The sequence below is a fragment of the Bos taurus genome, chromosome 18 (assembly GCF_002263795.3).
Source record: "Bos taurus isolate L1 Dominette 01449 registration number 42190680 breed Hereford chromosome 18, ARS-UCD2.0, whole genome shotgun sequence".
Lineage (NCBI taxonomy): Eukaryota > Metazoa > Chordata > Mammalia > Artiodactyla > Bovidae > Bos > Bos taurus.
The window spans coordinates 54,313,653-54,446,737 of NC_037345.1; the positions used below are offsets into that span (position 1 = coordinate 54,313,653).

Here is a 133,085-nt window from a genome sequence, read left to right on the forward strand (position 1 = left end):
TGGAACCCAGTTGGGAGGCTGGGGCTCACAATCAATCCCCAATTCCCAGGTTTAAGCCAATTGAACCCCTGAGCTTTTTCAGGGTTACCTGGGGCCATAGAAGGAAAGAGAGAGCCTCTCAAAAGGGGGAACTCAAGGCCGGGAGAGGGGCCAGGTCTAGACAAGGTGGGAATCTCTAATGTCTGGCTTCCTTCCTCCTGGGACCTGGAACTTCCTCCTGGACCCTTCCATGGAGCGGCTGGAGGAGGTGTTCAGGGTTCACTGGGTGCCTGCCTTGCGGAAGAAACCCCGAGCCCCAGACCAATGAGAACCCCAGAGGGGTAAGACGGGTCATTTCCTCTCTGGTTATCTGCACCCTCCCTTGGGGCTTGCAAACCACAGCCCTTGGGAGCCTTTGATCAGAGGAGGATCTGGGAGAGACCTAAAGATGGTGAGTCTTGGGGTGGGGAGTGGGGGGCAGACACCCACTATGTGTGTGGTCTCCCTTCTTGGTGCCATCTGCTCCCTTTTTCCTTCCTCCTCCTCCCAGTCCCTGACCTCTCCCCTTCTCGCCTCACCTTCCTCTCCCGCTCCGGGGCTGGGAAGCAGCTAAGGAGTAAGACTGTCAAGGGGTTGTAGAGCCGGTGATTAGCTTTGACTTTTCCTTTCTGTTAAACAATCCCGAATAGTTTGAAAAGTTTGTTTCTACACATTTTATTATTCACTCATGATTTTTTAAAGTTAAAATGTTTTCATTCCTTTCTCTGCTCAGCTGATGCTGAGATCCATATTTAGTTTTATAAGCTAATCCCTGTGTTTTTTTGGCTCATGAGATTTTTTTTTGTCATGGAAATGTAGGAGTGGAATATTAATACATTTCAGTTTAGTTCTATAATGTCAGAAATTTTTTTAAATTAAAAGATGGACTAGAGCTTTTTCTTTGTGAATACTAGTAATTTTTTTTTTTTTTAAGTCCCAAATCCTTAAAGGGTATTCAGTGAAAAGACCGTCCCTGTCCAGAGACTCAGATTCCTTGTAGCTCTGGTTCCTTGTAACCAGAAACATGATTGGGTGGGATTAGAGCAGCAGTTTGTGGCTAACACTTCTGGAAACAGTTCACGACAGTGTAGGGAGTAAGGAGTATTTTGACACGGAGATCATACTGGAACTAGGTTCAAATCCTGCCTGTCTTGTATAAGAGGTGAAGAGACTAGTCTGTCTGAGCCTCCTTCTCCTTGTCACTAAGATGGGGATAGTCACCCTACAGAGAGAAATCTGTATCCTAGGGTCATGGAGAGAGTTCAGTGAGATAATACATGGGAAGCTCTTTCAGCAGTGGCTGGCATACAGCTGGTGCTCAATGCCTGTGATATGTCTATCCTTTCTACCCTACAAAGAGAAGTCTTTTTTACATGATATCCTACATCTTGCTTTTTTTCTTACATGAATAACTTATAATATTATTGACAACCTTCACCTGCATGTCAGGCACTGCGCTAGGCACTTGACATTTACAAACTTCAGCTTAATCGGTGAGAAAGATACTGTTATATCCTGGTGTGTTTCAGGGAAATTCCCTTTTTCTTTTTATCAGCTGTGTCATATGCCAGTGAGAGTTCCCATTGCTTATCAGTGGAAATTTAGGCTGTTTGTAATTAGAAAATTCCATGGTGGTCCAGTGACTAAGATCCAGTACTTTCATTGTCACGGGTCTGGGTTCGATCCCTGGTTAGGGAGATAAGATCCCACAGGCTGGGCAGTCAAAAAAATAAGCAAACTCTAAAACACCAGAATTATATCTTTGGATTCATGTCTGGGTTTTCAGAACTGCAAATGCTGAATCTAAGACACAGACAATTTTTATTTTAACAGATATTGCCAAAAGCTGTACCAATTTATATTCCTCATCTTCAGAGCAGGAGAGTATTTACTTGTCTAGACACCCATCTGCACGTTTAGATGGAACTATTTTGGTTTTTGCCAACCTGAAAGGTAGTTCATCGCATCCTGAAAGGATCCGGAGGTTTGTCTTTTTCACATGGTTTTTAAAATGTAAATGCCTGTGTTTCTTCGTGCTCAGGGATGTTGAGTCTCAAAGACTGGGCAGATTCAAGAAGATGAGTCGAGATGCTCACCCCCACCCTCGTATCCCAGTTTCTGAGGATGCTTTAGTGGTTTTATGTGGTTCTGTGGGTGGATTGTTTAAAGACATTGTGTCCGTGTAGAAACGGGGAGAGGGATGTTCCGGAAAAAAAAGCAGACCGTGCCTTCTGTGTATTTCCTAGCCCTGACAGCATTCCTGAGTGTATTATTTCCACCGTAAAGAAGGGGACAGTTGGCAGGACATTCCCTGCCCTGAAGATGGCAAGACGGAAGCCCCGTGAGGGAGGGAAGGGGTGTGTTGCCCCGCTTAACTCTCCTACTTTTCTTCCTCCTCTGGGCATCACACCCATCTTTGCTGGCCTGAGTCCCTGCCCCAGCCTCCTCTCTGGTCCTCTTGCCTCTATCTCACCTCCCTACAGCAGCCAGAGGAGCCTTTCCAAACAAAAACTCTCATCTAGTCCCTCTGTGACTCAAAGACCATCTGTGGCTCCCCATTACCCCAGGATAAAACACATCGCCTTTAACATGACATCCGTGGCTCCTCCAACCTCGCCCTGGCTACCTGCCAGCCACGCTGATGTTCTTTCACCTTCTGGTGTGTGACATCCTCCCTGTTACCTTGTGACCCTTTGCCTTGAAGGCATGCCCCTCACTTCCACCACGTCTGAGGCCTGGTAACCTCTAGAGAAGGTTCTAGGGTAGGACTCTCTGAAGGGCTCTCCTACCTCTGCCACTTGCTAACAGCGAGGACCTGGAAAGGTCTCTTAAGCTGTCTGTAGCCTCAGTTTTCTCATCTGCAAAATGGGTTTTGCAATGGCAAAAAAAGAAGAGCTGATACATGAAAAGGACTTAGAACTTGGTGATTCTGATTGCTTTTCTCCCAAGCATCTTCTCCTTAGCCCTGTTCTCCTCTGATCCATTCATGAGTCCTCACACTCACCACCTTAGAGTAAACCACCATCATCCCGCACCACAGCTGGACAATCCCAGTCGCCTCTCCTTCTCAGCTTCTGATCTGGCCCCTTCTCCAAACAGTAGGCAAGCGCTCTTAAAATGAGCCTGTGATCTTAGGGAAAAAAGAGAACCCCGCCTTTGGGCTTGTTGTAGCGTAAACACTGTGGTTAGAGAATTAACGAACTAACACCTAGGAAGCACTTAGGAATTGCTTAGGAGCCCCAGACGGCTGGTGTCTGAGACGCAGCCACCAGCCACACGTGGCTGGTGAAACTTAATTAAAATGACAGCAAAGTTTAAGTTCAGTTCCCAGACACATCTGCCACATGTCACAAACTCCACGGCCACAGATGACTGGCGGCTACCATCCCGGATGGCACACCTCTGGGACATTCCCATCAGTGCAGAAATTTCGTTTGGACCATGTTGCAGTGTTGTGTTTTTTTCATTTCTACTTAGTTCTTGCTGTTGCTTAGTGGCTAAGTCGTGTCCGACTTTTTTTGCGACCCCATGTACTGTAGCCCTCCAGGCTCCTCCGTCCATAGGATTTCCCAGGCAAGGATACTGGAGTGGGTCGCGCAGGGTTGTGGCTTGATTTTTCCAACACCCTTCTCCTGATCCCCCACCAGGCTGGCTTCTCTGTAGAACACGCTCAGTTCCCATCCCTGGTGATTAATTTCCCTCTCGCAGGAGACCATAACCTCTCCAAGGACAGGTGCCAGGTATGACAGGAGCCAATCTCTAAGATGTTAACATTTATGAGATGAAGAAATGTGCTTAGACTCTTTCCTAGACTCCTAGAATTGCACTTGGGTGTGTGCCCAGCTGCCAAGTCGTGTCCCACTCTTTGAGACTCCATGGACTGTAGCCCGCCAGGCTCCTCTGTCCGTGGGATTCCCCAGGCAAGAATACTGGAGTGGGTTGCCATTTCCTTCTCCAGGGGATCTTTCTGACCCATGGAGCAAATGTGCATCTCCAGCTTGGCAGGTGGATTCTTTACTGCTGAGCTACCTGGGAAGCCCCTTCTAGAATGGTAGAACCACAAATTATTTTGTAGAGGCTATATAATATCCATTTCTGGGGAGAAGGGAATGGGTGGTATATTCACTGATATGGCTCTACATATCAGAAGAACAAAAGCGTATATGATGAGGGACTTCCCTGGCAATCCAGTGGCTAAGATTCTGTGCTTCCAATGCAGCGGATACAGGTTCGATGCCTGGTTGGGTAACTAGGATCCCACATGCCTCTTAGCGGGGGCCAACCCTGCCCCCTGCCCCCCAGAAAGTATACCAACCTCCTACTTCCCTTCCCCTGGGGCAACCACTGTTCCAAATTTCTTTTGCCTGCTTCTGGAGCTAGTCTGTGCAGACACTCAGGAGAGATAAATTGACAGAAATAGACACAGAGGGGAAGTGGTGAGGAAGGGAGAGGGGGTTGGGAGGAGAGAGAAAAACAGAGAGGAAGAATGATTCCTCTTTGGTAGGTAGTGTTGCTTCACACACTGTTCTCACTTGTCCTGTTTCACCCTAGATCTTAGAGTTCTTTCCACACCCACCCGTAGGTAAACTTCCTCATTCTTCTGCTGGTTGCATAGAATTGTTTTGCCTGGATGTGTCATCCTCATTGAGCCAGTTGCCTGTTGCGTGGACACTTCAGCTGTTTCCCTTCTTTATAGAGATACTGTCATGGCTAAACTTTTTAAGCCATTTACATCAGGAGGATCCTAAAAACCGCAGAGCGTTAGAATCAGCATCTTTTTCCTGCCCTCGTGAAGTCAGTGAGAGGAAAGGGCTGTGTGAGCTCATCCCAGGCGAGGATCTTTGTCAGCTGATGTGAGGGGTAATGGTGAGCGTGGGAGCAGGGAGTGGGGAGGCGTCCCCTTCTGGGGTCTGGATTATTCTGCAGCATAGTCCAGAGCTTGTGAAATGAGCAGAGATCGAAGTTAGTTTTGTGTTATCATGTCCACGGTGGACACTTAAAACATTTAACCATCCGCTACAGTGCAGGGTCCCCCTGGGCAGGATCTGGGGCCTCTTGCCATGCCCAGCATTGACCCTTTAGTGATCTGAGCTTGGGGGGTCCCAGAGTAGAAAAAGGGAGGTCAGGGTGCTGGAGGTGAGGATTGTCAGGCGGGTGACTCAGGGCAGAGTCTCTTTATCAGTGGAAATAAAGCAACCATTTAAAATTTTTTGGAAACATCTTCACACTTACAGAAAAAATTACAAGAATAATACAGGGAACTTCCATACTCTCTTGACCTAGATTCTCCAGGTTTGCTCTATCTATCTGTCCCTTCTATTGATTAATCTATCATCTACCACTTTTTTTTTTTTTTTCCTGAACCAATTGAGAGGAAGTCGCAGGCATCCTTTGCTCCTAAATATCTCAGGGTCTCCTTCTCAAAAACAAAGACATTCATTTACATGAGTACAGTGATCAATGTCAGGGAATTTAACATTTGACGTGATATTGTGATCCAGTCCATAGATCAAGTTAAAACTTGCTCCGTGGTCCGAATAATGCCCTTCAGAGTGAATCTGTCTTTCCTGCTCCAGGCTGTGGTCCAGGATGTCTCATCACATTTGGGTGTTCTGGTCTTTTAATCCCCACTCGTCTGGAACAGTCCCTTGGCCCTTCCTTGTCTTTAGGACACTGGCATTTTCATTTTAATCGACCAAAATGCCACAAAACGTATACTTCACCATTTTGAAGTGCACCATTCGGTGGCACTGAGCGCATTCAGTGCTGCCCCATCACTGCGTGCGGCTAAGTTGCTTCAGTCGTGTCCGACTCTTTGTGACCCTATGGACCATAGCCCACCAGGCTCCTCTGGTCATAGGATTCTCCAGGCAGGAATACTGGAGTGGGTTGCTATGCCCTCCTCTAGGAGATCTTCCTGACCCAGGGATCGAACTCAAGTCTCCTGCCTTGCAGGCAGATTCTTTACCATGGAGCCACTGGGGAAGCCCTGTCCCCAATACCACCTTTATTGATTTCCAATACCACCTTTATCGATTTCCAGAAACTATTCATCACCCTCCAAAGAAACCCTGAACCCACTAAGCACTCCCTCCCTGCTCCTGCTCTCCTAGCTCCTGGCTGTTACGAGCACATCTCCCATTTCTACGGACTTGCCTGTTTTAGACATTTTATACAAATGGAACCGTATAGTATGATTCTGACTTCTTTCACTCAGCATAATGTTTACAAGCTTCATCCACATTGTAGCATGTGTCAGTACTTCATCCCTTTTTATGGCTGAATAATATTCCGCTACATAGATATACCACACCCAGTTCATCCACTCTTCAGTTGACACAGACCTTTCCTCTTTGAATAATTTGATCTCCGCTATGGCCGTACCAGCAAATATGCTGGGCCATCAGCCTGGCTGACCTGGTTGACCTTAAGGGAACATAAAGGAACTAGAAATTAAAAAGAATGGTTCAGAGAAAGATCTGAGCTCTCCAACAATTGTAAGATCAATGGGAAATAAGAGCATTGCCATTTCTTATCTCCCTACTGTTTACCAGGCACCTTGACAGGTTCTTGAGCATTTTTCATCTTATTCAATCTATGAGCTGGGTGGTTAGTGGGTCAAAACCTCAGCCTGCAAATTCAAGTACCCTAAAAATCCAGCTCTGAATATTTCTGTAACAGTGATCTGTGTTTTTCTCTGCCTCCTTTCCCTGGGCTGGTGACAAAATCACCTTCAGGGATGGGCTCCAGGGACTACGGAGTTTGCCCCTTGGGTGTCCTTGGAGGCCCCCTTCCAACCTCTGGAACTGCCCAAGGGCAGCCTCTCTGGGTTTGCATACCAATCTAAAGAAAGTTGAATTCCCGTCTACATGACTGGAACAGGCTACTTCATCTTCCAGTGCCTCTGTTTCCTTGTCAATAAAAGGGGCATATTCACAGGACCCACTTGTAGGGTCGTGGTCGGGACTGAAAGAGCTAATGCTGTACTTAAACGTAGATGCTCGATAAACACTGGCTGCCTTGGTGGGATCACTCCTGGTCCTGCATGGGGATTTTTCTTCTGCCTGTGTTTGGTGCCTCCGGGTTATTGTTTTGCATCCAAGGCTGTTTCTCATTCAGCTGCTGCTCTTTTCTCTCTTTGGAGGGCAAAGAAAGTACTCAAGACTCTGTTCTTTATTTTATTATGGAAAATATCAAACCCACAAAAGCAGAGAGAATGAAGTGAATATCCAACATACTCATGACCCAGCACCCACAGTTATCAACACTTTCCCATTCTTAGTCATCCTTGGTCCTCTCTCCTTCCCTCCTCTCTTCCTTTTTTTTTTCTGAAATTTTTAAAGCAAACCCCAAACATCCTATTTCACCTGCTATGTGAAACCTCTCGGAGAAGGCAATGGCACCCCACTCCAGTACTCTTGCCTGGAAAATCCCATGGATGGAGGAGCCTGGTAGGCTGCAGTCCATGGGGTCGCTCAGAGTCGGACACGACTGAGCGACTTCACTTTCACTTTTCGCTTTCAGGCATTGGAGAAGGAAATGGCAACCCACTCCAGTGTTCTTGCCTGGAGAGTCCCGGGGACCGGGGAGCCTGGTGGGCTGCCGTCTCAGGGGTCACACAGAGTCGGACACGACTGAAGTGACTTGGCAGCAGCGGCAGCATGTGAAACCTCTATCAGAAACTGTCTTCTACCACTTTTTGAAAACATAAATACAATATCCTATCACCCTCAATAGAATAAGCAATGGTTCCTTACTGTTGTTGGATATCCAGTCTATTTTAAAATCTCCCAGATGTCTCCAAAATATCTTATTTTCCATACGACTATTCCAATCAAGATCCAGGCTTGGTCTCCGTATTATCTTTGGTATATCTACTTCTTAAATCTCTCTCTCCTTTTAAAATTTTTACTATGGTATAGTGGGCTTCCCAGGGGGCTCAGTGGTAAAGAATCCACGTGCCACAAGAGAGACACAAGAGATGTGGGTTCGATCGCTGGGTGGGGAAGATCCCCAGAAAGAGAAAATGGCAACCCACTCCAGTATTCTTTTTTGTTGTATGTGATTAACAGGTCTTTTACTGCTAGTAAACTAGAGCAAACAATCAGAATAGTACATAGGCAGTATTCAGTACACACACTAAAAGATACAGGAATTCAAAACCTATATAAAACAAAACACTGGAGGAAAAAAATTGTACAGCTTAAAAGAGACAGTGGGAAACCTCCTCTCCCTCCTTTGATTGCAGCTTGTACTCTGTACCCAACAGACCGAAATAATACAGACTCTTTAGGACTGATTGTATTTAAGAGGGATTAAACACATTTTCTAAGAATCTTGCAATGACAAATAAGCGACCCTTTCTCTGGTAAAGCAGACCTTTAAGGGCGGAACGTGGGGATTATGAAACTGACTAGTATTTCGTAACCATTTTAAATAATTTCTCATTTTCCGAACACTGCTTTCACAACAGAAGCATTTGACACTTGCACAATATTAATTACTTTGTTATATATGGAAGCCTGTGGTCGGCTGATTATACAATGAGGCTGCGAACAACCAGCGGTACTTTTCTGATGTCAGAAGAGTACGTAAAACTGAAACATCACCAAAAGTGCATAAAATACTTGTCCACATCAACAGCCAACTACGCTAAAAATATAATCAGGAAAAAAATACAATTGCTAAAAAGGGGTTTAGAGCGGAGCCACTGTCTACCAGTGGCTTCAAATGGCAATTAGTGTTCATAGCAAGTCTGGATGACTTTACAGGACCCTCTACAATAATGCACCCTTTTAACATGTACATTACACAGGCTGCAATTTCACAAAGAGGTGCTCACGTCGTTACTAAATGAGCCACTTTTAACCCTCACGTCTGCTTTGTCTCCAGTTGGAATTATCACCTTACCACTCCAGTAATCTTGCCTGGAGAACCCCAGGGACAGAGGAACCTGGCGGGCTACAGTCCATGGGGTTGCAAAGGAGTCCGACACGACTAAGTGACCAAACAACAATAAACAGTTGATTTACAATGCTGTGTTCATTTCTGCTGTATGGCAAAATATATCAGTTATATACACATGTATTTCACTCTTTTCTTAGATTCTTTTCCCAAATAGGTCATTACAGAATATTGAAATGCGTTCCCTGTGCTCTACAGTAGGTCCTTATTCAGTTCAGTTCAGTTCAGTCACTCAGTCGTGTCTGACTCTTTGCGACCCCATGAATTGCAGCACGCCAGGCCTCCCTGTCCAACTCTATCTCCCGGAGTTCACTCAGACTCACATCCATTGAGCCAGTGATGCCATCCAGCCATCTCATCCTCTATTGTCCCCTTCTCCTCCTGCCCCGAATCCCTCCCAGCATCAGAGTCTTTTCCAATGAGTCAACTCTTTGCATGAGGTGGCCAAAGTACTGGAGTTTCAGCTTCAGCATCATTCCTTCCAAAGAAACCCAGGGCTGATCTCCTTTAGAATGGACTGGTTGGATCTCCTTGCAGTCCAAGGGACTCTCAAGAGTCTTCTCCAACACCACAGTTCAAAAGCATCAATTCTTTGGCACTCAGCTTTCTTCACAGTCCAACTCTTGCATCCATTCATGACCACTGGAAAAACCATAGCCTTGACTAGATGGACCTTTGTTGGCAAAGTAATGTCTCTGCTTTTCAATATGCTATCTAGGTTGGTCATAACTTTTTATCTATAAATCTCTTCTAATCCATGACACTTTCTGTTCCATTTTTTTTCCTCTTCCTATTTTAAAAATGCCATTTATTTGTGAGAGAAACAATACCATTCGTCCTGTAGAGTTTCCTAAGCTCTGATTGCTCTGGTTTTGTCCTTGTGGTGTTATTTATCATGTTCCTCTCTCACCTGCTTTTCCTGTAAACTGGTAGTTTTAGATCTAAGACCTTGATTAGATTCACATTCTTTCTTTATTTTTTTTTTTGGCAAAAAAACCTCCGTGGTGGTTTAGTCGCTAAGTCGTGTCTGACTCTTGTGACACCACGGGCTGTAGCCCACCAGGCTCCTCCATCCATGGGATTCTCCAGGCAAGAATACTGGAGTGGGTTGCCATTTCCTTCTCCAGGGGATCTTCCTGACCCAGGAATCAAACCCGAGTCTACCATACTGCAGGCAGATTCTTTACTGAGTGAACTATGAGGGAAGCCCTGGTGCTGTATCGTCGTTTTTCCGCATCACATCAGAACAGATATCTACTCGTCTCTCTTGTCCGAGTGCTGAGGTTGATGGGAGGGTTTGTGGTGCCAGCACCGATTTATTGTAAGGTTCCTGTCTGTTTTTCACATGATGGTTTTATTAGATATTGTTGTCCATCATCCAGATCCATATTTCCTTAAATTTATTTCATTCCTTCTGCAGGAATTATTTTTAGAGTCTTCTCTAAAGAAGGACCTCCCACATTGACTCTTTATTTCTCTGAAATAATACTCTGTACAGAAACGGCAGGATAAGTGCTTGATTCATTCCCTTTTCAGAATAAAAATGTGACCAATGACTTACTTGATTTTATTATCATTATGAACTCAGAGATCTTTATTATTAATATATATTTTATTCTATCAGTTATTATTATTATTAAATACTCAAATTGTCCCATCTTCTGGCTAGTGTCCCTCATAGCTCAGTTGGTAAAGAATCTGCCTGCAATGCAGGAGACCCCAGTTGGATTCCTGGGTTGGGAAGATCCACTGGAGAAGGGATAGGCTACCCATGCCAATGATCTTGGGCTTCCCTTGTGGCTCAGCTGGTAAAGAATCTACCTGCAATGCAGGAGACCTGGGTTCAATCCCCATGGAGAAGGGAAAGGCTACCCACTCCAGCATTCTTGCCTGGAGAATCCCAGGGACAGAGGAGCCTAGTGGGCTGCCATCTATGGGGTCACAAAGAGTCAGACACGACTGAGTGACTTTCACTTTCACTTTCTGGCTAGTGTGGGCTCTTTCAGGCTCTCTCTCTCTCTTTTTTTTTTTTTTTGCCACACCATGTGACATGTGGGATCTTAATTCCCTGACCAGGGATCGAACCTGCACCAACTGCATTGGAAGGTGGAATCTCAACCACTGAACCATCGGGGACATTTTGATATGTCCCTATTGTTACTTAAAATTTTTCTTAATTTCTAGTGTGAGATGTTCTGGCCTCATCTTGGATATTTTCTGTCCCAGGACAGGAACCAACTTTTCTCCAAGGAGCCCCAGTTCTTCTGACTTGTGTTGTTCAGTTGCTAAGTCCTGTCTGACCCCATGGACTGCAGCATGCCAGGCTTCCCTCTCCTTCACTATCTCCTGGAGTTGCTCAAACTCATGTCCATCGAGTCAGTGATGCCATCCAACCATCTCATCCTCTGTTGCCCCCTTCTCCTTCTGCCCTCCATCTTTCCCAACATTAGGATCTTTTCCAATGAGTCGGCTCTTCCCATCAGGTGGCCAAAGTATTAGAGCTTCAGCATCAGTTCTTCCAATGAACATTCAGGGTTGATTTCCTTTAGGCTTGACTGGTTTGATCTTGCTGTCCAAGGACTCTCAAGAGTCTTCTCCAGCACCACAGTTTGAAAGCATCAATTCTTCGGCATTCAGCCTTTTCTATGGTCCAACTCTTGACTATACTTAAAATCCCGCATTGCTTGATATGTTAGCATGACAGCGTCAACCTGCAAACCACCCCCAGCTGGGAATGAAAACTGTGGGCTCATCTGAAGATCCCTCTTGCGTAACAAGGCAAGGTCATAAACCAAACAAATGACTGCAGCAGATTGCCTTTATTTAAAATTCCAATTTTTTTCCACTGTGGAATTTTTTGGAGAGGCATTAATTTTGATTTTTTAAAATATTGCCTTAAGATATTATGTATCTTCACTGCTGTACACCTGAAATTAACACATGGTAAATCAACTATACTCCAGTAAAAATTTAAAAAAAATAAAATTTAAGTAATAGTTCAAGACTTGGGCTATCAATTTTGGAATTACGTGCATGTGATTATTAGTTCATTCTCCTCAAAGTATTTTTAAAATTATTTATTTATTTTTGGCGGTGCTGGGTCTTCATTGCTGCCTATGGGTTTTCTCTAATTGGGGCAAGCGGAGGCTACTCTCTTAATTGCTGTGGGGGAGCTTCTCATTGCGATGGCTTCTCTTACTGCCGAGCGGGGGCTCTAGAACACACAGGCTTCAGCAGCTGTGGCTCTCGGGCTTAGTTGCTCCATGGCATGTGAGATCTTCCTGGACCAGGGATCGAACCCATGTCCTCTGCATTGGCAGGCGGATTCTTAACCATAGGACCACCAGGGAAGTCCGGTTTTCAACATTTGAATCAGGGGTGTGACACCCAGCTGGCTGTCAGCCCTCAGCATCCCTGTTTCCCTGGGAGAAACCTGAGCCTTAAAGAAATGGCGTGATGGGCTTTGAGTGGCTCTGACGGGCAAGCTCCTTGCTACCTGCCACTCACACTCTCCCCGCCTCTCTGATTCCACCCAGGACTCCATGGCTCTCAGCACCCCTGACTACTCTGATTATGATAAATGGACCTCGAACCCCGATGTCTTGGTGGATGCCTCTTCCCCCACCCACAGACTGCGTGTCCCAGATGTGATCGCCCTGGTGATCTTCGCGGCCGTCTTCCTGATCGGGGTGCCCGGCAACGCCATGGTGGTCTGGGTGACAGGGTCCGAGGTCAAGCGGACGGTCAACGCCATCTGGTTTCTCAACCTAGCGGTGGCCGACTTCCTCTCCTGCCTGGCACTGCCCATCTTGTTTACATCCATCATCCAGCACAACCACTGGTCCTTTGGTGATGCTGCATGTCGAATCCTGCCCTCTCTCATCCTTCTCAACATGTACGCCAGCATCTTGCTCCTGGCCACCATCAGCGCCGACCGCTTCCTGCTGGTGTTCAATCCCGTCTGGTGCCAGAACTACCGAGGGGCCCGCGTGGCCTGGGTGGCCTGTGCCGTGGCCTGGGGCTTGGCTCTGCTGCTGACCATACCGTCCTTTGTGTTCCGTCAGGTCCACATAGACCACTTCCCACCCAAGACGATGTGTGTCGTCGCATACGGTAAGGACCGTGAATATGCGGAGAAGGCCGTGGCCATCGTCCGGCTGGCCGTGGGCTTCCTGGGGCCGCTGGTCACGCTTACAATCTGTTACACCTTCCTCCTGCTTCGGGCATGGAGCCGCACTGCCACGCGCTCCGCCAAGACGCTCAAGGTGGTGGTGGCCGTGGTGACCAGCTTCTTTGTCTTCTGGCTGCCCTACCAGGTGACGGGGATGATGCTGGCCTTTTTCAATGTGCACGGGGACAGCTTCAAACTCGTGTCCAGTCTAGATGCCCTGTGCGTCTCCCTAGCTTATATCAACTGCTGCATTAACCCCATCATTTACGTGTTCGCCGCCCAGGGCTTTCACGCCCGGTTCCTGAAGACCCTCCCCGCCAGGCTCCGGGGCGTGTTGACTGAAGAGTCGGTGCGCAGGGAGAGCAAGTCCCAGACGCTCTCCACGGCGGATACCCCGGCCGTGAAGAGCCAGGCAGTGTAAAGCAAGGCCTCTCTGAGCGCCAGCTTTCCAGGGCTCCGCCAAACTTCCAGTCCATTCACTTTGCTTTTTGAAACTTAGGTGGGCGGTGGTGGTTGAATGAATTTGCCACCTTTTCCTTCCATCTTTCTTGGACTCGTCCTGCTTCTTCTAGGCGAACCCATCTTATCGTTCTTCATTTTCCAAGGTTGATAAGTTCTTCTAGGACCGCCCCCCCACCCCCCACCACAACCTTTCCATCCAAGGACTCTGGAAAACAAACGGCAACCAACATACCTGAAACCCTCCCACAAAATAAGACGTTCCTGTTCAGAGCGTGTGAAGATATCAGATACCAGAACAAACAGAAACACTCAAACTTTGAATAACAAAAAAAAAGAATTCTGTATTTATTTTATGGAGAGTTGACCAAAAAAAAAATCTCTATATATAAAACTGGAATCTCAAAAGTTATTCTTGTTTAGGACAAAGCAAAAATCCATGGACTGGGCTTCACTGGTGGCTCAGTGGTAAAGAACCTGCCTGCCAATGCAGGGGACAGGAGTTCGATTCCTCGTCGGGGGTGGGGAGATCCCATGAGCCTTGGGACATCTAAGCCCATGTGCCACAACTATTGGGCTGGAGAGCCTAGAGCCTGTGCTCCAGGAGAGAAGCCTCCGCACCACAATGATAGAGTAGCCCCTGCTCGCCGCACCTGGAGAAAGTCCATGCAGCAAGGAAGACCCAGCACAGCCATAAATAACAAAATAAAGAAATAAATTTTTTTTTTTTTTAATTCATGGACCAATCTCAGCTTTGGAGAGTGAGTTGGTTTAAAGAGAAACAGTAAGGGCCTTCCCTGATGGTCTTGTGGTTAAGACTCCATGTTTCCACTGCAGGGGGTGTGGGTTCCATCTGGGGTCAGGGAACTAACATCCGACATGCTGTGTGATGTGGCCAAAAAAAAAAAAGAGAGAGAAAAGCAGTAAGTTGGTACATTACTTCACTAGGTTAAAAAAAAAAAAAAAAAGAGTATTAAGTAAAAAGATGTGATGTGGTTATGGAGAAAAGCAACGAACGCGGAAGGTACCCAGGGTTGGGAAACACGGGTTGGGTCCCTCCAGGGGGTGGAGTCCCAGGGTAATTTGCTCTTTTGGGTTGTCAATTGACGTTTTGTTTGCCCTGAAAAAGAAAACTAACTGTTTCATCTTGACCTCGTTTAGCATCTCATGAGGTTGGGTTGTAAGTGATAATACGAAAGTGATCCTGTGAGTCTTTGACCTGTCTCCTGCAACAGGAACATCTTTCAAAATGGCATTACAATATCACAACCGAGATGTTGACATGGATATGGCCAAGGTGCCGGACATTTTTGTAGCCGCCAAGTCCCTCGTGACATGCTTTTCTAGCCACCTCCATTGTCCTCTACCCTCCCCAGCTTTGTCCCCAAGCCCTGGCAACCAGGAATCCTCTCTCCATCTCTGTCATTTGACACTTTCAAGAATATTGTATTGATGGACTCATATAGTATGTAACCTGTGGACTTTTAAGTAGCTGGTATGCACCACCTGAAAAATGAAAATAAAGAATAAGTGTAGAAATGTGTTGTTTATAATCGACCTGGAAATATTCCTACTTACTGATTGTGTGTGTGTGCATCCGCATCGGCTGGAAATAGTGTACAGACAGCACTGTCCAATAGAAATGTGATATGAGCCACAGAAGTGTAAAATTTTCCAGCAAATACATGAAGACATTTAAAAATAATAAAATAAATAAAAATAATAAAATAAATAAAAATAAAAAATAATAGCAATATATTTAATGTTGTTGTTCAGTAGCTAAGTTGTGTCTGACTCTTTGCAACCACATAAACTGCAGCACACCAGGCCTCCCTGTCCATCACCAACTCCCGGAGGTTATTCAAACTCATGTCCATTGAGTCGGTGATGCCATCCAACCATCTCATCCTCATCTCATATCAGGGTCTATTCCAATGAGCTGGCTCTTTGCATCAGGTGGCCAAAGTACTGGAGCTTCAACTTCAGCATCAGTCCTTCCAATGACTATTCAGAGTCGATTTCCTTTAGGATTGACTGGCTTGATCTCCTTGCTCTCCAATAATGTAATGCAATTATATGTTAAACTAACAACACGGATATGAATGCTATATTAATTATATTATAATAATTTATTACATATCACATGATATATGAATATAAACATATTGTGTAAACGTATTATATAATAATATTTACAACTACATGATATATAATTATATAACATAAACCACATAATACTATATTAATGTATATATGTATGAATATATTATAGTAATAATAATAATATAGTAACAATATATTACAGTAACAATGCTATTAATAATTTATGTTGCTATATATAATAATAATAATATAGTCAATAATATATTTTGCTTAACTCGATATTTTTATTTCAGCATATAATCACTGTGAAAAATTATTACTAAGATCTTTTACATTTTAAATTCTTTTTTACGCTGAAGAGAAGCAACGGCAACCCACCCCAGTACTCTTGCCAGGAAAATCCCATGGATGGAGGAGCCTGGTGGGCTGCAGTCCATGGGGTCGCTAAGAGTCGGACACGACTGAGCGACTTCACTTTCACTTTTCACTTTCATGCATTGGAGAAGGAAATGGCAACCCACTCCAGTGTTGTTGCCTGGAGAATCCCAGGGATGGGGGAGCCTGGTGAACTGCCGTCTATGGGGTCGCACAGAGTCGGACACGACTGAAGCGACTTAGCAGCAGCAGCAGCAGCAGCAGCAGCACTGTGCATATGTTAAGAGCTTTCCACATGGCGCAGTGGTAAAGAATCTACCTGCCAATTCAGGAGACACAGATGTGGGTTTGATCCCTGGGTTGGGAAGATTCCTTGGAGTAGGAAAATGGCAACCTGTTTAAGTATTCTTGCCTGGAAAACTCCATGGACGGAAGAGCCTGGTGAGCTATAGTACGTGGGGTGGCAAAGAGTTGGACACGACTACATATGCACTCATGTGTATATGTTAATCCCAAACTCCTACTTTATCTGTCTCCTCTGTGCCCTGCTATCCTTTTTGGTAACCATAAATTTGTTTTCTATGCCTGTGAGTCTACTTTTGTAAATAAGTTCCTTTGTATGACTTTTGTTGGTTCTGCATGTAAGTGCTGTCATGTGATACTTGTATCTCTCTCTCTGATTGACTTCACTTAGTAGGATCATCTCTAGGTCCATCCATGTCGCTGCAAATGGCTTTATTTCATTCTTTTTTATGATTGAGTGATATCCCAATGTATGTATTTATATACCACATATTCTTTATCCATTCATCTGTCAACGGACCTTTAGGTAACTTCCATGTCTTGACTTTTGTGAACACTTCCGTTATGAACATTAGGGTGCATGTGTCTTTTCAAATTAGAGATTTCTCCGGACATACGACTAGAAGCGGGATCACTGGGTCATATGGAAATTCTGATTTCAGGTTTCTTTTTTTTTTTAAGGAACCTCCATTGTGTTCTTTATAGTGGCTATACCAGTTTACTTTTTTGGGGGGTGGGGTGGTGTGGGTACTACGTCTTCAAAATCCTGGGTGTGAGTTACACTCACAGTACATCTCCATTCAGACTGGCATATTTCAAGTGCCCAGGGAGCCACACAGAGGTGGTGACCCCTGAATAAGACCGTCACGTAGATAGCAGCTCCTTCTTTCTCTTTGCAAAAGCCGGCTGAGTCTAGGGAACAGCTTCAGCACAGGGCACTGGGCATGGATGTTGTCTGATTCTGACAGGAACTGTAGCTGAATCCTGCTATTTCCATGTTGTCATGTCTGTCCTGGGGATGATTTTATTAGAAGATGCTGTGTGAGCACCTAGAGTGCCAGGTGCTCGGCAGGACTTCCAGAAAAGGTTGTGTGTGGGTTTTGATAGTAAATGTTGGTACCCATACAGACCCTCTGGCAGCAAGGTCATTGGGGGAACTGAGCCCCAGCTACCTTCTGCTCTGGTACCCCATAAAGATGCTTGTGACCTTAAAGGTCCCTGCTACCTAGACAGCCCACTTGCCTCCTTCCGCCTTCCTCCCAGCCACTTGGGCCCCTCCCTGGCTTAACCTCTCACTTTCAGCATGATCTTTCTCTGCCTCTTCTACAGACTTTCTTCTTCTTCCCTTAAATGTTGGCTTTCTAGAGTTCTCTCGAACATGTGTCTTACTTTTGTGATGTCATCCAGTACCTTCCAAGCTCTCTTGCTCTTCAGGGTCTAGCCTCTACACCTACTTCACTTAAAATGATCTCAGCGTCTTCTCCCAAATTTCCCCTTCCCTTTTCATCCCCTACTCAAGGGCTTGCCCCCACGGTCCATATAGTCACCCAAGCCTCAGTTGGGACCCACTCTGGAAGCTACCCTCTTCCCATTCCACATCTTTCCTGGTTCAAGCCCTCCATCCTCTCCCACTTGGGTCCTTGCCTTTTATCCTGCCTGGTCTCTTGGCTGCCTGGTCTGTTTTTAAAAGACCACCCCTGTTGCTGTTCTACCTTCCTTCAGGGTGCAGCCTCCTCCAGGAAGCCCTCCCTGACTTCTTTCTCCCATCTCCCCATCCCTGTGTTCCATCCATGTTCCTGGCCACCTTCAGGCTTTCCTAGGTTGGGGGAATAGGCTGTAGGCAGTGGGGTCTTTTCCTTCACCCTGATTTGGAAAGGAGTTTCTTCCCAGAAGCTGGGCCTCACAGTGATCTTCTAGAAACACTTGGATACCAACATGTAGGATCCAAGTGGCTTTTCTAAGGCCTGGTGTTGATCAGCGCTGCCCAGGAAGGAAGTGGGTTGATGGGCTAGGCAATTGTGAAATCGGGAGCCCCAGGAATCTGCTGGGTCAACAAATACCAAAGAGGAAGTGGTGGGGAAAGGAAGTGGATGATGGGTTTGGGAGGGCAGAGCTCCCAAACCCCCTGCATCTGGGCCGCCTGACCTTCTCAAGTACCCCATCTCCAACCTTCAGGATGGTATTACTTCAGATTGGTGTTGTCCGAAAGGAATATGATGTGAACCACGCACATAATTTTAGATTTTTTCAGCAGCCAAGCAAGAGACAAGCAAAGAGAAACAAAATGAATCGGGTAAAATAATTGAATGCTATATTTTATTGAACCGAATATATTTCAAGTACTATCATTTCAAAATATGATCAGTACAAAAAGTTATTGAAAGAGTTCACATTCTTGTTTTTTCTTCACACCAAGTCTTTGGAATCTGGTATGTAGCTTTCACTCACAATAGCTCTCATTTCAGATTCACCTCATTTAAAATGCTCAGCAATCTTGTGCAGCCAGTGGCTACCATATTGGACAGCTCAGAGCTATACTTCCTTGATTAATGTTCAGATCATCTACAAAATTTTAATATCTAACTGCTGGAGTTTGTATTTCTAACATGTGAAGATTCTGGTGTGACATTCTAGAATCCTGTGATTCAAATAGTGTGTGACTAACGTTGTAGGATCCCTTAGATCAAGTAGCCTGTGATTCCAACATTCTGAGAGTCTGTGATTTCAACAATTTAGGCTTCAGAGTCTTTGACCTAGCTCAGCCATCAGCAAACTCCAGCCTGTGGACCAAATCCTGCCCGTTGCTTGTTTTTGTGAATAAAGTTTTATTGGAACACAGCCATGCCATTCAGTCTGAGGCCACTTTCATTTTACCAAAGAGTATGTATGGCCTCTTGACCAGCAAAAACTAACATACTTACTCTCAGTTCCCTCACCAAAAAGTTACCCTTGGGCTAGAAATTCAGATTCTAAGCTGGATGGTGATTTTTACAGCTGCTTGTTTTGTTGTACTCTTTACTTCACACGTTACAGACACACTTTTTCAGGCATCAGATATCTTGTAGTAATATATAGATTGTTCAAAAGAGACTGGTTTCCCTGTGTGGGCCACTCACCCTTTTGGGCTTCTGGAATTCTATTAGCCCCTGGTGTGGTGGTTTAGTCTCTAAGTTATGTCTGATTCTTGTGACTCTATGGACTGTAGCCCACCAGGCTCTTCTGTCCATGGGATTCTCCAGGCAAGAATACTGGAGTGGGTTGCCATTTCCTTCTCCAGGGGATCTAACGGACCTGGGGATTGAACCCTGGTCTCCTGCATTTTGCAGGTGTATTCTTTACTGAACCACTAGAGAAGTCCCATTAGGGTGAACTTTATGAAATTACCAGACTTCATCCTATTTTGGGGTGAGGGGGCATAAGAGCTTATTATTTTAAAAAAATTGTATGATATGCATAATGTAAAACTCACCATTAGTAACATTTAGTACATCCACAATGTTGTGCAACTCTGACTACTATTTCTAACTAGTACTACTTATAACAGACTACTATCTGTAGCTAGGTCCAGAACACTTTCTTTTTTTTAAAAGAAACACACATTTTATTTTTAAAATTAATATATATATATATATATATATATATATATATATATATATTGGCCATACTGTGCAGCATGTGGGATCTTGTTCCCCAACCAGGGATTGCACTTGTGACCCCTGCATGGGGAGCATGGAGTCTAAATCCCTGGACCACCAGGGAAGTCCGTCTAGAACATTTTCATCACCCCAAAAGGAAGAACCCATTAAGCAGTAACTTTCCATTCACATCCCTCCCTTCCCCTCAGGTTCTGGCCATCACTAATCTGCTTTCCGTTGCCACAGATTTGCCAGACTTCAACCTATTATGACTCACAAAAAATGACAAATTTCATATGGATGAACTGAACAAACTTCTAAAGGGCTTCCTAGGTGGTGCTAATGGTAAAGAATCTGCCACCCAGTGCAGGAGACTTAGGAGATGAGGGCTCCAACCCTAGGTCAGGAAGATCCCCTGGAGGAGGGCATGGCAACCCACTGCAGTATTCGTGCCTGGAAAATTCCACGGGCAGACGAGCCTGGCAAGCTACAGTCCATGGGGCCCCAAATAATCGGACTTCTAAGATGTCCTTATTGTATTGTGTTGAGGGGCCAGTACTCAGGATCTCATAGGGCGTCTATAAAAGGAACCCCACTCCTTAAATGATCCCCCAACTTTTCATAACATCTGTGTCCCTGTCTCCATTCACAGCATCCCCCAGCTCCCCAGATAAGAACCTCCAGCTCCAGAGACAGCAGCAAACCTTAGCTTCCTAGAATCCGAGAAACAGTTAGCTGGGACTCAGTGACCAAGCAGTTTAAGTGATCTGAGAAATACATTTTGTAACCTCAAGATCAGAGGAGGTTTGAGCTCATAAAGGACGGTGTCCCCTCCCATATCTGCCCTCACCCCCTGGGACTGCTCCCATGTTACTTTCTCTTTCTGACCAGGGTGGGTTCCCACGGGGGGCTTAGGGCTGGCGGGATGTAGGGGACGAAGGTGGTGGGAGGGGGTGGTCTGGGTCAGGCTCAGCCAAGACTGGGTCGCCCAGAGACACCCCCGCTCACACTGAGAGTTACTGTCTCTTGACCCCAAAACAACTCCCGCTACCAACGGGAGTTTCTTCTCCAAACAACAAGAAAATAAATGTATAAATATATCCCCTCAGCCTCTGAAGCACGCACACAGTGGTGCAAACACCAAAACCACTGAATGAAGGGTTCTGAGGCTGGAATGAGGGTCGCTTCCTCTTGCTAAGCCTGTCTCCCTAAAATGCAGCTTTTAAGAATTGATAGCATATGCTTTTTATTGTTCCTTAATGTGGACACAGCATCTCCTGTGTGCCAGGCGCTATTGTACATGTGTATTTTATTTTATTTTTTTTACTTTTACAATATTGTATTGGTTTTGCCATATATCAACATGAATCCGCCACAGGTATACACGTGTTCCCCATCCTGAACCCTCCTCCCTCCTCCCTCCCCGGAGTGCATGTGCATTTTAAATCTCTTCATCCATTTAACGTTCATAGCTAAAATATCCATTTCACAGATGAGGAAGTTGAGGCTCAGAAGGGTTGAGGCCCGAGAAGCTCGTCAATGGGGAAGCTAGAATATGTATGCTATTGCTCTGGCTCTCAAATCCATGTTCTCAGACTCTATGCTACGCTGGGAGGGAGGTTAGGAACCACTATGCTCAAAATCTTCCCATTTTATTTATTATTATTGTTTGTTAAGCTTTCGGCCAAGTTGTGCAGCTTGCAGGATCTTAGACTCCTGACCCAGGATCGAACCTCAAAGCTCAGAAGTGAAAGCGCAGTATTCTAACCGTTGAACCACCAGGGACGTCCCCCAAATCTTCCCATTTTAAAGAGGGAAAACAGAGGCCCACAGAGCGGATAGGACTTGTTGTGTTTTGTCTGCCTCTGAGGCCTCAGGCCCTGTGCTGGGCACCCTTGGCCTTTTACTGGAGGCTGTGACCTTGAGCTGGCTCCCTCAGAACGTGGGAGGCGGGAGGCATACTGGTCTTCATGGCTCTGCAGAGGGCAGAAGGGAGGGGAGGGGCTGAGCTGGAGTCCGGGAGTGGGTGGGGGTAGTGGGCTGTGGGGACTTGGTGGGAAAGACCTCAGAGGGCCCTGCTGGGACAGCCAGTCTAGGCCGAGACCCCCAGACCCCAAAGGTCAAGCCACATGTAGATCTGGTTTCCAGGAAGCTGGTGACATGGAGATTGGTGCTGGGGACACTGGGTCAGCTCCCACCCACCTTTGCCCGCTGCCCGGTAATTTTGGGATGTGTGAGTCATGGGAAGAATCCAGGACAGACGCCAGCGGCAATAGGAAAAGGCCAATCCTGTTTTTCCTTGCTTAAGAGCGTCGGCTGGGACCTGTGAGGACACTGTGAGGTGACAGTGCCCGGCGGAGTCCCCTAGGAGCTCCGGGAACTGGCTTGCAGGAATTCACTAGCTCACAGACGTTTGGGGAGAGACTTCAGAACACCCGGGTCTTGGCTGTCAGCCTGGATCTTGCCCCCCGCCGTGGCATCTGGCCCAACTGGGGACCCTTCCTCAAGAGACGGTAAGGATGGAGGGAAGAAGGGAGGGGGGCATTTTCCCAATCCTGGTTATATAGACTCATTATTTTCAGCATCTGGGAATCAGAACTAGAATTTCAGGAGTGGAGTCTTAATACCATCGCAATGGAATCTGATTCAAAATCCCAGACTCTTGGAATTTACTCAGGCAGGTCAACAGAAAGCTTCTGTTGAGGGAATCCCATATATTAATATTATCACACTCAGGTGGGCTTCCTTGGTAACTCATTTGGTAAAAAAAATCCTCCTGCAATGCAGGAGACCCCAGTTCGATTTCTGGGCTGGGAAGATCCCCTGAAGAAGAGTTAGGCTACCCACTCCAGTGTTCTTGGGCTTCCCTGGTGGCTCAGTGGGTAAAGAATCTGCCTGCCGTGCAGGAGACCTGGGTTTGATCCCTGGATTGGGAAGATCCCTTGGAGGAGGGCTTGGCAGCCCACTCCAGTATTGTCGTCTGGAGAATCGCCATAGACAGAGGAGCCTGGCAGCTGCAGTCCATGGGGTCGCCAAGAACCGGACACGACTGAGTGACTAAGCATACAAGCACACCCACAGGTATAAATGTAGAAATATAATTTATTTGGTGTATAAAATCAGAAGATAATAATACTACCCATGATGCTCCTTAAATGTCCTTTAGTCTGTGGCTGGTTAATAAGCATGACACACCCAGCCTGTGGATTGATTTTGACCTTATTGTGAAGAAAGGAGTTGATTTGTGTCCAGATAGGGAAAGTAGATCTGAGACGTATTAAATGGAAAAGATTAAGCAATGGCACAGGGAGTGTTTGGATTTCTGTTTAATATGTTAAAAGGGAAATACCATTGACTGAGTTGCTTACACAGGGAAAACTCAGATTTGAACCAGGAAGACCTGGGAAGGGTGGAGTCTCGGGGTGGCGGGAGAGGGTACATGTGGATCTGGGACCAAGTGGCCAATGCATGTCTAACGCTCACGGTGGACGAGCTCAGCTCTTCATGCCTATTAAGTTGATGAATTCTCCTAACACCCTCTAAGGTGAGTCTATTGTTCTCATTTTTGCAGACGAGGAAGCTGAGACACAGAGAGGTTTGGTGGTTTGCCCAAAGCCACACAACTGGTGAGGGCTTGAATTTTCATTCTGTTGAAATGCAGGTTCCGATTTGGTAGGTCTGGGGATGGGCCTGAGATTCTACACTTCTTTTTTTTTTGGCCACGCTGTATAGCGTGTGTGGGATCTTAGTTCCCCAACCAGGGATTGAACTCTTGCCCCCTGCGGAAGAAGTGGGGAGTCTTAACCATGGAACCAGAGGAAGTCCTGAGGTTTGAATTTTTAAAGCCTGCACATGGCTTCATGTTAGAGATGAAAATAATATGAAAGTGAAGTGTTAAACTTCACACACAATGGCTTGGCCTTTTAGTAGCTACTTGGCATGGAGGAGGGGGAAGGGGAGTGCCCCAACTTCCCTTCTGCCCTTCCTGTTGTGTCAACTCCAGCTGATGCCCTGCGGAGGGCCAGTCAGCCCAAAAGAGTCAGCAGAGAGCCGCAGTGTCAGGTTATTATGACATCATGCGGACGAGTCTATTTTCTACCTGAGCCCTTGATCTGTGCCACAAGCTTTACACATATCGACTGATCAAAGCCTCCCCAAACTGGTGAGGTAGGCTCATCTCCGTGACTAGCTTCTCAGATGAGGAAACCCAGAGAGAGAGCCGGCCGAAACTGTGCACTCAAGAGTCGGAGAGGCCGGGTCTGCTCAGGGTCACTGGCTGTCCGGCCTTCCAACTCTCCCAAACCTAAGACTTTTGGATGGTGATGTCCTAGGGCCTGGAGTTTCAGAGTGGGACTAATTAACACAGTTTGAAATTCAGCTCTGTTACTTGCTTAGCTGAGCCACCTTCGGTAAGTTTCTTAATTTCTCTATGGCCTCAGTTTTCTTGTCTGCAGAATGGGTCTAACAATCGTGTGAAAATCAGAGGGTTGTTATAAGGACTAAATGATATAATATGTAAAGGGGCTTGGAGCGATGCCTGGCACAGAACACAAAGTACTCGCTAGATGGTGCTTAATAGTAATAATAATGAAAGGGGATTTCCTGATGGCTCAGATGGTAAAGAGTCTGCCTGCAACACGGGAGACCTGGGTTGTAGTAGCAGTTATGATTCACATTCTATGGTAGACAATGTCATTTCTCTGCTCAGCACCTTCCCATGGCTCCCGTCTCATGCAGAATAAAAGATGAAGAGCTTACAGCACCTAGGTGGGCACTGATACCTCTGTTTTTACCTCCCATCTATTCCACAGGAGATGGAGTTCTAATGTGTACCGTCAGGTTCCCGCCTTAGGGTATTTGCACTGGCTCTTTCCTCTGCCTGGGATTCACTTCTCCCAGATCACCACACAGCTCCCTCCCCACCTCCTTTCTTGTTCCTGTTGTTCAGTCCGTGTCTGACTCTTTTCGACCCCATGGACTGCAGCTCACCAGGCTTTCTTGTCCTTCACTATCTCCCAGAGCCTGTTCAAACTCATGTCCATTGAACATGGACATGATGTCCATGGTTGGATGATGTCATCCAACCATCTCGTCCTCAGTTCCCCCACCCCCCACCTTCTCCTCCTGCCCTCTATCCCCTCCTTTGTGGTTTTGCTCAAATGTCACCTTTTCAGAGAGGCCTTCCTTGACTCCTCATTTAAAGTTCAACTATAAGGAATTAAAAATTCCAAAAAAAAAAAAAAAATAAAATAAAAATAAAAATTCCTTGTAATGCAGGAGACCTGGGTTCGATCCTTGGGTTGAGAAGATCCCCTGGAGAAGGGAAGGGCAGCCCACTCCAGTATTATTGCCTGGAGAATTCCAAGGACAGAGGAGCCTGAAGGGCTACATGCCATCTATGGGGTCGCACTGAGTCGGACACGACTGAATGATTAACACTTTCACATTTACTTTCATCTTGATGAATATTCAAGTTCCAATAGTTTAGATTCTAGAGTTCCAGTCTGCTAACTGGCTAGTGGTCAATGCTCTAGAGCTTCACTAGTCACGTGTAGCTATTTAAATCAATGAAAATGAAATAAGATAGAAAGTTTAGTTTCTCAGTCACCCTGGCTCCCATTTCAAATACCACAGATATGGACTATTTCCATCAACATTGAAAGTTCGATTGGACAGGGCTGGTCTAGAATGCCAAGCGATAAATGGCTAGCTAGCTACTAAATTCTAAGAATTTAGTATTTTGGAATTCTAAGATTTTTAGCATGTTAGAATTCTAACATGGTAATATTCTGGTAATAAGCTGGGGCTCTAACACTAACATTTTAGAATTCCAAGATTCTAATGTGCTGGAGTTCTTTTTTTCTTATAGCTTTATTTATTTATTTTGATTGTGTTCAGTCTTTGTTGCTATGCAGGTTTTTCTCTAGGGGCTACTTTTCAGTTTGGGGGCCCCGGCTTCTCATTGCAGTGGCTTCTCTTGTTGCGGATCACGGGCTCAGTAATTGTGGCTTCTGGGCTTTAGAGCACAGACAGGCTCAGTAGTTGTGGAGCACGGGATTTGTTGCTCCGTGGCATGTGAGATCTTCCCGGACCAGGGATCAAACCCGTGTCTCCTGCATTGGCAGGTGGATTCGTTACCACTGAGCCACCAGGGAAGCCCTGCACTGGAGCTCTAACGTTGTCCTGTCCTGGTTTCTGAGATGCTAAGGGGCTGGTGTTCCTATCCACTAGGATTCTGAGGGCCTGACAGTTTTCGTCTCTGAGTTTTCACACCATTGCTCGCCTTCCCAGGTGTCTGCAGCCTGAATGGAGAACAATTCTCTCGGCAATGAGTATGGGGATTACAGCGACCTTCCGGATCTCCCGGTGGACTGCGCTGATGGCTCCTGCATGTCCATTGACCTCCTCCACGCGACCCCACTCCTGCTGTATGCCGCCGTCTTCCTGGTGGGGGTGCCGGGCAACGCCATGATGGCCTGGGTGACCTGGAAAGAGGCCCGCCAGAGGGTCAGTGCCAACTGGTTCCTCCAACTGGCCGTAGCGGACCTGCTCTGCTGTCTGTCTCTCCCCATCCTGGCAGTGTCGGTCGCCCACAAGGGCCATTGGCTGTACGGGGCAGTGGGCTGCCGGACCCTGCCCTCTGTCATCCTGCTTTCCATGTATGCCAGCGTCCTCCTCCTGGCCACTCTCAGCACGGACCTCTGCCTGCTGGCCCTCAGGCCCATCTGGTGGGGGACAGCTGGGCGGGCGTGCAGGGTGCGGGCAGCCTGTGGGGCATGCTGGGGGCTGGCCCTGCTGCTCACCGTGCCCTCGGCCATCTACCGCCGGCTGCATCAGGAGCATTTCCCACACCGGCTGGAGTGTGTGGTGGACTATGGTGGCTCGACCGTGGCCGAGAACTCAGTGACGGCCACCCGGTTTATTTTTGGCTTCCTGGGGCCGCTGGTGGTTGTGGTCGTCTGCCACAGTGCCCTCCTGTGTCGTGCTACCCAACGCCGCTGGCCACTGGGCCTGGCCGTTGTGGTGGGGTTTTTTGTCTGCTGGGCCCCCTACCACGCGCTGGGACTGGTACTCACCATGGCGGCCCCACACTCCACCCTCCTGGCCCAGGCCCTGCGGGCTGAACCCTTGGTGGTGGGCCTGGCCCTTGCTCACAGTTGCCTCAATCCCATGCTTTTCCTCTATTTTGGGCAGGCTCAACTCCGCCAGTCTCTGCCAGCCGCATGTCGCTGGGCCCTGAAGGAGCCACAGAGCGAGGATGAAAGTATGGTCAGCAAGAAATCGACTAGCCACGACCTGGTCTCAGAGATGGAAGTGTAGGCTAGGGGGAAATCGGTTTCTCTCCTTCTATCCCATTTTGCAAGATGGGCTTCAGGCATAGCTGGATCCAGGAGCTTAATGATATTGTCATTTGTTCTTTTATTCATTCAACAAACATTTGTTATGCCCCTGCCATGTGCAGTGCAGATATAAAACATTTCCATCATTGCAGGAAGTTCTACTGGACAAGGTTGCTCTAGAATATCACCTGTTCAGATCTTTGAAATCACATAGTAGTGATACCCTCTTAACTCCAGGACAGCACTTTACACACAGTTTCTCCTTTAAGGTAATTCTTACAACAACCCAGAGGTCGTTTTCCCAAGATCGCACAACAAGGAAATTATAGAGCTGAGATTGGATCCCATGTTTACCTGACCCTAGTATCCATGCTCTTGATCATTGAAAATTTCCTTCAACGCCTTCTTCAAATAGTCTCCTCCCTGGGGAACAGAACATTCTGTTCTCCAAGTTCTGGAACAAAATTTCCCAGCTAACCTGTAAGTTTTCCAAGGACAACATCTGGGCTAGTTTAATTTCTGTCTCGCCTCCACCCTTCCCAAACTTTAAAAAGAGCCAAACTATGTTTGTGTACACCCTATTTTCTTCCAACTAGATTGTGAGCTACCCAATGATGGGGATCTTTTTGTTAAAAAAAAAATCTGATACAGGGACACGTCTTAGGTCAACAACACATATTTTATTTTTTGATATTTTATTCAGCATTCTCATGGAGAAGGGAATGGCAACCCACTCCAGTATTCTTACCTGGGAAATCCCATGGACAGAGGACAGAGGAGCCTGGCAGGCTACAGTTCATGGGGTCACAAGAGTTGGACATAACTTAAGAAACTAAACCACCAGAATTCTCATGCATGATCCAAAATTGCCTTATCAAATGAATCCTGTCCTGGGACAATTTATATAACTTCATGAAAAGTTGGAAGAAATCTTGCTGTTAATCCATTGGGGCCAGGTGCCATTTAGGAGAGTTCTTTGTACATTTGTAAACAGTCTTTTGTATTTTTTTAAATTTGTTTTCCTTTCTTATTGCATCAGTGTTACTTCTTGTTAAAAAATAATTAATTTCATGAAAGCTTTTAGAGTCTTTCTCAGCAATTTTCCATAGAAGTCCTTTGATCATGAAAAATAACCTTGTTTTTGGTTTGTTGCAACTTCCTCCTTTTGTTCTTAAGTTTGTTCTTTGGTTTTTGTTTATTTTTAGCATGAATGTATCAAGTTCTTTAGGTTTCCAATTAGAATGTTTCCCAAGAACTAGTTTCAAGTTTTCTACTCAATCCTTAGCATTGGTAGTTTGTTATTTTCTTCCTAACTTGATATTTGTTGCTTGCTTTCTCCCATTTTCATTTTTTAAAAAAAATTGTAGTTCTCTTTTGTACATTTTAAGCAGATGTTAGTCAATTTCTTCCCCTTCTTCTTTTGATCATGACACAAGAATTGGCCTCTCAATGTTCTAATTGCTTCCTAAGGATTCAATAGTTACATACAACTTACCACTTGACATTCCAACTCATTGTAGAATAAATAATTTAATATGCTCAAAACGGAACTATGGATTTTCTCTTTCAGCCATCCTCCTGCTTCTTTTCCATCCCAATTAATGGCAACTCTATTTCCAGGCGCTCAGGCCAAGAACCTCGGGCCACCTCTGTTTCTCTCATATTCACAGTTCATGACCAGTTTATCAGCCAATCCCTGAAGATTCTATTTTAAAATATCAATTTTCTCCGCCATCATCCTGGTCCAGCCATCTATTGTGGCAGCCTCCCCCTTGGTCCCCTCTTCTTATCTTGAATCCCTGTAGGCTGTTCCCCACATGGGAGCCAGAGGACTCTGTTAAAATCTAAGTCACATGGAACTCTGCCCATGGACTCCACCTCACTCAGATTGGAAGCCAAAGTCCACACTTGTATCCTCCTCCTCTCTCCCACCTCATTCCCTATTGTTTTCCAACCTTCATCCAACTACACAAGCCTGCTTGCTGACCCTTGAACCCTCCAAGTTATGTGGTCATCTCAGTCTTTGCCTCTGTTGCTTCCTCTACCTTGAATGCTCTGGCCAAGGGATCCCCATGGCTTGCAACGCTGTTTTTAGCTCTTTGCCTAAATGTTACTTTCTGGGAGATGCCTTCTCTGACTGTCACTGGACCAAATAACATCACTCCTTGTCCCTTCCCTGCTTTGTTTTACACCATAGAAAATGCAGTTCTGCTTGACATTCTATATATTTATTTTAATCTACGAGTCTGTCTCCCTCACCAAAATATAAACTCCTTCGTTTTGTTCATTTCTGTACCCTCAGTACCTAGAACTGATTCTAGAAATGAAAGCTTCTTAACCATGATGCTATCCAAAGGAAAAAGGAGAATGATGCGAAGGATATAAAAAATGAAAGATTTAACATTTATCAAGCGCCTATATGTATAATAGTGAAATAAGTTTAGCTACCTTATGTATGCATACTTTTGCATTTGTTTTTCCCAACAATCTTGAAAAGTAGGCATTATCCTCGTTTTATAAATAGGGAAACTGAGGCTCAGTGCCGCAATGACTGACCCATCTAGGACTAAAGAGGAGTCACTTTTCTCCTTCAAGTAGTCACTCATTCAACATTCACCGACTATCTAATCCCTGTGTTTGTCTCTGGAGAATCTAGGACCTTCAAGACAGAAAGCTTGGAAGTTGAATTGTATTATTCATTAATGAGCTGATAGGGTGAATTATACATGAATAGATTACATTAATGATTGTGAATTGTAATACATCAATGTAAAGACCCTGATGCTGGGAAAGATTGAAGGCAGGAGGAGAAGGGGACGACAGAGGACAAGATGGTTGGCTGGCATAACTGACTCGATGGACATGAGTTTGAGCAAGCTCCGGGAGTTGGTGATGGACAGGGAAGACTGGCGTGCTGCTCATGGGGTCGCAAAGAGTAGGCCAACGACTGAGCAACTGAACGGAACTGAACACATCAACGTATTAATAATTAATACATTAATAATAATAACTAAATCACGGGGGGGGTGTTTTGATAGTGTCTGGGCTCAGGCCAGCGTCCTATTTTGGCTAAACCCCTGCGTCCGGGCGACCCACAGATACAATTAGCTGTTCAGAGGCAGGATAGACCAATTTGCCACCGTCACGCCTCCACTGGCCCCCAGAGGGCGCAGCGTCACCCGAAGCTCCGCCCAAAGCGAGGCGGGGCCTGATCATTCTGTACGCAGGCGCACAGTGAGCCTTGGGCTCTCGCAGCTGCTCATTGGTTCCTCTTTCCGCCTCGGGGGCTGGGCTGGGCCGTGAGAATGGCGTGCGCAGGCGCAGGACCGGCTTCGGGCGCGTGAGCGGTCCTGGGGACCGGAAGTTGAGGCGATCTCGGCGGGTAGCGAGGTGAGGGGGGCGGGGCGGCTGCGTGGGGCGGTGGTGGCGGCGACTGGAGCTCGATCGGGATCGGGAACAGCTTGGGAGCGGGCTGAGGGGAACGGGGAGACCCCGAGATGAGGCAAGGTGTTGGAGGAAGCCGGGCAGCCGGGAGAAGCAGATAGAGATGGAGCCTGAGCGTTGCTAAGAGAACTGAGGGTCAGAGAGGTTGAAAGAAATGGAGGCACAAAAAGGAGTTTCGAGAAACTGAGGGACTGAGAGACGGGGAGGTTGAGACGAGGAGAGAAGCTGAAAACTGGAGAGATCGAGGGCGAGAGACTAATGGATCCGACGGAGAGAGGCTCACAGGGTCCACGAGAGAAGTGTGATCGCACCGTGCACTTGGGAGATGGAAAGAAACGTAGAACGATGAGAGTGGAAACTAGAGTTTTGAGAAAAGTGTACATATTTGTGTGTGTGATGTATATGTATGCATATAACTATATATGAGTGATGTAGTGTCTGATTTGTGTCAGCCCTAAGTAAATGTTGGCTATTATTAGAGCTTCAAACTAGGTGACAGAATTTTAGATGGAGAAATGGAGAGTCAGTGATGGAGAGAGAAGAAAACGGAGAGTCACACACACACACACACACAAAATTCAAACAAAATAAGAGATGAAAAACTGAAGAGGAGGAGTGGAGTCAAATGGAGAAAGACAGTTGGAGAGAAAATCAGAGGGAAAAACAGATCAGGGTGGGAGAGAATCAGAGAAATGAAGAGTTGGGACCAGTCAAGGAGAGGGAAGAGAGGTAAGGGTGGTGAGCAAGATGGACCAGAAAAAAGAGACCTGAAGATGGAGAGCCAGAGAAGAGAGATGGGGAAGTAGAGAAAATCTCTAAAAGCCTTGAGCCTAGCAAGTACAGGCCAAGAGATGGTCAGAGGCACAGTAAGAGAGAAACTAGTCAAGCCAAGAAGTCCAAAAGATAGCCTAAGACTAGACACCTTGAGAGCCATAAGGATGCCCTCATTCTGGCCCACATACATACGTAAGGCAGTTAGCAGCCTGGGAGGAATGCTCCCCTCCGTTTCATTGTCCCTGTCTTTTTCTGAGACTCACTGGCCCAGCATGGCAGCATTTTCAAGGCCTTTTCCTTTTTGTTCCCTGCTAGAAAAGAAATTCCCTCTGAAGGTGCTATGGTATCACCCAGCCCACGTGCTTACCAGGAAGTGGTGGGCACTCCCCACAAAGCTACTCTTTTATGGGTACAGCTCTGCCAGTCCACAGGTTCTTCAACTGGCTCTTGCCTGGCTTTGATAAACCCTTAACTGGCTCTGATAACTCCCAGGGTTGGTCTGGGTCTCTCTGAGACTAGAGATAGAACCTCTGAACTCTGTTCTGTGATGGCCCTTAGAGACTGAAGGCTGAGGAGGAGAAAGCATTGCTAATAAACCAAGGGGAACTGTGACCTTTTGAGTGTAAAATTCTTTCCAGGTTGTATGCCTGTGGTTCCTCGCACTGTTTTCTCTGTCAGTCATCATGGAGAGAAAGCACTGGGCTTGTATGTCAGTTACTGTTTCGCTTCTCTGTGTCAGGCTAGGTAATAAACGTTGCAGTGTTTTGAGATGGGGATTGTTCCCATTTTTCAGATGAAGAAAACCTCAGAGGAGTTAATTTGCACGTGGACGCCTATCTGGTAAATGATAAAGCTGAGGCTGAAATTCAGATCTACCTGACTGTGAAGTCTTTACCATGGAAGGCTCGGGACCCTTTTGTCAGTTTTTTTTCATTAATTTTTTTTGTTGTTTTGGCTATGCTACACGGCATGTGGGATTTTTAGTTCCTGGGTCAGGAGTCGAACCTGCGCTCCCTGCATTGGAAGCATGGAGGCTCAACCACTTGACTGCAGGGGAAGTCCCTTAGGACCCTTTGAAGATCATAAACTCCTTTAAGAATCTGAGTGATGGGCTTCGCTCCAGAAAATAGCATATACAAGGGGATGTGCTTCATTGGTTAGGAGTTTACGCAGCTAAGAAACCAGGCCTTAAGCAAATGGACTTAGCGGTGAAATGGACTTTTGGAAGGAACTCAAGCACTGAATGGCGTTGCCAAGCTTCTCCCCTGTCCCTCTTCCACTTCTGTCCTTGTGGTTGCTTGGTGACCATCCTTGTGTGTGCCTCCTTGTGCCCACATGCAGTCTTTTCTGTAGGAAAGATTTCTAGGAAAAGACTATTTAAGACGTGCTACAAAGAGTTCCCTGCTTATATCATCCTTGCTTAGCCAACAGTAGATAAGCTTTTCTGTGCTGACAGCCTAGTGTAAATTCCTGGGAAAGGCCCTGACTGCCTCTCCTTGGGTCACATGTCTACTCCTCAGACCAGTCACTGGTTAAAGGGGGAGTGGGATACCATGATTGGCCAGGCCTTTGTCACTTGCCCAATCAATAGGAGTTCTCGGACTTATAGGCAGTGGAAACCATGTAGATTTCAAGAAGGGCTACTCTCCCAAGGAGAGTGCATTTGTTTTTCAGGAAAAAAAAAAAAAACAAAAGCGGGAAGTGCCAGGCAGGCAAAAACAAACCATGCAACACTTGCAAAATCAGGCACTGAATTCCAGAGGGTTTCCGGGGATCCTGAAACTCAGTAGACCACGCCTCTCATGTTGTTGTGTCTCATGACCAAGTTCTGCTGTTGGCTGGCCATGTGACCTACATTCCTTCAGGTCCAAAATCCCCTTCTTGGGGATCCTTCCCTGACTCCCAGGCATGGTCAAGGAAGGCTCCTGCAGCCCCCGGGCTTCCTTTCTTGCTGCCCCCATCTCTGGATTGTCAAGAGTCTGGTGGCAGGACCCCCTGTGGGCGCTCAGTGTGGTCTTACCCATTGCTGTCCCTTCCCCTAGTCCAGTGCTTGCAAAACAGCAGGCTGTCAGTAAATGTGTCTAATAAATGACTGTCTTCTGTTTTTTCCCGCAAACATCCAGGGCCTGCAGCCCCAGGATGAACTTGTGTCCATCCCAGAGGTCACCACAGGAGTCGTGAGGTGCCCTGTGCGTCACCAGCCTGACCCAGGCCGCAGGCCATTTGCTCTGCCAACTCCTGTGTCGATCCTGTAGCACCACTGAAGAGGAGATTAGCTCTTGGAGGAGAAAGTGCTGCCTTCTTGCCGGCACTGGCCTCTCACTGCAGCAAGTGGGGAATGTCCGAGAATATTTGGTCTAGGGGCTCAGAACTGAGGCCGGTTTTGTGACAGCCCTGGGATTGGCCACGGCATGCCGCCTCCCAGAACAAGGGAGGGCAGGGGTCCCTGGGACCGACCCCGGGCTCCCAGTCCTGAAGCGGCCCCAGAGAAATGGAACTGGAATTGTCCCGAGACACGGCGCCTCTTTGAGGATGCCTTCTTTGGCGATGAGGATTATATCCGGCAGGGTTCTGAGGAGTGTCAGAAGTTTTGGACATTCTTTGAACGCTTGCAGAGGTTCCAGAATCTCAAGACCACCAGGAAGGAGGAGAAAGATGCCAGGCAGCCCAAGCACAGCCACCCAGCACTGGCCGACTTGCCTCGCGCCTACGACCCTCGCTACCGCATCAACCTCTCCGTCCTCGGCCCGGACGCTCGGGACTCTCGGGGGCCGGGCAGGCGCCTGCCCCCGGAGAGAGCGTCCGAGTTCCGCCAAGCCCTGTTGCACTACCTGGACTTCTGCCAGAAGCAGGCGTTTGGGCGACTGGCCAAACTGCAGCGGGAGCGGGCGGCACTGCCCATTGCCCAGTACGGGCACCACATCCTGCAGATGCTGAAGGAGCACCAGGTGGTGGTGGTGGCGGGCGACACGGGCTGCGGCAAGTCCACCCAGGTGCCCCAGTACCTGCTGGCCGCCGGCTGCAGTCACGTGGCCTGCACCCAGCCCCGGCGAATCGCCTGCATCTCACTGGCCAAGCGCGTTGGCTTCGAGAGCCTCAGTCAGTACGGCTCACAGGTGAGTGGGGCAGAACAGGCTTCCAGGTTTTCTCACATAACCTCACGGGATAAGTTAATATCAGTGAAGTTACGAAAACACTACCCTTCTACCTGGCAATGCTTCTCCTAGAAATTTTTTTATAGATTGGCCTGGATATGGTCCAAATGACAAAGGCGCTAACGGTAGCCAGTTTAGTACTGTAAAAAAAATTGGAAATGCCTAAATGTTTATCAGTCTTTCTCTAGGCAGTCAGAAAAAAAAGAATGAGGATGTTTCTTACTAATGATATCTAGGGTTCTAATCCTGGCTCGACCACTTAAAAATTGTTATTGAGACTTCCCTGGCAGTCCAGTGGTTCGGAATCCACCTTCCAACGCAGGGGACTTGGGTTCTATCAGGGTCAGGGAACTAAGATCCCACATGCTATGGGGCAACTAAGCCTAAGTGCCCCGACTAGAGAAACACATCTGAAATCGAGGTGTGTACGATGTGAGGTAAGGGTTAAGATATGTTTCCTTTCAATAACATTTTTTAGCCTGTTTACTTTGGATGACTGGCTTCAGTTTCTCCATCTGTGAGATGAGGGTAATAATAGTGCTTACATTGTGTGGTGGTTGTGAGGATGAAATGAGTTGATATACATAAAGATTTAAAGTAGTTCCTGGTACTTAGAAGGGACTCAGAGAAAGGTTAATCGTTACTATTGTAATTAATTAGTATCATACATCAGGCTCCATGCCAAATACTTCATGTGCATTAGCGCATGTAATTCTCAGGGCATCTAGAAGGAAAAAATATGTCTCTGGGATGGAATTGCCCAAAGTCGGCAGCACTAAGTGGCAGAGGTGACATTCGAACCCAAGCCTGTTGGTCTCCGGGCTCTAATGTGGGACACTTGCTCAGGTTTTTGATATGGGGAGGGTCAGAGGCTACAGGACAGGCCCAGTGTCCTCTCTGACCACCCCCTCCCACCCCCCACCCCCAGGTTGGCTACCAGATTCGTTTCGAGAGCACGCGCTCGGCGGCCACGAAGATCGTGTTCCTGACGGTGGGGCTGCTCCTCCGGCAGATGCAGCGGGAGCCCAGCCTGCCCCAGTACCAGGTGCTGATCGTGGACGAGGTGCATGAGCGGCACCTCCACAACGACTTCCTCCTGGGGGTCCTCCAGCGCCAGCTGCCCCAGCGGCCTGACCTCAAGGTTGTCCTCATGTCGGCCACCATCAACATCTCGCTCTTCTCCAGCTACTTCGGCAACGCCCCCGTGGTGCAGGTGCCGGGGCGGCTCTTCCCCATCACGGTCAGTGCTGCCCACGCCTCCCGCCGCCCCCCACCCCACCCCCCAAGCCCCAGACTCCCCACCCGGTCCCTGGCCAACCTGGACATGTCGCTTCGCTTCTCTCCTTCTCTGTTCCCCATCTCTTTAATTAATGACCTTCTCTCTCTTTTTAAAGTTTTTCTGTATTTATTTTGTGGCTGCTGCACTGTTGCAGCATTGCACGAGCTTCTCATTGCGAGGCTTCTCTTGTTGCGGAGCACAGGCTCTACAGCTCGGACTCAGTAGCTGAGGCGCATGGACTTAGTGGCTCCGTGGCACGTGGGATCATCCTGGACCAGGGACTGAACCCATGTCCCCTGCATGGACAGGCAGATTCTTATCCACTGTACCACCAGGGAAGCTGCTATTTTCTGGGCATTTGCAGTGTCCTAGGGAGAGTGCTAACTGCTTGTTAGAGGAGAGCCCAAAATTTAAAGGCTCAAATAACACAGAAATTTTTCTTATCTAACAGAATAGAACCAACTTGTCCAGGCTGGTCCAGATTGATGAGCAATTCTGTTGCACATGGTCATTCAGGGACCCAGGCTCCTCCTTTCTCATCGCTTTACCATCTCACAGGGCAGGGTTTCTCAGACTCAGCACAGTTGGTATTTTGGGCTGGATAATTCTTGGTTGTGCCCTTCAGGGTGTTTATCAGCATCCCTCAGAAGTGGCAGGGCCAGGACTTAAATCCTGCTCACAGATAGATGTGGCACTGGGCCAGGTAGCTTCTGTTTGCCCTTCCAGATCTCCTGTGCCCTTCCCTACCTTCCTGTCTGCCCCGGCAGGCACTAACGGACCCCCCCTCCACCCAGCTTCTCCTTGGCCAGTGGAAAAGGAGAGGCCGCCCCTTCCCTCGAGGTCTGCAGTGGGCTAAACCTCGAAGCTCCTTCCAGGACGCCTCTCCGCACAGTCCTCTCCTTTATGGTTTGATAACCACTCCTTCCTCTTGTTCTTTGGGGCCAAGGCTTGATAACAGCTCTGAGGCTCCTCACGGCAGGAAATGCAGCGTTCCTTGTGGTTTCTGGATCTCAGTGCCCATCAATCTGTCTTCTAAGTAGTCATTAAAAACAGAGAGGGTGCTTTCAGAGAAGTGATTTTGAGGGTTTCAATTCCGACTCCACCCCTTAAAATTTTGTCATTGTTGGAGTTATACTCCAACTACAAAAGATTTATGTGTATCACAAGTGTATAGCTCAATTAATTTTCACGAATTAAATGTCTCAACGGGGACTTCCCTGGCGGTCCAGTGGCTAAGACTCCGAGCTCCCAATGCTGGGGAGCCGTGTTCGATCCCTGGTCAGGGAACTAGATCCCACATGCCGCAACTAAGACCTGGCACAGCCAAATAAATAAAAAAAATTTTTTAGTTTTTATCACAAGAAAAAATTTTTAAAAATACTTGAATGGAGCCAGTATCTAGGTTAAAAGGCATGAAACATTACCAGTACCCCAGAAACTTCCCAGTTACCTTGATACTTTGTCCTTTTCTCACATCCTCTTCAAGCTGAATATTTGAGACAGTTTGTCCTCTGTCTGCTGCCTGGCTGGTCTGTCCTCTCCATCAGCCTGTGGCCTCCCCACCCCCTGGTCACCTGGAGTGACCAGGTCTGCTCCTGCCTGGGGCCGTCTCCTCGCAGGTCGTGTACCAGCCGCAGGAGGCTGAGCCAACCACGTCCAAGTCAGAGAAGCTGGACCCGAGGCCCTTCCTCAGGGTGCTGGAAGCCATCGACAATAAGTACCCCCCCGAGGAGCGGGGCGACCTCCTGGTGTTCCTCAGCGGCATGGCGGAGATCAGCGCCGTGCTCGAGCCCGCCCAGGCCTATGCCAGCCACACCCAGCGCTGGGTGGTGCTGCCGCTGCACAGCGCCCTCTCTGTGGCCGACCAGGACAAGGTGCGGAGTGTAGCCGGGTGGAGCGGGGCAGGGGGTGCCTCGCTGCGTAGCCCAGGAGGAGGGGCTGGGGTGGCTGACACAGGACTGAGGCCACCCCACGACCCTGGGCTGTGGGCTGCAGAGAGGGGCCACTCACATCTTTCAGCTGGGGGAGGATGTTGCGGGGCGAGCTTCCTGATGAGGTGGGGGGCACTGGGGCTGGGCTTTGGCAGACAGGAGAATTTTGAGTAAAGGAAGAGGAAGGAAGGCAGTCCAGGTTGGGGGAACTAGCTTGAGCAAAGGCCTGGACGGAGCAATCTGGGAGTCAGGTGTGGGGAAAGGTGAAGAGACTGCCTGCTTGGAATGGAAGGGTGCTGGGGGACAGGTCTCTGGGTCACTGTCGGTCTAACAAATCACCCCAGGAGCTAGAGCATGGCCACTGTTACAGTCATTGTCTTACACGTCTTACGTGGTGTCTGTTGGTCAGGAATCTGGGAGGAGCTTAGCTGGATGGTCCTGGCTCAGGGTCTCTCATGAGTCGTGGTCAGGTGTCAGCTGGGGCTGCTGTCATTTGAAGGTTTGACTGGGGCTGGAGGATTCTCTTCTGAGATGGAGCACTCACTCACATGGCTGGCTCTTGGTTGGGGGGCCTTTCTAGGGGGCTACTTGGGAGTTCTCACAATGTGATGGCCAGCTCTTCCCAAAAGACCAAAGTAGAAGCCATAGCATCTTTTATGAGGTAGCTGTGGAAATCACAAACCATCACCTCTGCCCTGTTCAAAGGAACAGTACCAGGTGAGGCTGTGAATCCCGCGAGGTAAGACTGCCCCGGCCATCCTGGAGGCTGCCTGCCATAATCACCTCCAGGAGAGTCCCTTCAGGTCACATGTGGTTGTTTAGTGATTAAAGAAATAACCTTTGAGGGACCTCCCTGGTGGTTGGGTCCCGAGGTTAAGGCTCCATGCTTCCACTGCAGGGGACACAGGTTCCACCCCTGGTTGGGGAACCAAGAGCCCACATGCTGTGGGGTGCAGCCGTAAAAGTAAAAAACAAAACCAAAACACAGCCAAAAAGTTAAAAAAAAAAAAAAGAAAGAAAAGGAAGAAATAACATTTGAGCGCTTCCTAGTGCTTCTCTTGCACCAGGGGGCCCCTTTGGGACACGGTGGGGGCTTCCCCTCAAGCTGCTGGTCTGCTGGGGGCCGGATGGGCATGTCATCAACGATTCTACAAGTAGTAGAGGAAAGCCTCGGATATTCTGAGAGCAGAGTCTTGGTGGATTCAGGAAAGGCTCCCTGGGGAAGGGACTTTGCAAATGGAGACCTGAGAAAGCCCCATTCTGGGACGGGGGGCAGGAAAACGCATGTGCCAGCTAAAGTGTGTGGGGCACTTGTTTTGTGCTGGGCAGTGTCTGAACCACCCTGTCTGCCGGGTCCTGTGTCCCCATTTGACAGCTGCAGAAACTGAGGCATAGGCACTCAGGCAGAGTCACGTGACTGGCAGAGCCAGGCTGTAGAACTTGGTAATTTGGTATCAGAGCCCATGCTCCGAACCATCTGTTGGCAGACTTTCTGTGAAGAGGGTGGAATCTTCAGGTTTTATGGGCATGTGGTCTTTGTCACAACTACCCTGCTACAAAGCAGCTGTAGACTCACCAGGTGAGGCTGTGCTCTGTTAAGTTTGATTCACAAAAACAGGTCACAGAGTGGATTTGGCACACAGGCTGTAGTTGCTGACTCTTAACCACTCTTAACCACTGTGCCTGACTGTCTTTTGGGTCCATGAGAAGGGCTTGTGCAAAGGGCCTGGGGTGAGAGAAAGACAGGGCAGCTGGGAAACTACACGCAGAGTGGCTGGGTCCAGATTGTGAGGGGGAAGTCATGGGACCAGGGAGGTGCACAGGGTAGACCACCAGGGGCCTGGAAGACCCACTGCAGGCCTGGACTTTGTCCTGAGGGCACGGGGGGATCTTGGGAGGGTTCTGAGCAAGGTGGCGGGCAGTTCTGTTTGCTTTAGCAGATCCCTCTGTTGCATGTGAAGGCTGGATGGGAGGGGTGAGACCAGAGACCAGGGAGGAAGCTGGAGCGGGATCTGGGTGGGAAAGAATAGGCATGGACCGAGGCAGGGGCTGTGGCTTTGGGGATATTCAAGGGGATCGGCTGTGGCTGGATGGGTGAGGAGAGATGAACACCCAAAATGGCCCAGGTTCTGTCCCCAGTGATGCAGTAGATGAGGAGATGGGGGCCCAAGGAGGAAAGGGTTTGGTAGAAGGTGCTTAGGCTGTTTGAGACGTATGACTGAGGTCCCATGGGAGATCCACGAGGCCCCCAGACACAGGGGTCAGTGAGTGCCATGTTAGTTGTGCAAAGAGCCTGGGTGGGGTAGGACAAAGACAAGGCCCCAAGGCCACCTCTTTACCGCTCCCCAGGTATTCGACGTGGCCCCCCCTGGAGTCCGGAAATGCATCCTCTCCACCAACATCGCTGAGACCTCAGTCACCATTGACGGGATCCGCTTCGTGGTGGATTCTGGTAAGGGTGCCCCCTGGCTTCCCCCAGGACCTGGTGAGGTGTGGGGTTGGAGATGTGCGTGTGTAGTGAGGGAGCTCACACAGAGGCAGGGAGGTTGGTAGTGTTTGGGGCTGTGGAGAGTGGTGGCATCTTAGTCTCGTTCAGGCCGTCCAAGCTTGCCCCTGCCTCAGGGCCTTTGCACTTACTGTTGTCTCTGCTGAGAGCTGTCTTTCCCCCAGATATCCACACGGCTCACTCCCTCACCTCATTTCAGGACCTGTGCAAATGTCTCCCCAGTAGAGAAGCCCACCTTGTCCACGTTATCTAAGTGATCTCCTTTCACTGTCACCTCCCTCATGAGGCTTTATTTTTCTTCATAGTGTGGGGCATTATATTTTATATCCCAGCTAGACTCTTTTCTGCAAAGTCAGCATAGCTTAGTGGTGAGGAGACACTGGAACCAGCCTGGCCAGGTACCTTGCTGGCTGTGTGACCAAGGTCTGACAATCTCAGTGGGTCATTTTGTTCACTTGTAAATAATAATAATAAATAATAAAGTAATAATAGCACCTCCTTCAGGTTGTGAGGATTAGAAGACTTAATACGCTTGGGGGCTGAGGCCAGTACCTGGCACAGGGTGAACAAATGCTCAGTAAATGTTAGCAGTTACCTTACTGTATTGAATCTGGTACCATTGATGAGAAAAGGAAATGGCAAACCACTCTAGTATCCTTGCCTGGGAAATCCTATAGATAGGACCCTGGTGGGCTTCAGTCCATGGGGTTGCAAAGAATTGGGCTTGAGTAGCGACTAACACACACATAATTTTATGTACTGTTAGAAAATGCTGTCTGTTAATCAATGACATGTCACTAATTTTAAGGTGCATTCCATTTTGAGAGACAAAAAAGTATGAAAAAAGCGTGGTCTTGAACTGATGAAATCTGGTGTTTTGTTCAGCCCCGTGAACGAAGGGACTTTGTTTTGTTCACAGCTGTGTCCCTACTTCATAGTCCAGTGCCTGGCACCTGTGTGTGTGTGCTTAGTCGCTCAGTCGTGTCTGACTCTTTGCAGCCGCTTGGACTGTAGCCCTCCAGGCTCCTCTGTTCATGGGGATTCTCCAGGCAAGAATATTGGAGTGGGTTGCCATGCCCTCCTCCAGGGGATCTTCCCAACCCAGGTCTCCTGCATTGCAGGTGGATTCTTTACCATCTAAGCCATCAGGGAAGCCTGGCACCTAGTAGGTATTAATAAAATTTGTTGGACGACTGAATCTCTGAATAAAGAAAGGCATGAAGAAGTAAATGAAAAGATGCATGAATGAAGAAACTGAAGAATACATTAACAGAATGGTAGAGTGGGGCCCAAACTAAGCCCTGGGATAGTGTTACTAGAAGAGTCCTAAGTGAGGTGTTGGTCGAGGCCCAGGCACGTGGAGGGCCCACATGGGTCCTGCACACACCTTCCCTTCCCTTCCTGCTCCCCTTCTGCCCGCCCAGGGAAGGTGAAGGAGATGAGCTACGACCCACAGGCCAAACTGCAGCGGCTGCAGGAGTTCTGGATCAGTCAGGCCAGTGCCGAGCAGCGTAAGGGCCGGGCGGGCCGCACGGGCCCCGGCGTCTGCTTCCGCCTCTATGCTGAATCGGACTATGATGCCTTCGCCCCCTACCCGGTCCCGGAGATTCGGAGGGTCGCCCTGGATGCATTGGTGCTTCAGGTAATGCAGGGGCGGAGAGGAGGCTGAATCCTGAGTGCTGGTGCCAGAGAGGAATCCAGGAGATATTTAGACAGGGTTTCAGGGTCAGGAAGGGGAGGGTGGGCCACGCCACAGAGGGGAACTCATTCCTTCCAAATGTCAGATCCCACTATGGGGTGGGAACTGTCCCCCCCCAGTCCACAGGGTCATGGGAAGAAACTGGTGACTCAAGCAGAATGTTTTCAGCTGTAACAGAAAACCCACGAGGAAGTGGCTTTTTACTTTTTTTTAGGAAGTGGTTTTTAAAACTGGGGTTTCTCAATATGCTCTATGTCATGGCTTGTATCTCAGTAGTTAGTTTTGCTTAGACTAGGCTGCTGTGATTAATAGACCCACTTACATAACAGCCAACACAGCAGAATGTCAGTCCTTGGATTGGTTTCCTTTATTCCTATTAATAAAGGAATATTATTAAATATTATTATTAAATAAAGCAGTTTCCTTTATTCAGAGGTGTTTAGTCACTAAGTCATGTCTGACTCTTGCTACCCTGTGGACTGTAGCCCGCCAGGCTCCTCTGTCCATGGGATTTCTGAGGCAAGAATACTGGAGAGGGTTCCCACTTCCTTCTCCAGGGGATCTTCCCAACCCAGGGATTGAACCTGCGTCTCCTACACTGGCAGGTGGATTCTTTACAGCTGAGCCACTGGGGAAACCCTTATTCAGAAACCCAGGCCTTTTCCCTCTTGTGGCTCCATCATCCCTCCAGGGCCTTCATCATTTGTATCAGCCTGTGAGGGGGACAGAGCGTGGGACTTGGGTTTGGGAGGGTGAGGGTGGGTCCGCAAGTGATGTGCCTCCCTTCCACTCACCCCGGTGAGAACTCACGGCCCTGTCTCACTGCAGGGGAGGCTGGGAAGTGTAGTCCTGTGCTCAGGAAGAAGCAGAGAAGGACAGTGGGCGGCATGTGCCATGGGCTCAAGTGACTTGAACCAGCCCCCTTCCTAAGGGTGATGCACACTGATGGGTCTGTATTTGTTTGATTTCCTTTGGAAAAAGTGCCAGTTCTGACCCACTTCTTGGAGTTCCTGACTCATATAACCTGCTGTTTGAAAAATATTGGCTTGAACAAAATTTCACATAATGAGAAGTCTTGAGATAAGGAGGTTACAGCCTTGGTTGTTTAAATAGATTGGTGATGTCATGCAGGACCAGGTTTTATTTTTTTAATTTATGTATTTATTTATAATTTTTATTTTGGGGCTGTGCCTCGTGGCATGTGGAGTCTTAGCTCCCCAACCAGGGAGTGGACTTGTACCCCCTGCAATGGAGGCTTCCCTGGTGGCTCAGTTGGTAAAGAACCCACCTGCAATGCAGGAGACCCTGGTTCGATTCCTGGGCCAGGAAGATCCCCTGGAGAAGGGATAGCCTACTCATTCCAGTATTTTTTGGCTTCCCTGGTGGCTGAGACAGTAAAGAATCCACCTGCAGTGCAGGACACCTGAGTTTGATCCCTGGGTTTTGAAGGTCCCCTGGAGGAGGGCATGGCAACCCACTCCAGTATTCTTGCCTGGAGAATCCTCATGGACAGAGGAGCCTGGCGGGCTACAGTCCATGGGTTCACAAAAAGTCGGACATGGCTGAGCGACTAAGCGCAGCACAGCCCCTGCAGTGGAAGCTCAGAGTCTTAACCACTGGACCACCAGGGTTTTTTCTAGCTTTCCAACCTCAGCTTAGCAGCAGCTCTCCTAATAACAGTGATGATGATGATGACCATGATAGAAAATAATTTCACCTTGTATTTCTCATGTGCTGGGCTCTGTTCTAAGTCATATATATGACTGTTTTGATCGTCACACAACCTCTGTGTAGTAAGTAAGCTTCTTCCAATTTATGGATGAGAAAAAGGATGCACAGAGAGGTAAGATACCTTGATCCGTGTGGCACTCCTGGCAAGGGGCAGAGCCTGGACTCATCTGAGGCTCTCAGGCTCCAGAGCCTGCCTCATGAATGCACCTTCACTTTGGTAGCCACAGGTGGCACCTCCTCCTCCTTTACCTGTTTGGCAGCAGAAGCAATGAACTGCCCTTCTTTGTGGGTCTCATTTTTTTTTAAATAATTTTATTTTTATTTTTGGCTGTGCCAGGTCTTTGTTGCGGCATGAGCTTTTCTCTCGTTGTGGTGCTGGGGCTTCTTGCAGTGGCTTCTCTCGTTGCAGAGCAAGGGCTGTAGGGCTCTCGGCGTCAGTAGTTGGGGCTCCCGGGCTCTAGAGCGCAGGCTCAGTCGTCGTGGCTTAGTTGCTCTGGGGCAGGTGGGATCTTCCCGGACCAGGGATCGAGCCAGTGTCTCCTGCATTGGCAGTCAGGTTCTTTACCACTGAGCCACTAGGGAGGCCCCTGTGGGTCTTGTTTTTTTAAGGCCATGGGAACTTTTCCAGACACCCTGGCCGGTCTCCCATCCTGCCTTGTTGGTGGAACTGGGTCAGGTGTCCACTCTGTGACCTGTAATTGATCTGTAATTGTCCAGGAGGAAGGGAGGGCATTGCCTGACTGGATCAGAGCAATGATTTGCAGTCCCAGTTACATGTTGGAATCACTGGAGTGCCTAAAAGGTCAAAATCATCCGTGCTTTATCCCCCCACCCAGACCTCCTAATTTGAAGGTCTTTTGACAAGTGTCAGTGGTCTGCCAGAGCACCAGGGCTCGGTAACCAGGGAGGACGGTGGGATGGCTGGTTGAGGGCTGGATGGCCTGCAACTTCTGGTGGCCTCCAGATCAGGGCCAGGGGAGAAGTCACTTCACCCAGAGACTTTGGCTGAGCCCCCAGCTCTCTGAGCTTTGTCCTTTCTCAGAGTCATGTGAGCCACCATGCCAGCCTTACCTTCATCCCCTCACCAGAGGGGTGCTGTTTCCCCTGAGCCGTGCCAGGTCTGGTGATGGGTACACATTTCACCTCTTCCTCCCCACGAGCCCCTCTGTGCCACTGAACTAATCAGGATGCTCTTGTTGAAAGCGAAAGAAACCCGACTGAAGCTGTTGTATTCAAAATAGGGGATTTTATGGATTTGTGAGTCCATGTTGGGGGAGGTGGGGCTTAGGAAAAATAAAGGGTTTCTCCGTCTGCTGTGGATTGGCTGATATCCAGGCAGTGGGAAAAACAACCTCAGCTGCTCTGGGCTTCCACCCTGGCCCCTCAGAACCAGAATGGGTGCAGGAGCTCCTCTCTCAGCTCCAGGTTGCAAAGTCCCAGGGAAGGATTCTGATTGGCCCAGCTCAGGTCACATGCTCAGCCCTTTGTCAGTTGCTGTGACCAGGGGCTGAGAAACCTCAAGTGGTCCAGCTTAGATCGTGTGCTTGTTCTGTGGCCGGGGTCTGGGAGAAGAGCTGCTTGGTGGACACACAGATAATGGCCCGCCTTGTCCACTTCTATACAATGGGCCTCGACATTGGATGTATTTTTACAATTTATTTATTTATTTTTAATTGGAGGATGATTGCTTCACAATACTGTGTTGATTTCTGCCATATGCCAACATGAATCAGCCCTAGGTATACGTATGTCCCCTCCCTCTGGGCGTTTTAAAGTGTCACAGGTTTGTGATCCCCGAGTCCCCCAGTGTTCCCCAGTGGCTCCTGTGTTCCCCATTCCTGAGGGGGGGGGTTGACTGTCATTCCAGATGAAGAGCATGAGTGTGGGGGACCCCCGAACCTTCCCGTTCATCGAGCCCCCACCACCAACCAGCTTGGAGACAGCCATCCTCTACCTCCGGGACCAGGGTGCGCTGGACAGCTCAGAGGCCCTCACCCCCATTGGGTCCCTCCTGGCGCAGCTGCCAGTGGACGTCGTGATTGGTGAGGACCACCGCCACCCTGGGGGTGATCACTGAGGATCCTGAAAATGGGTGTGGGACGATGCTCACTCTCTGAGTTACCTGGAGGCAAGGGTGTTCTGTCTCTAGGCCCTGTCCACTCATTCACAAGTCCTCTGTGCCACACACAGTTCTAGCACCAGGGTTACAGCAGTAAACAAAACAGATGCTTCTTTCCTGTGCCCAGCCCAGCCCCAGCGTCACCCTGGTACCCGCTTTCCTGTGGTTATAAGGATGTCAAAACTGCCAGCCTCTTCCTCTTACTCATCCCTGAGTCATCCCAGCCCCTCCCAAGGAGCTTGCTAACCGAGGCATATTCATCTTCATCTTGCCCAATTCTCCTGATTCAGGACATTCTGTATCTACCAATTAACCATCTACGGCCCAGAGAATAGTCCCAGCTGAGCTTTGCCACCTGGGGCATCATTTCCCAAGCGTGGTGCTCAAGGGAGCTTGCTGCCCTTGTCAACGTTAAAGTCCCCATCATTGTGACATGCTAGAGCAGCTATGAGCAGCAGGCTGGGTACCCTGAGGGCCACCCACAGCCGTGGAAGTGGTTATTTCTGTTTGTGTTAGAAGAGGACAGGGCTAGTGCAGAGAGAATCACCTCTGAGAAAGAACGTTCTGTGAGCCTTTACTGTATGCCAGTGTGGAAGACTCTGTGGCCCTTATTTCATCTTCATTTGGTGAGGGTAGGACCTCCAGGCGTCCTATTGTACAGATGAGGAAAACAAGGCTCAGAGAAAGTGCATCACTAGCTCGCCAGGGAGGCACGCCCCAGCCAGGCTGGCACCGTCGGTCCCCGGGCCCTGCAGGGCAGGAGGCACAGATGACGCGGTGCTGGGCCCAGCTGGCTCATCACTGGTCTTCCTCCGTGCCAGTAAGCGCCCAGTGCTTCACAGGTGAAACAGTTCATGCTCATAGCACGTAGACACTGCTGTTAGCCCATTTCACAGATGGAGAAACAGAGGCACCGAGAGATGGAGGGACTTGCCTTAGGTGACAGAGCTAAGAGTTCTGGGACAGCCTTGTTTTTCTGCCCATCTTTATCTTACGAGGCTAGCTGTGTAACAGGAACTTTCTGGAAAGGTGGGCAGGGGAACAGTGAGGATGAGTCAGGTCACTGAGCTCTTGGAAGGTGGAAACACTCTTTCGTCACACTGGGAGCTGATTCTGGGTGTGATTCTGGCTCCCGAGGCCCTCTGGGAGTGAGGTGGAGGGTGGGTCAGGGGTCCCTGAGGAGTGGGGAATGCCGTCGGGCGCCCAGGAGGCTCAGCGCTGGTCCACCCCCAGGAAAGATGCTGATCCTGGGCTCCATGTTCCACCTGGCTGAGCCCGTGCTCACCATCGCCGCCGCCCTCAGCGTCCAGACGCCCTTCACCCGCAGCGCCCAGAGCAACCCCGAGTGCGCGGCGACGCGGCGGCCCCTGGAGAGTGACCAGGGTGACCCCTTCACACTCTTGAACGTCTTTAATACCTGGGTGCAGGTGAGCTCGGCAGCGCCCTTCCTCTGCCCCAGCCGCCTGGCTGTCGTTCTCACGGAGTCCGGGCTTTGCACCCCACCTCCACCCCAGGGAGGACCCCTGAGGCCACCGCGGACAGGGCCTGTCTGGGGAGAATCTCGAATCCACTTTTCATGGGACGAGCACATGCTGAGGGGAGCCTGGGGTCTCTAAGCACTGACTAAAGCCAGCACTGTCTGGCTTTTCAGATGCCTTAGGGGGTATCTGTGTGTTGAACACATGTTCCCTGACCAGGCCTGGTCCTGTCCTGAGCTGTGCTAGGGACCCGGTGATGACTAAACTTACCTGGCCCTGCCCTCCTGGACTCCCAGTCCAGCACAGAGAGGCAGATTGTCCCTGGTCAGTGACCACCCAGAATGGGCTGCAGTGGGAAGTCCAGGGGCCTCTGAGAGCCCCAGAGGGCTGTCTGACCCTGTGTAGTCTGGGAGGACTTCCTGTAGGAGGAGGCATTGGGCTGAGAAGAAGGAGAGCAGGTGTCGCTGAGGGAGGGCTCCCGCCAGCCTCACATCTTTCCAGTGGCTGGTGTTGCGGCTTGTCTGGGTGGTGGGTCGGCACCCCCCACCCCTTTCCTCAGCTGGTCAGGCCCTGACCTCCTGGGGTCTGGACCTCCACTCAGGTGAAATCTGAACGGGGCAGAAACTCACGCAAGTGGTGCCGCCACCGGGGCATCGAGGAGCACCGGCTATACGAGATGGCCAACCTGCGGCGCCAGTTCAAGGTGAGGTCTGGGAGAAGGGGTGGGGGCTGGCCCCCCGGGGAAGGCAGCCAGGAACAGACTTGGGACATGGGTGTGGGAGGAGGTAGAGGGAGAGTATCCGTGAACACTCTCCACAGCGTGGCATCTCTTCTTCTCTGACAGCATCGTCAGATCCCCTCCCCACACCCACCTCCCCCACCATCACATGGCTAGTGTGGGGTGGGGCCAGGGCAAAGAGGTGAAAATCGAGGAGGGCTTCCTGGAGGGGTGGACAAGGTCTGCCGTCACGAGTCACATCCTCACAAAAAACCTTGTTCTCAAGCTGGGGTGCTGAGGTGGCCACGCAGGCCGCGTGCTGGGAGGTGTGGAGCATGGGCTCTAGGGTGGGTGGGCTTTCGGGTGGGTGGGCTTCCCTAGTGGTGTTTGGAGGCACCATCAGGAGCGGGACACCTCAGCACTGAGTCTGAGCTCTGCCGCTTGCTAGCAGTTCAACCACGGGCAAGTTACTGGGCCTCTCAGGGCTTCAGCTTCTCCCTCAGAAAATGGGGAAGCAAAAAATAGCCCTACCTCCAGCATTCCTGTGAGGACTAAATGAGTTAAAACGTTGCAGATTTTCTTTATGTCTACTTTATTCATTTATTTGGGCTGTGCTGGGTCTTCCTTGCTGAGTGCCGGCTTTCTCTAGTTGCTGCGAGCGGGGCTGCTCTCTAGTTGCGGTGCTCGGGCTTCTCACTGCCGTGGCTTCACTTGTGGAGCACAGGCTCTCGGGTGGGTGGGCTTCAGGAGCTGTGGCGCTGGACTTAGTTACTCTGCAGCGTGTGGGATCTTCCCGGACCAGGGAGCGAGCTGATGTCCCCTGCATTGCTCCGTGGATTTGTAACCACTGGACCACCAGGGAAGCCCTGCAATTTTTATTGTTATTATTAAGATGCGGTTCTGCAGGTGGTTTGTGTCCTTAATATTCCATGGGCATCTTTCCCTTCGAGCACAAAAAAGCTCTGGTGCTGGCGAATTCTAGCCCCCTGTTGTGTGGCATGCCACGGAATGAAAATAAAACAGCCTCTGAGGTAGCCGTTCCCCTTGGCTGCAGACCTCAGTGCGCAGTCACCACCACGGCCTCCCGTGCGTTAATGGGTCCCCACGTTCACACATCCCCTTCGTACTTGACATCATCTCTCAACGTCTCTGACTTTCTAAAGAGTGGTGGTTCAACCTTTGTTGGGCCCCAGATGCTGAGGAACAGGTAAGTGGGGGTGCTTTTCCTTCTCTCACTCTCTCTGTCCCATCAGATATCCTGTCTCTTCTCATTGGTTGGGGCTCAATGGGAAACAGAGGGTCAATCCAGTAGGGTCCCTGGGAGGCTGTTTCTGGAGGCGTGGGCAGGAGGTCTGTCAGGGGCGTTGGAATCACGGGGACGGTCCATGATTTCTAGATTCCACACCCACTGCCCCCCACCCCCACCTCGGAGATTCTGATTCAGTCATTCTGGGTGGGGCACAGGTCTTGGCATTTCTTTTTTTAAGTAATTTTATTTATTTATTTATTTTTGACTGTGCAGGGTCTTCGTTGCTGCGTGGGCTTTTCTCCAGTTGTGGCGAGTGGGGGCTGCTCTCTAGTTGCGGCGCGCAGACCTCTCATTGTAGTGGCTTCTCTTGCTGCAGAGCACGGGATCTAGGGTGTATGGGCTCAGTAACTGAGGCTCTCGGGCTCTAGAGCGCAGGCTCAGTAGTTGTGGTGCAGAGGCTTGCTCCGAGGCATGTGGGACCTTCCCAGACCAGGGATCGAACCTGAGTCTCTTGTTTTGGCAGCCGGGTTCTTTGCCACTGAGCCACCAGGGAAGCCCCAGTATTTGTGACAACTTTCCAGATGATCCCAGATGCTGCTGCTGCTACTGGCCAAAGTACCACACTCCGAGAAGCATTTTAGTGTAGGAACCTCATGGGGCTGGTGCAGGCCTGGAGGGGCAGGTGGGCATGTAACCAGAGCCCGGGGACAGCTGGGTGGAGAGGGTGTGTGACCTGAGCCCCCAGGGAGGACCCTGAATGGTAATGGTCACCCAGCCTGGTCTCCTCCCTCCTGTCCCTCGGCCTGGGTGTTCCGTTGGCCAGCAACGAAGACAGTTCTCTTTTCTAGAACAGTTACGTGCCCAGCACCATGTAAAGAGTTGTTGTCTTTGGTTCCCTGACCAGGGATCGAATTTGGGCCCTGGCAGTGAAAGTGCCAAATCCTAGGACCACCAAGGAATTCCCAGAGAGTGGTTCTCATATAGCCCCTTTCAGCCCCAGCTGGGAGTTCCCAGGAGGGTCCCCGTTTGTCATTTGAGGACAGTGGTGGCTCTAAGGGTGAGGTCACGTGCCAGCCAGCTGCAGGCCCCCAACAGGAAAGTGCATCTGGGCCCAGAGTGCACCTGACCGTGTCCCTCACTCGGGCTCCATCTGCCCCCAGGAGCTGTTGGAGGACCATGGGCTGCTGGCCGGGGCCCAGGCCCCGCAGCCGGGAGACAGCTATAGTCGGCTGCAGCGGCGGCGGGAGCGCCAGGCGCTCTACGAGCTGAAGCGCCGGCACGAGGAGGGCGTGGGGCGCAAGCGCAAAGTGCTGCGAGTCCAGGACGACCAGGACGGCTGGTCCAGCGACGAGGACCGGGGTGGCTCAGCCTCCCGGGGGGCTGGCGACAGCGTGGACATCCAGGTAGGGCGCCATGGGGCAGTCTGGGGCCTGGGGCAGTGGGGATGGCGTTTATCAGAGCGGGGACTCCTCATCTCAGGAGGTGGGTTTCCGTGGACAGGTGTCTACCGGACCCCTGGGATCCCCAGATTCCAGTACCAGCCCCTTGGGCAGTGGGGAGGGCCTCAGGAACCCACCTCCCCCTGTGTTCCCCCCAGGACGTGAAGTTTAAGCTCCGGCACAATCTGGAGCAGCTGCACGCGGCCGCCAGCTCGGCCCAGGCCCTGACTCGGGACCAGATGGCCCTGCTCAAGCTGGTGCTCGGCCGGGGCCTCTACCCGCAGCTCGCCGTCCCCGACCCGTTTAACAGCAGCCGGAAGGACTCGGACCAAGTGTGTCTCCTCATCTGTGTCTTGTCATCTGTCATCCCTTCCCAGCGCCTGCTCTGTGCTGGGGTTACAGCAGTGACTGAGGCAGCCCTGGCCCTGTCCTTGTGGGGTGCAGTCTAATGATGGGGGCAGGGGAGAGACTTGTGCCCAGACAGTGACCCAGAGTGGGATGGGGACCCAGGAGCTGAGGGAACAGGAGGACCTGATCAGCATGGGAGGGAATCAGGGAGGGCTTCCTGGAGGAGGGAGTTTTGCGTTGAGATGAGGAGGAGGGAACCTGGCAGCAGGAAGAGCAGGTCTGAGCCTCCGTCCCCTGGCATCCGCCTTCTACTCCTCCAGATCTTCCACACCCAGACCAAGCAGGGCGTTGTGCTGCACCCCACCTGCGTCTTCACCAACAGCCCTGAGGTGCTGCACGCGCAGGAGCAGGCGGCCAGGGGCAGCGATGGGAGCCGAGGTACCAGGAGCCCAGGCGGGGCTGGGGAGAGGCCTGCCACTGGGGGTGTGGGGGGCACAGTGATCTTGGGGTGCTGCTTGCCGTCGGGGATTACCCCCTCTCACCTCCCACACTCTGCCTTCCCTGGGGCTGCTGACCTGAGGCTTGCAGGTCCCAAGAGCCACCCCTGGCTGGGTGGCCTTGGGCGCCCACCCCTCTCCCTGCCGAGCCTCGCCCTCCCCATGTGGTGCTGGCTGCCCGGAGCCCATCCCAAGGCCTGAGGTTTGCGCCATTAGAGCAGCGCCTTCCAGGAGAGGAGTCAAGGGAGCTCCGTGAACCTCGGGGCTTGGTCCTTCTCAGGGCGGGTGGGCCCCCAGCCCTAGTGTTCAGGCAGCTGCATTCGGTCTACCTTCCAGTGGGATCCAGGCCACAAGGTGGCCTCTGCTGAGGCTGCACTCAGGCCAGGCTGGTCTGCAGGGGGTGCCCTTCCCCGGGTGCAGGCTTCACACCTTCAGCGATGTGTGCTTTGTCTGAGCGCTGAAACACAACTCATCCTTCTCTTGTTTGTAAAGAGAGTAACACACTGCGTTAAAATGGCAAATACTAACCCCACAAGATAAAGTGTATGATTTTAAACACCAAAGATAGAATTTGAAATTTTCTCGCTAATCTTTTTCTTTGTAAAAAAAATGTATTTATTCTTTATGAAGGAGGATTGCTTTACAGTATCATGTTAGTTTCTGCCATACATCGACACGACATTTTTTTTTTTTAATGTTTATTTATTTGTTTGACTGCACTGGGTCTTAGTTGAGGCATTCGAACTCTTAGTTGGGCCGTGTGAGATCCATTTCCCTGACCAGGGATCGAACCCGGGCCTCCTGTATTGGGAGCTCAGACTTTTAGCCACTGGACCACCAGGGAAGTCCCTCTAATCTTTAAGTTGTGTAAATTCCTAGTCAATTTATCCTCTTCCTATTACAGTAAGTCACCTGCATATGAACAAGTTCCGTTCCAAGAACATGTTCTTAAGTCCTGTTTGTTTATAGGTCTTAACACAGCTAGGACCCATTTAACACAATCAGTTATGTAGTACTGTAATAGGTTTATAATATGTTCTCATCTTTGAAAGTTTGCAACGTATGTTGCAAATGTTTGTATGTAGGGGACTTACTGTACATTGGTTTTCTCCTTTTTATTTATTTTTGGCTGTGCTGGGTCTTTGTTGCTGCACGGGCTTTTCTCTAGCTGTGGTGCGCAGGCTTCGTTGCGGCTCCCAGCCTCTAGAGTACAGGCTCAGCAGTTGTGGTACATGGGCTTAGTAGCTCTGCGGACACGTGGGATCTTACTGGATCAGAGATCAAACCCATGTCTCCTGCCTTGGTAGGTGGATTGTTTACCCCTGAGCCACCAGAAAATCCCGTTTTTCTCCTTTTTGAAAACATTTGGGAAGTTCCAGGTATCTTTTAAGTAGAGAGACTGTGATGAACCCTCTGTGACCTTACCCAGCTGCAGCTGTCAGGATTTTCCATCCTTGTTTATTCTGTCTCCTTGATTTTTTCCCCTGTCTTTGCTGGAGCATGTTAAAGCAGGTCCCAGACATCTTACCAGTTAGTAATGATAATAAAAATCCTATTCATAAGGACTGTTATTTTGTATCACCACAGTACTGTCATCCATCAGCCCTAACAAAATTAGCAACAATTCTTAATATCACTGAATAGCCGAAATCACATTCAGCTTGGTGGAGTGTTTAAGAACATGCCACAGACATTTTATCCTTAGGCATGTTCTTTGTGTGGCTATTTGAATGGGGCTTCCCTGGTGGCTCAGATGGTAAAGAATCTACCTACAGTGCAGGAGACCCGGGTTTGATCCCTGGGTCGGGAAGATCCCCTGGAGAAGGGCATGGCTACTCACTCCAGTATTCTTGCCTGGGAAATCCCACAGACAGAGGAGCCTTGCGGGCAGCAGTCCATGGGGTCGCAAAGAGTCAGACACAACTGTAGTGACTAACACTTCACTTCACTTGAATAGTGGGAGGGGGACAGACCGCCCCTGGGGGGATTGACGGGTGTGTGGGGGGGGTGGTGGGGTGGGGAGAGGATGCTGAGCTGTCCCCTTGACCCTCTCAGATGACAGGGACAAGATGAGCAGCAAGCACCAGCTTGTCACCTTCGTCTCCCTCCTGGAGACCAACAAACCATACCTGGTGAACTGTGTCCGCATTCCCGCTCTACAGGTGGGTCCCGTCCCAGCCTCCCCGCCTCCCTCCCAACTGCCAGGCGCCATGGCTGTGTTCCTCGGGGCAGGGGGCCCCCGGGGGTGGGGGTGGGCCTGGAGGAGCCATCTTCCCCCAGGCTGGCTGCTGTCTCCTTCTCCTGGTATCCATTCATTACTGGCCGAGCGCCTGCCTGGTGCCAGCGCTTGGGGAAGACACACAAGGCGGGACCCGGTCCCTGCGCCCCCGGAGCTCACATCTAGCTGGGAAGGGCGGGCAGTAGCATAAATGCAGTGCAGCACTGAATGATAAAGCAGAGCGCGAAAAGAACAGGGTAAAGGGACTGGGGAGGGCAGAGGTTCTAGCATGGAATTAGGCCATCTGGGTGGGCCTCATTGAGAAGGTGCAGTCAGCAAAGGCCTGAAGGTGGGAGGGCTGTAGGGCTCTCTGGGGGAAGAGCGACCTAGGCAGAGGGAAGAGCAAGTGCAAAGGCCCTGGAGCACCACGTGCAGGGTGTGAACAGGGAACAGCTGGAGCAGAGTCAGGGTGGGGGAGAGAGGCTGAGGTGAGGTCAGGGTGGCAGGTGAGACCAGATCTCCCTCCTCCCCACCACCAGAGGGTTCTGAGCAGAGCTGGATCAGGGACTGACATGGGGCAGAGTCCGCGAGCCCAGCGAGGAGCCGACTGCAATCACAGGACAGGAGCGGATGGTGGTGGGGACTGAGGATGGGCTGGGTGAATGGGGGGCGCGCAGGAGCCCACGCAGGCGGGCGCCGCTCTAAGATGCCTGTCCACTGCTTCCTGTCTGCTGCCCCCTCTCTTCCAGTCCCTCCTGCTGTTCAGCCGGTCCCTGGACACCAATGGTGACTGCTCCCGCCTGGTGGCCGATGGCTGGCTGGAGCTCCAGCTCGCAGACACTGAGAGTGCTGTCCGGCTCCTGGCAGCTTCCCTGCGGCTCCGGGCCCACTGGGAAAGCGCCCTGGACCGGCAGCTGGCCCACCAGGCCCGGCGGCGGCTGGAGGACGAAGAGGAGGAGGAGGAGGAAGCCCCTGTCAACCACAAGGAGGTGGCGGCCCTGAGCAGGGAGCTGCTGCAGTTCATGACATCCAAGGTACCCGCCTACTGTGCACCTGCCCCCTTGGCTGGAGGGGCCGTCAGCCACAGGGATGAAGGCTCCGGAGGGCCCTGGCTTCCAGCTCATCGAGACACCCACATTTGGGGGTTTTCAAACCAGAGAAGTTGATGACAGGCTCAAGGTCACACAGCTGGTAAGGGTGAACCCAAGATTTGACCCCAGGAGCCACCCCCTTAACCCCTGCAGCCCTCATTCAACAGATGTGTATTAATACCTGCTGCATCTGGGGTGCTGCTGCTGCTGCTAAGTCACTTTAGTCGTGTCTGACTCTGTGCGACCCCATAAACGGCAGCCCACCAGGCTCCGCCATCCCTGGGACTCTCCAGGCAAGAACACTGGAGTGGGTTGCCATTTTCTTCTCCAATGCAGGAAAGTGAAAAGTGAAAGTGAAGTCGCTCAGTCATGTCTGACTCTTTGAGATCCCATGGACTGCAGCCCACCAGGCTCCTCCGTCCATGGGATTTTCCAGGCAAGAGCGCTGGAGTAGGGTGCCATTGCCTTCTCCGCATCTGGGGTGCAGATTACCCCTTGGTAGCAGTTAAGGGCATGCGAGATATGAGAAAGAAGCTGTGAGGTACATGGAAGACAGATGGGAAGAATTGGACAGAGAGCATGCTTGGAACCGAACCCCCACTTCTTTATGTGGTGTGCGGGTTGAGAATTGCTTCTGATTCTACTACACATGGATGTGGTGGGACCCAGAGGACCAGAGAAAGGGGAATGGGCTGACATGCCAGAGAAGGGGCAAGGTGGCCACACTTGAGGGTCGGACTTGAGGTCTGAATGTGTTCCCACAAGGATGAGGAGGGAAGGGGCCTGAGGAGAGCAGGTAAGGGAGTGTTCTAGACAAGCCTTTGGTCATGAGTATCTTAAACCAGGGTGTGAGTGGCTTAAGCAATTGGCCTCCTTAACTGAAAAGTCCAGGGGTGTACTTCAGGCACAGCTGGATCCAGGTGCTCCCATTATGTCTACCTGTCTCCTGTCTGCTGATAGAGTCTGTCTGCTCTATCTTCTGTCTCTCTTTGCTCAGGTTTCCTACAGCCTCCGGCGGCTCACAGGGCTGGAAGCCCAGAACCTCTATGTGGGACCCCAGACCATCACAGCTGCCCCCAGTCTCCCTGGCCTCTTTGGCAACTCTACCCCGTCCCCCCACCCCACCAAAGGGGGCTACGCAGTCACTGACTTCCTTACCTACAACTGCCTCACGGTGAGCACAGACGCGCACCTTGGCCCCTCGTCCTCCTGCCCCTGAGAGTGAGATTTTAGAGATTCCCCCTGGCACCCCCAACCACATTCCAGCTTAGTCCAGAGATGCAGTTTCAGAAAGGGCCTGCCAGCCCTGAGGGCTTCTGGGAAGGTCCCAGGCTGGTGGTGGGGAGTGGGGCAGGGAGCCAAGCCCTGACACAGCCCGCTGTCACAGAGCGACGCGGACCTGTACAGCGACTGTCTCCGCACTTTCTGGACCTGCCCGCACTGTGGCCTGCACATGCCCCTGACGCCCCTGGAGCGCATCGCCCATGAGAACACCTGCCCTGAGGCTCCGCAGGGCGGCCCCCCAGGTGAGGCTGGGGCGTGGCCCGGATGCCTGTGTCTGCCCAGCTGTCCGTCCAGCCTGGGGTTCTTTCCATGCATCTGGGTGTCCTCAACCCTCTGCCTGGCTGGTGGCTGGTGCCACGATGGGCTCTGTCACTGAGACCCAGAGCATGGGACACGGAGGGCCTGGAGCCACCTCATTCGCGTGTCTCTGTCTGTCTCTCTGGTCTCTGCTGCCGCCTCTCTGACCCGCCTCTGCTTTTCTGTCTCTCTGCCTGTTTCTCTTTTTCTCTGTTGTCCCCGAGCCGTCTCTGCCTCGGCCACATCCATCCTGTTGTAACCCAGAGGACGCCACAGTGGGCAGACCTGGGCAGAGTCGGCTCTGGTGCGTCCCACGCCACACACACGCGCTCACGGGGAGATGGCTGCGGGGCCATGTGGTCCCACTCCAGGGCTCTCTCTGTCTCTTTCAGTCTCTGTGTCTCCACTTGTGTTTTTCTCTGTCTCTCTCACCCCGTGGGGACACAGAGTAAAGACTTGCCTCTGTGTGTGTGTATTAATCAGGGAAGGCTTCCCGGAGGAGGCAGAGCTGGAGTTCTGCAGAGGCCAGGAGAGAGCCTGAGCCACAGAGATTCCTGGAATTTGGGTGGGAATGAGAGCACGCAGTGGAGCACGGCCCCTAACCCCCTTCTCCTCTCCCCTAGGGGCTGAGGAAGCTGCCCCCGAGCCCCCCCAGAAGGCATCTGCTCTGCAGAAGCCTTACCACTGCGAGGCCTGCCAGAAGGACTTTCTGTTCACTCCCACGGAAATCCTGCGGCACCGGAGGCAGCACGTGTGAACCCAGCCCATCCCGGACCAGGGCCAAGGCCAGGACTGCCGCCCTCGCCCCCAGCCTAGGCTCGGAACTGTGGTCTGGGCCCAGCCCCGAGGTGGAGGGAGCATAAATACGTGAATAAACTCTCACGGATGGACTTGGGTCTGAAAGCCTGCCCGTCCATAAAGTGCGCTTCCCAGGTGGCGCAGTGGTAAAGAACCCGCCTGCCAATGCAAGAGATGCAGGAGAGGCGGGTTGGATCCCTGGGTCAGGAAGATCCCCTAGAGAAGGAAATGGCAACCCACGCCAGTATATTTGCCTGGAGAATCCCCATGGACAGAGGAGCCTGGTGGGCTACAGTCCATGGGGTCACATAGACGTGACTGAGCACATGCGCACACACATCCAGGAATCAGCAACCGTCTCTGCTGGTCCTTCCCGTGGCCTGACTCTTATCCCTCCTGTTGCAGCAGCCACCTGATGTGTCCTGGGGTAGATCCCGGGAGTTGAGGCTGAGCAGGGACCTCAGACTCCAGGTCCAGGGTCTGATCGCCCCTGGCGACTGCTCTCTCTGAGTCTGTCTCATGGCCTCTGCTTTCCCTCGAACTCAGAGACCCCGGCCTGGCGCATTCACGTGTGTGGCTTTGGGAGCTGGGTGAGGGGAGGTCAGTGTTCTGTGGGCCCACGGGCTGCCTGGTCACGGGGCCCATTCTGCTGTGCTGTCCGTGGGCAGTTCTCAGCCGTCCCCTCGGGCTCCCCCACCACGTCTCCCCACGGAAGTGAAAAGGAGACGGACTGCTGTGAACAACACTGCAAGTAAATTCCACGACTCGGTTTGAAATCTGGGTGATGGCAGGATGGATGTGGTCAAGACAGAGATCATCGTGGGGTAGAGGAAAGAACAAGAGACCCAGCAAGAAAGAAACAGACACAAACCACCTGAGCTCCAGAAGAAATAGATAAAACGGCACAATGCTGTGTATCTGTTGGGTTGGCAAAAAAATTCATTTGGGTTTTTCATAGCAGCCTACAGAAAAACTTGAATGCACTTTTTGGCCAACTTAATACTAAGGCGATTTAATCCATAGTTAGAGACGCAGAGGACAGGCTTGGATGGGTTCACTGGTGACCTCCAGCAGACAGGGACTGAAGGCATGACACTCAACAGCGGCTCGTTCACAGTGTGGAGGAGGATGGCTCTGGGCCAGCACCGCCCTAATGTCAGAACCAGACCCAGAACCCCTTCCTCGAGCTTTGCCAATTCAGTTAGCCACAGATAAAAAGAACAGTACTACATCGTGGCCGGGGGCATTTACTCTAGCGAAACAAAGTCGATTTAACATTTGAAAGGCAGTTAATATGATTCAGGGGCTTCCCTGGTGGCTCAGACAGTAAAGCGTCTGCCCGCAATGCGGGAGACCCTGGTTCAATTCCTGGGTCAGGAAGATCCCCTGGAGAAGGAAATGGCAATCCACTCCAGCACTCTTGCCTGGAAAATCCCATGGACGGAGGAGCCTGATAGGCTACAGTCCATGCGGTCGCAAACAGTCGGACACGACTGAGTGACTTCACTTTCACTTAATGATTCACCCCATTAAAAACAGAAAAGGCGTTTGACAGATTTCAACACCTCGTGGCCTTGGATAAAGCCCCTAACTTCTCTGTTCCAGCGTTCTTTTCTCTCTGACGAATGCAGCCAAACTATTTTTCTCAGAAGGTTCCTTTTGATACAGAGGTCCTGGACTTACGTTTAATAAATAAATATAAAAATAAAATTTAATAATTAGAATCATTAATAATATAATAAAAATTAAAGTGCAAGTAATAAAGTGGTAATTGAACTAAGTCAAAATTAGAAAACTGCCCTACAAAAGATACTAAGAAAAATAAAAAATGAAAAGGCAAGTGTAGACTTGGAGAAAATCCTATATATATATGACAGATATGTCATATAATTGTACATATTACATAAATATAGAAACTATGTTATACAAAAAGTTCAAATCAATAAGACAACTGCTTTATAAGTGGCAAATACTGAATATAAACCCCCAAAAATAGAAAAACATGGTTAATAAGCCCATGAAAAAAGACTTGCCATCATTAGCTGTCAGGGAAATGCAATTAAAACCGCAATAAATATCTCAATAACGCTCATTAGAATGGCTAACGTAAAAAACCCAGCACTAAGTCCGTATGTGGCACAAGCAGAGTTGCCATATGTTGCTGGTGGGAGCGTTAATTGGTAAAATGACTGGGAAAAAAATTCAAGAATCTCCTAAAATTGAACCTGGGCACGTCCTCTATGACCCGGCAGTTCCACTTGTAAACACACACTCCGCAGAAGCGCACGAGTATGTTGTGTGTTGGCAATAGCACTATTTGTAACTGGAACCCCGCCAAATGCCTCTCGACAAAAGAATAGTTAAGCAAATTCTTACAACAGAAGGGCCTAAACCACAGCTCCATGCAACCTAATGGGGGTTGGGGACGGGGCGGGGCAGCACCAACCAGGCTGCTGGAGGGGGCGCTCAAGGTTTGTTTCTTGGTCTGGGTGCTGGTGGCACAGGTAGGTTTCATTTGCTGGGAAGATTCACCAAGCCAAAGATCCATGCACTTTGCCGTATATCATGCTTCAAGAGCAGATTTTTAAAGGTTGGTGAATGAATGCCTATCAACTTTGCATTTTGAAAGATCCTGCTAGATTGAAGTTGTACAAATTCCCCTCAAAGAAGATGAAAGCACCCATTTCCCTAACAGCCTTGCCAGCACTTAATCCGGCTCAGTCTGGGTCGCCTATCAGAATAGATGTGTTTCCCTGGGGAACTAATGGATAGTAAGAGCCTCTGGAACTGTCAAGGAAGGGCCATAGAATTCACCGTTGAGGAGCTGTGACCCCATTCTGATAGATGCTCTTACGGCCATCTCTGGGCATTTAGAGTTTCCTCCCTTCTTTCACATATTTTAAAATCTTGTAGAATGTATTTTATTTTAATTTTTGGTTGGACCAGGTCTTCCTTGCTGTGCAGTCTCTAGTAGGAGCAGGGGCTCCTCTTCATTGCATTGTGCCTGCTTCTCATTGCCACGGCTTCCCTTATTGCAGAGAATGGACTCCAGAGCTCAGGCTCAGTAGCTGTGACCCACAGGTTTAGTTTCTCCGTGGCATGTGGAATCTTCCCAGACCAGGGGTCAACACACGTCCCCTGCATTGGCAGGCAGATTCTTATCCACTGCGCCACCAGGGAAATCCCTATTTCTCTAGTTTCAATACCTTGAGTTGGGAAGTCATTTTCAGGGGCCATAACAGAAAAGGGATAGAGACAATAAAGGAAATGTTTTGAGGGGGTAAAGTCATCATAAAGCCAAAAGACAAGCAGCAGACTGGGAGAGGTGTTTGTAACATCTATGATGAATTGAAGCTTAAGGTCTAGAATATATAAAGAGCTGCTACAAACCAATAAGAAAATGACAAAGAACCTAGGAAGGACAGAGTCAAAAGATTTGAGTCCACACAGAAGAGGAAATAGAAATGGCCCAGAACAGTGTACAAAGATGCTAAGATTCACTCGCAATTAGGGAAAATAAGAATGATTAATTCAGTACAGCCTGTTTGGAAGGACGTTCGAGAGAATCTATCAAATGACATGTAAAAATGCCCCTTCCCTTGGACTAGTGATTCCACCTCCAGGAAGTTATCCTATAGATACACTTATGTCTGGAAATGACATATGGTCACGGATATTCATGCCAGCTTTATTTGTAGGAGCAAAAGATGGGAAACAGCTTAAATGTCTCTCCATATGAAACTGCTTAAATATTAATAAAACCCACCCAATGTAATGGACCACTATGCAGACATGCCGAACAAAAGCAGGCTTTGTACTGACACAAAAAATCTCTAAGTTATACTAAGTGAAAGCGAGCAAGTTACAGAACCGTGTGTCAGATGATCCCATTTTTTGAAAAATGGAAACATTTTGTGTGCGTGTGTGCGTGCGTGCGTAGTCGTGTCCAACTGTTTGCGACCCCCTGGCCTGCCAGGCTATGGTATTCATGGGATTCTCCCAACAAGAATACTGGAGCGGGTTGCCGTTTCTTCCTCCAGGGGATCTTCTCAACCCAGGCATCGAACCCACATCTATTATGTCTCCTACATTGGTAGGCCGATTCTTTACCCCGAGCCACCCACCAACCCGGGAAGCCCTTTGCATACGAAGAAGCCCTTTGTTTGCATTTGCTCACGTAACTGAATAGCATTACACACCAGCTGTAACAGATTCACAGCAAACTTAACTAATGGTCATCTCTGCAAAGGGGAGGGAGGGAGAGGAGGGGTGGGGAGGCAGGAAAGAGAGGTTTTCTTTTTAAATGTATTGAGGTCCAGTTTACATACAATAAAATGTCAGTTCATTTTGGCAAACACACCTGTGTAACCACCATCCCAATCAAGACAGAGCATTTTCAACACTCCAGAAAGTTCCATGGTTCCTGCCTCTTATGGTCAGTGTCTCACGCCAACCTCAGCCCCAGGCTGATCTTTTCTCTGTCACCATTTATTAGATTTCTCTTTTCTAGAATTTCACATAAATGGAGTCATACAGCATGTCCTTTTTGTGGTATTCCATTGTCTGAATATGCCACAGCCTCTTCATTCTCTAAATGTTTGGGTTATTTCCAGTGGGGAGGTACTATTTATGAAATAAAGTTGCTATGAATGTTCACATGTAAGGTTTCATGTGGACCTGTTTTCATTTCCCTTGGGTAAACACTTAATGACCGGAATTGCTGCCTTAAGTAATTGCTACACTGAAGGTGAGTTATGTTTATGTTTAAAAGAAACCGCTAAACAGTGTTCCAAGTGGTTCATTCATTTACCTTCCCTCTCACAGTACGAGTGTTCCAGTAGATCCACATTGTGGTTTTTAATTTGCATTTCTCTGTTCCCTGATGACAAATGATGACGTGGGGCATCTTTTCATGTTGGATATTTGGATCATCTCTTTTGTGTAGCACCCATTTATATGTTAGATCTATTTTCTGTTGGGTTGTCTTTTTTCCCCCTCATTTGCAGAGGTTCTTTAGATAGTCTGGATACAAATGCGTGTTGAATGTCTGTACTCCCAGTGTCTTTTTATTTGTGGTTTGCCTTTCTATTTTAACGATGTCTGTTGAAGAGCAGAAGTTATTCGTCTTAACATACTTCAGTTTGTCCAATCTTCCTGTACAATTAGTGTTTCTGTGTCCTGTTAAAGATATCCCACAACTATTTACTGAGCACGTATTATGTCCCGGGCTGGAGAAAGAAATGGCAACCCACTCTGGTGTTCTTGCCTGGAGAATCCCGTGGACAGGGGAGCCTGGTAGGCTGCCGTCTATGGGGTAGCACAGAGTCGGACACGACTGAAGTGACTTAGCAGGAGCAGCAGCAGCAACTGCTCTAGCAATCTGGACGGGAAGTCTAAACTTGGCTCTTAGGAAGCTTTCCGCCGCAAACACTTGCACGCATGCGCAGACTGCGTGACGTGGTTCTGTGCTACTTGCTTCGGCTATTTCTCTAGAGGGGACTTTACTGTGATGCTAGTGCCATCCGAGGCCTCAGGACCCTTGTTCAGACCTTTTTCAAGATCCTGCATCTTATGCTTTGGTAGTTCTATATTTTTCCAAAATAGGGCGCCCCAAATCGTATGAACCTCAGGCCCCATAAAACCTGGATCTACCTCATTATGACAGAAAATTCGAAGCCACAAAGACTCTCATCAGTTGAGTGATGGCTGAGTAAATTTCGCCCTGGAGCTCTCCTTGGTTGTAGAAAAAGCAAAGTCTCCACTCAGGGTAGACTCATGGACTCAACATGGACTAGGGGACTCACCTCGTGGTCCAGTGGCTAAGACTCAGAGCTCCCAATGCAGGGGCCCTGGGTTCGATCCCTGGTCAGGGAACTAGGTCCCACGTGCCACAAACAACTATGAGTTTGCATACCACAACTAAAGATCCCACGTGCCACAACTAATACTCGGTGGCACTAATACTAGCCAAAGTAAAGAAATAAAAATAAGTATTAAAAAAAAGAAAATGGACTCAGGAGCCAGATGATCTAGATTCAAATCCTAGCCCTGCTACATACTTGCTGTGCAACCTTGGACAGGTTACCCAACCTTTCTGGGCATCAGCTGTTCCATCTGCATAATGGAGGGTAATGAGAATATCTTTCTTGCTGGATTGTTTCAAAGATTAAGTGCATCTGAAAAGATTACGTGAATCCATATATGTTATATAAAACGCTTAGAACAGGACCTGGCACATAGTTAGCATTATTTGGGTGTTTGCAATCACACCAAAGTGCATGCAACTTCACCTGGAAATTGGAGAGAAATACAGATGGTTCAAAGAGCTTCCCAGGTGTCCCTAGTGGTGAAGAACCCACCTGCCAATGCAGGAGACGTAAGAGACACTGATTTGATCCCTGGGTTGGGAAGATCTCTGGAGGAGGGCATGGCCACCCACTCCGGTGTTCTCGCCTGGAGAATCCCATGGACAGAGGAGCCTGGTGGGCTACAGTCCATGGGGTCACAAAGATTTGGACATGACTGAAACGACTTAGCGTGCATGCTTGGGCACAGATGGTTCAAAGGAGAGGACATTCTGCAATCGGTGCTCAAGACTTCTGACAAATGCTCTTAACTTTTGACCCAGTGCTTGTACTCTTGGGAATGTACCCTAAGGAAATGGCCAGGAGTTTGGGGAAAAGCATAAGGAAAAGGCAAGTGCAAGGCAGGTCCATCAGAGCGCTGTATAGGACAGAGGGAATCATGGTCATGGTCGCGGGGGAGGGAGGCCTCTGTGTCCACTAACCCAGGGGTCAGACGCACCTGTAGTAACTGGAGTGTGTCTGTGTTTGGATGCTTTGTGCAGAAAGCATATAGGCTCTGCCTCCATTCACGATGGGACTCATCGAACTGACCTCATGCTCAAAGCCTCTTGGGTGTGGCATTCCAGAGGACTTTTTTCCCCTTCTTATCACTTTTCCCAGCTTTTCTAAATTTTATATAATGGAGAAAACTTAAAAAAAAAAGAATTTCTGCAAAAAAAGAATATGCAAAGATGTTTGCTATTATGCTATTGGAAGAAAAAAAGACCAGAAACAGCCCAGAAGTGGAATAGGAAATAGGCTTTTTAACAATCATTAGAATGGCACACCAAACAAAGCGATATTTCACAGCTTCCAGCAAATTTAATTTAGAAAGAATTTAGAATGACCTGGAGAAATACTCATGATTAGCTACAGAGAAGAATTAAATGAAGAGGACACACGATGACACCCAGTAAAACCCTTGGGCTCACATAGAAGACTCGCAACATGTCCTCTTCTCCCAGGGTCCCCCCTACACACACACACACACACACACTCACAACTGCTTTGGCCAAGGTCATTGGTGACCTCAGTGGTTAGTCTTTGGTCTTCATCTAGGTCATCCTCATCTTAATAATAATCAGCAGCCAATGGCTCACTCCTTTTTTCCCAGGACTAACCTCCTTTTCGGAGAAGGCAATGGCACCCCACTCCAGTACTCTTGCCTGGAAAATCCATGGAGGAGGAGCCTGGTGGGCTGCAGTCCATGGGGTTGCTAAAAGTTGGATATGACTGAGTGACTTCATTTTCACTTTTCACTTTCACGCATTGGAGAAGGAAATGGCAACCCACTCCAGTGTTCTTGCCTGGAGAATCCCAGGGACGGGGGAGCCTGGTGGGCTGCTGTCTATGGGGTCGCACAGAGTCGGACAGGACTGAAGCGACTTGGCAGCAGCGGTAGCAGCAACCTCCTTTTCCCACCCCCAATGCCAAAGCAAACATCTTCTCTAGGATCAAGTGCGTTCTGCCATTTCCCTGCCTGCCACAAGCCAAGGGTTCAGCACTTTATCTTCAGGTGCCATGTAGAAATTGGGTGGTGCTCTCACTTCTTAAAAGTCTGGCCCTGGGACTTCCCTGGTGGTACAGTAGTGAACACTCCACACTCCCAACACAGGGGACCTGGGCTCAATCCCTGATTGGGGAGCTAGATCGCACATGCTGCAATTAGAGAAGGCTGTGCATCACAAAAAAAAGATTGGCCCTATTTCCCCAGATCCTTTCCCCACGTCCCTGCCCTGGCCTATCACCCCCGAAACCCACAGGAGAAGCATTCCTTGTCTTGCCCAGCTTCTGCTGATTTGCTGGCAATCTTTGGCATTCCTTGGCTTGTATCTACACCACTGCAGTCCTCCGTCTTCACGTGACTGTCTTTTCCTTCTGGAGTGTCTGTCCATGTCCAAATGTTCCCTTTTAATAAGCAACATTTTTATAAGGAACATATTAACAGTCATGTTGGATTAAGGCCCACTCCCCATGACCTCATCTGAACTTGATCATCTGCTAAGACTCTCTTTCTAAATGAGGTCACGTTCACAGGTGAGGATTTCAGTGTATCTCTTTGGGGGACAGAATTCCACTCATAACACCCCCCAGTCCACTTTCCACGTGGCAGCCTGAGCGGCAAAGCGCAAACCCAATTCTGTCCTTTGTCTGCTCTACATTCTTCCAAGACAATGGCATATTATCAGCCATGAGCCAGAGGAACCTTGAAAATACTATGCTGAGTGAAAGAAGGGAGACTCAAAAGACTTCATGTAGTATAATTTCATGTATAATCAAAAGATTCACATTTATTATATTTGCTTAGTAAGAAATGTCCAGAACAGGCAAATCCATAGAGTCAGAGAAGGGATCGGTGGTTGACTGGGACTGGGCGTTGGGATGGGGAATCAAACGTGAGTGCTAAGTGGTTGAGAGTTTATTTAGGGAGTGATGAAAATGTTCTAGAATCGACTGTGGTGAGGGAAGCACAACTCTGTGAAGACACCAAAGGCACTGAACTATACACTTTCAATCGGTGAATTTTATAGCATGTGAATTATATCTCATTAAAGCCACCCAGGTGGCGCTAGTGGTAAAGAACCCGCCTGCCAATGCAGGAGACATAATAAACGTGGGTTCGAGCCCTGGGTCGGAGAGATCCCCTGGAAAAGGGCATGGCAATCCACTCTGGTATTCTTGCCTGGAGAATCCCATGGACAGAGGAGCCTGGTGGGCTACAGTTCGTAGGGTCGCAAAGAGTCGGACACGATTGAAGCGACTTAGCAGGCACAAGGCTGCTATCTTTCTGGCTCCCCAGCGCCCTCTGGAGGAAGCCCGGGCTCATTGCCTGGTCCTACATTCTAGTGCGTTCGCGCAGGACGACCCCACACTGCTGTGGACACGAAACTCACAAGAGGCTACAAAGCCACACAGAGAGAGATTGCTGTGTACAAGGAGGTCCCCAGTTATAAAGACTCGCTTGGCCACAGGATCCCACCCAGACACATCCCCAGACACAGCTATGGACCATACCAGGTAGCCCCGTGGCCTCGTCCACCATCCCAGTCAGACACCAAGGTGGGCATTCTGCCAGCTGTTGAGAATGTGTATCTCAATTGTGCATTCCAGAATCGGGCAAGTTATCACACGATGGGTTCGGGGATGCCCTGGGCCATGGTGAGACACATCTGAGCAGAATAAAAACTGATCACCTGAAATCCACGAGGCCCCTCTGACTGATGGCCACGGTGACATTTGAGGTCTTCAGAAATCAGCGTTAGCTCAGATACCAGTGTCTGGAAGTCCCTGAAGGTCTGATTATTTCTTTTCCCCCAATGCACAGTGACCCTGGTCAAAGGCTGTAAGTCCCTTTCGGGAAAACTGGTAAAAAGATTAACGGTATGAATTTGGGTCAGAGTACTGGGGTCCTTCCTTGAGGGGTCCTGGTCTCTCCTCATTCAAGAAGTCCTGTATCTGTGACCTGGGGATTGATAGAGGAGCTGTGATTATCCGGTTTTAGGATTCAGGTTTGACTTTGTTTCACTAGACCCAGAACTCTTCCACGCATACAGACCAAGTAAGAACTTAGTGGACAGGGCATCTATTTTCCCCTTAAGAGTGTCAAAATCAACTACCAGGGCCTCTTCTGATCGCTGTTTGCGGGACTGTCCCTCGTGGTGGCCACGCCCACACGCGGTGGTCACGCCCACCTGGCCTTCGGCTGCTCGGTGCCACGTCTTGGTCCCAGCCTCCCGGATCCGATGATTCCCCACTGCATTTAAGTTGCCCAGTTCAGGGGCGGCCACCATGAGGTCTGGTCTGCAGAGAAGAGCTGCGGTGGGGACACAGCCAAGGCTATGGACACACGCAAGGTGGTCCCCAGTTACAAAGACCCATCGTGCCCCACAGTCCACCCAGAGGCTCGTAGTTATGGACACACGCTCACACGGAGGCATACAACCTATATCGAGGGACGGCGTGACAGCCACAGCCATCACGCAGCCCTTCATCAATGACATACATCCCTTTCAGGAACAGGCTCGGCGGCGGACGCAGTCCTGGTGGCAGCCACTACACCAGCAGCCACGCACACACACACACACACACACCACCACCCGGACCTACTACCACCCGGCATGCAGGCCACGCCGTAGACCCGTTAGAGTCCCCACCTCCCTGGGCCCGCCCACTCAGCAACACCCACCCACTGCACAGCCTGCCCCAGAAAGCAGTTCAGCTGGTTCCTCACCCCAGGCAGTGGGGGAGGTATTTTTAGTTACAATTAACCTTCCGTCCAATTTCTCTTCTCCCCCATGGCACATTCAATTGGTTTAATTAGAGAGGATTAAATGAAAGGTATTTCCAGTCGGCGCTGGAAAAGGTGGGGGAGGGGGAGAGAGAAGCGTCCCCTCCCCCACTTGCCAACCCCCAAGCTGCCCCCTCGCCAGCCAGGCCAGGTCACAACAGTGTGAGAGCTTCCCCTCGGAGTTGCTGTCAGCTTGGCCCAGCCCTGTGCCCTCCCTCTAATCCTCCCGTGTGTGTGTGTGTGTGTGTGTGTGTGTGTGTGTGTGTGTGTGTGTGTTCAGACACGACTTCCCAGACTCTTGGCGATCCTATGGGCCAGGCTCCTCTGTTCATGGGATTCTTCAGCCAATACTACTAGAGTGTGTAGCCATTTCCTTCTCCAGGGAATCTTCCCGACCCAGGGATCAAACCCAAGTCTCCTGCATTGCAGGCAGAGTCTTTACCATCTGAGCCACCAGGGAAGCCACTGGAAGTCCTTCTTGCTGTCTAGCTCACATCCATCCCATTTCAGTCCCCGAAAGTTTGGGGAGAGACAAACTCTAATCACAGTCACTGAAACAATATCTGACTCAGAAAGCAGTTTGTGGTAGGCCCTTTAAAAATCATGGATTCTTAGAATTAGTATTATTTTTTTTTAATGAGAGGCAGTGAAGCAAGTGGTTAATGCACAGGCTTCTGAGCTGCCAGACTATGCTGGTTAGAATGGCAACCTCCACTCTCCAGCTCTGTGACTCCGGGTGAACGATTTCACCTTTCTGGGCCTCAGTTTCTTCATCTGGGAAATGGGGTCAGTGATCACACCTCCTCCTGGGGTTTAGTGTAAGAGTTTACTGAGTTGGTAGATATAAAGCTCCTAGAACAGTCTTTGGTTGTTTTAGTCGCTCAGTCATGTTCTTTGGAAGGAATGATGCTAAAGCTGAAACTCCAGTACTTTGGCCTGATGCTGGGAGGGATTGGGGGCAAGAGGAGAAGGGGACGACAGAGGATGAGATGGCTGGATGGCATCACTGACTCAATGGACATGAGTCTGAGTGAACTCCGGGAGTTGGCGATGGACAGGGAGGCCTGGCGTGCTGCGATTCATGGAATCGCAAAGAGTCGGACACGACTGAGCGACTGAACTGAACTGAACTGACATGTCCAATTCTTTGTGACTGCATGAACTGTAGCTCTCCAGGCTTCTCTGTCCATGGGATTTCCCAGGCAAGAATACTGGAGTGGGTTGCCATTTCCTTCTCCAAGGGATCTTCCCAACCCAGGGATCAAACCTGCGTCTCCTACATTGCAAGCAGTTTCAGGTAAATAAATGAATGAAAGAAGCATTGGCACTCCACATCCCTACCCTGCTCTGCTTCTTAAGACACCCTCAGCTTCTAACAGACTAAATGATGTGTTCATCATGGGTCTTCCCCACTAGGATGTGGACCTCCGCCCCAGGGCAGGGTCTCTGCCTTGTTCACTGATGAGCAGAGGGTGAGTGCCCAGGATATGCCTGCGGCCCGGAGGAATGAATGATGAGGCAAAGCAACTGAGTCTCAGAACTACAGAATTGCTTTCTCTGCTCTCCACCTGTTTCCCAGGCACCTGCTGGGTGTAAGGTGCTGTCTGATGCTCCAGGTCACTGCAGTGATGGAGAAAAACAAGTTCCTGCCTTCCGGAAGGGCTGAGATTCCAGCCAATAAGTGTTAGTCACGCAGTCGTCAATGACTCTTTATAACCCCATAGATTGTAGCTGGCCAGGTTCTTCTGTCCATGGGATTCTCCAGGCAAGAATACTGGGGTGGGTTGCCATTCCCTTCTCCAGGGGGTCTTCCTGACCCAGGGATTGAACCCAGGTCTCCTGCATTGCAAGCAGATTCTTTACCATCTGAGCCACCAGGGAAGCCCCCAAGGAGATGGGCAAATAGGTGATGGAGAGAGTTCCAGGGAGGGGCTGACAGTGGTCAGGGAAGGAGCTGGTGAGAGAGAGTGGTGAATGGAAGGGGATCCTTTGCTTTGGCTGTTCCTGTGTCTTCACAGAGCTGACCTGTGAGCCAGGAGGGTGTCCCAGGCACAGGGAAGAGCCAGGACAGATGCCCCGAAGGGGGACGGAGTTGGTCATTTACCACAAACAAGGTCCAGACCTAAGCATCTTAGAATCCACACTGGCGTCTTGGGAACAAATGCAGGACCATCTGACCCCAGAATCAATAGCAACTGATGTTCAGATGAAGTGGGCTCCCAGGTGGCGCTAGTGGAAGAACCTGCTTGCCAAGGCAGGAGGTATAAGAGATGCAGGTTTGATCCCTGGGTCAGGAAGATCCCCTGGAGCAGCGCATGGCAACCCACTCCAGTATTCTTGCCTGGAGAAGCCCACGGACAGGGAGCCTGGAGGGCTACAGTCTATAGCATTGCAAGAGTTGGACACGACTGAAGCACGTTTGGATGGGGCACGTTTGACCCATGACCACCTCATCCAGGGCCGAGTGGCTCTCCCTGGAGCTGGGCAGCGAGTGGGCAGAAGACATCTGCTGAGCGAATGAATGAATGAATGAACAAAGTCTCCTTTTACAGTCTTAGGATTTGGGTCTCCTGGGTCATGAAATCAGGCCCGGGAACTCTGCCAGGCCCCTTCACACCAGTCATCTCAGGCCTAACGCAGCCTTGGACAGAGAAGACCCGGGGCCCCAAGCCTCAGTTTCCTTGTTTGCACAGTGCAGCTTCTTAGGAGATGTGTGTGTGTGTGTGTGGGTGGGGGGTGGGGGTGGGGAGGCGGCGCTTGAAGGAGGCGGTGAGGGTCTCGACATGTCTCCAAGCCTGTCTGAGATGTCCGAGTGTGTGTTGCATGGCTGGTAAGTATCAGAGTGGGGATTTGAACCCAGAAATGGTGGGCTGGAGTCTGGATTTGTGACCTCCCTGCTGTCTGGCTGTTTCTGAGGAGAGTTCTGGGCAAGTCTGCTTCTGGAACTTTGCCTGGGTCACCAGCGAAGCCCCCTGCTTGACTGTGTGTGTGTCAGCCTCTGCCCCAGTCCTGTGGGCACGCTGCACACGGGTGTGACATGCTGGGAGTCTGGGAGAGTGCGAACACTGGTGTGTGTGAGCACAAGTGTGAACGAACTTGCGTGTGTGTGAGTGGGAGCTTTGTGGTGTGAGTGTGCGTGTAAAAACCCATATGTAGGTGGCTGATCTGTGGCTGTTCCTTGAGCTCCCCAGCACACATGTGTGTGTGTTTCCACATCTCTCTGCATGTTTCCGAATGTACTCGACCCCCAAGGGGGTGGGTGAGGAGGCAGATGCCCCTCCTCCTAGGGAGACAGGTCATCGAAACACAGAAAGAAAGGAGGCAGAGGGCTCAGAGCAGGGGCTTGGGGTGGGGAGACAGAAAGTGAAAAAGATGGAGACAGAGCAAAACAGAGTGTGAGGAACAGAGCTAGTGTGGCGCCCGCCTCGTCTGTCTTCTCTGGGGAGGCAGCTCTGATAAGCCGAGAGCACCAGCTGGCTCAGTCTGCCGGTCAGCAGACTGAGTCTCTTCAGTGACAAATAACAGCCTCTGCCTTTGGTGAGCATAGACCACCTGCCAGGTGCCCTTCTGAGCACTTCCCTTGGGAAATCTCCATGAACCAGCACAGCCATCCTATCAGGCAGATAACTGCACTCCCACTCCGGGTGTGGACACTGAGACCCAGCAAGGTGATGCCACCTGCTCTATGCACCACAGCCATTATGTTGCAAAGGCAGGATCTGAACCCACATTGGTCAGCACTGCTCTCAATGGGCAAGGCTCTTCACCTCCCAGGCTGTTCATCTCCCAAGGGGCAGATGGAGAAAGTCATCTGTGAGCCACCATGTGGGAGGTGGATGCAATAGTCCTTCATCCCTCCCTCTATCCACATCTCTTTCTATTTGAGTTTGCAGCTCCCCACACACCCCCTGTAAGGGGTTGACTGTATTTTTCTTCCTTTGAATCTGGGCTGGCTCTTCATATTTCTGGGGGTCAAGAGAAGATAGTGAGATAAAGATGGACCAGATCTGAGCCAGGGCCTCAAGAGACCACGGGCCCCTCTGTTCTCTCTTAGGGTCCAACCAAGCCTGTATTCTAACTGAACAAACCAAAGAGCCTGTTGGTCTATGTCACCACGCAGCCCAGTCATCCCTGTTGTCCCCACTGCCCACCAGCAGAGCCTCCTTGCTGACCCGTGACTGGGCACAGATACACAAGAGAGCCCTGTTGAAGCCACCAGAACTGCCAGCGGAGCCTAGTACACTAACCCATAGAAAAATGAGCTAAAAATTAATTGGCCTTTTGAATCATGAAGCTTTGGTGGGGTCTGTTATATGGTGAGAGCTGACTGATACACGCGGAGGGCCTGGGGAGAGAGCAGGGGACAGACTATCGATTATTGTTATAATTAGTAGCTCATGAGCTTCACACTATGAGAATTTGAATCCTGGAAGAGACCCACGAACTCAGATTGGTGGCTTTTTAAGACTTTATCATTAAAAAAAAAAAGAGAGAAGACAACAGAAGAGGGAGGTAGGGGGAGAGGGGAAAGAGGGTGGCGGGCTGGGAGGATGAAGGGAACCTCCCCAAATGTCAAATCCAGGTGACCTTCCTTCCCTGATGGCCCCAGCCCACCCCCAATCCCTTCTCTGTCCTGGGGGTCCCCAGCCAGTATCTTCTGCAGACCCAGGCCTGAGATCTCAGCTTGGGTTTTGGGCAGAGGTGACGGCACAGTGGGGTGCAGGGCCGGGAGGCCTTGTCTTTGTCCGTGAGAGACCCTCAAGTGGGCGCTCAGGCCCCTCATGTCACAGCAGGGTCCCAGGGAGGTAGGCGTTGAGTTGGGGGTGGGGGGCGTAGGAGGTGGGCCAGGTGGTAACCAGAAGCAGGTAAGAGCCTGAAGCGGTCACAGTCCAGAGGGTGGGGTCTGTGAGGAGGAGAAGGAGAAGCCTAGTCAGGAGGCAGAGAGGGATCTGGACCTCGATCAGGCCTTCTGTGCCATCAACCCTAGAGGGAGAGGGACACAGAGAGAGAGACAGAGGCAGAGAATCGGGTCAGACATGGAAGAGGGAGAGAGACAGAGAGGAAGAAATAAAAAAGACAGGGAGGCAGTCAAGATAAAGAAAGTGATAGAGACAGGCGAGAGGGACGGACAGAGCAGGACAGAGAAGAAACATAAAGATAATCAGAGATGGAGATGTGGAAAGAGAAAGAGTGAGAGAAACAGAAAGAGAAAGGAAAAGGCAAGGGTTAGGGGGAGAGAGAAGAGTGGAGAGAGAAGTCGGAGGAGAAAAGGCAGCTTCCTGGGGCAGCAGGGGGAGATGCTCCCTCCATCACTGCTGTCCCAGAGGTCCCCAGGGACCAGGGCCCGCCTGTCCATGGTTGGTCAGGGCAGAGCTGTGACGCCCATGGGCCCGCCAGGCCCTGAACAGACCTGTCCATCTCTCCTCTCAGGCTCAAGCTTCCAGAGTCCTCCATATGTCAGCCCTAGCGGGTCTCCACTCTCATCTCCCAGCCTTTCTATGGGTCCTGAGTTCATTATTTACTCATTGACTTACCAACCTCAGGCCAGCCCAGTCCTTTGTTATGTGGGGTTGTGGGGGAAGAGGGGTGTGGCCCAAAGGACTGTCTCATAGCCTTTGCATATACTGTTCCTTCCTTTCTTGTATCACTCCTCTTATTCTCCTGGTCTCAGCTCCAAAGTCCCCTCCTCCAGGAAGTCCTCCCTGAACCTCCCAGCCTGGGTCCAATGCCCCCTCCGGGCTCTTCCAGTTCCTGGGTTCCCTCCTTCCAGCCCTGCTTACTGTAGGTCATTACCGTCTAGGGACAGGCCTGTCTGGACTGTGAGTTGCACAAGGGCAGGGCTGAGGTGGCATAGTCACTGCTGTGTCCCCAGCACCACCCAGCACAAGGCTGGGCACCCTGCTCTGGGTGGGCTCACTACGGGAGTCTGAAGGTCTTACAAAGGGTTGGGAGTAGCATAACCCCCAACCCAATGTCCCTAGACCTAGGACACTCACATTTCTTCTGACTTCAGCCTCTATAGATAATGCCACTCTCCTTCTAAGTTCAAACTCATCCCCATTGATCCTGGAAGACAAAAGTGGGGTATTAGTGGGTGTTCCCCAGACACCTCCATATGCTCCCCTCTCCCTTCTTTCCTGAAGGGAATCCTCTATCAGGACAAACTGAGTCATCATTTAAGAGTGTGGTGGTGGTTTAGTTGCTAAGGCGTATCTGACTCTTGCGACCCCGTGGACTGTAGCCTGCCAAGCTTCTCTGTCTGTGGGATTTCCCAGGCAAGAATACTGGAGTGGTTGCCATTTCCTTCTCCAGGGGATCTTCCTGACACAGGGATCGAACCCGTGTCTCCTGCTTTGGCAGGTGGATTCTTTACTGCTGAGCCACCAGGGAAACCTGTTTAAGAGGGTGCTGGTCCTTTAAGCAAAAATGGAACTTTCCGCTGGATGGGTGAAGTCTGGAAGAAGCAAACTCTGGGAGGAAAACACGGAGCAGGAAACCTGTGTTTGCATCTCCAACTCCCCTCTTATGCAAATGAAGCATTTCAGCACCGTAATCCAAGAAGGAGGGGCATCATCTTGTTTAGGGGTGGGGCCTGGTGCCCTGGGTGTGGCTTAGTTAAGGGGGCGGGGCCTTACCTGGAGGCCTGACGGTCACGTGTGACTGAGTTTCGGTGTAGCCAGCCATGGGCTGGCCCTCTGGGCTGAAGGCTGCACCCTGCCCTGTTGAGGGATGCAGGCTGAGCCCCAGGATGCCTGGTCCAGGCTTCGGCACTCCCCTAGAAACATGAGGCCCTCTCTCCCCACCTTCTCCCTGTACCTGTGCGGTTGGATTGATCGATCATTGGTTGCACGATGCGACGCCGGGCGTTAATGAACCTGGGAGGGGGTCATGGAAACGGAGGAGGGTGCAAAGAATGAGTAGAAGAGAGGCCGAAATGAACACAGAGAGACAGAAAGCGAGTGGGCTGGAGAGGACAGATAACAGGGGCCGCCGGAAGAAGAGAGGCTCTGAGGGGCTGCGGGGCCTCCTTCAGCACCGCGGACAGCGCCCGGCCTCCCACCCCGGGCAGGCCCACGGACCGCCCAAGCCTCCTGTGTCACTCACCAGTTATTGACTTGCAGGATGGTGAGCCCCGTGTCCTGCGCCAGCTGTTTCTTCTGCTCCTCTGAGGGGTACGGGTGCTGTAGCCACCAGCGAGAGTTACCCGGCTTGCCTGGCTGCCCTTTGATCCCCAAGGCCTGGCCTGCCCAGGTTCCCCAGGGGTATTGGCGAGCCCAGGTGGGGGCAGGGCTGGGAGAGCCACCATGTCTAAGCCTCTATGCTCCCCGGAGCCCAACGGAGGCAGGCAGAGCCAAGCTTTGGGCAATTACCCTTGCATCACCTCCTCCCCACCAACCTCTTCCAGCAATTAGAGGCTAATCTGCCAACTCTCATTAGGGAGGTGGAGCTGGGGTGGGGGTGAGACTCCACCACTCCGGGGAAAGGAGGCAAAGCCCAGCACCAGCCCTTGCTGGGTCCATTAGGTCCTTGTGTATGTCTCTCCCTGTCCCAGTCTCTATCCTTCCCTATGTCTGGCTGGCTGACTGGCTCTCCCCCTCTGTGACTCAATCTCTCCTTGTGTCTCTCTTGCTGATTCAGTGCTCCCTAAATCTCCCCATCCCTATCCTCATTTCAGCCTCCCCTTGTCTATCTTCCTGTCTCTATTTTACCATCCCTCTCTGAGAGGCAGAGGGGTGCAGCGAATAAGGCTGAACTGCCGGCATTTAAACCCACTTTGGGCTGTGAGACCTCGATCTCCTCATCTGCAAAATGGAGCTAATAACATCCCTGCCCTCAGAAGGATGTGTTTGGCTGGATGGTGGATGATTGACAGGCGGGTGAATGGATGGGTGGGTTGGAGGGGAGGACTGAATGAGTCAGGAGTCCTTAGTGGCACCCGGCACACAGGTGGCATCCACAGATGTTTGCTCTTGTCAATTCCCATCTGCTTGAGAGTCTCTCTCAATTTCCCCCCTGCCTCAGCCTCCCATCTCCAGGTCTCAGTCTCTATGCAGTACCATCCTGCACCATCTCTCTCTCTGCCCACCCCATGCCCAGGGCCCCAGCACTCTCACCGAGAGGTGCTGGAACAACCAGGCTCTCATGATGTTGGTGGCCACCTTGGGGAAGATCCCTCTCTTCTTGTTCCGCCGCCGCTCCTGGTCCAGCTCCTCGTCCTCTCCCCCAGAGCTGGGAGAGGCCACGCTAGTGTCCAGTCCATCTCCTGAGTGGGGAGAGGGATGCTGTGCTTGTGGACAGGGAAGTTGGGGGGCCAGAGGGACCCAGAACCCTCCTCTGAGGCACCACACCATACCCCAGTGATCCTTGCCCCTCTGGAAGTCCTGCCTGCTGTCTAACTTCAATCCTCAGCCTGACTCCCACCTTTCCCCTCTGCTTCTCAAGTTTCTCACCTTGGTCACTGGAGTTGTCCCCACTCTGGGAGGCCAGGCCCCCGCTGGATGGACCTGGGGTCCCCAAATGTACAGACCCGCTGTCTTCATGGTCTCTAATCCATGCAGTATTCTGGAAAATAGAAGTTGGAAGTCAGTGTCAAAGCTTGGGATGCAATATGCAACAGCAACTAAGACCATGGGCTCTGCAGCTAGGACTCCTGAGTGTGAAGCCTCTCTCTCTAACTGTCTCTTTGCTGTCTTTTTCCTGACCTTGGGCAAGTCACTTCACCTCTCTGTGCCTCAACTGGAAAAACAGAAAGCAATAACCGTCCAGCCCACCCCCTCCCAGAGTGTGGTAAGGACTCAATGAGTTAATTTATGTAAAGGCACATAGCAACCGTTCAGTGAAGATGAGCCTGTACAGATCTCCCGAACCTTATCTGAAATCCTTGGAAACCAGCACTGTTGCAAAATTCAAAACTTTTCACAGCTTTCAGCAGTAAAACCAGTGCACATTGCCGTGTATTTCCTAACACCCACAGCAGGGTATGGGGCGTAACCTCGTCATCAAACTCATTAACATTTCTGCAGCAAAATGGATGAATATTTAACTAAGTGGAATAAATAAAGGCTATAAATAGCCTCTCATTAGTTCAGGTCAGATTTTGCTGCCAAATGAGTTTGCACTAAACTTAAATGGGGAAAAAAAAAACCCACCAACATTCAGTTTTCAGAGATTTGGGGGGCTCCAAATTACAAATCAGAGTCCAGGGCCATATTTTCTTTATCCAAACTCCTACATGTTCTGAGGAATTTGACGATGCATTGAATTCACCTCTGTCCCAGCTTTGGGTCCTAGGAGGCCTACCAACCCATATAGATACATCAAGAAGCATCGAGACTTTGTCGTTCAATTGTTGGGAGGCAGCTTGGATGAAAATGGGGGTGGAAACAGCCACAGGCGGTTGTTGAGCCCCAGGGTGATCCCTTCCCCTGCTGAATGTCCTAGACCCTGCCCACGGCTTTGTCATCAGTCCCCGAGCCCTGCAAATAACCCAGAGTGGATGTATCATCTGTGTTCTGCCAGGGCTCAGCCTGAAACACTTGGTAGCGTAGAGAAGTTTCCTCTGGGCTCAGAACATCTGTGCAGAATTGAGAGTGTGTGGGCCTTGGGGATGGGTTGTGTGCAGGCTGTAGGATCATCAGGTCTGAAGGCTTTTGAGCATTGTTGAAACTGTCACCCTCCCCTTCTGGCGCTGGATCCATTCGGATGCTGTGGGTACATGCGTGTTATGTCGCTTCAGTCATGTCCGACTACTTGTGACCCTATGGACTGCAGTCCACCAGGCTCGTCTTATCTATGGAATTCTCCAGGCAAGAACACTGGTGTGGGTTGCCATGCCCGACCTAGGAATCGAACCCATGTTTCTTATATCTCCTGCATGGGCAGGCAGGTAGTGGACCTGATGCTGTCCTGAGTCTGCCATGTGGCATGTAAGTGTGAACGTGATTATGTCCCTGCCCATCATGGCAAGGGCGTCCCTGGAGAGGAGGGGTCTGTGATGTGGTTGTCACCTGGGTGGAGCTGAGACATGTAGAGGTGTTTGAGCATGGTTGTGTCACTCTCGGAACTGGCCAAGTGGCTGTATCTGACAAGGGCAAGGCTACGTTTAGTTTTCTAAGCTTGTGGCTTTAGTTCGAAGGGCCGGGAGTATGTGTGGTTATCCTGATTCCTGCATGAGCTGCCAGGCGACTCCATGATTCTCTGTGTGTGGAGGGAGGTGTCATGGCCATGGGAGTGTGTTGGTGGCTGAGTGACGATACGGAATATGACTGTGCCTCCGAGGGAGTGGCAACGGATCAGCACACGCACAGGGTGTGCCACTGAGAAGATGTGTATTATGGGTTGTTGAGCTTCCCTTGTGGCTCAGCTGGTAAAGAATCCACCTGCAATGCAGGAGACGTAAGAGACGTGGGCTTGATCCCTGGGTCGAGAAGAGCCCCTGGAGAAGGGAAAGGCTACACACTCCAGTATTCTTGCCTGGAGAATCCCATGGACAGAGAAGCCTGGTGGGCTACAGTCCACAGGGCCACAAAGAGTCGGACACAACTGAAGCGACTTAGAACACACACTCATGGGCAGAGGCTCACCTGTGACTTCCGTCTGCACATGCTCAAGTCTATGCCGTTGGGGTGCGGCTATGCGCCTGTATCTGGGGGCGGGTGTCGTGTTGTATCATTGTTGAGTGTGTCGATAGCGTGACTGCCTTGTGGGTGTGGGCCTCCTCAGGATCTGCATGGCTGTTACCTGGGTGCTCAAGTCTATGAAACTGTCATCTGATAGCATCTGAGACTGAATGGATCTGAAGCCATGTGGTCATTGACTGGCAAGGTGTGTGTCCACGCCAGCTGAAGTCCGACTGTTAGGGCATTGGGGTAACGTGTGTGTGCATGTGCGCAGGCACTGTCGTTGCTCTGGGTCTAAGTGTGACTGCAGCTGAGTTTGTATGGCAGGAGCTGGGGCCATTTGGGTGGCTATTTTGTGCCTGGGGTCTGTGCACCATGCGCACACACGCACACATACTCTAGAACGGCAGTGTCTCGGTCAGGCTGTGAGATCTATGACCCTGTTATGCCGCTGGGCTGTGTGTGTCTAAGAGTGCAGTGCATGTTATCACCTGGCTGTGAGTGTACTGGTTTGTGTGGCTGTGTGTGAACCTGTGTGGGTGTAGCCCAGTTCACAGCAGGTATCTGCAGCTGTTGGGGGGTGTGTGCGTGCTTCCGTCCAGCTGTACCGCAGTCTGTACAGCTGTGGCATAGTCAGTGCGTGTTCCATGGTCAGGCTGTGACTGGCTGTGCCTGCCTGAGGCTGTGTCATAGTGTGCATGACCCACCCCCAGCTCTCTGGGCATGCCTTTGGTGGCAGGGCAGTGCCTGCTGCCCCATGCCGAGCCCACCTGGTCTGGGAGGCTGGGGCAGGAGGCCGGGTAGTCGTCGAGGTCTTCTCTGCAGCTGCTGTCCCGATCCTCGATGACCAGGTCGATGGGCATCTTCCCCTTGAGGCAGGTGATGTAGCGGTGACAGAAGTTGTCGCACAGGTCGTGGACCTGAGGGGGCACCGGGGTACTGGGGGGGCCACCCGGGGGCCAGGGCTGGGGTGCACAGGGGTGGGGGTGGCCTTCTGCTTCAACTCTGGTAGGGAGAGAGCCTGAAGGAGGGGTGGAGGGGGCAAGAAGGGGAGGGATGGGGGGCAAGGGAGGCCGTGCGGGGAAGTGAGAAGCACTTACCTTCTCCAGCTCCAATAGGTGGAAGCGGAGCACTTGAATGGCCTGTATCATCTGAAAACAGACAGAGGAGGGGGGAGAGGGAGAGAAGAAGGGAGGGAGACAGAGAGAAGGAGGAAGAGGAGGAGGTGAAAAAAAGAAGGCAAGGAGGAGGAGGAGGAAGAACAGAGGCAGAGAAACAGAAAAAGTGCATTGGATGACAGAGAGGAGTACAAAGAGAGCAAAAACCAGTCGACAGAGGCAGAGAGAAATTGGCAACAGAGACGGAGACCCAGGATTAAGGAAAAGGCAGTGTGAGATTGAGATCAGACATAAAAAAAGAGAAGCAAGAGGCACAAGAGACAGAAGAGGACTCATCGCAAGAGGGGTGAGCTAAGGTCAGCTCTCATAAAAACACCGTATCCTTTGCCTGCGTGGCTTCTGATCTAGGGCCCACCCTTCACCTGAAAACTACATTTCCCAGAGTCCTTTGCCAAAGGGTTCAGCCAATAGGAAGCCCTGGTGGGAGCTGGACCAGGAAAGGAAGGGACAAGCTGGGGTACTTATGCCTCTCTCTGCCTCTCCTCTCCTCTCTTCTCTTTCTCTCCCTTCTCTCTCCTCTCCTCTCTCCCTTGCAGCCAAGTGGTTTCATTTATTTAGGTGTGGACTCTGTTCTGCTGACTGATAGAACTAGCTAACTTAATGAGTCCCCAGTCTGTGCTGAGCATTGACTCAGTATATACCCACAATGGGGCTTCCCCGGTGGTGCTAGTGGTAAAGAACCCTCCTGCCAATGCAGGAGATGTAAGAGACGTGGGTTTGATCTCTGGGTCAGGAAGATCCCCTGGAGGAGGAAATCCTACCCACTCCAGTATTCTTGCCTGGAGAATCCCATGGACAGAGAGGAGCCTGGCAGACTGACTCCAGTCCATAGGGTCGCAAAGAGTTAGACACGACTTAAGCGACTTAGCAGGCACATACTAACAATAGCCTTACACAATAGAAAGTATTACTAGCTACACTTTACAGATGAGGAAAAAGGGCCCAAGGAGGTAGACCTGCTTGCCCTGGATCTAAGAACTAGTACGTGTAGTTGGGATCTGAACTCAGGCCATCGAATCCCTGTTCACAAACTCTAAGCTACACTACACTGCACTGCAAATGGCAAAAATTATCACTATTTGAGGATGTGGGTCACGTGGTCTCCTCTCTGCTCCCACAATCAACCCCAGGGCTACGGAGGGTGGAACAGGAGACCCCCTTGGAGGAGGGGGTGTTGGGGAGGGCCCAGGTCTCACCAGATTGTCCAGCTCTGGGTTGGAGGAGAAGAGGGGCCTCTCGGAGCGGACCTGAGAGAAAGAGAGAGGCAGAGGAGGGCACATCCTATCTCCTGCCCATGCCCCCCGCCACTTCACTGGCTCTCCTGGGACACCGCGGATGGTGGGTGCCCACCTGCTTGGCAAAGGCTGCAATGTCTTCATTGAAGGAATCGGAGGAGCAGACGTCACCGCCCGGGGGTGTGCCCAGCCCAGTCCCAGCCCCATCACGGGGAGAACATGTGGCCAATTCACATTTCTCAAAGACCAGGGCTAGCAGCGGGAAGAGCGGGTGGCTGGGGGAAGCAGGAGGAGAGAGGGTTCATGAGGGGTTGGCGGGGGTGGGGTGGGGCTGGGAGGTATGGTGCAACCAGGAGGTGGACAGGAGACCCAGAGGAAAGAGGTGGAGAGACAGACGCAGAAGGAGAGAAACATATCCAGAGAGACAAAGAAACGGGGTTGGGGGGCGCATCCCGAGAGCCCTCAGCCTCGTCCCACTCACCCATAGATCTCATCTTTCTCCCTTCTCAGGCCGTCACTGTCCAAGCCCGGGGGCTGGGGAGGCCGGTGGGGGCCATAGGGCCCGGGGGCTCTCGGTGCCGAGGACACTGCCTCCGAGAAGCCAGCCAGGGCTGCGGTGCTGTCCACGATGCCAGGGTAGTGGGGCAGCTCATCGTACTGGGGGGGAGGTGAGAGGGGAAGCCCCAGGGAGGTGTCAACACAACAAGAAACTTCCCTACCCTCTCACCCAGGAGATGCCCCCGCCCTGCCCAGCCACCTGCCCTCCTGTCTGCATAGAGCTGTCTGGGTGGGACCGAAGGCCCCATCCTCAAGCTTTCACTTGGACCCATGGACTGTGAGAAATGTCCCGTCAGAGATTCCCGATGTATGGGCAGGAGGGTCCAGGGGAGAGAGACTGACCCAGGTCTCAGATCTGAGGGTCAGGGCGTCAGGGATTGGCTGGTTGGTAACTGTCAGCTTCTCCCAGAGTGAGGAGGGGAGAGAGATTCAGAGAGAAGGGGAGAGAAGAGAGAGACTGGGAGGGAAATGAGAGAGAGAGAGAGAAAGCTTAGAGGGAGGGAGAGAGACAGAGAGAGAAATGTTGGGAGAGGGTAAAAAAAAAGGCAAAGAGAGAAAGAGACAAGAGATAAGGAGAGATGCAGAGACAGAGGGAAGAGTAGAGAGGGAGAGAGATACAGAGAGAAGATACAGGAGAAACAGGCAAAGGGAGATGGGGACTGAGAGGCAGAGAAGGAGAGAGAGGGGAGGGGAGAGAGAGGAGCAGGAGGGAGAGATTGATTTTTGCTCATGGACACTGCCTGTCAAAGCAGCGCATTGTTTGTACACAAATGTACGCAGTCTCCCCGACTTCAATTTCATTTCACAGACCAGTATGCATGTCTGAGTGCATCTTAACAACTTGTCACACTCCACTCCCCATGTGAGCCCACCACACACACACACACACACAGAGCCAAAAGCCAGGCTCAGGAACGAATGAATGAATGAATGAATGAAGGCATCAGACATTTAGCACAGTGCCTGGCACACATTCAATACACACTTGTTGAAACCAAGTATAACCCAGCACAACCACACAATCCCACTTGTGCCGACCGCCCCAAAGAGAAGCCAAGCTTGAGATTTCTCTCTCCTATCATCACAGAAGCAAGCGCACCAGGGGAAGCCAGGGAAACCTGAAGGCACCCAGGTCCCACCCTTTCCTTTGAGGGAGAAACTGAGGTTCGAAAAGGCAGAGAGACTGAAGAGGGGGGAGTTCCAGCGGTCCTGCCGGCGCGGAGGGCTCTGAGTGTGTGTCTCTGCCCTCTTCTCCTAACTTCTCCTGAGTCCTGAAGTTGAATCCAACTGCCCCCCACCGCTCATCGCGGCACATCTTAGGACGTCCGGGAATCCTGTGGTGTTCCTGCACCACCCCCTCCCCCCCCGACTCCCCACCTCCACTTCCAAAGGTGCATGCTCACCTCTTCGCTGACCTCTCATCCCCCAGGACCAGGAGAGAGAGAATCCCTTGGCCCTGCCTGACCAGACCCACCTCCCCAGCCCTGTCCCCACCCCTAACCCTCCGGGAGGACTTGGAACAAAAGTAGACGTGGGAGAAGGATGGGGGAGGGCAGAAAGAGAAAGGGGGTGGGATAAAGGGCCTGGGATGGAGGGGGAGACCGGGGCAGAGAAGGGGAGACTGAGGGGCAGGGAGAGGGGACGAAACGGCGGAGGGAGCGCGCTGGGCTGAAGGGGGCCACAGCTCCCCAGGGAGGCGATGGAAGGATGGGAAGGGGGGTGGGGGTGCGACGACCGACCCGGGCGCAAGATCGCCCGCCCTCACACCTACCCTCCGGGCCATGGGCTGATGCCGGCGGCAGCTCCCGGGTCCCTCCAGGGCCTGGCCGGCGGGGAGGGCGCAGCCGGGGGCAGCGGCCCCAGATGGCCCGCGGTGCCGACGCCAGGGGGTGGGGCAGGAGGCTGGGTGCCCGGCCCCCCCACCCCCACCGCTGTCAGCGGCAGGCGCCCGGCAGTGCGGAGGCTCCGAGCATGGACCCCCAGCCTCCTGCCCCCGCGGGGGTCACGGCCAGGGAAGGGGCGAGCAGGCGAGGGAGGGCCGCCCGAGGCCCCCTCCCCGGGGCCCCCAGCCCCTCCCCCGGGTCCTGGGAGGAGGGAACCAGCCCGAGACCCGGGGACCGCGAGGCGGGGGACAGAGGGGCGCCGGGGGGCCGGGCCCGGGCGGCGGGGGGCGGCGAGGGGCGTGCGGCGGCTCCCAGCGCGGTGCGGGGTCCCGGCGTTGGCGGGCCGGAGGGATGCTGGCGGCTCCGTCTCGCTCTCTCCCCCTCTCTCGGTCTCTCCCTCTCTCTGTGGTCACATCCGGAAGTTCCACAGCGGAGATGCTTAACCCGCTGTCCGCCGGCGGCTCGGCCGCGGGCCGGGCGGGGCGGGGCGGGGCGGGGGCGTCCGGGGCCCTCTCCCCTCCCCTCCCTTCCCCCTCCGCGCTCCCGGGGGCTGCAGACGCTTTCGGGGGCGGCTTTTTGTATGGGAGCCTCCGTGCGTCTGGTCCGCCCGGGTCCCCACCCCTCCGACCTCCCTCTCTCCGCGGCGCCCCCTCTCCCCCGACCGCGCTCCGGTCTTCTCCGCCTTCTCTCCCTCCCGGCCGCCCCGGGTCCTTGTCTGTCTGTCTGTCTCTCTCCCCTTTTCCACCCTTCCCCGTCTCTCCGCATTTCCCTGCTTCACTCTTTTCCTCTAGATCTTCAAGTCTCTCTGCTTCCTGTCTTTCTCTTTGTGTCTCTGTCTCTCGCTGTGTCTCTCCTTTTCTCTCTCCCATGTCTGCCCCCTGGCCATACATCTATGCCTCTCTCCCGACCCCGCAGACTCCCAGAGGCCCTCTGATCAGCCCCCTTCCCGCCTCACCCTTTCCTTGCTCTCTCTTTCTCCCTGTCTCTCTGTCTGACTGTGAGACAGATCAGAGGAGAACCAGAGGCTGGAAGTCACCAAAGCCCTTTTTCTACTTTCTCTTCTTGCTCCAGACTACCCCTCCCCACCCCCCAACTTCCCACCTCTGGGAAACAGGGACACTTATGTGCTTCCCTGAAGCCATCCGTGTGTGTGTGTGTGTGTGTGTGTGTGTGTGTGTGTGTGTGTGGCCTTGGCTGTGTCTGTCTGTCTTGGCTGTGTCCGATTGTTGGTTCATGCCTGTTATGGGTGTGTTGTTTCTGTGTATGAATATGGTGAGTTTGGGGTGTTTAAGTGTGTGTGCCTAGAAACCTCACTCTGTCCCTCTGCCCACTTTTGACCTCTGCCTTTTGCAAGTTTCTTAGCCTGTATCCCCCTCAGCGGTTCTCGGGAGTTTGTGATGGAATCCCCGAAACTGAAGGTTAAGATGTGGCTGGTTACACATCTGCTGGAGATCAAAGGATTCCCCGGAGGAGCCTGGGGCCCAGGCAGCCTTTGAAACTGGTGTTCTAGTGAAATAAAGAAGGTATCTGCAACAGAAGTTTATTGAGCACCTACTGTGTGCTGGTTGATGTTCTGGAGATGTCACAGGGAGCAAAAGACAACCTTTCCTGGCCTCCTGGCCCTCACATGCTCCTGGGGATGGTGTGGGGGAGAGAGAAGAGTCAGGTATATAAATGTGTAAGTATAAAGTCACATCTGGAGGTGATAAGTGCTCTGAGATGAAGCAGAATAAAGACAGGAGATGACAAAAGCTGGACAGGTGTCATCTGAGCAGAAACCTGAAGAAGGGGATGGAGGGAGCTCTGCAGGTGTCTGCCTATCATGCCAGGCAGAGGGATGGCAGGTGCAAAGGGCCTGGGGCAGGAATGTTTTCCAGGCCAGCGAGGGCAGGAGGGAGAGCAAGACCCCTGGGATTCATTCTCTCACTGGCGTTTTCTACAGTAGGGTCTTTGGGGAAAAAAAAAAAAGATGGCATGTGTTTTGTTTGTTAATTTTTAAAATGTATTTATTTTCGCCTGTGCTGGGTCTTCACTGCAGTGTGCGGGCTTCTCTTGTGGAATGCGGGCCCAGTACTTACAGCACTCCGGCTCAGTAGTTGTGGCTCATGGGCTTAGGTTCTCCGCAACATGTGGAGTCTTCCTGGACCAGGGATTGAACTGCACTGGTAGGCAGATTCTAGACCACCGGGCAAGTCCTTCCATGTGTTTTTTCTTAATTTTTTTTATTCATTTTATTTTTGGCCGTGCTGCACCTTCATTGCTGCACGCAGGCTTTCTCTAGTTGCGCCGAGCAGGGCTGAGTCTCCAGTTGCGGTGCGTGGGCTTCTGACTGCAGTGGCTTCTCTAGTTGCGGAGTACGGGCTCTAGAGCACAGGCTCAATAGTTGTGGTGCATGGACTTAGTTGCTCCTTGGCATGTGGGATCTTCCCGGACCAGGGATCGAACCAGCATCCCCTGCATTGCAAGGCGGATTCTTAACTCCTGGACCACTAGGGAAGCCCTGCAGGAGGGTCTTTATCCTTTGGTGACCTCAGATTCTCAAGGGGATGTGTAAGTGGGTATCAGGAGGCCTGTGAACTCCCTCAAGTCTTCCTGGCAAAGTACGGACCTGGTGCCTATGTGATTTTACAGGGAGATGGCCCATAGTTTTCATCCTATGATCAAAAAGAATGCTTGACCCCCAACAGCTAGAAACCATCACCCCAGAGGAAGAACTCTAGAAAAGAAATGAGGCAGAGATCCAGAGAGAAGGGGACAGAAGTTGGAGGAGACAAAGACCCAGGGAAAGGAGGGGCAGAGGTGGGCAGACGGAGTCTCAGAGAGAGAGAAGGGGGCTGAGAGGGCTGGCTGGAGACCATACCCGCACCCCTGCTGGGCTCTCTAAGGATATTTTTATGACCCTCATAAACAGCTCCGTCTCTGCCACACCCTGCTGCTCCCTCCTCCTCCTGTCTTGTGGAAATTAAACAAAACCACCCAGGCCCCGGGGAAGGGAGTCAGACCACTGGAGTTACAGCAAGAAGGACTGTTAGGACAGCAGCAGTTGTCCCAGAGTGGGGGGCCGAAGGTGATGGCCCGGTCCCCCCAGCCTCCCAGGAAGGCCCCTCTCATCCACCCAGGGCTCAGCTTCACATCCACACGACCCACCGCCTTGCCTCTGTCTCATCCAGGACTGTCCCTGTCTTTCTCTGTGTCCCTGACTCTTGTCCTTTGACACGCCCCCTCGGCACACCATCAGCTTTCCTCCCTGGCCATCTCCAAGGATCTGGGGTCCAGACCCACCTCAGATCAGCTCTTTCCTTTCTAAGCCTCAATTTCCCCGTCAGCTGAATGAGACAGGGGCCCGAGGGGGCGGGGAGTGAGTGATGGCGAAATGGTTAAACTGGAAGGTGCCAGGACACTCAGACTCTGGCCGCCTTGACTGAGTCTGGGGTCCTCATCCCAATGGATGCTCCCCCGAAACTCTCCCAGGCACTGTTCCTCGGGTGACACTGGCCCTTTAAGGAAGGCAGAGGGGTAGAGAAGAGCCTTTAATCACTGCCACACGCACCCCGCCCCCCAGATAGGGGTTTTGGAGCAGAAAATTAATTTAAATCACTTTTTAATTAAAGATGCAAAGCTCTTCTGGGTGCGCCCCCCTCTCCCCTCCCCCTACAGCCTTCAGTCGAAGCTTAGGGTGTAGGAGTCTGGGATCTAGGCCCCCAGCTTCGCTTTGGGTCTGGAGGGGCGTGCTGAGGTCCCCAGGCCCAAGCTTGTCCTGAAGACAAGAAGGATGGCCCATCTGACGGTGATGGGGGTCAGGGGTGGAGGGAGTGGATGGAAGGAAGGAAGCAGTTGTGTCTTAACTGGGTGGGGGTCTGGGTGAGGCCAATTTAGGGGGCTGAGTGGCTCGAGGAGAGGTGAAAACAGAGCAGTGGAAAGAGAGAAAGAAGGAAAGGGGGTCAGACCGAGTCCCAGAGCGATGCGGAGAGAGGAGAGCGGAGGGGGGGAGAGACTGAGGAGAGAGAGGAAGGGAGAGACACAGAGAGACAGAGACCAGAGTTATTCCTCTCATCGCTCTGAACTCAGCCCCCAGACGAGGAGGAGGGGCTTGGACTCTTGAGCATAAATCTTTTTAATTAAAGAGAAGAGCAGGAGAAAATAGGAATGTCTGGGAGAGAAACTGATGGGAAAGGCCAGAGGCTGGAGGGGGAATGAGGCGGGAGGCTGGCTTTCTCACTCCCTCTGCCCCAGTCTGTCTCACCCAGACACACACACACACACACACACACACACACATACGCACGCACGCACGCACACACATGCACACACACACACCAGCCCAACTCTCTGCAGAGCTGTCTCCCTTTAGTGGTTCCTGGCGGGACCCTTGGACCCTTTGTCCCAGGCAGGGGAGGGTGCCGGTGTTTGCTGGTTGTTTGCATCCATGAGGTGCTGTGTGGGCCCGGGTGTGTAGGTATCTGGAAGCCTCTTACCTGCTCTCATGCCTTTCTGGATGTGTGTTTGGGCTTCCCTCGTGGCTCAAATGGTAAAAGAATCTGCCTGCAGTGAGGGAGACCTGGGTTCAATCCCTGGGTGGGGAAGAACCCCTGGAGGAGGGCATGGCAACCCACTCTAGTATTCTTGCCTGGAGAATCCCCATGGACAGAGGAGGCTGGCGGGCTACAGTCCATGGGGTCGCAAAGAGTCGGACACGACTAAGCGACTAACACACTCTCTGGATATGTGTATCTGGATGTGTTTCTTCATCTGTCTGTGTGTGCGTGTGAGCGCATCTCAGCAGAGGCACAGACTCCCACGTGAACACCAGCCTTAGGAGGGATCTCAACCCTTAACCCCATCCCAGGCCTTAGAGCACCCCTGTGGATCTGGGGGACCTCCCAGGGCAACACTTGGCATCCAAGCTGTCAGTGGGTGGTGGGGAGGAACCCTGCTGGGAGCCACTCAGCACTCCCGCATCTTCTCTCTAGAGCCTGCCAGCTCCCTGCCTCAGTTTCCCCCCTTTGTCATCAGCTATGTCCCCCTTGCCCCCCTCCCCAACTCCTGGTCTCTCTCCCAGGGTCTGTATCTCAGAGGTAGGGAAAGACAGGATCCTGAGTCAGGGGCTGTGTTTCTGTCTTGGGTGTCTATCTGTCTTTCCAGCTGCCTGCCTCATGTGTCTCTCCCTCTACTTTTCTTTCTCTCTGTCTCTCTTTCTCTGGACGATCTCTCCATGTCTCCGTCTCCATCTCTCTCTCCTGCTCCCAATCTCTCCTTTTCTCTTTCTCTCCCGCCGCCGCCCCAACTCCGTCGTCTCTGGGGACCCGTGTCTCTGGCCTTTGTCTCTGCACCTCTCTGCGCCCCCACCCCTGTTCCTGAGTTTCTGCCTTCCTGCACCTAGCTGCCCAGGCTTCTCCTAGTCTCCTCGCCAGTTCCTCCTCCTGTGCCTGGCCCGGCTCCAGGAGAAGGAAACATTTATCTTGGTGGGCGCCTCCCCCACCCCAGCCCACGCCGGCCCCTCCTGCCCGCCGCCAGGCCATCCATCACCAGAGCTGGTGACTCCGGCGGCTCATTTGTCACCCGCTGCCTGCCGCCCCGCCAAGCAATCATACCATTAGCCATGGCTCGGCAGAGGCCGCGGGGCTGACCGGGCCTTACCTGGGCGGGGGAGGGCCAGGGCCGCGACTCCCCCCACCCCAGCCCCCTTCCCGTCTCTCTGGCCTTGTTTTCTGAATCTGCCTCCTGTCTCCTTTCTGAGTCTCCCGCTTCACTCCTTTTGCCTCGCCCCCCTCCTCTCCCCTTCTTTCACTGTGTCCTTGGCTGTGTCTGTCTGTCCGTCTGTCCATCTGTCTCTGCATCTTTTTCTCTGTGCCTGTGTCTCTGTCTCCATCTCTCTCACACATTCTCACTCTCACTTTCCATCTCTTCTTTTTCTGTGTCCCCACCCCCACCCCCAGCCCCGTCTCTGTCTCTGGGGACCTCTGTCTCTCCAGAGGATCTCTTTTTCTCTCTCCATGTCTCCACCTCTATGCCCCAACCCTGGGTCCCCGGGGACTGTTTGTTTCTGTCTGTCTCTGCCCCTGGGTCTCTCTGTAACTCTCTGCCTCCGTTTCTATCTCCCTCTGTCTGTATCTCTCCCTTTCTCCCTTTCCCCGCCTTGCCCTGCTCAGGTTGTCTCTCCACCTCTCAGTCTCTGGTTTCCTCCTGTGCATCTCCAAGTGGCGGCCTCTCTTTGGCTTTGTGCACTGGGTGAGAGGCCGGAGGATTACTTTCAACCTGGAGCTGTCTCTGCCGGAATTCCTCAGCCTTTCCCACCTTCCTCAGCGCTGCGTGTTAGGGCTCTGGTTTCCCTCTCCTCCTTCTCTGTCTCCTCCTGTCTCTCTCTGTTGCCCTCCCCACACCCGATGATGTTTTGTTCTGGGCCCCCTCCCTCCCCTGCACCCTCCCCCCTGCCTCTTGTGTGTTCCCCTTCCCCTCCACCCTGCGGTCCCTCCTCTTCTGACCCCAGCTGCCCCCTTTCAATCCATCATCCTTGACATTTCCTTCCCTCCACCTTAGGAAGAGAAAATTGCAAGGAGAGGGCAAGGAGGGGAGGAGCTAGCGGGCAGGCGCCCTGGGAGACCCTGGAGGCCTTCTCTCCCCCGCCCTCCTCCCCAGTCCTGTCTGGAAGTCCTCCTGAGAGTCTGACTTTAGTCCTCAGGGGGATGGGAGGACACAGAGGAGATGCTGGGAGCAAGCCCATCCCTGTTGCTGGGATTGCAGAAGCTGAGTGCTAAGAAGGGAGCTGGGGGTGTGGGGCCGGGGACGGGGGCGTGGGCGGGAGACCTGGGCACAATTGCACCCCCCTCATTCCTTGGTGCCTAAGGAACTTCCCTGGTGGCTCAGACGGTAAAATATCTGCCTGCAGCGCGGGAGACACGGATTCGATCCCTGGGTTGGGAAGATCCCCTGGAGAAGGGAATGGCAACCCACTCCAGTTTTCCTGCCTGGAGATTCCCATGAATAGAGGAACCTGGCAGGCAATAGTCCATAGGATCGCAGAGTCGGACAAAACTGAGCAACTAACATGCATTTCCCTTGGGGAAGAGGGAAGTCCCATTCACACCCCTCTGACCCAACAGCAGCCCCCAACGCTGGTACCTGTAACTCCCCACTGAATGAAGCAGCCCTCCCTTTCATCAGCCGGGAGTTAATAAAGACCCCAACTTCTTCACTCCAGGTTGGGCTCCCAAAGAAGGTTCTAGAGTCCTCAGTGGACCTCACTGCCCATAGGAAGTGGGTGACCTGTTCATCAACACACCCCTTAATGCTTTCCTTCCCTGTCTCTCCTCCAGTATTTCCTGGAATCACCTTACAAACAAGCCTGGGACAGTGGCCAGGCAGGGACATGGTGGATGAGCAGAAAGTGGGGTAAAAGGAGAAGGGAATCCTCCCCCCTCAGCTATGATGGTTAATTGTATATGTTCATTCGACTAAGCTATCATGCCCAGAGTTAAGGAGATTACCCTCCATAACGTGGGTGGGCCTCACCCAATCTGCTGAATGCCTTAAAGAAAAACAGACTGAGGTTCCCCAAGCAAAGGGGAATTCTGTTTCCAGACTGTCTTCAGATTTGAGCTGCAACCTCAGTGCCTCCCTGAGTTCCACTGATTTGGGACTTTTCAGCCTCTACAATCACATAAGCCAATTATTTAAAATAAATCTTTCATTATCTATTTATCCATGCATCCTATTGGTTCAGTTTCTCATGCTACCACATGGATGGACCTTGAAAACGTTACTCATGCTGAGTGAAAGAAGTCAGTCACAAGAGACCACGTACTGGACTTCCCTGGTGGTTCAGTGGTTGGGAGTCTGCCTGCTAATGCAGGGAACGCAGGTTCGTTCCCAGTGCGGGAAGATCCCACGTGCCTTGGAGCAGCTAAGACAACTACTGAAGCCTGTGCTCTGCAGCAGGAGAAGTCACCGCCAGGAGAAGACTGTGCACCCCAACCAGAGGGTAGCCACTGCTTGCAGCAACGAAGACCCAGCACAGGCAAAAATACATACATGAATAAAATTCAAACATTAAAACAAAACCCCACATATAGCAGGATGCCATTTACATGAAATATCCAGAATAGGCAAATCCATAGAGATAGGAAGAAGATTAGTGGCTGCCTGGGGCAGGGGTGGAGGGGTGAATGGGGAGTGGCTGGGTGTGATGAGAAGGGTCTGGAACTAGACAGTGATGGCGGCTCCACAACGTGCCCTTGAAAATGGCTAAAACAGTATATTTTATGTGAAGTGTTCTTGTTGTCATTTAGTCACTGAGTTGTATCCAACTTTTTGTAAACCCATGGACGAGAGCCCACCAGGCTCCTCTGTCAATGGGATTTTCCAGGAAAGAATACTGGAGTGGGTTGCCATTTCCTTCTCTAGGGGATCTTCCCAACCCAGGTCTCCTGTATTGCTGGCAGATTCTTTACCACTTGAGCCACCAGGGAAGCCTCAATTATAAGCGTGTGAAGCGTATTTTATCATAATTTTAAAAAAGAGTTCAAGATATAGAGATCTATAGAAACTCACGACAAGTGGCAGTGGTGAATTAACTCCAGACATGGTGTAGTTGCTGCTGTAACAAACCAGCCCAACATCAATGGCTTAGAACAACACAACTTTATTCTCTCACAGTCCCAGAAGATGAAAGTCCAAAATCAGTCCCCATGGCCAAAATCAAGCAGGGCTGCAACCCCTCCGGAGGTTCTAGGGAACAAGCAGTTCCCTGCCTGTTCCGGCTTCTGGGGGCTGCAGCATTCCCTGGCTTGTGGCCACATTGCTCCAGTCTTCAAGACCAGCATCTTCAAATCTCTGCCCCATCTTCACACGGCCTCCTCCTCTGCGTGTGGCATTATCTCCTGTTTGCCTCCCCCTTCTGAGGATCCATGCTGATCCAGGCTGATCCCGGATCATCTTCCCATCTCAAGATCCTTAACGTAATTACACCTGCAAAATCCTGTTTTGTCACATGAGTGAACACATTCACAGTCTCCAGAAATTAGGATGTGGATATCTTCTGGGCGGGGGGTCTATCATTCAGCCTACCACAGATGGTCTCCAACAACTCCTCCCCTTCTTCCAGGCACCCTCTCCACCCACCGAGAGGTGGTGTCTATTACCTTGCCCCTTGAATCCTGTGACTTGCTTTGACCCAGGGGATATGGCAGACATGGGCTTACAGCTTTCAAAGCAGCTCTCTTGGAATCCAGACACCATGCCATAAAGAGTTCACTTAGCCAAGGGGGCTCCAGGAGAGCTGAAGTGGCCCAGCCCACAGACAGTACCCACTGCCAGCCACAGATGAAGGCACCTTGCAACCCCAACCAAGCTCCAAGATGGACACAGCCACATGGTGACCTCAGCCACCACCACCAGCAACACACAGAATTGTGAGGATTGTTGTTTTAAGCCACCAAGTTTCAGGGTGGTTTGTTGCTCGGTCATAGATAACTGTTACACACAGAGAGACACAGACACAGGGGAGGTGGGGGGCGGGGGGAGGCTGACACTTGGAAAGAGAGAGAGAAAGAGGGAAGGCATGAAGATACAATTGAGAAAGCAAAGCAGAGACACACAGAGAGAGGGGAAATTAAGGAAATGGAGGAGACAGCATCAAAGAGAGACAGAGACCTCTGGAAAGAGATGGACAGGGTGGTGCGGAGGGAGACAGCAGTGTACAGACAAGATACAGAAGAAAGGGAAACAGAAATTGTCAAGAAAGACACGGGCTCCTGTCAACAGCCCTGGCTCAGCTTTCAGCTGACAGTCAGCATCAACTGTCAGCCACGTGAGGAAGTTATCTTAGGAGTTAGTGACTTGCCTTCAGATAACTGCAGTCTCATCTGACAGCTGATCACAATCGTGAGAGACCCCAAGTCCACCCGGAGAGCCTAAGTGAACTGGGGCCAACCACAAGAGATAATAACTTGTCATTTTTAAGTCGCTAAGTTTGGGGTGGTTGTTAGGTAACCACACGTACCCAGAATGAGATGCTTGGAATGTCACAGAAAGGTGGGTGAAGAAATTGAAGGATTAGGGGGAGGTTTTAGTCTGAAGATTTATTTGGATGAAATAGACTAAGGACTCGGGGAACTGTTAAGACAGGTGAAGCAGAGGAAATGTGCATTTCAGAGTCTGGGAACATTAGAGGATCAGGACTGGATCCAGATGAAGACCTTAATCTCAGAACAGGTGATGCACAGACTTAGACAACAAACCGATGGGTGCCAGTTGGGGGGAAGGATCAGGGGAAGGGATAGGTAGAGAGTTTGGGATGGACATGTACACATGGCTATATTTACAATGCCTAACCAACAAGGACCTACTGTATAGCATGCGGAACTCAGCTCAACGTTGTGTGGCAGCCTGGATGGGAAGGGAGTTTGGAGGAGAATGGATACATGTATATGTATGGCTGACTTCCTTCGCTGTTCACCTGAAACTGTCACAGTATTGTTAATCCGCCATACTCCAATACAAAATGAAGGGTTTTTTTTTTTTTTTTTTTAAAGAGCAGGCGATACAAAGAATCTGGGGCTCTTTGGCATTAATTTCAGTGGTGATTTCATACCTAGAGTCTGATTGCTTTTCAGAGCATCAACTCTATGAGTTTCCGCAAAGCTTTCTGCAGAAGAGACTGTTCATGGCTCCTCAACATCCAATCTCTCATCTTCCTTTAAAAATCCTCTATGACTTTTAGCATGATGACTGAGAACTAAAACTATATTTTCCCTAGCTCCTCTTCCAGCTCAGTGAAACCAGATGGTTCCGATCTGGACACTAAAATGTAGAAGGAAGCGATACGTGGAACTCCTGGGTCAAAGCCTTACAGAAGATGGTGGATCCGGGACCTCTCCTCCCCTCTCCCTCCTTCCGGTTGCATGATGACGTCATGGAGGTGCGCCATCTTGGACCAAATAGATGAGGGTCATAGTCCGGCTATGTCCGAGTGACTAGTAGAGCAGCTACTTTGCATGCTTCCGTGGCAGCTCAGACGGTAAAGAATCTGCCTGCGATGCAGGAGACCTGGGTTCGATCCCTGGGTCAGGAAGATTTCCTGAAAAAGGGAATGGCAACCCACTCCAGTATTCTTGCCTGGGAAATCCCATGGACAGAAGAGCTACAGTCCCTGGGGTTGCAAAGAGTCGGACAGGACTGAGCGACTAACACTTTCACTTTCCTGAAATAGAGCTGCCGTACCAGCTGTAACTGTTACACAAGAGAGAAATAAATTCTAATCTTATTTAAACCACTACTATTTTGGATCCCTGCTAGTCACATCTAAACTCATACCTAATTGCTATTAATAAAAATATGAATAGGAAGCTCTTATGGGGCTCCCCTGGTGGCTCAAAGGGTAAAGAATCCGCCTGCAATGCGGCAGACCTAGGTTTGATCCCTGGGTCGGGAAGATCCCCTGGAGAAGGAAATGGCAACCCATTCCAGTATTCTTGCCTGGAGGATCCCATGGACAGAGGAACATGGCGGGCTATAGTCCATGGGGTCGCAGAGTCGGACATAACTGAGCAACTAACATTTTACACTTCTGAGGGCTTACATAGAGCACCTCTCCAGGTTCCAGAAACCAGCCCGGCAGGATAGAAGTGGGAACATCTTATTTTCTAGCCCCAGACTGCCCACCATCCCTTGTTTCCCTATACCGTGCACAGCCTTGTTAATATCTCCTTTTTAACATTTGCCTAAGTCACCCAGTTCGGTGACACGGGCGTCCTGTGGTGTCTTACTACAGAGTCCTTGCCCTCACAAGTCCCAGCGAGGCTATCACCTCTGGCACCCTGTTGGGCATCTGTCCCCCTGACCACAGTGTCAGCCTGGGAAGAACAGGGTCCAGCAACATTTTGGTCTCTGCAGTGTCCCATGCACAGTGCCAGACACAGGCAGGCACCCAATGGACACGTGAATGAAAGAATCCCAGGGTCTGCAGGGAGAGGAAAGCATACTCCCGCTTTTCTATTTCTTGTCCCCTGGGCTTGATGATTGAAGAACTGGGACTCAGGTGACAAAGCAGTTTATGGGAAGTCTTGCATTTCTCTGTCCTTTTGACGCTAGTTGTTCCTGGATGGGGTGTGTATGTGTAAATGAGCAAGTAAACTGGAAAGTATAACTATTCCCATCTACTAAGCTCTTACTTTGTTGTTCACTCACTAAGTTGTATCCGACTCTCTGGGACCCCATGAACTGCAGCACACCAGGCTTCCCTGTCCTTCACTATCTCCCAGAGTTTGCTCAAACTTAATGTCCATTGAGTCAGTGATGCCATCCAACCATCTCATCTTCTGTAGCCCCCTTACCCTCTTGCCTAAGCTCTTACTGTTGTTAGGTAGTAGTCTAAAAAATATATATGTATATTTAATACAATAATCATACAATTTAATACAATAATCTTGTGAAACAGGGACTTCTTAGTATTAGTTCCTATTATTATTAGGCACTATTAGTTCCTATTATTATTGAAAGTGAAACTGTTAAAGTCACTCAGTTGTCTCCAACTCTGTGACCCCATGAGTTGTAGCCCACCAGACTCCTCTGTCCATGGGAGCAGGCAAGAATACCAGAGTGGGTAGCCATTCCCTTCTTCAGATCTTCCTGACCCAGGGGTTGAATCCAAGTCTCCCCCATTGCATGCAGATTCTTTACCATCTGAGCCACCAGGGAAGCCCCCAGATGGTAAAGTGTCTGCCTACAATGCGGGAGACCCAGGTTCGATCCCTGGGTCGGGAAGATCCCCTGGAGAAGGAAATGGCAACCCATGCCAGTACTCTTGCCTGGAAAATCCCATGGACTGAGGAGCCTGGTAGGCTACAGTCCATGGGGTTGCAAAGAGTCAGACACGACCGAGCGACTTCACTTCACTTCATCCCCATTTTCCAGGTGAAGGAACTGAAGCACTAAGACAGTAAATCATTATGCTATGTCGTTTCCAATGACAAATAATTCAAATTGCTCCCAAGCTGCCCCTTGGAAGACCTTGTATCCAGGCGAGGAACATGGCGTTGCTGGTGGGGTGAATCGGCATCTGTGATGCTCCTTTTTGTGTCCAATCCCAAGCCCTGGAAACGCCCCTGTTTGAAGCAGAGACCGCACTCCTTTTCCTGTCCCCAGGCTCACACCTTTCCCTGCCTCTGTCCCCGTTGTCCTGGTTCACGTCTGGTAGAATTAAACGTGTCCTGCTCCCGTTCTGCGCCCTGGACGTCTTCTCTGCCCTTCCTCACTGCGGGACTTTGGGCAAGTTGCCTCCTCTCTCTGAGCCTGTTTCCTCAGTAGAAGGAATTGACTCTGATGACTGATGGCAGACCGCATAAGGCCGCACAGTGCAAGCATCATGGCCCTCCTCAACGCCCGCCGCTGTTGGCACTGTTCTCGCCAGGTTCAGATCCCTTGCCTTCAGTGCCCTCTTGCCCCACACCTCCTCCCACCTTGCAGGAAAAGCCCTCTCAGGCCCGTAACTTCCTTTAGAAACTCTCTCTCAAGATTCTCCAAACTCTGATCTACATGCTCTGACTCAGTTTCCCCACCTTCTACCCACTCCTCACTCTTCTTCAGTCTGACTTCTGCTCCCACATTCTCCCCTCAACTGCTTACATCAAGATCTAAACCCAAGGGGAGCCTCTAAGCTCTCATTTTCCTCCACTTCTTCACAGCCTTGGGTCCTGCTGACCATGCCCTCATTCTAGAAACTTCTCTCGGCTTCAGTTGCCCCACTCTCCTGGTTTCCCACCAACTTCTCTGGCTTCTTCTCCTCGACAGGTCTCCCACCTTCCATGTGGCCCTTAGATGTTAGGGGTCCTCAAGGCTCTGCTTTCTTCTCCTGCTACCCAGGCCCCAGAGCAGCCCCACCCCCTCCTGTGGCTTGGTGACACCTCCTTGCCAACAAATCCCAAATCTCTCTCAAGTGCAGCTCCCTGGGCTGAGCTCAAGGTGTCCCCCGGATGTCTCTTCACCCTCTAGATGGCTCACAGGCATCTCACATTCAGCATGAACTCACCTGAAACCTCTAAGCCTGTCCTTGGTACTTATCCCCACTTGGCTTTTCAAGCCCTCACTCTCTGGGCTGGAAATTCTTCACGCTGTCCAGTCCCTCCCTCCCAGATCCACTCCCCACATGTCCACACTCCATTCTTCCCTGTAGGATTCAACCACTTGCAAGACGACCAGTCATTAACTCACAAAGCTGGACACTTTTAAACAGGCTGTGCCCTTTATCGGGACACACACACACACACAAGTCCTCTGAGAAAGTTACCTGATTTCTTTAGGAAACCCCCATCAACCCCAGCTCTCTTCCTCAGGCAACGTAGGATCCTCCTCTTTTGTGTTCCCAGGATACCCTATGACGTAGAAGAGTTTGTGGTGGAGGGAATGGGAGCGTGGCTAGGGAAAGTTCCTGGGTGGCATGGGGTCGTGGCCAGGGAAGCTCCTGTGTGGAGGGGGCGTGGCCAGGGAAGCTCTTGGGTGAAGGATGGGGGCGTGGCTAGTAAAGCTCCCGGGTAATACGTTGGGGCGTGGTGAAGGGAAGCTCTGGGCGGACCTTCAGAGTGGTTGGTGCAAGCGGGCGTGTCCTGCAGAGGATGCTGGGAACATGGAAAAACCCAGGTTACTTGGTGTATTTTCCAGTTGCCCAAATCTTAAAGACTTCATTAGCTCTCTCGTCGTGAATTCCAACTTCCCACGGGGAGGCCGTTTTTCCAGGCATAATTTCAGTTTTATGGCAACTTTTACAGAAATCACAGAGACAGCGACTAGTGCTGATGAGCTGGGAGTAGAGAAGGGAGTACGCAACAGGTCTGGGATGTTGGGGGTGATGCACAACAGGAGGATAGGACGCTAAAAACCGGTGGGAAGCAGGTGTTATGGGGGTTGCAGGGGGGGTCCCAAGAAGTAGGCAGCACTCCTCACACCCCAAGTATGTCCTTTGGGCAGGAAACATCAACAGTAAGAAAATGTACATGGCCAGCCAACAGATAGGTGGCCTCCAAAGTTAAAAACACCCGCCCAGACCCCCCGACCCCCGTCCCACCCTCCCACCCACCCCTGCTCCCCTTCAGGCAGAGATGTGGCAGCATTTGCTGGCTTGTAGCATTGGTCCTCTGGGACCCTCGGTCTCCTCTTCGAGGGTCCTGCCCGAATTGGCTGGCACTGAGGGCAAATTGAGCCTTCTAGATTGTCGGGAGAGATTGGCTATATACTCCCGTGGATCCCCGGCCTCCTCCCCAAAGCCGCTTCTCACGGCTGGGGGTGTCTGCTGCCCTCTCAAAAGAAAAGTCTGTCACCCCCCCCTTTTCCCCAAGTCATGCACCCTCCCTCATCCCCCCTGCCCCAAACACACTATATACACACACACACAGGCCCCCTCCCCTCCAAGGCATGGCTGGGCTCTCAGAGGTAGTGGAGGCAAGTGGGGGCTCTGGAATGTGAGAAGTTACAGGTCCAAAGTGCGCCTCCTCCAGCTCTGAAACCCCAAACGTCTCCCCTTCCCTCCCTTCTCCAAGCCTCGAGAATTAGCGTCCTCCCAAGGGCCTGAGTGGAGAAATCGGAGGTGGGGGAGGAGGGAGGTGTGTCCCCTCCCCCATGCACGCACCCACCTGTTCCCCTATCCCCCAGGCCGACGGAGCCCCCTGAGGGTTGGGGGGAGGCCCGAGATCCGTGACATCCTAGGATGGATCGGCCTCCTTCAAGGGCCCCTCAGGGAGGGCTAAGTTCTGAGGTCTTGGGGCACAGGTTCCTGGAAGGAGGCAGGGGTGTTCCTCTTGAGGACCGGGGACTTATGGGATAGAGCAAGGCTGGCAGTCTCAAGGGAGAGATCGAGAGGGTCACAGATGGGGTAGGGTTCTCGGGGTGGAGGTGGCGGGGGGGGAGGGCCTCGAGGTGGAAATTTCTCCAGGAACATAGACAGTAACGAACAGGGATGCGGGCAGGAGCTGCAGGTAACTGCAGGAGCTGTTCTTTGCAGGAGGACCTGGGGAGGCTCCGGAGGGAAAGAGTGAAGGCTGTTAGTGGGGACGGAGGACAGGGTGGGGGCGGTGAGGAGGGGGGCGATCACGTCCCTGGAGGAAGGGCGGCCGAGTCCCCGGAGAGGAGGTTGCCTCTCCGGAGGACCAGGGAGATGCAGTCCAGCACGGATGCAGCGATCTCTCGAGGCTGGAGGCGGAGTCCCTGCGGAGGGCCCTAGAAGCCCCGGATGTGGCAGTAAGCCTCTAGGCTGGCGAAGAGGATGTAAAGGAACCATAGGCCCAGAAAGAGCGCGGTGGTGGCGAGCTTGGGGCCGCGCGGGCCGCCCAGCTCGCCGCCGATGTGCGGCCGGCGGCGGTAGAGCAGCACGGCGATGCCCACGAAGGCGAAGACGGTGAAGAGAGTGACGGAGAAGGCCAGCGTGCCGGTGCGCACCTCGAAGGGGCGGCCCTGCACCGCCCAGTACACTGCGGCCACCGACCAGGCCACGCCCAGGCCCAGGAACACGTTCACGGCGTTGGAGCCCGTCACGTTGCCGATGGACGCGTCGGCGCACTGGTCCTGCAGCGCCGCCACCTTGCTGGCGAACGTGTCTGCGGGGCGGGGACATCGAGGGTCAGAGGGGGCTCAGCGGGTAACACCCTCCCCCCATCGCAAGCATCCGTCAGTCACCTGGTTCCCAGATAGACCCACCAGCACTCCGCTGACCCCGAGGATCCAGCGTGGTCAGAGCTCCAGTAGAGCGCCCCATGGATTCAATAGGCCAACTGAATCCTCACCCCCAAAGGCACCAATGGGATGCCCCATAGAACTAAAGTGGTGGGAAATGGTAGAAACCAGACGATTTCCCTCTTCTGGAGCTCTGGGCCCTTGATCCCACCCAGGGGGCAAACTGAAAGTGTTAGTCACTCAGTTGTGTGGGACTGCCTCTTTGCGACCCCCGTGGACTGTAGCCCACCAGGCTCCTCTTGCCAGTGGGACTCTCCAGGTAAGAAAACTGGAGTAGGTTGCCATTTCCTTCTCCAGGGGATCTTCTCCACCCAGGGATCGAACGTGGGTCTCCCACATCGAGGGCAGATTCTTTACCATCTGAGCCACCAGGGAAGCCCTAAGTCAGTTGCTTGACCTGTGCCTGCTGGCTATAGGCCCGGCTGCCTGCTTTGTTATGGAAGGTGTCTACATCCAATGGAATACACTACCTGCTCTCTGGAACTCATCACCTGTCTCTGGGGGATCCACTGCCTGCTTTCTAAGGGACTGGTCTGCACTCAATGCACAATCCATGCATTGCATGCAAGATCTGCATGCAATGTCTGGATGCACTGCCCACTGTCTGGAACTCAGCGCTTCTATGGGCCCTGCTATGTGATTTCTGTCAAGTCCTCACCTTAGTCTATGAAACCCTCTCCCATCACCTGTCTCTCCAATGCCCTGCCACATTCTTTGTATGGAATCTATCGTCTGGTTTTTACCATTTCCCACCACCTGTATGAGACATCTCATTATTTGCCTCAGGTGACGCATTGGATCAATGGGGTCCCCTGCCTAGTTTCTGTTATTCCCCACCATAGTCTATATTGCTATGGGCTCTGCTGCTTGCTCTATATGGGACTTGCCACCTGCTTTCTGTGGGATTTGTTGCCTGCCTTCTGTAGAACTCAGTCTACTTCGTGTGGGACACACTACTATATCGTTGTGGAAACCACTCTATTCTGTGGGGCCCGCTGCCTACTTCTCTGGGACTCGCTGCCTGCTTTCGATGGGAATCACTACCTGTTTCCCATGAACCTCCTCCTGCCTGTTTCCAGGCCTGGTCACCCCATTACCACCTGCCTGGACAAATGTCAGGCCCCACTCACCCGGCACCTCTTGCCCATCAGTTCCCTGCTTGGCTTCTGTCAAGCCTACAGCTTCGCTGCTCTGGCCTCCACCCATTTTTAGATAGCTTGCTAAGTTCGCAGGTCTCTAGAGTGGAGGGCAGGCCTCAGAACCGTTCACCGTGGTGGCTTTCTGCAGGCCCCACCACCTGCTTCCTGGGCCTACAGCGCCACCACCTGGCTGGTGAATGCATTTGATGATGAGGAAAAGAAAGCTGTGAGGCTCCGAGCTTAGTCTTCTCTCTCCTGTAGGAATTTGTCTGCGCCGCCTGGTTTCTCAGGGACCCTCCCTCAGACTTGGGGGAAAGAAGATTCCTGGCCATGGTGATTCAGTAGAATATATGCTGTCGTCTCTGAGTCTTCTTTCTATGGCATTTCCTCCCATATCTGGTTTCTGCTCTGCCCCTTATCTTAATTGAAGCTTTGATGGCTTTAACTGGCCTGGTTAAAGCCTAGTGGCCTGGTTCTGATCATGCCCAGGAACAGAGGTCCATGGACTCTCCCATCTGGTTCCTTGGCAGGGGGAGGGGAGGTGAATATTAATATCTTGTTTCTACGGAACTCACTGCATGGTTTCTACGAGGTCCCCACCTTCTTTCTATGCCCCTCCCCTTCCAACACCGTCTCTTCAATGTCCTGCCACTTTCTTCTGACAAAATCCATCATCTGGTTTCTACCATTTCCTACCACCTTACTTCTATGGGACATTCCATCTGGTTGCTTTCAGGGAGAATTCAAGTTACATGGCTCGGTGGTTAAAAAAAAAATCCACCTGCCAGTGCATGAGATGTGGATCCAATGAGCCAGGAAGATCCCTTGGAGAAGGTAATGGCAACATACTCCAGTGTTCTTGCTTGGGAAATCCCATAGAGGAGCCTGGCAGGCTACAGTCCATGGGATCACAAAAAGTCAGACTCAACTTAGTGACTAAATAACAACAACAGATTGAATCCATGAGCTCCCCCCACCTAGATTCTATTATCCCCACCTTCCTATTTCTAAGGGACCCACCAGACTTGGTTCTGTCTGATTCTACCACCTTATTTCTGCAGGACCTTTCTCCTAGGCTCCTCCACCTGCCTGGCTTCTCTGAGACCCTCCCCCAACAAGTAGTCTCCCGAGAGGTTACCGGGGATGGAGGTGCCCAGGGCCACGAAGACAACAGCGTTGACCGAGTCCTTGAGGCCAACGGTGCAGCCGAAGTGGGAAGCGAGGTCCCCGATGAGGGCGGTGAGCAGCCCAATGACCAGGATGCAGACGCCGAAGCAGGCCCAGCCGTGGCAGTACTCGGTGGGGGGCACGCAGGCAAACAGAACCTTCCAGAACACCGTCAGGAAGTGCATGACGTAGTCAAAGCACGAAGGCAGCCGCTCCTCCCGGGACCCGTCCTCCTCCTCCTCCTCGTCCCCTGTGGGCACACGACCCAGCTGGGGCACACTCCCGTGCCTCCTTCCTCGCCTACAGAGCCCCCCCTTCTGTTGAACTCCCAGACAGTCTCACTCCCAGACAAATTACTTTCCCAGAATCCCTTGAAGCTAGGAGACTGTCTGGCCCCAGGTAAAAATATTCACTTTCCCAGAATCATCTGAAGCTATAGGAGGCCGTGTGCCCAGCTAAAAATATCCAGTTTCCCAGGATCCCTTCTGCTAGGGGTGGCCAGATCCCTAGCTAAAGATATGGCTTTTCCCAGAAGGTTTTATGGTCACTGGCAGTCATGTCTGCACCTGGAAATATTCACTTCCTCTGATTCATCACAGCTGATGGTAGCCACATGATCAGCTAAAGGTGCTCACTTTCCCAGAATCCTCTGCACCTAGAGAGAACCCCCTACCCAGCTAACATTAGTCACTTCCCCAGAATCCCTTGAGGCTATCAACAGTGCTGTCCTCGGATATAAATATTCACGTTCCCAGAATTCCGTGCAGCCAGCGGCAGTCATGTCCTCAGCTTAAACACTTGCTTCCCAGAATCCCTTGCAGCAAGGGCCATGTGACCCAGTCTGGCCAAGAGACATAAACAGAGGGTTCTGGAAAGCTCTAGCTTTCCCGATAGGGGCACTGTTATCATGGGCATGTTTTCTGAGTTTTGTAAAAGGTGCCTCATCCTTAGAGTTGTTTGTGTCACCTATGGTGACCGAATTTAACCCACTTTTGACCTGTGATTTGTGTAATGGGAAAGTGCAGATGAAATGTTTTCCTATGCTCACCCGAAACAGATAAGCGGAAAGCAATGAATGAGAAGCAATGAACGCACTTGAGTGTGCCAAGAATTACATCTGGAGGGGTACTGATAAGAAACACTGTAACCCCTGACCAGCAGCTCAGAGCAAGGGAGTAAAAGACCAGCCACCAGGTTATGAAGCCACTTTCCATGGTCTCACCCACTGGCTCCTTGGAATGTCAAGGAGCAGAGGACAGCTGGTGGCCATGGAGGCAGAGAGAGACTGGTAGATTTGGGTCATATATCCCTTTCCTACTTTTCCGGATCACATAGCCACTTGGCTTAAATAAAATAAGTAAAATGGAATTGGAAATTAAAACTGGAAACGCAAATGCAACAGGCACTCTGCTCCTTTCTATTTTCCTTGCCTTTTTTTTTTTTCCCTGCCTGGAATATGGACTTGTTACCTGGAGGTACAGCAGCCATCTTGCAACCATGAGGGCAACAGCTGAGAATGGGAAAGAGAAAGAAAGAAGGAGCCTGGGCCTTTAACGAACATTACTAGGCTGCTGCTAACTTTTTATTGCCTCCTACAGATTTTTTTTGTTGTTGTTCCACGTGAGACATAAACTAGTGTACTTAAGCCACTTATGGTCAAGTTTTCTGTTGTCTGTCACTGAATGAATCCCTAACTCACCACACGGCTCAGGCTGCAGCAGGAAGGACACACTCTTAGGGAGGAGGGGGCTGCTATCATTGCATCTTTTGGTGCTTCCCTCTTCCCTGCTCCAAATCCTGCCTTAGCTCCCCATTGCTCTCAGACCCAGGCCCACACTCCCACACTTCCAGTACCCACAGGCTCTGGCCTCTGCTTACTTCTCCAGCACCTGTCATCTAGAGAGAGCTTTATGAGTATGCTGTAGTTCTGGATCTGACGTTTTGGTATCAAATGCTGGATCCGCTGTGTGATCTTGAATCAGTGTCCTAACCTCCCTGAGCCTCCAAATAGCTATTTGAGAAATGGAAGCAATAATTGGACCTGCCTCGAGAAGGCTGTGATGATTGCATGAGTCAGGCCCTGTGATGTCTCCATGGGACCTGGCACATCTCCACTGTGATTGTTATTGTTTTGGCCATTGCTGTTGAAGGCCTTTTCCAGTGCCTGGGGGGATTCAAAGATGCTCAAAACCAAGTCCAGCCTGCAAAGAACATTCCACCAAGAATGGGAGGTAAAGGAAATACAAAAGCTCCTCTAAGCACAAGGTGGGACATGATTCATCTCCCAAGGAAGCGAGAAGCAGAATGCTTTGTGTTCACATGAGGAACCAAAAGCCATTTGCGGAACAAAGTACAAAATGATCAAGCCCCAACCCGGATACTCTGGGGACACTCATTAAATGAGTTCCCATAGGAAATGGACTTCAAAGCTGCCTGACACTCAACCCATCTTCATCATTATCATCATCATAGTTATTATTGTTACTGTTATTATTATCGCTACTTCCTCTAATCACCTGCTTTCTATAGACCTGTGGCCTCCATGACCACCATCTCATGTCCACAGTTTCAGTTTTATGAACCTTCTTTGTTCACTACGTCCCTAGAGACATTGTTCTGGCTTCCCACTGTTCCTGAAGCTCAAATTGCTTGCCACATCCTCTGAAACCTTGCCTGACCCATCTCCTGCCAGTTTTTTTTTAATTGTATTTACTTATTTATTTGATTGTATGGCATATGGGATCTTAGTTCCCCAACCAAGGATGGAACCCGTGCCCCCTGCCTTGGGAGCCTGGAGTCTTAACCCCTGGACCACCAGGGAAGTCTCTCCTGCCAGTTTTGACAGCCTCAGCTCATACCTGCTCCCACCCTCTCCCACTTCCTTCCATAGGCTCTCTCTCTCCAGAAGCTTCCATCATTTAAAACATTCCATGGCTCCCCATTGCATCTAAAATGACACCCAAGCCCCCTCCTGTGGCCTCTAAGGCCTTTGGGGTCTGGACCCTGCTCACCTCCAACCTAATCCCAGTCCTCTTCTTCATGCCTGAAACCAGTCACCGTCCCCAAATGTGCCATAATCTCCCACATTTCCATACACAACACTTCCCTCCACCTGGCACTCTCTTCCTGGCCAACTCCTATTCCTATTTGAAAAATCAGATCAGAAGCCTCCTCCTCCAGGAAGCCCTCCTTGACCTTCAAGCTGGGTCAGACACCTGGTCTGGGCTCCCTCAACCCAGGCCTGCCCACTCTGGCTCATCATTCTATTGTAACAGGTCTGTCTCTCCCATTGGACAGTGAGCTCTGTGAGAACAGGGCCCAAGCTGCCAAGAGCATTTCTTTGTCTCCAGCAATGTCCCTACATCAGACGGGGGCCACAGAATCCCTTCCCAGGTGGTGCTAGTAAAAAACTTGCCTGCTGATGCAGGAGACCTAAGAGACACAGGTTCAATCCCTGAGTCAGGAAGATCCCCTGGAGAAGGAAATGGCAACCCACTCCAGTATTCTTGCCTGGAAAACCCCATGGACAAAGGAGCCTGGTGGGCTACAGTCCATGGGGTTGCAAAGAGTTGGACACAACTTAGCAACTGAACAGCAACAACAAAAACAAGTGTACTATTTAGGTACTTAAAGCTGATTAATTCTAATGCAAATAAATGTACAATACAATAAACTCATGGATGATACATATACATAAAAGAAACAGATGCTGAAAGAAGAATGTGGCTTCAGAGGGGATGCCTCTTCCCTGCTATTAGGCTTCCAATATGGTGTCTCTGGGACCACTACCTTGTACTTTTCCATCGCGGATCCCTGGCTTCTTCTGATCCCACCAACCAGTTTCTTTCTGACCATAGTTCCTTGTGTGTGTTTATTTTCCACCAGGGTTGGCCTCCCTGAAGAAAACCTGATGCTGTGCAAGGGACAGAAGTCCTGAGTTCCACCCTGGCCCTTTCTGGATTCCCTGTGGGACTTCAGGCCAGTCCCTCCTATGTCTCTGGGCCTCAGTTTCCCCCAGCTCTATCACAAAGGGTCTCCAAGACAGCCTGTGAATCCATGTCATCATACATCTGGCCACAGGGAGGCAGTGTGGGCCTTCGGAGGCCTAAGAGGTGAGACCCACTGGGGTGGGAGAGTTGGGTGCCCTGGTGACCGTCTCCATGGTAACAGAGGAGCCCAGGCCCAGGAGGGGAGGCCGAACCATTTAACCTGTTTCCACCCTCCAATTGCCTGAATGCCAGGAGAAAGCCCAGACTGGGACCCCTCCTTCCCACAGTGCTCCACCTCTGATCCTGTCTGCGCAAACTTTCTGCCTCTCTCTCTGGCCTTCTGCCTCCTCATTCTCTACATCTTTCATGTATCTGGAAGATGTCTCTGCATCTCTGTCCTTCCTCGGGATTCTCTGTGCTTTTCTATGTGTCTGTCTCTCCTATTTGTATTCATTTCCTATCTTTTCCTTTGTCTCTCTGTATCTCGATCTTTTTCTTTGCGTTTCCCTGTGTCTCTCCTGTCTTCTCTGATCTTTTCCCCTTGTCCCTCTTCCCTTCTCCTTTTTATTTCTCTTTTTCTGTCGGTCTCTGTCTCTTCATCCCTCTCTTCTTCTCTCTCCTCCCTCCCCACTTACCTGCGCTCACCGTAATTGCCTCTAAAAACTGCTCTCTCCACGAATGAGTCCCAATCACCAAAGCCAAGTTCGTTTTCTTGATGAGTTTATCCACCGTATTCTGGGGATGAGAGGGTAGGGAGAGACCATGGTCCATGACCACCTTAGGGCAGCTCCATGAGAGGTCCTGGGGATGGAGGCTCACACCCCATGCTCAGGGGTCCTCAACTTTCCATAGCTGGGTTCTACTAGCAAGAAGGGACAAGGGAGGCGTGTGCTGTCCATGGTGCTAACAGAGGAACGTGGAGGGTGCCCTCAGACCTTGGGTGCCCCTCCCTGTGACCCTCATAGTTGATCCCTTCTTGGACTATCCCCAAGGTAATGATACAGGCAAGACTCCAGGAAAGTGGGCCCCCAGAAAATCACCTTAAAATCATATGACTCCTCAATGATGACCTCCAGTCGACAGTTTTCCCCAAGAACCGGCTTGCCCATTTCTGCTATCCTCTGAGCCTCTTCCTCCTCAGCCGTCAGTTTCCTGTCCCCATCCCCTGCAGCATGAGGGGTGCGAGTTAGACTCCAGGGCACCTGCGATGCCTTCACTACCTCTTCCCATCCAAAAGAAAACACTGCTCTTCTCTGGGATGCCTCCTTGGTAAGGCTTCCTCAGCCTGTCCCTACATCCCATCTGACCACCACTTTCCCCAACCAGAGGCCCAGCTCCCACACCCTGGTCCATGAAGTTCGGCTGGTGGACTCTGAGGTTCATATAGTAGAGGGGCTGTGTGACCATGGGCAGTGCCTTAGTCTCACTGTGCCTCAGTGTTCATATCTACAAAATGGGTACAATAACTACCGACCTCATAAGGTGGTTACGAGCATTAAAGAAGTTAATTCATGTAAAGGGCTTAGAACAGTGCCTGGTACACAATAATTAAAAAATGTTAGTTTATTATGATTACTGCCATTATCATTACCACCCTGTGGAAGAGGTTTTATATAATTATATATATATATAATAGAAAAGATATTACCTATTTATATAAATTTATATTGATATGTAAAATAGATTTATATTGATTAAATAGATTATATATATATATATATATATATATATAAATAGATTATACTGACCCTTTGCTCCAAGCCCAGCACCGACCCAATCCTAGGTCTCAAAAGAAAGCCACCCACCAACCAAGAACATTCTCAAAACTATGCTTGAGTGAGAAATGACTTTGATTGTGTTAAGCTATTGGGATTTGTGGGCTTACTTCTTACAGCAGCTTGTATTACTTATCCTAACTAATACAACCTTCAGCCTATCCCTAATCTTAACCCCCAACCTCAATTCTGATCTCAACTCCAAAACTACTCAGTCACTATCTCCAAGCCCCTGACCCTAGTCCCAACTCTCACCCCAAATTTCTCACCTTGGCCCCAGCTCTACCCTCAAATCCTTCAAACTCACCTCAAATTCCAAACTTAGCTTTGACCTCAATCTGGCCCCAGTTCTAATCAGATCCTATCACAAACCTAGAAGCCAATCTCTGTCTTAATTTTAGCTTTGCTGCTGCTGCTGCTAAGTTGCTTCAGTTGTGTCCGACTCTGTGTGACCCCATAGACGGCGGCCCACCAGGTTCCCCCGTCCCTGGGATTTGACCCAGTCCTAATACTGATCCCAGACCCCAACCCCAACCCAGTTCTATTCGACCCCAAACCTGATTCCCTCTGATGCCACCACAAACCCACATCAGATTCTATGACATACTTTCTTCCCCATCTTAACTACAAACAAAACATGATCTTGGCCTTCGAGCCTCTGTCACCCCAATTTCACACTGGTCCCACCAAATTGATTGCACCTGCAATCTGCCTCAAACCTGATCTGGAGGGGAGTTTGAGGCCTGACCCGCCCCCAAGACCCTCCCTCCAGTGACCCCCCCTCCCAAAGACCAGAAGTAACTCCACTCACCTTGGTTGAGTAGCAGAGCTGGGGAGAGACAGAGACAGGGAGAAGGTGAGATCTTCTCTGGGAAGCTCAGATCCATGAACTTGAAGGGGCCACAACTGAACCTCCAAAGGTCCCCCCACCCTGGACCCCTTACCTCTCCCACAGCCCACCCATCACCTCTCACCTGAAATCCCTCGTTTAAGCCACTGTGGCTGGCCCAGTTCGATGAAGAAATTATCCTTTTTCTCATATTCCTCGTCATCAACTATCTTCACCTGAAGGGTTTTCCTGAAGGGAGAGGCAGAATCCCCAGCATAAGGCCCCCTGCCCATGACTCACCAATAACTCGCCCATTAGCCAATCAGTTTCTTGGGCACTCGCTCCATCTCAGGCTCTATAATCTCATTTCATCCTTACACCACCCTGGGGGGAAGGTTCTCTGCTTATCCCCATTTGACAGAGACACGCTCAGAAACATATGAAGAAGCCGCTATTATTGTTCAGTTGCTCAGTCGGGTCCGACTCTGCGACCCACGGACTGCAGCATGCCAGGCTTCCCTGTCCTCCACTATCTCCCGGAGTTTGCTCAAACTCATGTCCACTGAGTCGATGATGCGATCCAATCATCTCACCCTCTGTTGCCCCCTTCTCCTGTCCTCAATCTTTCCAGCAACAGGGTCTTTTCCAATGAGTTGGATCTTTGCCGAGTTTGTATTAAATATCGACCTGAGGACCTCCCTTGTGGTCCGGTGGTTAAGATTCTGCACTTCCAATGCAGGGGGCACGAGTTTGATCCCTGGTTGGGAACTAAGATCCCACATGTGGTGTGGTGTGGCCAAAACAAAAAGAACAAATTAAAAAAACTCAAAATAAGTATCAACCTGAGGGATCCTGATAAAACCAAAGTTAAACTGGGTGCTTCCTCTGCTCAAAACATTCACACAGACCTCCCTGTGTGAGTCCGCCTGCCAATGCAGGGAACACAGGTTTGATCCCTGGCCTGGGAGGATTCCACACATGCCACGGGGAACTTAGCCTTGTGAAACAATGAAGACCTAGCACCACCAAACAAACAAACAACAACGAAACCCCCCTAAAAAAAAATTCACACGGTTTCCATCTCACAAAGAGTAAAAGCCGAAGTCCCGAGAATGGCTCACAAGGCCCCCTGAAATCTAGCCCTCATTCCCCTCCTGGCCTCCCATCCCTCTCCCCTCACACACTCACCCCAGTAACACTGGCCTCCTCAGTGTTTTGAGAATGAAATAACAAGCCTGCTCGTGCCTCAGGGTCTTTGCACTGGCTGTTCCTTCCGCTGAGAACACTGTTCTCCCATGCTCGTTCCCTCAATTCCTCCAGTTCTCTGTTCAAACTTTACCTTCTTTTTCAATGAGACCCACTCCCTCCACCTTCTTTCATACTGAAATTCATGCCTGGACCTACCCCAGCGCACTCTTGGCCCCCTTCCCATGCTCCACGTTTTTGTTGTTTCAAATCATCTTCTAACGCACCACCAGCTGGGTTTATTTTGTTTGTTGTTTGCCATTTGCCTCTCCACATTAAGATATAAGCTCCTCCAAGGCAGCGATCTTAGTTCATTTATGTTCTTTGCTGTATCCCCAATGCCCAGAATAGTGCCTGGCATATAGTGTGACCTCCATAGACAGCCGTTAACTCAAATTCTTTAGCTTGGAAGACCCTCAACTTCCTGCCCCTTGTCTTCATTCGGAGGGGTAACTGAGCACTAAATGATTTTCTCAGCATCCCAGCTGCCATAGTAACCAGGGAATGGGAGGGGAGAAACAGCCAGAAGTCATCCATCCCCTTCAGGTACACAACAGACCCCCCTCAATTATGAAGACCCACAAGCCCACAATAACCCACAGCTCTGCCACCAGCAGCTATCTCAGCTGTAGGAACCACAAGGCCTGGCCCCAGAACCCAGAAACACAAACACCCAGCCCACACAGTCACCCAGCAGAGGAAGCAGAGCCAATCACACCGCCCACGCCCACACACCATCATACCCCGCAGCCATTCCCTATGCAGTGGCAAAATCGCACGGAACCAGATGCCAATTAGCACAACACCTCCACCACAGCCTGGGCAACAATGCCAACCTGTGAGACCCCTGCTGTGATTCCATGTAGAGTCTCCTTCCTTACCCCTCACTCTTTATGCCTCCTGGTGTCTCTGTTTATTCAGTCTCTCCCCGGCTCTCTGCCTTTCTCTCCGTGTTCTCCTCTCCCCATCTCCATCTCTCAGTGTCGGAGAGACTGAATGGGACAGAATGGAACAGCCAAACTCGACACAATCTAAGCAAAAGGGTCTCAACCATGCAGACATATCTAAACACATGAATGCCCAGGACACAGTGACACCCAAAGATGGACACACAAGACAGTCACGAGGGGGCATACATGCACTTCCACCTTCACCCACTTTCGGTTTCAAGACATTTAAAAGTTTCTGTTGGTTGAAAGAATGGCAGCCCCCACCCCTCAACTTAGGAGTGGGTTGGGAGCTGTCCGTGGTGCTGAAACACTGCAGCCAGGTGGAGTTGTCTCCTGACACATGCTCCTCACAGACATGTAGACAGCTGCTGACACGCTGACAAGGTGTCAGCACACATACACACATACACACACATACACACACCTCTGCCACTCATTCGCTTGCAGACATGCCGTGGTCCCCTGACACCCAGTGACAACGTGCACCAGTTGGCACTCTGACAAGTGTGTCCGCTTGGGACCCAAAAGGAGGAGAAGCCCAACCGGCAGGGGACAGCAAGAGGAACTGGAGCTAGATGAGGGCGGGGCTTCCTGAGGTCAAAGGAAGCAGCTTTAGCAGTACGGGATTAACAGATACACACCATTATATAGAAAATAGATAAGCAACAAGAATTTACTGTATGGCACAGGGAACTATATTCAATATCTTGTTATAACCTATAATGGAAAAGAATCTGAAAAAGAATATATATATGCTGCTGCTGCTAAGTCGCTTCAGTTGTGTCCGACTCTGTGCGACCCCATAGACGGCAGCCCACCAGGCTCCCCCGTCCCAGGCAAGAACACTGGAGTGGGTTGCCATTTCCTTCTCTAATGCATGAAAGTGAAAAGTGAAAGTGAAGTCGCTCAGTCGTGTCCGACTCTTCAAGACCCCATGGACTGCAGCCCACCAGGCTCCTCCGTCCATGGGATTTCCAGGCAAGAGTACTGGAATGGGGTGCCACTGCCTTCTCCAACATATATATATGTCTGAACCACTTAGCTGTACATCTGAAATGATCACAATATTGTAACTCAACTATAATTCAGTTAAAATTGATCATTTTTTAAAAAGGAAACAGCCTTCCTCCCCAGCCTGACATTCTGTCATCCTCACGCCCTCGTTTCCTGGAAACTCCACTTTCCCACCCCTCACAGGCTCTGATTTCACACCCAGTCTCTTTCTCATACTATCTCCCATTCTCTCATGCTGACTGGAACTCTTCTCTCTCTGTAGCATCAGCAGGACTTTCCCTTCCCTGAGTCCGCCTGGGTTCCTCTCAGAGAGAAGAAGGTCTCTCGTTACCTCCCGCACTTCTATTCCTTTCAGTCTTCTTCCATCTCAGTCTCCAATCCCTATTTCCCTCTTTTTGCTGGCCTCACCAGGTGACAGGAGGGATCTTAGTTCCCCCACCAGGGATCGAACCTGTGGCCCCTGCACTGGGAGTGCAGAGTCTTAGCCACTGGACCACCAGGGAAATCCCTCTTTCCCCCTCTCCTGATGGGCCTCTGTCACTCAGTTTCCATCTCTCGTGGCATCTGTCTATAAGCCTCTGTCTTTCTGTCTCCTGTCTTCTGTCTCCCTGTCTTTCACCCATCTGGTTGCCTCTCTGTCTCTCTCTTGCATCTCTCCCCTCTACCCCATATCTCTGGGCGTCTCTCTTCCATCTCCCTGTTGATCCTGCCTGGGGTCAGCCCTCCAGCCTGGCTGTTTCTCCAGGCATCTCTAATTAGTGCCTGCCCATCAGAGAAAGGATGTGTTTCCCTGAACGCTAATTAGCCTCCTGCTCTCTGTCTCCTGAAACCACAGCTGGCAGCCTGGGCGGGGGCGGAGGGCAGAGGGTGTCCCAGCCTGGGGAAGCCGTAGGGGCGGGCGGAGGAGAAGCCCTGAGGAAGCCCGCGGCCGCAGGCGAAAAGTTGATTGGAAGCCGTAGACTACAATTCGGACTGGGACAAGCAGAAAGACAACTCCCTCCACGCCCTCTGCCTCGGGTGTGAGAGATGGGGCCTAGAATGGTGCTCTGGGCCCTCAACCCAAGTCAGAACAGAGACAGATGGAAAGGTATGGAGAGTCTGTGACTGAAATATAACCCGAGTCAGAGAGCTGGATCCCGGGGACAGAGATCCAGAGATGACACAAACTCTCCCGAGAACGAGAGATGCAGAGACGCAAAGGGAGAGGTGAAGAGGCAGGGTGAGCAGTGAGCAGCTGAGCTGGGAGGCCGAGCCGCAGAGGCTGGGAGGGGGAGAGGGAGGGGGCGCGGTGGGGGCTCTGCTCGGTGTGGGGAGCGTGGGCGGCGGGAAGAGGGAGACAGACGGGCGTGCGGGGGCGGAAGGGAGCGGGCGGGAGCTGGGATGTGAGGCTGCCGGCACGCGCACCGGGAGACTCGGGCATCTGCGCAAGGGGGTGGCCGGGTGTCTGGGCGTGAGAACAGTCCTGACTCTGCGTCCGTGACTTTGCATGTCTGTATGTGCCCGGTGCGCCTGCTGGTTCTGTCTGTCTGTCTACATACGTACGTAGCCAGCTCCTCTCCGGAGACTCGGTCTCCCACATCCCAGCCCTCCTTTCCCGTGTCTCTTCCTAGGCCCCCAGATTTCTACCTCGACTTTCCCCAAAGCCTCGCCTACATTCCCCCTACCCAAGAGCTCCCCTCCTTCCCCCCGCCCACCTCCTTTAGGCCACGCCCCATCTCCTTAGACCCCGCCCTCTTCCGCTGTCCTCAGCCTTTGCCTCGCGTCCTAGCCACGAAATTAAAAGCCGCTTGCTCCTCAGAAGAAAAGCTATGGCAAAGCTAGACAGCATATTAAAAACCAGAGACATTACTTTGGCTGACAAATGTCTGAATAGTCAAAGCTATGGTTTTTCCAATAGTCATGTACAGAATGCAAGATTTGGACCATAAAGAAGGCTGAGCGCTGAAGAACTGATGCTTTTGAACTGTGGCGTTGGAGAAGACGCTTGAGAATCTCCTGGACTGCAAGGAGATCCAACCAGTCAATCCTAAAGGAAATCAGTCCTGAGTATTCATTGGAAGGACTGATGCTGAAGCTGAAACTCCAGTACTCTGGCCACCTGATGCGAAGAGTCAACTTATTGGAAAAGATCCTGATGCTGGGAAAGATTAAGGGCAGGAGAAGAGGGTGACAGAGGATGAGACGGTTGGATGGCATCATCGACTCAATGGACATGAGTTTGAGCAAACTCCGGGAGATAGTGAAGGACAGGTAAGCCTGACAAGCTGCAGTTCATGGGGTCGCAGAGTCGGACACGACTGAGTGACTGAACAACAACCACTCAGACCCCACCTAGCTCCTTCTCTGTTCCACAGACTCGGCCTCTGCATCGAAAGGGAACTCAGGGCACACTCCTCCATTCTACCGGTTAAGCTCTCCACATCCCTCTCCCCAGGCCCCACCCTAATTCCTCTCGTCTCTCCTCACTTGGCCATTTTTCCTGGTGTCCCACTCTCTTCTCCCCAAACCAGCCCAGTTCGCGCAGGACCCGCCCACATCTCGTCCCAACATCTTGACCCCACTCCTCACTCCAGTCTCCTCCCTTCTCTCCTTCATCCCGCCCCTTTTCTGGACCCTGTACCGCCTCCCCAGGCCTCCCCATTTCCAGGGCTCCATCAAAGCTCCACCCCTTTCTAAGACTGAGTGTGTTAGTTGCTCAGTCGTTTCCGACTCTTTGCGACCCCATGAACTCTAGCCCACCAGGCTCCTCTGTCCATGGGGTTTTCCAGGCAGGAATACTGGAGTGGGTTGCCATTCCCTTCTCCAGGGGATCTTCCTGACTCAGGGATCGAACCCCGGTCTCCCGCATTGCAGGCAGATTCTTTACCATCTGAGCCACCAGGGAAGCCCTTTCCAAAACTACGCCTCTCGGAGATCCTCCCACTCGGAGGCCTCGCCCCTGTTCGGGCAACGCCAACTCTCGACCGCACCTACTTCCAGGCCCCGCCCCCGTTCGGACCACGTCCCGCCCTGGCCCCGCCCCTCTCGCGGGCCCCTTGTCGTCTGTCTCCCTGGTTCCGGCCGGCGGGCTCGCGCGCTCACATGGTCTCGTCGTCGCCGAACTCGAGCTCGCCGCACGCGTCCTCGTAGTGCACGCCGCCGCCGCGCGCCGTGCCGTCCACCGTGCGGTAGGGGAGGCGCACCGTGCCGCGCGCGCCCGAGCTGCGCACGACGCGCACGTCCACGGTGCCCATGCACTCGCTCACGTGCAGCAGGCGGTCCTGGAAGGAGAAGATGCCCGCGTGGTCGTCGTCCAGGATGGTGACGGTGGCCAGCAGCGGCGACACCAGCCGCCCCTTGGGCCGCCCACCGCCGTCGGGCTCGAACATGCCCTGCGCGTCGCCCACGCGCAGGTTCAGCAGCCGCACGAAGAAGTGCTCATCCTCCTCGAAGATGTCGTCGTCGATGATGCCGATCCGCAGCTCCTTCAGCGTCTCGCCCGGCTTGAACACCAGCGTGCCCTCGCTACGGTGGAGGAGCGGGGAGAGAGAAGGGTGAAGTCGTTCTCAGGGCTGTGGGCCGGGGAGGTGTGGGGGGTGGGGGTTCAGGGTGGGCTTCCTGGAGGAGGGCGCCGCACCACCGGAAGAACTTACAAGTATAATGGTGGACAGACGTGAAACAAACAATACCGAGGGTGAATGAAGGTGGGCTTTTCCCCAACAGGAGATGCCGAGGGAGAACAAAAACCATGGAGGGGTTCCCTCCCACCATGGAACTCATCAGGAGTAGTGGCATTAAACAGGTGATGAAGGTGAGATCGAGGCAGGCTTCACAGGAGAAGGCTTAGTGGGCAGGAGACCTCCCAGCAGAGGGAACAGTACATGCAAAGTCTTAGGGTGGAGAGGGAGGTTGGAGTGTTTCACAGCCACGCTTCTTGAATCTCAGTGTCCACAGGAATTCCCTGGGACATCTTGTGAAAATGCAGATTGTGGTTCAGTAGCTCTGGGGTTTCAAGGCTCTGCATTTCTACTTAGCGCCCAAAGGACCCCAGTGATTTTGCAACATGGACCATACTTGGAGTAACAGGGACATAGGGCCCACAGTTGACATTGTCATACTTCCCATAAAAACCATTCTGTGCTCCCAGATATCCCCAGCAGAAAATCCACAGTCTTTAACTTGACTTCATTCAGTCATTCAACACATGCTTTCAGTGTGGGAACATGGGAACAGCAGTGCTGGGAACACGGGAAGAGCCCCATGGCACAGCCGTATCACAGTGGCACTTACACATCTCGGGATTTAATTACAGTCCGTTCATAATGAGATAGGTAATGAGCATCTGCTGTGTGCCAGGCACTGTTCTTAGTGTTGGAGAAACAGCAGCAAAACCAGATCAGAGAAGAATCTTTGCTCTGGTGGAGCTTCTGTTCCAGGGCAGGAGATGGGTAATAAAACATAAGGTAATAAAACAAAAAGTAAGGTGGTGATGATGCTATGTGGAGAAAATAAAGGAACAAGGGTAGAGAGTGCAGAGAAGGAGCTGTGTGAAAGTGGTCAGGGAAAGCTTGTCTGGGGGCGGGGGTGCCATCTGAGCAGAGACCTGAGGGAGGGAGCCACATGGAGGAGATCTGGGAAAGACTGTTCCTGTAAAGGGAACAGCCAGTGCAAATGTCATGAGGCACCAGTGGGCAGGAGTGCTTGAGGAAGATCAGGGATGCCAGTGTGGCCGCATCCAAAGGAGCAGGGAGGGAGAGAGTGGGAGATGGGGTGACCGAGGGAACAGGGGAAGATGTCATGGGGCCTTGGTGAGCCACGGTGAAGACTTTGGCTTTTACTCCAGTGAGAGGAGAGCCATGGAGGCCTCCGAGGAGAGGAAGGACATCAACTGGCTTAGGTTTAAAAGAGTGTCGGCTGTGTAAGTTTCTAAAGCACAAGCAAGATGCTCTATAATGGGCTGGGGGAGGGAACAAGGCCAAGACATTCATCAGGGTGAAACTTGGGCGGGACAGTGATGACTCTGGGGTGTTAACGAAAGTCAAAAATCTGTCATTTACCCCTCCCTTCCTCTGTGGGGGAGGTAGAGAGACCCCAGGGTTCTGGCAGGGGTAGAACTGTATGACAAGACCTGGATGGAGGGAATAAGAGCTTCCCGTGGCTGCCGCCCTCAGCTCAGAGGGCGCTGTCCACGGTGGCTAAGGCAGGCCAACCTGCTCCAAGCTGCCTGTGCCAGCTGTGTGGTCTTGGGCAGTTAGGACTCAGCAGCCTTCTGAGCCTCGGTTTCCTCATCTGTAAAATGGATTTAATAACCCTGTCTTCCTTGTGGCAGTGTTACAAGGATTGAGTTAATACAGGGGAACTGGACATTGTCCGTAAAGGGACACGTGGGCATCATGTGCCTTCTGGCATGATGCCCTGAGGACAGCTGGATTCCTGCCAAAGTGCATCACGTGAATCTAATCATGAGGAAACATCAGACGAAGCCACACTGAAGATTGTTCGAGTACGTGGCCTATCGTTTTCCAAAGTGTCAGAGTGGGACTTCCCTGGAGGTCCAGGAGTTAAGACTCGATGCTTCCAGTGCAGGGGGCGTGGGTTCGGTCCCTGGTTGGGGAACTAAGATCCCACATGCCATGTGGCACAGCCAAAAGAGAAATTCAGACCAAAGTGTTGGCGTCACCAAAGTCACGGAAAGACCGAGGGAGTGATCCAGATTGAAGAAGGCGAAAGAGACACGACAACCAAATATGCCAAGTGGTTTCTGGATCAGATGGGAAGAGAGGGAGGGAGTGAAAACACAGCTATAAAGGGTGAGACAAGGGCGACTGGGGACAGGCAAGCGTGGACTGTAGATTGGGTCGTCATACTGATGCAATCTTAAACGTCCTGCGTGTGATCACTGGGTTGGGATGATGTGGGAGTATGTCATCATTCTTAGGAGATGCATGCCTCTGTTGATGGGTGAATGGTCATGCTGTCTGACCCTCACTCTAATAAAGTGCCACCGTTATTTTTTTTTTTCAAAAACAAATTTATGGTTACCAAAGGGGAAAGGTGGGGGGTGGGTGGAGGGATAAATTAGGAATTTGGGATCAACGTAGACACACTACTATATATAAAAGAGATAATCAACAAGGACCTACTGTATAGCCCAGGGAACTCAATATTCTGTAATCACTTACATGGGAAAAGAATCTGAAAGAGAATGGATATACACATATGTATAACTGAGTCACTTTGCTGTACAGCCACAACTAACACAACACTGTAAATCAACTATACTCATATCTATAAACTAAAAATTTAAAAAGTAAAGTAGCACCTCAAAACATCTATTATATATTGAAGAGCATGAATGCCCACAGGACAAAATAGGCACAATTGGTGAATATCTGTGTGGAGGTTATATGAAGGTTCTCCAGGCTATGTATTTGCAGTCCTTCTGTAGGTGTGAAATTTTTCAAAATAAAAAGCCAGGGAGAAAAAGAACATGGGGATTTTAGAAACCAGGTTTCAGAATCATAGAAGGCTAGGTTCCCAGGACTCATATTCCAACACTGGATGCACAAAATCTGAGAAGATGAAAAATCTTAGAACCATCAGATTAGAGATGGGCTGGGGTCCAGATTAGAATACTAAAACCTTGGAATTCTGGAATCTTAAAACCTTCGACCCTTAGTGTGTTAGGATTATAGAGGCTTAAATCTCAGAATCTTGGAAGAGCTGTGTCATTTGGGGGTCATAGAGGTCATTTTTAATTTGGAGAAACTAAAACCCCACAGAACCACCCTTAGCCTAGTGATGCCTGCAGGCAAGTCAGAAAAAGGTATCCTTTCTTCAAGACACTCTTTCCATGAATCTGGAACTGTCATCATAGACACAGAACTCTACAATGTCCACTATGTGAATAGCACTTCCTTAGACATGTTGCTCTTTTGCAGTGTACAACCTCAACAACTGTACATGACAGTCCTACCTGCCCAGACTGAGGCAGGAACTTACCCAAGGAACAGGGGGCAGGGCTAAGCTGGGGCTGGAACTTCGGTGTCCTCCTCCCAGTCCTAGACCTAAGCTGCCTTGATAAGTGATGCCAGGCCTGTGAATATCAACTGGGTTGGGAGAGTAGAGACATATGGAAAGGTGTCAATTCTTCCTAGCTCTGGCTCCACCACTGAGCAGCATTTACTCCTTCACTTCAAACATCTCCTTCCCAAGGTCATTTGCAGGTGAGAAGGCAGCCTCTGATCCCAGCAAGTGATACCTGTACTCACTTCCTTTTGCAAAGGCTTGGGGTTTTGATGAGGGTGATGCAGACCAGAGGTGCAGGAGGAGTGGAAGGATGAAGAGGTGGACTGACGGCAAGCCCTCACATGGTGAATGTCTGTTCTTCAGTTGAAGGAGGCTAGAGATGTGGGATGAGGGGAAGGATGAAGGGAGGAGGTCAGGGGCGGCCAAAGGGGTCCCATGCTACGGGAAGACAGAATAAAGATATGTGAACAGTTCAGTTTCAACTTAGTAAGTGAAACCTATGAGAAGATCAGCCATCAACACTCTCCTGTATCCTGCTGTATTTTTTCTTCACTCTTCTCACCACTCTCTGACATTTTAATACATTGAATGTATACTTTCTAATGACATGTCTTTCCCAAGAGAGTGTCAGCTGTGTTAGAGCAGGCAGGGATTTCTACATCTTTCATTTATTGATGGTCTCCATTGCCCAGGTTCATTTCTGGCACAGAAAAGACATGTGGTACATGTTATTATTACAGAAAACCATGGGAGCTGGGCTGGAGGAAGCACAAGCTGGAATCAAGATTGCTGGGAGAAATATCAATAACCTCAGATACTCAGATGACACCACCCTTATGGCAGAAAGTGAAGAAGAACTAAAGAGCCTCTTGATGAAAGTGGAAGAGGAGAGTGAAAAAGTTGGCTTAAAACTCAACATTCAGAAAACTAAGATCATGGCATCTGGCCCCATCACTTTATGGCAAATAGATGGGGAAACAGTGGAAACAGTGAGAAACTTTATTTTTTTGGACTCCAAAATCACTGCAGATGGTGACTGCAGCCATGAAATTAAAAGACGCTTGCTCCCTGGAAAAAAAGTTATGACCAACCTAGACAGCATATTAAAAAGCAGAGAAATTACTTTGCCAACAAAGGTCCATCTAGTCAAAGGTATTGTTTTTCCAGTAGTCATGTATGGATGTGAGAGTTGGACTATAAAGAAAGCTGAGCACCAAAGAATTGATGCTTTTGAACTGTGGTGTTGGAGAAGACTCTTGAGAGTCCCTTGGACTGCAAGGAGATCCAACCAGTCAGTCCTAAAGGAAATCAACCCTAAATATTGATTGGAAGGATTGATACTGAAGCTGAAGCTCCAATACTTTGGCCACCTGATGGGAAGAACCAACTCATTGGAAAAGACCCTGATGCTGGGAAAGATTGAGGGAGGAAGAAGAAGGGGATGACAGAAGATGAGATGGTTGGATGGCATCACCGACTCAATGGACATGAGTTTGAGTAAACTCCGGGGGTTGGTGATGGACAGTGAGGCCTGACGTGCTACAGTCCATGGGGTCACAGAGTCGGACGTGACTGAGCGACTGAACCGAACTGAATGGGAGACTTGTACATCAGTTAACAAAACATACTGTAAACCTATAATTCTTGAAAGAGTGTGGTATAGACAGATCTATTGCACAAATACATAAAGAATTTTGTGGTCCCATGAGGACACAGAAGTTAACTACCTTGTTTACTCTTGTCTGTTGAACCCTTAAAAAAATCTGGATGGCAGATGAATAAAAAGGCCCTACTGTATAGCATAGGGAACTATATTCAGTGTCCTGTGATAACCGTAATGGAAAAGCATATGAAAAAGAATACATATATGGATAACTCAGTCACTTTTCTATACAGCAGAAATGAACACAATATTGTAAATCTACATTTCAACAAAAAATTTTTTAAAAACCTCTGGTGCCTAGTAAGTGCACAGTAGGAATAGCTGGCTAAGGTCACAGTTCTGCTCAAAGAGGGGTGAGGAGAGGGACTGACAGTGAGACATGGGAGGGTTCAGAAGGCGGGTGGTTTTACGGTGGAACCAAAGATGCAGAGGCAATGCGGACACCATCTCTCTTCTCTTGACCCCACTTTGTTTTCCCCCACAGCACTTGCCATCACCTGATATTTTTGTATGCTTCATAGTTTATAACTTTATCACAGCTTAAGGGTAGGGACCTTAGCCGTCTTGTTCACCGAGGTACACCCCTGGCACATGTAGTAGGTGATCGATAAACATTTTTAGGACTTCCCTGGTCGTGCGGTGGGTAAGAATGCACCTGCCAAGGCCAGGGACATGAGTTTCATCCCTCCAAGAAGATTCCACACGCCCCGGAGCAGCCAAGCCTACGCGCCACAACTCCTGAGCCTTCGAGCTGCAAGTACTGAACCCTGAGCTCCTGGGGCCCGTTCTCCACAAGAGAAGCCACCGCAATGAGAAGCCCGCACACCGCAACCAAGAGTAGCTCTTGCGCACCGCAACTAGAGAAAGTGCCTGCAAAAGCAACAAAGACCAAGCGCAGCCAAAAAAAAAAAAACATTAATTTTTTTACTTTAATAGTGGTGTGGTGGGTGGGGCACTGGTTCTACCAGGTCATGATGGTAGAAACACATCATGGAGCTATACTAAGGAACACAGAGCAGGGTCAAGCACAAGGCACAGGTGTATCATGGACCTGGGAGCAGCAGCCTGCGGTCAGTGGACAGCCACGCTGTCCGTCTTGTCCAGCAGCCTGTGCCAAATGTCTAGAATAGTACCTGGTACAAAGTAGACTCTCAGGAATGAATGAATCCAGCAAGTCTGCCCATCGCAAAGTAAGGATGGGCACCAGACGCAGCCAGGAGACGGAGGAGCCTGGAGGCTGCTGGACGGCGGAGCCTGTGACCGGCGGACCGCCAGCCCTCCCTGCCCACCGGCCCCCAGGAGACCCACCTGTACTCGTAGTCCGAGCCGGCCTTGGCGGAGCCGTCCTCCGTGCGGTAGTCCACGTAGAAGGTGCTGTTGCCCTCGCCGCCCTGGCAGGTGACCGACAACAGCACGGAGCCGCAGTTCTCCAGGCAGTGGTAGAGGCTGGGCTCGAAGAAGATGCGGCTGGCGCCGTCGTCCTCGTCCTCGCCCGGGCCGTCGGCCGGGGTGGCCCTGCGCGAGGCGTCCACCGCGTGTCGCCGCAGCACGTTGCCCGCGCCGGTCATCAGCCGCGTGGCCTGGATGCGGTAGAAGGCGCGGCTCTTCTGCTGGTGGAGCAGCGCGTAGTAGTTGGCGATGCCCACCAGCTGCTCCAGCTCCTTGTCCGGGTGCTTCTGCTTCAAGTCCTTGAGGATCTGGATGACCTCGCGGCGGCTGGCGTCCAGCTCGCGGGCCTCGGCGGGGCCCGGGCCCAGGCCGCCCACCTCGCCCGGAGCCTCGGCGCCCACGAACGTGCCGTCCAGCTCGATGCTCTTGGGGGGGTCACCCTCGGCGCCGATGATGATGCCGCTGCGCGGGTCGGTGCGGTAGCGCTTGTACACGTACTTGTAGAAGAGCAGCCGCTTGTCGGCCATCCAGGCGAACACCACGCACACCGGGAAGAAGACGAGGGTCAGCAGCGCCTCCCACACCTGCGGGCGGCCGCGCAGGTCAGGACCGCCGCCCCGGCAGGGGGCGCGCTCGCGGCCCGCCCGCCGCCGCCCTCCCCAGCGCCGGGTCCCTGCCCTTACCCGAGTTCCCTCTTCTCAGTCTCTCCCCATCCGGCCTTCTTGCTGTCTGCCTCCTCCCTCTGTCTCGCTCCTGTCTCTCTTCATCTCAGCCTCTCCCTCTTCCTCTGTGTCTCTGTCTCTCCCTCCATCTATATCTCTCCCCTCTGTCTCTCCCTCTCTCTGGCTCTCGTCTCTGCTTCTCCCTGCCTTTCCCCATCTTTCTGGCTAGGTTGGTCCTTATCTCTTTTTCTCCCTGCCTCCAGTCTCATTCTCTATGTCGGCTGGCTTGTTGTTTGTTTGTTTAAGCTGTAAAGGTATTTATTTATTTATAACTAATATTTATTTCTTTATTTGGCTGCACTGGGTCTTAGCTGCAACATGCGGGATCTAGTTCCCTGACCAGGGATCAAACCCATGCCACCTGCACTGCAGACAAAGCCCCGCGTCTTAGCCATTGGACGGCTAGAGAAGTCCTTAATGTCAGTTGGTTTTCTATCTTTCCTCCTCTCTTCCTTTCTGGTGGCCCCTGTCTCCTTGTCTCCATTGTCTTTTATATCTTTTTTAGATACCTACCTCTCTTTCCTATGAGATTCTTCTCTGTCCCCCCTGCCTTCTCTCTTTATGTCTTTATGTCTCTCCTTCCCTCACCCTTTTTGTCTCTCCTTTGGTCGCATCCATCCATCCATCCACTGTTTGTCATGCTGCTCAAGTGCAAAGAACACAGACATCCTCAGCCACCACCACGTCAGGGACACGCCCCACCCTGTGGTCCCAGCCCCTGTCCGGGGGCAGAGCTGGTCTCTCTCCATCTTTTTTCTCCCACCTCATTGCCCCTCCGCCCCTTCTCACCCGAGATGCCTCCACTTCTCCAAACTCCAACCATCACCCAGGGTCTGCTCTCTGCTCACGTCCCCAAACTCCCCTATTCCTTTCCTCCAACTCCTCCCCACCCCCTCCACCAGTAAATACAGCCTTTGCCAGATTCTCCTTCCTTAGGATTTGTTTGGCCCTTAGGGATTGGACTCTGACTCTAAAAGAGGCACAAGTTTGGCTCATCGTCTGACAGCCTCATAAAGCAAGTTCTCATGTTTACATGCTACCTCCCCAGAGAGACAGGGCAAGGCTGAGTTTAGACCCCGGTTCTAGAAGAGGGATGCCTGGCCCAGGCTCTTATGTGTAAAATGAGCGCATCCCAAGACTGAATGAGCTCATGCACTCCTAGCACTAAGCCTTGTCAGTTACTGATACGTGGAAGATACAGAAAATGTGAAATTAATGGGATCGTTATTACTAGTGGGCTTCCCAGGTGACTCGGTGGTAAAGAATCCGCCTGACAATGCAGGAGACCCGGGTTCGATCCCTAGCTCAGGAAGATCCCCTGGAGGAGGCCATGGCAACCCACCCCAGTATTCTTGCCTGGAGAATCCCATGGACAGAGGAGCCTGGCCGGCTACAATCCATAGGGTCACGAAGACGCAGACACGACTGAGCCCACGTGCACTATTACTACGTTTATACTGCTGTCACCATGTTACTATTGTCTTGAGCTCTGTGCACTCTGGGGCTCAGTCTGCCCATGGTCTGGCAGAAGGCACATACAGGAAACATCCACCAATACCTGACAGCTCTCCTTGAAATATTCATGTAAAGATGCATATGCCACCTTTCTCATTAAAGATAAAGAAGAAAAGATTAAAGAGCATTTACAAATCGGATGGCCCCAGAGGTATCTTTAAAATGAGCCTGGTAAGGAAAATATCTTTAAGCTCTCATTTCACAGCCCCTTGTCGCTGTGTTTACTGCTGGTTCAGAGAAAAAGTAGGACTTGGAAATAGTACAACCACACAAAGCCACCGGCAGCCTTGTGAAAAGAAACTGAATTTTCCACGCAAGCTGTAAAATGAACTCTTGCCTTGCACTCATTGAACTGGCCAGTGTCTATGCTGTGGGCGATTCTCTCTTAATCAGAAGCAAGATCTCCAACACCTGAGATCTGCTTTCTTCCCTGCAGGTAAACAAGGTGATTCTAATAGATTCACATCTGCCTTCGAGGGCACCCACTGGTGGCGCAGGGGCTAAGACTGCACTCCCAATGCAGAGGGGTCTGGGTTCAATTCCAGTTCAAGGAACTACAGCCCATATGCCACAACTAAGAGTTCGCATGCTGTGACTAAAGATCCCGAGTGCTGCAGTCAAATTAATTAATTAAAAAAAAAGAGGACCTCGCTAAAATCAGAAATGAAAAAAGAGGACCTCATTTAAAGAAGAAGTGCTTCCCTGGTGGTAAAGAATCTGCCTGCCAATGTAGGAGACATGGGTTCGATCCCTGGTCCAGGAAGATCCCACATGCCTCGAGGCGACTAAGCCCATGCACCGCAACTGTTGAATCTGTGCTCTAGAGCCTGTGCTCTGCAACGAGAAGCCACTGCATTGAGAAGCCCACCCACTGCAACTAGAGAGTAGCCCCCACTTCTGTGCAATTAAAGAAAAGCCCTTGCAGCAATGAAGACCCAGTGCAGCCATCACAGAAAACTATTTAAAAGAAGAAGAACCAATGGACTAGTCCAATCCCTTCCATAGTTCAGATGTGTAAACTGAGACCCAGAGGGTATGGGCTTTGCCTGAGGTCACACAGCACTTCCGGAGAAAACCCTGAGCCAGACCCATCTCCTCCCTGCCCCCGTTCAAAGCATCTAGGAGGGACTGGCATCATCTTGATCTCATGCCCATTCTTTCAGTTATTTCGTGAAAGCATTCCAGAAGTCTGGTCTCCATGTCACTCCAGAAGGGATCCTCCAGAACCACTTCTATACCCAGACCTGTGGCATTTCACACTGTTTTCCCTGTGATGAGCCAGCTCCTTCTCAGGAGAAACCTCCCCCCTCCCAATCCCACCTCCTCCCCACAGTGTCTAAAATCTATTTCACAGTTTTGGTGTAAATCCTTGTCACGGACCACTTGGACAACCCAAGTCAGGATAGCGTCCTTTTTAAAACAGTGCCTGAGACCGTGTGAAGCATCATCTGTACTTTTCACCTTGGCAGCCAGGAAACTCAGCACTGCAGTCAGGAGTCATAGGAACTGTCTACCTTCCTCCCTCATCCCTGTCTTCCAGTGCTCCACCTCCCTCTTTTCCTCACTGTGGTTTCTTCCTTCCTTCTGCCTAGATAACATCTGCAAAGAATTTTTTTACCTCTAACTTTAGATCTTTCCTGGAAAGAAACTATAGCTGGCAAAACTTGACAGATATGTCTAAGTAGATTATACACTTGTATAAAGGAATCCTGGGTAGCCTCAAATAAATTATGCATGTGTGTGAGAGAATTAAGCCAGGCCCATGAATAAATTATGCAAATGTAGGCGGCAATCGTGGGGCTGTGGGAAATAAATTAGGCGAATGTTTTAAAGGAGACTAAGCAATAGGCCCGTTAAGACACTGGATAAATGAGAGGCAAGTGATTATGTGAATGCGAGAGTAAATTATGCAGCTGTGGTTCTAAATTTTTTCCCACTATTGGAATAAATTATGCAAAGTGGTCTTTTCAGTGGGCTGGGTTTATGCCTAGGTTGGACTCGATATGGGTGTGAATTACAGTGAAGTGGTATAAATCATCTCAACGTCAGCAATCAATTATTAATAATGAATGAACTATGCAAACCACGACTGCATATCTGGCAAATACAAAGCTAGATTATGCAGATGCAAAGTCCACGGGCAAACTATGCAAATTGCACCAAGTGACTCAAATCAGTTAGCACTGTCAGAAAACACGGGGCTAGATGCTGCAACTGTAAAATGAATTATGCAAATGGGGGATGTCTAATTGAAAAAGTGGAAATAAATTATGCAAAAGGCAGGGAGTATAGGGAAACACATGACCATACCTGGCAAGTACCTGACTAGACTGTCATATGCCTTACACGGATCACTAGGACTCTGTTAGCACACACGGCACCCTTGTGAGAGTTCAAAGATGCCATTTCCAGATGGGCATATTACAAAATGGCATCTGGTTCTGCATGGATGAGCTCTTTCCAGAGTTTGCAATGCCATCCAGACCTGGCTTGGGGAATACCCACCAGACTCCAGCCCCAATTTGCCCTCTCTGGCCCTATGCCTTTGTGCAGTGCACGACCTGGACAACCATACCCGGCGGCCCTCTCAGATGTGAGCATGCGTTTCTGCAAACACAGGCATTGACTCTCCGAGCTCAGGAGGCCACCCCTCTGGATTGTGCAGACATACATGCACCCAGGAGATGTCTGTGCATCCTTGCTCACCTGGACCACACCTGGGGAAAAGACAGCCAGGATGAGATAAAGCCAGACGTAGGCGAAGATGCTCCAAGAGGCGGTGACAAAGAAGACCCTCAGGTGCTTGATCTTGCGGCTCTCGCCAGCCGGGATGACATAGATGCACACGGCAATGACCACAAACATGTTGAAGGCAGCGCTGCCCACGATGGTGCCTGGGCCCAGCTCACCCGCCTGGAAGTTGTGGCCGCAGACCTCAATGACGGACAGCAAGATCTCCGGGGCTGAGGAGCCGAGGGCCATGAGGGTGAGGTTGGACACTGTCTCGTTCCAGATGCGGACAGTGCCCACGCTGGTCTCGCCATTGGCCTTGGTGATGGTGATCTCCTTCTCCTTGGACGTGATGACCTCGATGGAGGCCATGAAGCGGTCGGCAATGATGGACACACCCAGGAACATGTAGACCATGGCCACAAAGTAGACCACGGCCCGGGCTGCTTTGTCCCCCAGCGACGGGTCATCGGGCTCCCAGACGGGCAGCAGGACCCCTGGCTGGCAGCGGTTGGAGCCCTGGCAGCCCCCTGTACTGCTGGCATCACTGTCATTGGCTGGGGGAGGTGGCAGGGACGGGGTCGGGGTGGCCGCCCCTGAGCATGGCGGAGTCCCCAGGAGGAGTGCAAACCCCACCAAGGCCAGGGGAGCCATGGAGGGGGCACGGTCCTGTGGGGGAGGAGGAGGAAGTCTGGATGAGGGGAGCAAACCCCTCCTCCCTCTAGCTCAGGAGTCAGGGCTTGTTGCAGGCAGAGAATGGGGGAGAAGCTGGGGACTAACAGAGGGAGGAGAGAGACCAGGAGAGACAGAGAGACAGAGATTCAGAGACAGGGACACAAAGAGGCACTCTCTCTGTGCTAGGCAGAGACCAAGAAAGGCATAGAAAGATAAAGGCATCATGCACTGCTGATGGACATGTAGCCTCTATGAGAAACTACATCACGTATCCCAGGACTCAGCAATTCGACTCCCGGGAATGTACCCAGGGAAATAAGTCAAGTGTTCAACGAAAGACCCATACACAAGTGTTTACAGCTGCTTCATTGATAATAAAGCTTGAAGCAAGCTGGATGCCTATTGGTAAGAACACAGAGAAGTACAGGGCAGAAGACGCACGTGGTGGAATATTATATAGCACTGAAAAGGGAGTGGACAACTGATACACCCAACATCACAGACGCATCTCACAGACATACCATGGAAGAGTGAAGCCAGGCACAGAAGGACGCAGAATGAATAAGTCTGTGGGTGAGGCAAGGTACTGGGGGGCCCTCAACTCATTCGGTGATTCCTGTGTTTCCCAGTTTGGTGCTCGGAGGGCTCCTGCTTGGGATTTGGGCTGTATAGGTGCTTCTTTGTTTTTCCTGTCTCAGGTAGGGCTGGGGAGGGGCTGCTGGCGGATCTCTCACTCACATTCTGCCCCGCAATGCTAGCACGTGTCTCTCTGCAGTTTACCTGGGCTTCTGGGAAGTGGGAGATTCCTTAGAAGTTGTGATGTTGTGGCCCCCAGGTTGGGTTTTTTGCCCCATTTGTGGGTGGGGTCAGTCCTTATCTTCCCGCCTCTGGTCCTGGGCTTGAGTGGCTATGTCTGTGTGTCTCGGTGTCCTCTAAAAATGCAAATCATTTCACATCCTTCTATCTGATCAGAACCGCACCCCCCCCCGCCCCCCATGGCTCTGGTCTCACTCCAAACACCGAAGTCCCTTCCCTGGTTCATAAGGTCTCACACAATCTGGTCCCCTCATTCTCTTTCTGGTCTCATTTCTCTCCCTCTTTCCCTCCCTCACTTGGCCTCAGCCACTCTGCCTCTTCCCTGCTCTTTGGACAAGTTCTTGCCTCAGGGCCTTTGCACCTGCTGTTCCTCCTTCCTGGGACACTCTTCCCAGCATATCCTCTCCCTCTCCTCCTTCAGCTCCCCACTAAGAGGTCACCTTCCCTGACCACTCTGTTCGAAATGACACCCTCCCAACTTTGGGGAGTCCCCAGCCATCTCACGGATGAGCCGACCAAGGCTCAGATAGGCTTAGTAACTTGTCCAGTGACCGCCAGCAGCCATTCTGTGGCTCCCAGTTTCTCTCTCCAAGAGTGGTCCTGACTTCCAACTCCCCCGCCCCACCCTTGTGTTGCCATGGTAACCCAGTAGCCTATAAAACAGGCCTCAGAAAGGAAGGGAGGGGTCCTCAGGGCCGCCTGCTCCCTGACCCCTATCCTGGCCACCAGCCTCAGTTCTCACATAACATCCATTTCTGTCTGAAAAAGTTCTCAGAGTCTAGCCCACAGCCTGCCCCCAACGCACACCGGTGTCCTCACGACTGAGAACTGGGGGAGGGAGGCAGAATGTTGGCAGAACTTCCCAGAGAAGGAGTGAGTGTGTGTGTGTGTGTGTGTGTGTGTGTGTGTGTGTGTGTGTAGGCGGGGTAGAGGGGTGATTCTTAAAGGGCCACCGCACAATTACCCCCTCAGCAAGGCCCCTAATGATACGTCTAATTAGCAGCCCCCTAATTAGCAATGACTTGGGCATAATTACAAACCCACCAGGATCCAAAGCAAAGAATCACGCTCTCTCCTCCCTCCCTCCTCATCAGCCCCTAGCTTTCAGGAGAACCCAGGGCCACCTGGGAGTCAAGAATTCATCCATAGCATCTCACCCCCTCATTCAGGGAAGGGCCACGGCCTGGGAAGTTCTGCCTCGCATCCAACCACCTGTCCCTCCCGCCTCGGTCCTCAGGGGAAACCAGGGTCAGCCAATGGGTGTTCTGACATCCGCCCTCCTTGCCCCGAAGCTGGGCAAAGCAGCCTGGTTCAGTGGCTTTTTCTCCTGCAACACCTGGCTTCCTCTCCCTGCAGCCTTTGGAGAGGAGCGGTCAGGGAGAGAAAGCACTGGATAAACACTTGTGTGATAAGCCACCAAGAGGTCGGAGCCCTGTTACTGGGGACAGCTGGGCTGCTTCTGCTTGAGACTCCTGCCTCTGCCTCTCTCGTTTCCCCAGCTGCCCTGAAACCTAAGCTGGGTATCCAGGGGCAAAAGGATCAGGTGGAGGCCAGGGTGGGACTCCGGAGGGCAGATGGCGGGCATCGTCTGTCCCTGGGGCCGTCCCTCCCCTCCCTCCTGGGCTGGTGGCCAGCTGGGTCAGTAGGGAGCGCCCCAGTTCTGCCTTGCCCCCATCTGGGGGCCTCAGAGACCTCATCTGTAGGGTGGGGACTGCAAGCTTGAGCGGGGTGGGGCGGTCAGGCTGGCAGGCCAGGTAGGACCCCCTCTAGTCGGTAAGCAGCGGGTGGTGGTCCCGAACCGCGCTCAGGGCAGGGGCAGGGGGTGCCTGCTGCCTGCCCCTCGGTGGGGACACGGCCTTCTAAACACGCCCGCTTCCCGCCCCTGCGTGAGCCAGGTCCCCCCACCCCGCCCCTGCATACGGTGTCCCCGCCGGGGGACCCCACGCAGACACACGCAGTGTTGGTGTTCAGGCTGTGTGATAGATACATCCATTGGTAAACTGACACCCGGAGGGGCTTGGTCAAGTCGCGAAGCTTCAAGTCGTGGGCAGGACAGAGGCCCGGGGCTCCTAACCTGTGCTCGATTTAACCCACCCAGAGCCCCTCATGGGCACTCACTTGAGGGCCTCACCCCATCACAGTGTGGGCTACAGGCTCAGCCCCACACCTCTTATCTCCCCCACCTCCTCTGGGGCCCCCCTTCCCAATAGGAAAGAAGAGGATGTATCCTCAAGACTCAGAAGGGCCCTTTCCAGAGCCCCCAAGGGGCAGCAGAGAAGCTTCTGAGCTCCACCCCCCCCCCCCCGGAAGACAGGTCTGGGGCTGGCACACTGGAGAGGGATGGAGGCAAGACTGTAGGGAGGACTGGCCTGGTCCTCCTAGGACCTATTATTGCTCTGCCTGGAGCAGTGAAAGGGGCTCAGTAATCGTCCAAAGAATGAATGAGTCATGAAATGGACAGACGGCAAGAGGTACGGAAGTGAGACGGCAGGAGGGACGGGGTCCAGTCAATATGAAGAGGAATGGGAGGGTAGACTGAAGACAGGACCGATTCGGTCTCCACTACGGAGGCCACCGTTAGGCTGCGAGAATGCCTCAGGATGCCAGAAATCAGGCAGGGGCGAGCAGAGGAGCTCTGTGCTCAGGGGAGGGATGGGCGGGTGCCAGCGGGGAGGATGGGGCGGGGGAGCTTGGCTGAGGAAGGGAGCGGAGTTTGGGGGACTCCGTGCCTCCGTGCGAGCCCACTCTGAGGCGGTGGCGGGGGGGGTGGGGGGGGAGGTGGGGGGGAGGTGGGAGATCTTCTTCCTCCAGGTCTCCCCTGGCCAGGGGCGGAGACAAAGGTGTGTAGGAGGCAGAGTTAGCCAGGGAGAGGAAGAGGGGAGGAAAGAGAGAGGAACAGGGAGCAGGTGCCTGGAGACAGAGATGGAGATGAGAGAGGAAGGGGAGAGACAGGAAGACCCACGCGGAGATGGAGAGAGACAGAGACCCAGGAAGGCTGAGAGCGTAGAGAGACAAGAGACCCAGGGAAACACACAGATGGCGAAAGAGGAAGGCAGGGAGAGAGACCCAGGACTGAAACAGAAAGCTGGACCAGACCCAGGCACGGAGAGAGTGAGACGGAGGGAGTCAGGGACTCAGAGAGACAGGCAGACTCGGCGGGACCGAGACCTCTGAGAGGTGTGGAGGCACAGGAAGGCGAGACCCAGACACAGGAGGGCGGGGGCGGCGGCGGAGAACGCGAGGGGCGGAGGGCTGCCCCAGACGGGGCGGGGGTGTTCGCACCCACTCAGTGCCCAGGAGGCACCCCCTCCCCAGCCCGCCACGCTCCCCGAAGCGCAGGAGGGGCTGAGGATGTTGGCTGCTGGTGGTGGCCCCCGACTCCGCGTTCGGGCCCTGGTACCCGCAATCCAGGATATGCAGCCCCCTACTCTCCATAACGGAGCCCAGGGAAAAGGCGGCTCCTCGAACGCCCCCCTCCACCCGCCTGGGGTAGCTCATCCTTCCCCCCCAGCTCGCCCTCCCCTCACTGGGGGTCTCTTACCTGCAGCTACAGCCTAGAGCAGGTTCCCCCAGCACTGGATTGGCAGTGGTGGGCGACTCCGCCCGACAGAGAGAGAGAGAGAGAGAGAGGGAGAGTGAGAGGGAGAGAGAGAAGAGCTGGAGACTGAGAGGGAGAGCTAGGGAGGAGGGGAGAGAGAGGGGATAGAGGGAGGAGAGGCCAGGAGGAGGGGGGAGGGACGCGGGGGAGGGGGAGTCGGCTGGAGAGGGAGGAGGGGGGCCGGGGGAGCGCGCCGGGAGGGCGGAGGAGGAGCCGGGGAGAGAGGGGAGGAGGAGGAGGCGGGGAGAGGGAGGCCGGCGCGGGAGGCAGGGGAGGGGCCTGCAGAGAGGAGGGGCGGGGAAGGGGGGGTGAGGCAGCCCAAGCCTCCCACCCACCCTCTGCGTTCAGCACCACAGGCAATGGACAGCGACGGAGGGCGTGTGTGTGTGTGTGTGTGTGTGTGTGTGTGTGTGTGTGTCTGGGGGGCGGGGTTCTGGGGGTCATTCAGCAGCATCGTCCACGGTGCCCCCGCCCCCCACCAACACAGTCTCTGATCCATACAAGGACCAAAGAGGCGAAAGAGCTACAAATAGTTTCAGGCTCCCAGAACTGGAGGGGGAGGGCAAAAATGTTTTTAGCCAGAGTCAAGATCCAAATTCACATGCCAGGCCTGCAGA

At 51.4% G+C, this 133,085-nt stretch overlaps 5 protein-coding genes across 14 annotated transcripts; 3 read left to right on the forward strand and 2 right to left on the reverse strand.

The window, feature by feature from the left end:
* The first annotated feature begins 372 nt into the window (after positions 1–372).
* Positions 373–15,335, forward strand: C5AR1 (complement C5a receptor 1). Its single transcript, NM_001007810.4, has 2 exons — positions 373–430; positions 12,519–15,335. Exons 1-2 carry the CDS (start codon positions 428–430, stop codon positions 13,572–13,574), a joined length of 1,059 nt encoding a protein of 352 aa, NP_001007811.2. The 5' UTR covers positions 373–427; the 3' UTR covers positions 13,575–15,335.
* An 8,828-nt stretch (positions 15,336–24,163) lies between these two features.
* C5AR2 (complement C5a receptor 2) lies at positions 24,164–28,913 on the forward strand. The gene is given in 2 exon segments (NM_001077947.1): positions 24,164–24,437; positions 26,320–28,913. A coding segment is annotated over 1 exon segment (1,014 nt). The 5' UTR covers positions 24,164–24,437; positions 26,320–26,334; the 3' UTR covers positions 27,349–28,913.
* Positions 26,449–57,515, forward strand: DHX34 (DExH-box helicase 34). 4 transcript variants are annotated; one of them, XM_024978039.2, is made up of 18 exons: positions 30,728–31,189; positions 32,380–32,426; positions 33,710–34,702; positions 35,670–35,981; positions 37,640–37,894; positions 40,301–40,403; positions 41,882–42,099; positions 45,755–45,929; positions 47,240–47,433; positions 48,086–48,187; positions 50,612–50,854; positions 51,049–51,222; positions 51,559–51,676; positions 53,791–53,897; positions 54,703–54,987; positions 56,042–56,218; positions 56,432–56,570; positions 57,249–57,515. In XM_024978039.2, the coding sequence occupies exons 3-18, from the start codon at positions 33,998–34,000 to the stop codon at positions 57,380–57,382; spliced, it is 3,441 nt and encodes a 1,146-aa protein (XP_024833807.1). In that variant the 5' UTR covers positions 30,728–31,189; positions 32,380–32,426; positions 33,710–33,997; the 3' UTR covers positions 57,383–57,515. The 4 variants fall into 4 exon arrangements, with proteins under 4 accessions (XP_059732540.1, XP_024833807.1, XP_024833806.1 ...); XM_059876557.1 differs by lacking the exons at positions 30,728–31,189; positions 32,380–32,426 and adding an exon at positions 26,449–26,535; XM_024978038.2 differs by lacking the exon at positions 32,380–32,426 and having other exon boundaries at positions 30,728–31,541.
* An 8,506-nt stretch (positions 57,516–66,021) lies between these two features.
* On the reverse strand, positions 66,022–83,908 carry MEIS3 (Meis homeobox 3). 6 transcript variants are annotated; one of them, XR_009491174.1, is made up of 14 exons: positions 83,417–83,908; positions 81,569–81,744; positions 81,203–81,362; positions 81,049–81,099; positions 79,775–79,825; positions 79,445–79,594; positions 76,506–76,617; positions 76,170–76,318; positions 75,160–75,236; positions 74,872–74,930; positions 74,691–74,774; positions 74,052–74,121; positions 67,460–67,581; positions 66,022–67,230 (listed from the first exon to the last, which is right to left on the reverse strand). XR_009491174.1 is itself a non-coding variant. In XM_059876932.1 (13 exons), the coding sequence occupies exons 1-12, from the start codon at positions 83,426–83,428 to the stop codon at positions 74,072–74,074; spliced, it is 1,131 nt and encodes a 376-aa protein (XP_059732915.1). In that variant the 5' UTR covers positions 83,429–83,908; the 3' UTR covers positions 66,022–67,581; positions 74,052–74,071. The 6 variants fall into 6 exon arrangements, 5 of the variants coding, with proteins under 5 accessions (XP_059732915.1, XP_005219418.1, XP_005219419.1 ...); XM_059876932.1 differs by having other exon boundaries at positions 66,022–67,581; XM_005219361.3 differs by lacking the exons at positions 66,022–67,230; positions 67,460–67,581 and adding an exon at positions 72,510–72,958.
* Positions 83,909–97,742: 13,834 nt separating this feature from the next.
* Positions 97,743–132,625, reverse strand: SLC8A2 (solute carrier family 8 member A2). 2 transcript variants are annotated; one of them, XM_002695184.7, is made up of 10 exons: positions 132,412–132,621; positions 127,356–128,048; positions 122,332–122,996; positions 115,434–115,856; positions 109,289–109,392; positions 109,126–109,143; positions 107,580–107,704; positions 107,175–107,274; positions 102,522–102,800; positions 97,743–100,108 (listed from the first exon to the last, which is right to left on the reverse strand). In XM_002695184.7, the coding sequence occupies exons 2-10, from the start codon at positions 128,031–128,033 to the stop codon at positions 99,732–99,734; spliced, it is 2,769 nt and encodes a 922-aa protein (XP_002695230.2). In that variant the 5' UTR covers positions 128,034–128,048; positions 132,412–132,621; the 3' UTR covers positions 97,743–99,731. The 2 variants fall into 2 exon arrangements, with proteins under 2 accessions (XP_002695230.2, XP_005219508.1); XM_005219451.5 differs by lacking the exons at positions 97,743–100,108; positions 102,522–102,800 and adding an exon at positions 106,225–106,463 and having other exon boundaries at positions 132,412–132,625.
* Between the last annotated feature and the right edge of the window lie 460 nt (positions 132,626–133,085).

Bases quoted from the DNA above. Each gene is read 5' to 3' on its own strand.
- DHX34 (XM_059876557.1), top strand. From the start codon at position 33,998: ATGCCGCCTCCCAGAACAAGGGAGGGCAGGGGTCCCTGGGACCGACCC. The intron at 35,982-37,639 runs GTCAGTGCTGCC...GTCTCCTCGCAG, and splicing joins GGCGGCTCTTCCCCATCACG to GTCGTGTACCAGCCGCAGGA. The intron at 56,571-57,248 runs GTGAGGCTGGGG...CCTCTCCCCTAG, and splicing joins TCCGCAGGGCGGCCCCCCAG to GGGCTGAGGAAGCTGCCCCC.
- MEIS3 (XM_059876932.1), bottom strand. The intron at 75,237-76,169 runs GTGAGAGTGCTG...TGGTGGCTACAG, and splicing joins GGTTGTTCCAGCACCTCTCG to CACCCGTACCCCTCAGAGGA. The intron at 74,931-75,159 runs GTGAGTGACACA...ACCCCCTCCCAG, and splicing joins ATCCTGCAAGTCAATAACTG to GTTCATTAACGCCCGGCGTC.
- SLC8A2 (XM_002695184.7), bottom strand. From the start codon at position 128,033: ATGGCTCCCCTGGCCTTGGTGGGGTTTGCACTCCTCCTGGGGACTCCG. The intron at 109,393-115,433 runs GTGAGCGCGCGA...CTCTCCCTTCAG, and splicing joins TTCGGCGACGACGAGACCAT to GAAAACCCTTCAGGTGAAGA. The intron at 102,801-107,174 runs GTAAGTGGGGAG...GTGTGCCCACAG, and splicing joins GGCAATTACGGTGAGCGCAG to GGGACGAGGAGGAGGAGGAG.